We start from the raw sequence: 143013 nt of genomic DNA, 5'->3' as shown, positions 1-143013 counted from the left end.
CAAGTGGGTGCCCATGTGTGACAGCTGAGGGCTGCTGCCTCAGTCAGACCTTTGATAGTGAAGTTAACTGGTCCTTAACAAAGCAGTTATTTCCTAGAGCAACCTGTGTGCAGGAGGGCCTTAAAAAGGCATATTGCCAAAGAGGGGTTTATCCAAAAGGCTTTTCTGGTGGACACAAATCCTTTCCAATGGGTCAGCTGCTTTCAAACATGCTGCAACAAATTTATGAGAACATAACCATGCTGTAAAAAGACAAACTTAAGGGACAAAGAAAAGTAATCCATATTTAGGCTGGCTGTGGGTTTTGTGCTTGCTAACATTCTTGCTGCATTGCATTTGAGAGGAGCTGAACTATAGCAATTTCTAAACTAAATCACTTGGGCCTGCCAGTACTCTTACCAGTTTATTACAGAAATTTACTCACAAGGGTCAGTGACCCCTCAGTCAGTGACTCCCGCAGGTGACTTCCTGAGCCACATTAAGCTATGAGCATTTGCTCTTGTTCCCTCTGATGTTCTCTTTCTCTGCTCCTCCTCTCCCACTTCCCATTCCATTTGTGACCACTGAATCCCTTCTTTTTTCCGCTCTATTGTCAAATCAAGGGAGTAGGGTACAATGTGACAAGACAGCGTCAGAAGAACAACAAGGGATGTAGATGTGAAGGAGCAACAGAGAGGCAAAAGGGCTGGGAAGGGATGCTGGGAAGGGATGCCAAGAAGCCTGAATGTGATGGAGGGGAAAGGGAGCTGTGAGGAGCTGCAGGAATGGCAGTAAGGCAGCTGCACTTTTGGGAAAGATCAGGATTTTCATACCCACTTCCCTGTGCAGATAATATGAAGACAAGGATGGGGCAGAGAGCAAAGGTGCAGCCTCCAAGATGCAAAAGGTCTACAGGACCATTTTAGCTGCTAAGGTGCAGAGAAAACAATGGCAGCTGCAGGGCACAGGGGGAGGAAGAGGCATCAGGATTTGGTACAGAGGAGAACTAAAGGGCAGAGCACTGATATGGGCAAGAGGAAATAATTAGAAAGTGATAGCACTGAAGGAGATAGAAGAGAGGCTCCCTCCAATAGTAAGCAGCCAAGAGTGTCAGGTGAATTCTGCTCCCCTTTCCTAAAATGGAATGTAGACAATTCCCTGAGTCCAGAACATTTGCACTCGGACAAGATGAATCCTGCTGAAACCTTGTATCGCCTTAGCCAAACTTATGCAGTTTCAGAGAACTTTTCTGTAACTGGGCAAGGTCTCCAGGCCTGGCATAAATCTAACCCTCAGCATTTCCTCAGCAGAAATGTAAGCTAAAGAAATTCGTCAAGAAATACTTAACACACATCCCTGGAATATAAATTGCTGAAAGTATAAAGGCAACCTGTCTACAACAGGTTTTCTGCTATTGTCCCAGCCCAGCCAACCTTCTCCTGCTTCTACAGTTCTCCACAGATTATTAATCACCAGTGAAAACATACAGAGGGAGCAGGCTTCCTTTTTTCCTTCCCAAGCCCAAAAGAGTTTCCTTGCAGTGTCTCCTTCTCACTCATTTGTTTTTTCTTTCTTCTCTCCTCATCCACGCCTAAGAAATTGATAAATGTCTCTTTAAGGACGTGTCTGCCGCCTTGCTGCGCACCCTTATAAATCAGATAAATATCTCGAGGATCCTTATCCTGGGAAAATTGAGATAATTGCACTAAATTGAAGAGCCTCTTTTTTTTTTTTTCCTCACCCCCTCCCATCCTTCTTCTCTTTTCAGCTGGAGTCTCTTGTAGTAACAGGTGTGCTGACTGCTAATTCCTGCACAGGAATTACCCCCTCCATCTGAAGGGATGGCCCTCAATAGCTCCAGGCTACCTCCTGATGTGAATTTTAACCAAGATACCGCATCAGTCAGGAACATTTTCATAGCTCCATCTGGGTCTCTCCTGGAACAGCTCACCCTTGCTGGTGCACTTCTGACACCTACCTGCCCAGGAAGCATCTCTGCAGTATGATTGGAGGGTTGTGTCTGTGAGGGGTAAAGCAAGTTCAGCTCCAACACTCCTCTTCTGCCAGGGACTGGTGCTGTAGCTGGAAAAATGGGAAAACAGAAAAAAAATAAATGGAAGGCTGGAGATGAATAGGATTCAGACGAAAGAAGATGAGGCATTAAGAAACAGAAAAACTAACATGGTAGTCGAGTCAAATCAAGTCAAGTCAAATCAAGTCAAGTCAAATCAAGTCAAGAAGGCCCTCAGTGATCCTGGGCTACAATCAAGTCCTGAGATCTCTTTCAGCCCTTACCTCTTGGTCCCATGGCAGGACAGAGGAACACTATTGCTATGTGGGGGGAGGCAAAGACCCCAAAATCATTCCCCATTTTTCATTGTAATTACCATGTGCTTCTTCCCCACCTAGAGAAATGAGAACAATTCCCATCAGCAGCACCAGTTACAATGAGGTATTATCCCTGCCCTCCACCAAGGAAGGCGCCGAAGCCACCAGAAGAGCAGGGGACAGGATAGCAGGTGAAGAGATCAAGGAACAAACTTTTGCTCTGCTGGTTTTCTCCCAGGTGAAGAAAACTCTACAAACCAGAAGCCTACAGATGTGTTTGACTTTTGGTGCTCTACAGTAAAACACACAAGAAAATTGGGACTGTCAGAGGGACAGAAGATGACTGCAATTCAAAGGGGATGATTACTTCTGTAAGAGATTTCTAAGGAGCAGCTGGGGTCACCAGGGGGCCAGCAAAAAGGATTTTTAGGTGACTTTGCATAAGACAGGGACTTAAACTCAGTGAGCAGAGATGACTCTACATGCGGAAAACTCAGGAGGCGGCAGGCAGTGAATGGTGACATGATGGTGCCAAAGATGGCCCTCAAAACCACAGGCCTCCTCCAAGCACAAATTAGACCTTCCAGCCCAGCCAGCTCCTTTAAAGCCTGAATTGGCTGTGGGAAAGCAGAGCAGACTGGCTCTAAGCCCCAGGAGATAATTACTGAGCTTGGGCAAGGGGCCTTAAGCCTGCAGGTGGGTTGAGAGAGAGGAGGACAGCAGCTGTTTCTACTTCACCCAGGTCCTCCATGCCAGGACAACCTTCCTTCATTCCCAGCAGAGCACCACTCTCTGCAAATTCATCAAGGCCCATTCTGTGGAAAATGCTCTCATGAACACCAAAAATAGCCCAAGAGCCCCTGCAGGGCTGAAACAAGATGAGTGTGGTGGCAGAACAAAGTGGTTCAGAGTTGTGAGTCTACCCAGAGCTCTGCCAGCACATCTCTTGAGGAAACAGCTCTAAACTGAAGGACAGTCCATTCAGATTTGATATAAGGATTAAGTTTTGTACAATAGGGGTGGTACTAGCAAAAGCTGCCCAGAGGGGTGGTAGATGCCCCACCCCTGGAAACATTCGAGATCAGATTGGACAGGCTCTGAATAATCTGATCTAGTTGAAGATGTCCCTACTCACTGCAGGGGGTTGGACTAGATGGCCTTTAAAGGTCCTGTCCAACCCAAACTATTCTACATTTCCATGATCTCATTCCATGTTTGGAGTGGAAAGAAACAAATTTTGGGAAGGGGGGAAATAGCATCTCTGAAGTCCTCTGATGAGGAGATGGAAAGAAGACTCATGAATCAGCTCCCTTTTTTCAGTTGCAGCCCAAATTTTCTCACTTTCCTTGCCAAAATACCAGGAACAGCCACCACAGGGTACCATGCCCTGTACCTAGAACAGGTGCAGTAGAAGGTGACTCCTCTGCTTGCTCCATGTCATCCACATAGACCCATGGTGAGTTTAAAAGTAGCATCACCAATCCAGAAAAGGGGGGTTGCTCTCCAAAGCTCCCCTCAACTCTTGCCCTGGCTCTGCAAAGAGACTGAGTGCAGCTTTCAGTGCCTATGGGACAGGGTGCCTCCTACCCAGCCTTCAGAGTCTCTCCTGGCATCAGCAGGCTCCACACAACATCTCCACTCCTCTCAGCAAGAATAGGCTTGACGGTGTTTTGACTCCTTTCTCAGAGACTCCCACATGGCACTTTACAATACAACTTTGCTCTTAAATACACATCCCGGGCTGCATCCCAGAGATGTGTGTCAGGCAAGAAGTGCTGTCACTCAGCCCCAGTCACAACACATCAGGGCTTGGGAGAAGTCTGACTGATTGGGATGAGGGGGGAAGGAACACAGGAACAAGAAGAAAAGGCTGAACAGCAAAAGAAAATGAGCAGAGAAAGACAAATCAAGTGGGAGAATGGCAGGAACTATTCCATGCAGCAAAGGATGTTTTTCATCTGCAATACAACAGCACTGCCAGGCACCGAAAAGGACAAAGATGTTCAGACACAGGGTCACAGGGAGGAGGGTGGAAGCAGCTCCTGGGAGGGCTCCTGGAGTCCTCAAGTCCAGTGTCTCCTGTCCATGTGGCTTCAGGCAGCAGGGGCTGAAACACACTGCCACGCCAGCAGCATGGCATTCAATGTAAAGTGGGCTGCAGGGACAAAGCTACCAGATAAAATGTGTGCCTGGCTAAATGCCACTCCAGAGCTAGCTCTGATATCAGCACCCTCAGCCAAGAAGACCAAATGGCCATGGCACTGTGGCTGCCTCTCTTGTGCCACGGAGGAGTTCATGGAGCACAGGGAATGTTCACTGCAGGAATGGCCATATTCATCACTGAGGCTCAGACCCCCTTGCAGAAGCACTGTCTGCACTTCTGGCTTCATGGGCTGAGTTTAGCCAGCTCACAAAGCACTGTGTTGGATTTTTCTTTCATGAAAAGACAAAGGGAATGAAATGGGTGGTGTACACTCTGACTTCATGAGGCATTTGCTAATCTCTGAGGAGGAATCTCATTAGAGAAATTGAAGAGGTCATTAGGGGTAGGGAGGGGAAGCTCTAGAAATTGCACATCACCTAGAAAAATGACCAGAAGAAATGGGAGTCTCTGTGCAAGCTGGCTCATGGGGAAAAATGAGTCTGTCACTCTTGCTTCCTTACACTCACCATATTCAAAATCACTGATGTGGTGAACTGACCCTGACTGGATGTCAGGAGCCCACCAAAGCTGCTCTACCACTCCCCTTCTCAGCTGGAGAGGGGAGAGAAAATATAATGAAGACTCAAGGGTCAAGATAAGGACAGGGAGATATCACTCATGACTCCTGTCATGGGCAAAATAGACTCATCTTGGGGAAATTAATTTAATTTAATCATTTAAACCTTGGGGTCCTGTGCTCAATCACTTACTCTCACCTTGAAAGAGAGCTTGTGAGTCAGACCAATAGGCCCTATGGCTAAGGAGCCAGCACTTTTGCAAGTCACTTTTTTGATCCAACAAAGAAAGAAATGGCTATAGAACAGAGGATATGGAGAGCCTTGTGCTGGGGAAGATGAAACAGGAAAGTCTTATAAATACGATTGCCTGGCAAAAGATCTTGAGAATATGGAAACTATAACTGAGATTGAAATGAAAGCAAGCTTTGAGATACCTTAGTTACTGAACAATTGGAAAACAATGGTGTGGCTGGCTGAAGGTAATCCCCTTTTGATGAAACAATACCCTCTGCTTGCAGAGAGGTCCAAGGGTCAGAGCAGACCCTACTAGCTTAGCAGAAGGGGTCCAAAGAGAAGTTTTTAGGGTTTAAAATGTAACACAGTATGGTAATGTAATGATTCTTATAGGCTGTATATAAATGCTATAGGATTTGAATCTTGGACTAGATTGGTTAGTGAAAATCAGAATATTCAACACAGAAGATTTATGTATTTTAATGGGAACCTCGCTCTCTCACCCTCTTCACCACGTTCATGCCTTCTCTCACTTTTCCACTCTCTTTACTTCTCTCGGGCCTGCTCTGAGCTGTGGCTGGCAGCTCCCAGCAGGGCCCTGCACCCAGGCCCTTTGCAATAAACCCCAAGTTCCACAACCTGGCTTCAGAACTCTCTCGTCTCCATCTGTCCTGACCATCCTACCGCCAATACTCTTACAGCCTTGCCTTCCACTGGCTCGTCTGAATCATGATTAGAAAGTCCTGCAAAACATCTCAGCAAACCCAAGAGGAAGCCAGCCTGCCCTCAGCCTGTAGGGAGATCAGTCCAACAGCCCAGGCCTGCAAGCCCCAGCCCGGCCGTGGCTGGGTTAATGTGACAATCCATTTCTGACAGCGTGTCAATACAAAGCAATTTAGGAGTGCATGACAAATGGACCCGAGGTAAGAGGCAATTTCTGCGCTCTGCTGGGCACGCGGAACAGGGACCAGCGAGGACACAGTCCCAGAGCACACCCAGCTCAGCCTGCTGTGCTGGCACCTCAGCAGCCCTCACCAGAGAGAAGGATGGCACAGGGCAGCAGCAGGACACTGCTGAGGGACACTGCCTTCAGACGGCGACAAGAGCTGAGGGTAGCATCCCATAAAGGTTTTGTTAACTGGGGAGTATTTGAGTATGGGAAGTAACAAACCGGCTGAAACAGAGTAGATAGATTTAAACATACAGATAATGATAAGGCAGAACCTCAGCCTTAGTCCATGCCACCCTGTGGGCAGGGAACCAGTGGCTGAACCTTGCCAAGCTGGAGAGGGGCAAGCAGGTGGTGCAGACAACCCAAAAACCTGATTCCAAAAAGTAATTTCTTCTCTTAAGCCAGACTCGGTGCATGCCTGGATGGGAACCCAAGCACTAACACCATGCTGCTGCCCTTCTACCATGTACTCAAGGAGCACATTTCACACTGGTGCATCTCCCCATGCAGGGACTAAGAGAGGCCATGGGAATTATCAGGGAGGTGCAGAGGGTGCTGTGGGACAGGAATTTGAAGGCATTGGCATCTCTAAAGGCTGACCTGCCCTCCTTCCCTCTCTGTCACAGCACAGCTTGCAGGGAGGACACTCATTTGCCTCTTGCCCACGTGGTAGCCACCAGCAGCCATCTCAGAGTGCTGCCTCCATGCCATGAAAGCACATTGGCACAAACACCAGGGCTGGCTTGGAAAAGCAGAGGGTGAGCCCAATCCAAGCAAATCTGTTTGCAAATGCAGAGTGCAGCAGCAACGTGCTGGCAGTGCTTATCCAGCATGATGGGCTGAGGGACACTCCCACCACACTAAAAGCATCTCAGTCTGTCATTATTAAAGCAGAAAACACAACAGATGCAGCCTGTGCCTCCAAGTCCAAGCTTTTGCTCCCTTAAAACCCAGGATGTTGCACTCTGAAGAGTTGATTCAGGTCACTCACTCACCTAGAGAGGCCAGAAGTGCTGCCTCCTCTGAAAGAGTCAGGAGAAATCACACTTGCTGCCTATTTTTTGGATGGAAAAACTTTAAACCAGGCTGAGCTTCCCACCCATGCCACACACAAACTCTGGAGGGTGCCAAGAATGGTAATGCAGAAGTCAAAAAAAGGAAGAATGGATAGAGAGAGGAAATATAACATTGTTGTAACTCTGCCAGAACAACATGCTGGTTTAAACCTATCCTTGGACATATTTTTATCTGGGGCATCATGGGATACAACCAGGGAGGCAGGGTTTGAGGTTGGATCCTTTTTGTGTGGTTGCATTAAGACTAAGATTCCCACTTTATTCTGATTTAATAAGCTAGTTAAAGCGTGTTAACAAAATTAAAAGCCATTATTAAAGGCAGATGTACTGGTGTACAAACAGCTAAGCATCAGCTCTGACTTTAGATGATCCACAGCTTCAGTGTATGCTTCTAATAACCAGCTGTCACTTACCAGAGATGTGGTAACTCTTATTAAATCCTAAATGGGCATATGGATGTTACATTTAAAGTAGTATTTTCCCCTCCTCACTTCTATCTTTTCCCACAGGCAACTGAGCCAACTCACAAATTTCCTGCATCATTTTTTCCCTTCGTTAATGGGATGCATGTTGAGATCAGAAGGGCCAAATGATGACCTGTCTTTTTGTTTTTTACATCCATTTGGAAAATCCATATGACACTCTGTGTGTCAAAAGAGTCCTAACACATCCCAGATGCCTCAGCACTAATTGCACTTTTTCTGCTTGAAGCCACCAAGGTCTCCTGAGAAGCCATTGAACCACAAGCCCAGTTTGTCCAGCACTGCCATTTTCCTGAACAGCTTTACAGTAACAGGCTGGTGTGCCCAGCTCTTGGAGGAGCCACCACCACCAGCCCAGCACAATCACCTCCTTCAACACAAATTGCATGTTCAGGGGATCTGGAAATTGGGGCACTGTTGGGCTTGTGAGAAGCAAAATCTGTTTCTAGGGTGGGAGTAGGAGAGAAGGGTTAAGAGAGAAAAGCAATCTCACTTGCAAGGTTCCAATGGGACTACAGCAGAACTGCCAACAAATTGACAGGGCTTGAAATCAGGACAACACTTCTACCATCCACTGCTTTTTACATCTTTTGGTTTTTAACTGAGGTAAATGCAATCAAGAGTGCAGGAGTCAGTGCCTTCCAGCACTGTGGTCTCTACAGGATGCCATCCTCTGCCCAGGTGTCAGACACATGCCCCAGGCAGGAGGTGATGCCAGAGGGCTCCACCACACTGGAAAGCTTTGCCTTGGTCCTTTTGGCATGAGAAGGATCTGGCACTCTCCTTTGACTCTGTTTTTTCTGACACCAGCAGTGGAAGACAAGGCTTTGGACACACCACCAAAGACCATCTATGAATATGTTTCTGTAACAGAAACAGACTTTCCTTGCCCCCACAGACTGCCTGCCCCAGCAATGGTCACTGCTGCCCTGGAAAGCAGAGGAGAGCATCAGGGCACTCTCTCTCCTCTAGGTGCTGCTATCAGCCATAAACACAGGATATTTGTGGTCTAAACCTTTCCATCCTTATATCTGAAGGTCTTGTACATTGTGCTATCAATCATTCAGAGAAATATTAAACTGCTGGAGAGCTGACGATATCATTTGCTATGTTCATTCCCCTGAGGATCAAGTGTCTCAGCCAGAGCAGGAGCAGAGTCCAAATGTGGAGCCTCCTCTATCCCTGATCTCATTACGACCCTGCTGCTTCCACAAACCCCTTTTCCCTTCAGGTCTCTCTTCCCACAGCATTGACCACAGCTCATAAATTAATAAGTGGATGCATTTTTTAAAATCAGGTTTGTGGCGAGCAGATGTTGAAGATGAAGTGGAGGGGAGAAGGGGGAAGAAAACAAAAACCAACAGATACAAACAGTTCAAACACTGTGAAATGTTTAACAACATGTAAGTCTTTCAAAGCCACAAGCCCCTTGGTCCCTATCCCTGGCTCTATTCACTAACAGATTTGCTGTAGTGCCAGTGTGGAAGGCAGGGGTGCACAAGGACCCAGAACCCTGTTTTGCCTCCAATTATGTGCCAAGCTAAAACTCAGGGGAAAAAATAAAAACAACCAACCTAATCCACAGTCATTCTTTAATCCTGTGCAGCTTATTAAAAGCAAGAAGACAAGATAATCCACCCAGACTGGTAAATTGGAGGCTGCTCATTCCCTCTCCAGTAGAGATCAGCTCATTTTTTTTTTTTCCTGAGCATTCCAAGAGGCTCAAGTCTAGAAGATACTGACAATATGCTACAGAAAGGAAAAAAATGTAAAGAGAGAGGTAATTATGGAAAAGGTTCAGAGGAAAACATTTCTGTAGTGCTGCTGAGGCTGAGCAGGAGCTGTCCATGCAGCAGGAGCTGCTGGCTCCCTATTCCTGGTCATCAGAGCATCTCACAGGAAAGACAGAGCTGTGACCAGAGCTGTTCAAGGGATGGGCAGCTCCAGGGATTGGACACCAACAGCCTGAGCTACAAGAAAGGCTGAAGGAAACAAAAGAGACTGTCTCCCCTGCTATGCAGCCAAAGAGGTTGAGGCTGGCCAGGTCATACAGATGGAAGGACTAAGGGGAGACCTTGATGTAGGGCCCTCACTCTACACTTACATTGTCATCCCTCTCTCTGCCAGGTTCCCTTAGACAAAGGATGGGGGCAGCTCAAAGGGACAAACACACTCAGTGGGACACAGCAACTCTGCAGGGAATGACCCCAGTGCTGGAGAGGTGGCAAAAGCCAGGAGGAGCAACAAACCCAGGGGAGCAAAAGTACCAATGTACTTTTCCCTCAGGAAAGGGGGGAAAGAGGAGGTGTAAAGTCAGCAATGCCTTCACAAATGTGATGGATGGAGACATATGACAGGACGGAAGAAGATCATTTTGGGCCAAAACCACTTAGATAAAAAAATAGAAGTACCTCCCTTAGAAGAGTGCTGAAAGTTTGAATGGACACTGAGATTTCTGTTAACATTATTATTAAAAAGAGAGAAACTATGAAAAATGCTCCTTCTAGGAGACTAACTACCAAAATCAACCTAAAAATGCAACAGTAAAAGCTTGCACATCCTAGCTGCAACAGTTAAAGACTTGAACACCAACCATAGATGCATCACCAAGACATGAATGTGATTTAGACTCAATATTGGTGAATGATAAAAACAGAGTGGAAGAGATGGAACTGGAAAATAGCCTTGGACAGACTGATTTATTTAAAACTCATGCCTCATTTTGACTTATTCTAAACAGAACAGACAGAAAAGAGCTGAGTGCTGCCTAAAGGTTCCTGGTTTCAAAAGGGCAAACCTAGCCCTGCCTATAAAAGGTAGGCTCAAATGTCTTTGAAGCAAAGACAAAATTCCCTGGGGACTTCACCCCAAACCCAGAAAAATAGTGAAGGAGTAAATCCTGGGTGGCTCCTAACTTGCTGGAAGGAGTAGAGCAATGCCGATAAAAGGAATAAGAAGAAAGCAAAAAAAGGGAAATGATTCATCAGCAAAGAGCAAAATTTTAGGGGCTGAAAATAGAAGAGATGGAGTGGGAAATGTCAGAGGAGTTAGACCTGAGGAAGGATATTAAATAGTGAAAGGTTCTCTGGTCATACAAACACAAAGGTAATAAAGACAGAACAAGCAGTGCTGTGATTCAGTCTGTGGGAAGAGAGTTCACAGGAAATCCAGGTGAGGTCCCAAGACTAAGTGAATTCTGCTCAGTATGTCTGGACAGTGACAATAATTACAAGCATATGAACTTAGCTGGATGACTGATACAGAAAATGTACTTACCACAGCTGAGAGAGAAGTGAATATCTAAGATCTTCCTGTGAGCAAGCCACAAGGCCAAGTCTCACAATCCAAATTCCTGGAGGAACTATTCCATGAAACAGACAGATTGGGAGCAAGGGCTTCAATAAATTCACCACTAAGGAGGTGAGGAACACAAAATGAAATACCTGTAAGTAAAAAGGATGAAAAAGCAATCTGAACATTGTCACCCATGGCCATGTGCAAGGGAGGGAGCAAAAACTGGGCAGGGCAAAAATGTGGGGGATGCCGGGCTATCCCATTTGGGTTTTTATTTTTATCTCACTTTTTTGTGTTGCTAACTGACCTTCTAGATAAAGGAAAACACACATTTTAGAGAATCATTTAATGCAGGGCCATGATGGGAAGGGATTTGCTGTGATAAAGAGGAAGAGGCTTATCCCAGGCAGGATTTGATGGAGGCATTGCTGTGGACAAGGAGGGAAGAGTACAGCTTGCATGGAGTTTGACAGTGCAGTTCCCTGCAGAGTGGTCTCAGGACTTGCCCTGGTCAATAATTTCCCTAATGAGTCCTTCTTAATTAAACTAGCCTATGAGAAGCAGGAGAAACCAGGGAAGACAATATGGCTATCACACTGGAAGCACAGCTTGAGCATAGCTCAATCCCTGAAGCAAACCATGTAGGTTTCAGGAATTTCTGCTGAAAATGGGGAATTCATAAGTTGAAAATGACTGAAGAGAAAAAGACTTTGATTGAAAGAGTCAATTACAGGCTGATTAGTGAGATAAAGCCACCAAGCAAGTAAATTTGATCTTAACATGTGTGCAGGGAAGGATTTCCAGCAGAGGAGGGCATCTCCCAATTCACAAATTAAACTGGTCAGCCACACTCAAGAGCAGCAATAGTCTCAAAGAAAGGCTGTCAGGATAACCAGTGGATGGAAAAATGGCCCAAGAAGACTGGGAACATGAATTTTTTATTTATCAGGCTGAAGGAGATGTGATTTCTGTCTCCATTCCAACTGTAGTCAGTAAACACGGGAAAAAGCAGTGGTGGTAGAAGGATGACATGAGTACTAAAAATATGTCAGCTAGAAACATGGCTAAGCTCAAAATTATGCCTCACCAGAGTAGGGAGGCAGCTGGGGCAAACAATGAAAAAACAAGGAGGAAGTATTTTTAAGATGGCTCCTGCTAGGAGTATGAAAGGGATTTTATGAGGTGGTTCCCAGCTGGGAATTTAGCCAAGGTACTGGGGTTAACACACCCACTACTCTGAAAAGTACCAAGGGATTTCAGCAATCCAAAATTGCCAAGACCTTGGTTTTAAATCTCCACTGCTGAAAAGCAACTATTTATTCAGCACAGTTCCACTTGAGCAACTATGTGAAATGCTGCTCTAAGACTCTCAAAAGTCTCCCGGGGAGCAGGCAAAAAAAAAATAGATATATTCTGTCTGGAGCTGATTCTGTTTCCACACTTCTGTCCCTCTCATCCTGCTTCACCACTAACAGGATTTGCATCAGAGCAGCCCAGCTCTCAGAGCCAGGCAGCTCCCAGCCCCTCTCCCTGAGCCTGTCACACTGTGGAGACATCACCTTTGGACACCTGAGCACAAGAAGCAGGGTCCAGGGCAGCCAGGGGGGACATTGGCCACACAACAAACACCTCTGTGCCCCTCCTGGCAAGCACAGAATGAGTCCAGGCATCACAGGGTATTGTACAGTTTAGATATGTCCAAGCAATTCCAGCCAGGAGCAGATGCTTTCAGAGCCACTCAAGACTTTCTTAATAACACAGGCTTACCTGGGCTGAAAGAAAACTGAGCCATCTCCAGCCTAAGCCAAATGAGAAGATACCAGCAGCCTCCATGGTTCCCAGGCAGCAAAGAGCTCATTTAAACAGACACCGTGTCTTCATGCAGAGAGGAACAGCCCCTGTTTGGGACATCCAGGTGTTCCAATGCCTGCATACAATTTTTTATTAGCTCAGTGCACTGCGTTTTCTTGCAACAACCACCAGACTCTGCAAAAAATGACTGTTCAGTCACGGCTCCCTGTTTTGGGGGGAGTAATTTTGGGCTTTAAAACCTTGTCCCTTCTTTTACTCCCTATTATTTGTGCTGAATGATACAGGTGACAGACTCCACATCAAAGCCCAGACATGACCCAGGGAGCACCACAAGTCCTGCCCTGCCAGCAGTGACCAGCACGCACAGCCCAGTGTGGAAATGCCAAAGCACCACAAAAGAGCAAACCTGAGCAGACTAAATCCTCCTCCAGCTGCTTGTTCTTCATCCCTTGCTGCTCAGTTTGGCAGCAGGGCTGAGCCAAGAGGGAAGCCCAGATGCTGGGAATGGGGCAGCAGGCAGAAGGGTGCTCAACACTGGGCTCTTCTTCCCACAGGTGCCCCTGAGCAGAGAGGTGGATGGAAGCAGATGGAGTGGTTGACACACACAGGTTTAGCAGTGAAACCTCCCCCACCTCTGAGCCTGTAGCTTGGCACAAGAGTGGCAGGGCAGTCCCCAGCACTGTGACTTCTAAGGTTGCCGACAAGATGAGGTACAGTTGACACTTACCTGTCCTGATCCTTGTCCCAAGGAAGGGATAGGTAAGTATCAACTTTCACCTTCCTCAGCCTTGAGAGGCTGTCTGAAGCCTAAATCACAGAGAAGGGCCAAGCAAACTGTGTGGGATGCTGGGAGAGACGTGTCCAGTGCTGATCTGTCCCTCCCCACAGCCAGCCCTGCCTTTGCACTTTCACTCTGGTGAAACCAGGCTGCCACTGCCACACCACACACCCCACACACTGCCTGGCACCTGTGACCCCCTTGGAGAAGGGCCAGAAGGGGCCCAGGCTGCCCAGTCCCCAGAGGTCCCTCTCTTTCTGCCCCCTGCTCAGGCACACTCCCCTCTTCTCCCCTTCCCCTGCCCTTCCCCGCTTGTTGCACGAAGGGCGTGTTTGACCTCAATCTGTCTGCTCAGATTAGAGTCCAGAGCTGTTCCCCTCTGCTGAGCACAGAGCCCCAGCAGGGCTGGGAGGCCACATCTGCCACGCTGGGTTATTCCAGAGGGGCTCAGCCAGGGCTGCCACCATCACTGGGCGTGGGGACCCAGGGGCGAGAAGGGGCAGTGCTGGCTGCACCCTGCCACAGCCATGGCTCCCGGCTGCTCTGGGGACAGGCACCACCCCAGCAAGCTCAGCTCGCCCTGAGAGGTGGAGGAGAAGCAGAAAGGGTTAAGTGGTGAAGGAGAAGTGGGGAATTATTGTTATCAGGGAGTGGAGATAGTTGCATAAGCCAAGCTCCAGCTGCAGGGATATGGATCCTTTGGGTTTGCAGCTCAGAGTACTCCAGAGATGCTCACAAATAAAAGTAAATAAAGGTGAGTATAGAAAATGCAGCAGGTCACAGTCTTTATCCCAAGGCAAGTGACTCAGCAGGGCTCAAAACAGCTGCGCTCTACAACCTGTTCCCAAAAGCAGAGTGACCTCACTCAAACTCCTCTCTGGGAGGGATTGCTGCCCATGACATCCCAAAAGGTACCTGGTCAGGAGACAGGCTCCCACAGGAAGCCCATTTAACTTCACTGCATCCTGTCCCATGCCACAAGCACCTTCTGCTCCGGCTATGTCCAGCACCACACCGAAGACGTACCCAAAGGAAGGACCAGAGGGAGGAAGGAAGGTGCCTTCCACAACCAAGTGGACAAAAAGGACACAGACATTTGCACAAGAAGCTGACTGGTTAGTCTGGGAAGAAGCAGGAGGGTGACAGCTACTGTAACAGTCCTCATGTGCACACAGCCCAGTAAACTGGTCAGGAGGGAAGGGCAGCAAGCCCTGGAGGCTTCCACTGTGTTGGTTGAGGATGACAGGCTGAGTCTGACAGCTCTATGTGCTGTCACCAACTATTGTGCTGCGTTAACTGAAGGATAGCAGGGCCAGGACAGTGCCCAGAGCCCTAGCAAGGGCTCTTCCAGACAGCCTGGCACAGCCAAGAACTGTCCCCAACTGCACACACCTCTCCACATCAAGCCCCTCCCCTCTCTTTCTCTTAGGAACACCAGCAGAAATATTTCCCCCTGTTCAGAGGACAGGTCTGTGGCAGCTCCCAACCCATCACAGCCATTTCTGACTGCATCAAAACCAGTCCTTCAGGAGGGACCATCACGTCCAGTGCCAGGGTGGTCAATGCCCTGGGGACACGAAATTTCACTGCAGAGTGGAGGCTGCAGCCCATTGTACTGCACCAGTGTCCTGCACCACAGCAGCTGGTTAACACAGGGCTGGGACTGAGCAGCAGTCTCACACCCCTGACCAAGCCCAGAACTGCTGGCAGTGGGGTTCATTCCACTTACTCTGCAGAGCAGGCTCAGCTGAAAAATGTAGATTTAGCTTGTGAAATGTCTCAAAACCTCAGGTACTTCCAGCCCAGTTCTCCCCAAAGAGCAGAAGAGGTATCAGTGCTGAAGGAGAAGCTCTGCTAAGTCTTAGTTGTTTTGTCCACGCCCAGAACTTCCAAGACATTGTCCCGTACAGTGACAAGGACATATCACAAACACACAAGCTGTGGCTAAGATGCACATATCTCACAGAGGGTGCCTTTCAGCATTCCTCCTTCATTTTATCTTGCTCTGTCATCGCCCAGTTTGGAGTCACTGTCCATCAGACACGCTGATAGCACCTAGGTGAAAATCCAAAGGAAACACTAGCTGAAGAAATGATGGGTCCAAAAGGATCAGGACAATCCACACTCCACCCGTTCTCTGCTCACCTCCAAGGGGAGAAGGCACCAAACACTCTGGAGTTACAGCTCTACCGGAAGAAAGTGCCACCCTGGGAGTGCACAGCTCTGCTGCTGCCTGGCCTGTCTGCTCTGTCCCTGCAGCCACTGAAGCTCAGCCAGCAGCTGGGGTGCGTGGTGACACGATGGTGACATGACAGAGGCCTGGCTGCAGCTTCCTGCTGGAGGCCAGCCTGGCTGCTGTGTCCTGGGGCATCAGCAGCGAGGAGACTGACATGTCCCTGCAGCTGCCCTGACGGCTGGCCTGGCTATGCTTTCCTTCCTCTGCTCCCTTGACCCTGCCTAGCCCACAACCCACGAGCCAAAAGGTTCCCCTTATTTCAGCCCAGTGACACAGAAAAACAGCCGTCAGGATGGGGGGAAGGAGTCAGATGCCAGCGTGGAGAAATCCTCCAAGTCAGACACACAAACAAACACAAATCACCGCTTCTCATGGATGTCACAATAAGTAGCACAAACTGTAGCTGCAGGAAAAAAATCCAATAGACACCAATTAAATGCATGACTTGACTGCCTCTGCTATGGCAGCCAGTGGTGGCTTGCTGGTGGCAGCAGAGTATCACTGGTCACTGCTGACACTGCTGAGCTGCTGCCTCTCCCAAGGGATGCCAAGGACGGTCAGTCTCACTGGTGTGACACATCCCTGTGTACCAGCTGGTTTATTGCCAACTAAACCATAAAGTCACTTATGTCTTGCCCTAAAAACAGGGGACTGTCACTCTGCCATGACCCCAAATCTCCCTGGAGTATTAGCAGTGGATGAACCCAATGGTAAAAAAAAAAAAAAAAAAAATCTCTTTTAGATTGTCCAGAATCTGGGGTAGAACATATGAGGGCATGCCTGCTGTTACTCAGCAGGATGCTACAGACAGGGCCAGCCCAACAAAGGTCCTGCCACACTCCTTGACTTGACAGAGAAGGGGATCACCCCATGACAGAGCTATCTGGAGCAGCTGCTGGGTAGCAATGTGGGACAGCCAAGAGAAAACCCACAGCCCATCCATGAGCCACAGCTTTTCCCTGCCTACCCACAGTGATGCTGCCATCTGCTTTAGACATCCCAGAGACAACTCTGATGTGATAGCCACAACAGCACAATGCTCTGCCAGGCAGCCTGGCCACAGCATTCCCAGCCACAGGCACTTCCAAAAACCAGCCCTCCTCGTGCTGGCAATCAGGCATTGGGTATCACCCTGCAGCTACCCTGGGCATCTGCATCACTCTGCAACTGGTGCTCTTCTTAGGGGGCCCTGGGCCCCATGGCACTGGTGTCTGCTCCCCTGCAACCTCTGCTTGCCCTCTACACTGCACCCCTGGACAGGAGCATTCAGTAAATCAGAGCCACGTCTGCAAGAAACACACATCCCTCCTTTATTTAATCTGCAGCCACTAGAGGGTAATCCAGTCCTCCAAGTTAGATCAGCTCTTGCTTTGATACATTGAGCAGCAGGTAAGAGCCTGAACCCCAGCAACTAATTACCAGGTGCCTTTCAACAGCTCCTGCCTCAATTAGCATCCGTGCCTCCATGGCTAGTCAGAGAGGCCTTCTGGCTACCCCTGAGCCCCACAGTCTGGAGAAGGCACCCTGAGCCAGTGCCACACCCTCAGGTGCAGTTGAGGCTGTTTCTTCCAGCTGGCTGCTGCCCCTCCTCCAAGCTGATTAAGAAGAGTACAAGATAATAACACAAATAAAGAAATAACATTTTAAAAATCCACCATAACCCTGAAATCTTCATTAATTATGAATTTTGCATGGCAACTGTTACTAAGAGAGTCTCCTCTGAAACTGATGTTCAAAGAACTTCATATCAAATCTTCAAACAGTTGAGAAGGTTCAAGCTACAAAGTTGAAACATCTGTTGCTTTCCATGCATTTTTCAATGAGGAGATCAGAGAGGAGGAAAAAAGTGTACAAAATAATCCTGGTTCTGCTCTATTATTTAAATACAATGACGGTCTATGATATACACTCTGTGCAGAGAGAGAAAAAAAATGAAGTCAGAATGTTATATAGTTCTACCTACTGGAGCCAAAAATATAATATACTTCAATTTGCTTTAAATTTAGCCCTTCTGGGAAATGCTGTATTAACAGCCCTTGGGGATGAAGACTAAAATAAGAAAAGAAGGGCAACTTCTCCAGCAGAAACAATGAACTGACAGTCCCATCCCTCCTCCCAGTGCCATGCAAAGCCTGGCTGTAATGAGAAAGTTTGGAGTTAAGGTTATGGGATGCGCCTCCCAATGACATAAATGCCACCTCTCTTCATCCCTGCAGCCAGCAGGGAACAAGCAGAAAGGATTGTCCTCCCTGCCTGTGGGAAGCACCAAGCAGGCAGGACCATCTCCTGAATCAACCTGCAAAAACATACTCCCTGCACTCAGCTTTTTGCCCTAAGGGCAGGCAGAAATCAAGAAACTGCGGTCTCTTCACACCTGATCAGTTCCATCTAGTGAGGTCTTCACTAGACCCAGCTGTGGCATTTTTCAAACTTTTCATTTGAGAAAATATAGCATCCTTTTAGCCCAAACCAAACCTTTCAAGCAACATAAAAATAACCAACTTTCCCAATTTTTTCCCAAGACTTTGCAAAATATTTGGTGTCACACAGGATCGATGTTGCTTTCAGTATAACATTGACATTTTTTTGTTGAACAGTGAGAGGAAATTTCTAACAACATTTGGATTGAAGACCTCAATCCAACACTCAGCACAGCAGCCTCTCACCACAGTACCCTTGGGAGCCTGACCCAGAGGTCCCTGCACTTGTGGTGTTTCCACAGCTTTCCCTGGAGCCCCGGGCATTGCTGAATCATAGGACTGATCCCTGAGGAGAGAGCTTTTCTTTAAATGGGAAAACAGATGTCAGCTTTCAGACCATGTGCTTTTGGGGAATGCTGCTCCTCTGAGAATTAATGCTGGAAGAAACCTGGTCTGCCATCGGTAGGTTCATCCAATTCAAGGAACCAAGACTAATTAACAAACTTCAAGTGAAGAGCTGGACATCAAGGACATCTGTAACATGAGGCTGGGAATAGCTTCCTGGCTCCCTGCACCAGGTCACCGTTGTCACAAACACAATGATCTATTATCCTCTAATAAACATAAAGCTCAAAGCTTTGGTTCAAATCCCCCAAAAATGAAGGTGGAATGGGGCATGAGAGAGAAACTGAGTGGCTCCCAGAAGCCTTGTGAGCCAGAAATTTGTGTCCAAACCCTCCTCCTGCTTCAGACCCACCAAAACTTTCCTCAAGACACAGTCTTCTCCTACTACAGTGGCAAAGGTGAGAGCTTCCCACACTCATCCCTTCCAGTAGAAAGAAACCCTTCCAGTAGAAAGGTGTCAAACCCCTCCAAAGAGGCTTTTTCTGCCCCCAGAACCTTCTTTCAGCCTCTGATCATTTGGAGGCAGCTGAGAAATTTATCTGCTGCTCCATGAGGGCAGGGATGAATTATAAAATGCTGCTCCTGAAGGCATGTAAAATGTCCTGGTGGCAGCCTCACTGAGCTCCTGGCCATCCTTTTCTTTCTGTGTAATTTGTCATTTCAATTTGGGCCCCAACAGTTCAACAGCCCTTGAGGCTTGGATGGGTCAGAAAGATCAGAACAAGAGGAGGAACATGGAATTAACATTTTCAAAGAGCTCTGTTCCAGCAGCTCTCCCAGCTCCATCTCATCCAGACCCACCTGGGCCCCCAGGCAGCTCCTGCCCTGTGAATCCCATCAGGTTTTGCTGGGTCCTGCCTGTGCAGCCAGCCAGGAGCAGTCAGAAGTGAAGGCTGAAGCCAGTGCAGAAATTCCCTCCTCCCCAGGCAGTGCATTTCAATTATCACAGCATGGGCTTCCAAGGATTTATCAAACTAGGCCTATAAAGAAAATTGAATAATCTCGTGCTTCAGACCTATAAAATTTAAGTATTATACTTGAAAGTACAGTGACAAAGTAATAGAGATGGAGAGTGAAGGGAAGGAGTGAGGAGATCAACCAGCTCCTTGTCCATGTGTTGTAAGCAAACCCCTGGCTCTAAGGTGCCCCTCCATCATGGGAGGCCTCAGGGCACATCCAGCTGCGAGACTGCACAATCAGGATGGAAAGCTGATAAACTCTAAGGTATAAAGGTGCTTGATCACCCATTTTGTCCAAGACTATTTTCCTCACTGCTGAAACTTCAGGCATCTCCAAAAACTAAAGAGTGCAGGGGGAAGTTGGATGTAACTGAGACCTGGAGTTAGATGTCCTTCCAGAAACAGCATCTGTGAGCAATCTTGTCTCCACCTCTCTGCTGAGCAGGACCAGTAGAAAAGGGATTATACTGCAACAGGGAAGGAAAACCTACTGAGTGGAGGCTGCACATTGCTGCTGATGAGTGCAAACATACAGCTGTTCCTGAAAAAGGATTTAGGGGAATATCACACCACAGTTTAGGATGAGGAGAACGCTGATGCATTGGGCAGGTCCAACATGAGGTCTTGTCTGATACTAAATCACATGAAAATTGGGATGCCAGGCAACATGAAACACAGCCACACCAACAGCCCTGGCTCTTTGGGAGTTCTTCTGCTCTACCCAGTTCTCCACACCAAAGATCCTTCTTTTTAACTCCATCCCTGACTGTAACACTAATTCTCAACCAGGGTTGTCTTCCCATACATATTGATATTAAAAATGACCACAGGTTCCTCCCCACAATGCTGTCCTGTCCTTCTCCCTTTCATTCAAATGGACCTCACAAATCTTGGCCACTGTAACAACATAGTACTGGGATTAACTACAAACACCTCCTCCCTCTAGCAAAAAAACCATCCTTAGCCTGACAGTGCTATTTTCATTGTTTGGTAGGAACAATGGTAGGAACAGTGCTCCAAGTTTTGCTTTCTCAGTTCAGTCCTTGCCCTTCATCCATCCCTTGCAAACTACACTACCTCTGGAAACAGACAACCTGGAGTGGTCACCCAGACAGGATCTGTAACCCCAAATGAGCAGCAAACTACAGAAAGGGCTGAACTTCTTGGCTCTGTCTCCATCCTACCTCTCCAACACCTAGGTGATCCAGGAGCTTTAATCCAAGAAATGTATCCATAAATCCTTCTCTCTGTCTCCTCTCTAGCTCAAACACCTCTCACATCATGTATTTCTAGCTGGTAATTCTGGAGTAGCATGCTCAGATACCAAAACTGATAACACATGTTGAGCCAGCCCATGGCACATGCAGTCCTTCCACTCCAGCAAGCCCCATTCTGGCCTGAAGCCCTGTCCCTTGACAGGACACCAGCTGAGGGCCACCTTTCCACCCAGGTGGGACACGTGCCCAACCTTCCACTTCACAGCATGGGGAGTTTCCCCTGCTACCAGATCTGGGAGATGGTGCAGGGTGGTAAAATCATACAACCAGTCCTTCAGAAAATTAAAAATAATTATCCAGCCTATTAATTTACCCCTGTGATTTCCCATCACAGTTAAACCCCTCTGGCCATCATCTGGAGCTCGAGAAGACACCAGACCCCTCTTCCTTGCTTATTATTTACTCTCCACTCTCTGCTTTTCTTCTGCCCCAGTGACTCCACTGTTCACACATCCCTGCTCTGCCTTTAACCCCGTTTTCATTTAGGGTCTGATTAACTCTTGATGCTGAAGGTTTTCACCACCAAAAGGCTTTGTTTCCATGGTAACTCCTGGGGGGGATTATTCAAACCAATGGGTCCACCTAGCACAGGGTCAGCACGATGGAGGAACCCCCAGGGATGCTCAAGTCCTGCTCCCCAGTGGTGACAGTGCCTCCTCCCACCACCAATTACTGCAGATGAGAGCCGAAATCCTGCTGCCCCCTTTAACTCTCTCTGTGTTAGCACTGGCTCACGGACATTTTTGTTCTTCCTTTTTTTTTTGCACCATGTGTCACTAATTTTACTCATTTTCTGAGTTTGTCTAGAATAGTAAAAGATTTGATTAGAGTGTTCCCGGTTTTAATTGTAATTAGGACAGTCATTGTACGAGCTATAAAAGGAAATTGGGCTACTGCTGAGTGGAAGAGCCCCTGAGAGAATAGGAGCTGCGAAGGGAGAATTTCGTTCATAAAAAAGGAAAAAAAAAAACAGTTTGAGGAAGAAATAAAACTCCAGCTCAGGATAGTGTGACAGCCAAAGTAATCCAGGCATCTGGGACCACAATCAAAGCACATGTCCTGGGGATTACAGTGTTGATTGTGAGTGGCTCCTTCCCCACTGCAACCTTCTGTACGACCTCGGGCCAAGCAGCTCTGCCCTCATGCCTCAGTTTCCCCACAGGGACTCATCTGGGTGGTCTGAGCTATTGGCTTATTTTACAGTGTGCATTGTGATCCCCTGTGAAATGGAAGGGGCAACCATTGAAATAACCCATCCAGCTCCAAACCCTTACCAGCAGACACCTAGCTGGATGCACCACAGCTGCTGAGGGACAGCACCTGGAACAAGAGGACAGGAGATGCCCCTGGCTGCCATCCAGGTCCCCAGGATGGACACTGGACATATCTGCTTTTTTCCAGCAGAGGGAGGGAAAGGCCCATTGAAGCCCATGGCAAACGAGGTTGCTGCTGGGAAGAGCCCCCAGAAATAGCACAGGCAGTGTCACATCAGTCACCACTGAAAAGCACCCAGAGAAGGGCAACTCCCCCACAAACAGATAGCATCACCCCAGGGTTTGCCAGCCCAGGGTGACCTTGCAGGCCACCTGTGCCAGAAACGGGGTGGTGAACCACCAAACCACTGAGGAGCACAGAAACAGGCAAGATGCCTGCAGCGATGTTTCTCAGCTGACTTCACTCTATGGAAAAATTGTTCCTGACAGTCACGGCCAAGATTCCCAGTGGTCATGGTCTCCAGATTGGTCACTGCACCCCACTGCCACCCCCTCTAAAGGGGAACCCTCTGGAAAGGGGCAGCTGGCAGTGCCCAGAGCCATGTCACCTGCCCTCTGCCCCACGGCTCTGCAGGGGGGCAGATTGCTGAGCCTGAGCTGTCAATCTGGTGCAATAAAACTTGAGACAAATCAATTTTCCCCCTTCCCCCTGCTCTAATTCCACCAGGGGAGACAGTCTTTTTCCTGAAGCAATAATTTGCCTCAGTTAAAAAAAACCCCACACAGTGGTGCTCTGCTCATGGCACATTAATGTGTATCAGCCATCGCCTGCCACCTCCTAATGATCCCACCTCCGATCCGTACCCAAAACTATGGGCTTTTTACCACTACATTTAAAGCAAAGAACAAACATAAACCAGTTGCCTCCCAGCATGGCTGTGATTTTCATTAGTCCAGGCAGGGAGAGAAAGGGGTTGCTGCTCTGCTCAGCCCTTACTGCCTTCAAAATTTATGGATTTTCTTTTTTTTTTTCCCTCTTCCTAGCAGCTCAGAAGAAACTTAATCATCACCTCTGAGGGGGAAGAAACCCCCCGTGGTATCCTTCAACTTGCAGGGTCACATGATGCTGCTCTGGCCTTTCCTATGCAATGTCTGAAGACAGCACATGGCCTGGCACTTGCAGCCCATGTTAATGCTCCAGCTGGGTTTTAATTTATACTCTATTTGGTTCTATTAATATACATAGTTCTCAATTTTATATATACATTTAGATTATAGACTACAGATTATATATATATAGATATCTCATGTGTGAGAAATAAAGCTCCCACTCCCATGGAAAGTGGCTGCTTGAGGACCTGGCAGATCCCTTTCCTGCAGGATTACAGAGCTCAGGGGGAAATAAGGGACAGCCCAATTAGCCCAGCTAATTGCTCCCTTTATTTTTGGGTTTCTGGGCCATGGGGCAGCAGCATAAGGACCAGGACTGCCCAGGGTGATGGTGCAGGAGAGGAAGGGGAAGTGCAGGTGGCCACTGCTGGAGTTTGGAGACCGTGGGCAAGGGAGCTGCTCCTGCTGACCTTTAGGCTAAACCTGAAGAGGAGGATGAATCTATAGCCACTTTTAATGACTCTGGGTTTCTGAGCACACCAGTGGTGACACCAGAAGCAAACACACACTGAGGGACATCAGGGACAGGCCAAAGACGGGTTGAACCTGCAAGCTAAGCACTCATTTCTTTCTGGAGCAAAGCTCATGAAAGGCAGGAGGAGCTTTACTGGCTGACACTGGCACCAGCATGTGGCTGTTCACAGCTGTGCCTAGGGAGATGAGTGTGTCCCTGTGCTGCAGGCTGTGGGTCCCCATATCCCACACCCACCGCAGCTGAGGTGGCACGTGGCACTGAGCACACAGTTCTGCAGGAGGAGAGCCACCATCTGCATGTCCTGGCCCTCACTGCATGTGTAAGGATTATACAGAGACCCAAAGGCAGCACAGCATCACCTCCCAGAGCAGGAGGACAAGGAGGTGCCCAGGGAAAGTACAAAACCACAGTGCTGGTGAGGGATAGAGGCTCTACAAAGAGCCCAGGATGAGATCTTCAGACCCCACACAGGTGCCCTGGGATGTGCCACTCACCTGGAGGCCAAGTTTGGATGACATGATGGCAAGGGGGTTTCCAAGAGCCCCAGGTCAGCCAGGGAGGCACAGGGAGGGCTGCCTCCACCTCCAAAGCCCAGCCAGCTTCAGACGCAGGAGGCTGCTGCAGATTTGCTGGATTAGCAGAGTCCCAGGTGGCAGCGGTGTATGTTATTGCTGGAAGGTTCACATCTTATCATTTAATCAAATAAAGTGCATTTGTGGATTACACCATCATTTGCAGGCCATGATAATCTTTTTCTGGTTAGCTCTGCTCTAGGACTGAGGAGGCAAACAAAGACATTTGTAGCTGTTGTTGGAGGCCCTGGCTTCCTGCCAGAAGCTCTTACTCCTCGGGAAAACTGATGCAATTTGTATTGAAGAACACCCTGGTGATGGTGAAATACTAGATATTTATTTATTTATTTACTTACTTATTTATTAGGTCATCCAGGAGGTTTTAAAGTTTTTGTTCCCTGGTAAAATAATAGAACAATTTTTGAAATAAAAATCTTGCTTGCAATGGACTCAGAGTAAAGCACCAAGGTGCAGCAAGGTCTCTTCAGGGAGACACCCTCATCTCCATGCCTTGAAAAAAGCAATGAAAGCTACTTTATATGTGGGACTGACAAATTATTTAAATATAATTTCTGTACCCACCGCAGTGCTCACCTGTTTGATGCTCAGCTGCCACCTGCTCCCACGTGGCCATGAGGATGGTGTTTGGTGCAGCACAAAATTGGGGAAGATGAGGGTCTTCTTCCCACTGCCTTCAATTAAATCGTCCCAGAAACCTGATCAAAATTTGATTAAAATGTGGCTTTCTTAAGCATTTGACAGGCTGGTAAAATAAAACTTTATTTTTTTAAGATAGGAAAACAATATCAAAACAATCTTTGTTTTATTGATGCTATGGCAAAAATAGCAGATGTTTAATACCTGCCGATGATGTTCTTGCTGGAGAGAAGGAAAACTGCAAGAGAAAACATGAAAAACATCCAGTTTATACACACACTAAATGCAGAGAAAATATGTGTTCAGCATCCAGAGTACAATCAGCTCTGCCAGCCCAATCCCTCAGAAGACTGGCCGCAGGGTAGGAAGAGGCTAAGGAAAGAATAAAAAAACAAAAAAGCAGCCTAATCTGTGTGACTTTGGTCTGTGTGCTGGGCTCCTGCTGAGGAGTCTTGGCCCTGACCCCACACCCCAGGGATTCACCCCCCGCTCTCTAGGAATGTCTCCCCACACCTTCCACAGCCACCGACCTCGCTGAGGAAGGTTCCCTTGTGAGGAGGTGACCAGCTGCTGCCCCGGGTTTCCTCTCCTGGTGCTTCACTTTGGGACCCTGCAGAGACTACAATGCAGTTTGGAGGTACTCAGAGTTACAGGGCAACACAGCTTTAAAGACAAGGATCAGGAGCTAGAAAAGATCAGGAGCTAGAAAAGAAGATGCCCCTGCAGCGTGCAGAGCCTGCAGAGACACAACTGCAGCATCACCTGAGCACCGTGTACTGCCTCCCAAGCCCTTGTGCTGTCACCCCGTTATGTCCCATGGGAGGAAGGGCCAGGATGTCCAAGGGGTAGAAGTGAAGCTGCCTCAGCCCTGGTTGGTTCCCATGGACCTCAGAGAATGGCGGAAGAGTCAGGCAGGTATCTACCTCTCTGTGCTTGCAGCGTGGCAGGCTCAGCTCCTCTGCGTCTGATCAGCAGCTCTGAGCAGTTTGAAAGGTGATGAGTAAAATCAAACTGTTTAAAGCAATTTAAGATGAGCTACCCAGGAAAGGGGCTGATGGGGAAGCCACCCTGTGAGGGTCTGGAGCTCCTTTGGTGGGTGTTAATAACCACACCTCAGGACCCCGACACCCATACATGCACTGCATTGCTGGCACACCACGATGCTATTTTGAATCACATCTGTCCAGCACAGCCATGGATTTGCCCACTGCTCCCAAAGCTGCCTGCTCCATGCACCCACATCATCCCCAAAAACACAGGCAAAACACCAGCTTTAGCAAAAATGTTTAATCTCTCCTTGATGCATGTGTTTATTTACAAGTACTAAATCTGAAGAACATTAAAATAGGAAATAGCAGGATATTTACACGATCAAAGGGTGCTTGACCAGCCACGCTGGCCTGTTGCTTCAAGTCTGAAACAATCACAGAAAGGGAATTAGGACTCCGGAGTGTGATTCTTTTTTTTTCCCATTTAATTTTCTAAAACTATCAGAATTCTCTGCCTCTCGCCGGGTCCGCCTTGGGTTTCCCCCTGCTTCCTTAAAGGACAGCTTGTTGTGCGCTTTGGTCGGGAGCGGGTGAGCCTGTGGGGTCCCCCCACTGTCCCCCTGCTCCCCGTCCCCAGGCTGGGGCCAGGGACAGCTCTGGGTGTGACATGGGGCTCCTGCTAGGGGGGACACTGCCAGGCTGGACTGCACGGTTTTTAACCCCAAAGTGAAGTGAAAGGCAATGAGAGCAGGGAGGGCCCCCCTTGCTCGCAGTGGTGGGGGTTCAACCTGCATGGTCCAGCTGCCTCTGGCAGGGGGCCAGAGCAGGAGTGCCCAGAAATGCAGGCTCACAACAAGGGGTGCTTCTCCATCTCACCCCATTCTGGGGCATGGGCTACACCAGCAGGAAGAGGAGTCTTGTGGATGCTTCCCAGCTTCTCCACACCTTTTCCCCTTCCCAGGCAGGGTCTGACAGGGCCAGTTCTGACCCCACCAGGCTGGTCAAGGAGGGGTGGGCAGCTGCCTGGCACAATTAAGGACGCTGGGCATCACGCGAAAGGCAAAGGTAGCACCAAGAAGCGCCAGAGGCTGCGGGCAGCACTGCAGTGCTCACCTCACTGACCAGCATCCTCCCTGTTAGGGGCAGCAAGGGAACCCCCGAGCAGTGGAGAGCTGCTGGGGCATCCTTCAGTGGAGCAAACCACAGACACCCCAAAGCTCTCCAGGAGGAAGCCAACGGGAACTCATCCCAAGGATCACACTACGGGCAGTCAGCATCACCAGGGGCTAGAAGAGCCAGGTCACAGCACAAGGGGAGCCCAGAAAGCAGAGCCACACCATGGCACTGCCAGCCTGCCCAGCATGACCTCCACAGGAGCCTCTCTGCTGCCCAAATCTATCTCAGATACACCACGGCCAAAAAACTCATCTGTCCCTCCAGGCTGCCTGAGGGAGCACCCACAGCATTGGTGCTGGGAAAGTTACAAGCTAATAGACCTCAGCAATTAACAGTGCTTCCAGCCCTCTGTGTCAAAAGGGAAATTTTCAGGGAGGTGTTCCTAGAAACCTCCATCCCCTCTCAACCACCAAAAAACCCATTGGCTGCCCCAACAGCAACCAAAGCTCCCCAGGACACTCTTACCAGTGCAACAGGGAGAACCCACTCTGGTCCTGGACAGAGACCCCAAAGCCATCGCTCCCCTTCCATCACACCGCAGCGATCACCGATGCATTGCCGCCATCCTCCGGGCCACTTCCAGGACCTCCACCAGCACCATGCAGCCAGCAATGCCACGAGGAAGAAGTTTTGCACCAAAGGGAGCTGCAGGCACCCCTCCACCCCATCACAGCAGCAGTGAATCCTACAAAGGGACCCCCGGAGGGTTCTGTCCCACCAGAGCACCCAGAGAGATGCTGGCAGCCAGCAGTGGCCCCAGCACAGGGCACACAGCTGTCCTTTAAGGCTCTCCAAGAACCACATTTGAGATGTGAACCTCTAAAGTCTTTCTTTTTGCTGTTTCTTTTTTTTCTTTTTTCTTTTGGACAAGAAAGTGGCAAAATAATTTCAAATTAAAAAAAATAGGTAACAGGTCTAAACAAACCTCTAATATTCAATACTCGCAGTTTCTTTGTTTTATGGGTTTTTTTCTTCTGTTTCTTAAAAAGATCAACTCAGACTAAAATCTAGCACAGTCATGCAACAGCCCACAGCTCTCAGAAATCCAGCGACAGCTCAGGGTTCGTAGGTTTGGGAAACAATTATAAATTCTTTTTCAAACAGTTTTGCTGTTGTGGTTGGATTCTTTTGTCGTCTTTTTTTTTTTTCTTTTCTGTTTTTTTAATCAGCATCTTCTCTCCTTTCCCTCCTTATTAAAACAAAACCAAACCAAACAAAATTACAACATAATGAGAGATGTGCAGGCTTCAAACGGTTGTTCTGCATGGTGAGAAAGGCTTGGAAGTTCCTTCCACACCATTTGGTATCCTTTTTAATTTTTTTTTTTTTTTGCAGTGGTTGTTTGTTTTGTTTTAACTGCCTGTGTAAATTCATCTCATTTTTATATTGGTTCAATTCTCCTTCAGTTAACTATACAGCACCCCACTGGGGCACGAGAATTAGATTGTAACCACATATATATATATACACACTTTTATTATTTTTTTTTAATTAAAAACTTCATTATTTCTCCCTCTCCCCCCCTTAAATTGCAATTTAAGGGAATGGACAGAAATCAGCTGGGCTTCTCTCCACTTGGATTTCGACAGCCATCCGCTCCTGGCAGAGTGTGGCCCCATGTGCTGTGGCCTGGGCAGTGACAGGAGCTCTCAGTACAGAAAAGGAAAGGGTTTTGCTCTTTTTTTTTTTTTGGAAGTTTTTGGTCACCTGCTGCCATTCAGGGCAGCATTCAGCACCTTTTCATCTCTGGAAAGCACAAACCCACAAGGAACTGACATTTCCAAGGGGGAAGCTGAGGGAGAGACCTCAGGTCTCCAGCGAAGCCCCGTCAGGGCAGAGGCAGCGGAGGGGAGACAGGGTGACAGCAAGGAGAGAAAGGGGGAGAAAGAAGGAAAAGACAGAGAAAGAATGGTCAGTCTTGGGTGGAAGGTCCTGCACATGTTTGGGCTCCCCAGGTGGAAGAGCAGGTGACAGCCTCATGGCAGCCAGAATCCCAGTCCCTGCATGGGCTGGGAACCCAGTGGGGTTTGCCAGGGGGATCCCAATCAGGAGTGCAGAGGAGCTGCCTCTCCTTTCACTGGGGATCTGGTCTCTTCCCCTGCATCAGCACAAAAAAATGATGGGCAAAAATAAACGTAAAGGGGCTTTGTTAAGGTGGCTCCAGTGCCAAAGAATCTGACACAAAAAGCCAGGCTGGCTCTTCAGCTGCCCTCCTGACAGCCCCAAAGGCCCCACAGCCATCCTCCACCCCGCATCATCCCAAGACGGGCAGGAGCAGGCAGCACTGCCCAGACCACCCCACGGCCACCGAACCGGGAAAACAAGGACAAGCTCAACAAAACACCAACCATCCCTCAGCAATCACCCAGGAAAAGAAAAACCAGCCTTGGGATCTCCCTTCCTCTCTGATTTTGACCTCCAGAACCACTCAGCAGCATTAAAATAACAGCATCTATCCAGCTAACAAAACTCCCAACTTTTTTTTCTTCAATTCTTTTTTTTTGCACTAAACAACATTCAAATAAAACATGGCACAGGACATATTTTAGAAATATCAAAGCTCCCTTTCCTGCCCACCCCTAAAGCCCCAACCCCAAATCTCCCCAGCATCAGTCCTTTAGCTTATCTCTTAAAATCGTTTTTGTTAGTTTGTTGCAAAAAATTCAGAATATTTTTTCCCCTACCATTTTTTGTTATAATTTTTTTTCCCTTTAAATTAAAAATTTTGTTTGTCTCGTGTAAATTGTGCAAATATAGCAGTTAACACTAGTGGCAGAAGGCCAGAGAGAGAGAGAGAAGGGGCAGAGACAGAAAAAGAGAGAGGAGGAGGAGGAGAGGGGGTGGACAGCTGGGGGGAAGGAAGGGAGAGCATGTCAAGTACAGTAAAAATAGGAGCCCACCCACCCTCCCTTCACCAAAGTAACAACAACATCCAAACGCCTTCCTAGGAAGCCCCACGGTCCCGACCCTCCTTCGTGCGGGCTCAGGGGCTCTGCCCAGGCAAGGGGCGCCCAGCAGGTCCATGGGCCGGCCAGCCCCTTCTCCTCCGCCCGCATGGCCTCTCTGCAAGGTCCCTGCTGCCTCCCGCTGGGCTGGGGGTCTGTCTGTGGGTCAGGGAGTTCCATGGACGCTGCTGCTGCCGTCGGGGTTCGTGGTTTGTTCCGCCAAGCGCGAGGTTTCTCTGTGTGTCCGTGGGGAGCGTGCGGAGGCGCGGCGGCTCCCGCGGGCCCGGCCGGTCCCAGCCCCAAAGTCTTGTGCCCGCGGCTGCCGCTGGCCGGTCCTTCCTCCCTCCCTCCCACTGTCCATCCGTCCATCTGTCCGTCTGTCCGTCCTGCCGCCCGCTGCCGGACGCTGGCGCCGCCGCCGCCTTCTCAGCTGCTTAAGGCCATTGTGTCGATCGCCTGCTCCAGCTTACTCCGCAGTCGCTGCCGCCGGGCCTGCTCATCCTTCTCCAACGCAGCTAAAATCTGGGGAGAGAGGGGAGAAGAGAAGTGAGGAGGTGCCCTCCTAGCCAAAGCGGCTCCTTGTGGCCCAGTGGCTCTTTGAAGGCATCAGGACATGGGGATGTGGCCCCATGGAAGTGTTCTTGTGCCCCAACAGGCCCAGAGGAAATGCAAGGTGAAAGACACCATGGTGAGTGGTGCCATCCACACAGCGAGCCCACTAGACCCCCTAAAGGTCTGCAGTGACACCAGGCACCTGCCTGACACTAACGAGGAGCCAACTTGCACATGGGAAATGAAGAAAACACAGTCAAACAGAGGGTGAACCCCAAAGCCAAGTCAACAACACCTTCCCACCACGTCGGTGACTCCAACAGTCCTGTAACGCCTTAGGGAAGCGGGGCTGTGTTTCAGAGACCACAATCAAACTATGAACTGGTTCCACAGGCCCAAAAACACCAAATCCACAAGGCTGCAGCTGCCACCAGTTTTAAAACCTGTCTCATTTCATCCCAACTGGGGGGCAATGGGGTGTTGGAAGGGGACATCAGACAGATGCATCAGCAAAGCCTGGGAGCCCCCAGTTCTGCTCAAGGGGTGCACCCACAGACACCTGAGAATGACTTTCCTCCCTTGAAATCCTTTCTCTAAACAAGCTGCTGATAAGAATGACAGACTGCAGGCTGGAGGGACAGTCCCTTGCCCTGGGCTAGATGTGACCGTGCCCCCAGGGCGGGGGAAGGACTAGCAGCAGCAGGAACATAGAGGATGAGACTCAGAGAAGGGAAAAGGGAGTAACAAAGTGTAAAACAAAGGGGCAATTGCCCTCCCAGCAGTCAGGAGTCTCGTCTCAGTAACATCATGCCAGCAGAGCAGAAAAGCTGATTTAAAAAAACAAACCTGACAGAAATCTCATCTCCTCGGGTGAGCTAGTTGAGAGAGCAAATTTTTTGCAATTATATATCAAGGCATCCGTCAAAGGGGACTTGATTAACCATTTCATTGGCTGCATAATTGGAAACCAACTGTTGTATAATTAATAGACTTACTAGGAGGCAGGCAAAGTCCATCAGGAGCCCTACAGGTAACTTCTTAATGGGGAATCAGCTCCCTTTGATTAAGAGCTGCTGCAGTGCTGGCAAGTTGTTGAGAGGCAGGCAGAGGATGCTGAGGAGCATCCACCACACTGCCACAACCAGCCTCTGGCCACCAGGAGACTGGGTCTCCCCCAGGCTGTTTTGGGGCAGGACCAGGTTGGCCCCTGTCTCCTGGGGCAGCAAGAGATGCCTGATGGGGAGTCTCCTCCCAAAAGAGAAGGGAAAGCTACATCTGGGCACTGGTGTGAGCTCCTGAGGAGGGGGAATATCACCAGCATCAGCTGGACACATCTGATTTACCTCCCCTGGCAGCAACATCCCAGGGCAGCAGCTGGACTGGGAAGAACTCATAGATTCTGCCACAAACCTTCTACTGGGAACCATCCCCCCCATCCATCTCCACAGGTGCTCTCAGCCCTCATTATACACACAGAATAAAATACCTGTAGTGGCATACAGAAATCAAAACCCCACATGCCTGAAAGGTGCCTGAGCTGGAACCAAATGAGAGTGGTCAGAGAAGTGAAGCCTGTTCCCCCTAGCTGCCTCTCCCAAGCAGACAGAGGTACATCCTGGAATGCTGAGGTGCCAAATGATTCCCAAACTGCCCATGCATTTATTTACTCCTCTCTTATCTCAGCCTTATGGAAACAATGCAGTCAAAGGAAACCTGTGCTAAGTGTAGAGACACCCAGGTTTGTCACCTGCTGTAAGGAGCCAGGACCACTGATTACCAAGATGCAAGTACCCAAATGAAAATTAATTATGATTTTCATTCACAGCCAATGACAGCATATTATTGCACTGAACAACAGGAAAAATTATTCTCTCCCATTTTGCATCAAAGAGGGTGCAATCGGGCTGCATATAATTGTGCTTAATGATGAAAACAAACAAAGGGAACAGCTGTGATTTATTAATCCCATTACAAATAATAAAAGTTCCTGAGAGCTGTGAACACACTTGTGATGCTCAGAGAGCAGGCAACAGCAAGACACTCAACAGATGTCAGGCTGCTGTTGGCAGGCAAGAAGAGGACCTGTACCCCTAAAGAGCAGCTCATTAGTGCCATGGGTTCATCTCACATGGTCCCCTCCATGCTCTTGCCCAGGACTTGGAGGATTTATTTAAGGATTGTGGGATTTTTAGCCTGGAGGAAGTGAGCACTGGTTAATGGCTCAGGGATGATAGCTGGACCACAGCAAATCTAGATCTTCCAGACTGCTCCGCTTTCACTCTCATGGTAGTTACAGAGCTGTGTGCAAACTGTAAAACCCCAGAACCCCTTCATGGCCAGCCCATTACCCAGAGCAACAGGGACCTCTGGTATGTGCCATCCAAAACCATCTAAGGACTGGCATAGAGGTCCCACCAACATGGTCATCAGTACATGGCCACCAGCTGCATGGTGACCACCACACAGCATCTTCCCAAGAACCAGGAAAGCCAGGATCTCCTCTTCCCTCCTGTAAAGCACTGAGTTCCATAGGATATTGGCCACCATGATCCCAGTGCTGACCTTAAACCCAGGAGCCAGGTCTGCTACAACTTGCCCATGGACCTCAAAGAGGCACTGGGAGAAGCTTCTTTGGGTTGCTGCATGGTACATCAGGCACCCCATTTCCTCTCCTGGCTCTGGGTGGGAAGATGTTCTGGCACTCTGTCACTTAAATTAGCCACCATTCAAATATAGTCATCAACCCCTTTATTGGGACAATAAAACCTGTACTATCATGCTATCTGTATAGACCTATATTTTACTGTAGTTACATATTTTATTGCTTTAATAAGATGTAGGCTGTGGATTTGAGCAGAGTTTTGAGAAATTAATTTGTATAAATTACAACAGAGGAGTTCTTAACCATCTTTACTGACATTCACAAAACAAGGACTGGAGAGACCACCACATCCCCTAAGATCCCTGGGGAGAGGAGCCAAACACCACCTGTACAGTTCCACAGCACTGGTACCACCATGGTGCAGGATTGGTGGCAGTGGATAAAGGAAGCACCCTGAGATAATGCTGGGAACTCTGCAGCCTCATGGAGCTCATGTGCCAAATGTGTAGAAAAATAGGTGTTTCCCACATTACTCACTGCAGAAAATACGAGGAATGAGCACTGCCCACTCCAGCTCCTGGCTTCATGCCTCCCAAACCTTTCCTTCTCCAGCAGCCCAAGCACAGATGTGGAATATGTTACTATTCCACATTTCACAGTGTGTTTTTCCATAGGAAAAAGCAGGGGACTTCAGAAACAAGGACAAAAAGACTCAAGTGGCAGCTCAGGCCTGACTCTGCCTCACCACATCTTACCTCATCCTTGTACTTGGTGATGTAGGAGTAGATCTCGTGCAGGGCACTCATGCTGTTGAACTGGCTGAGGTGTAACCGTGACTGCTCCGCCAGGTACGCGCTCATGTCCTGGTCACTGATCGCTGGCATTTTAGCTATATCTGCATAATATCTGCCAGGGAGGAACAGAGGAGGGGGTCAGAAACAGGGACAGGAAGGAAGGGGTGGGTCCCCACCACACTGGTCACAGAGAACAGCCACTGGAAAGGCACGTGAAGAACATCTTTCCTCCAAGCAGTGACATACAATCACCCATTTTAACACTGCTCATTAAGAGGTCTCTGAGCACCCCACGGAGCAGTCAGCACTGTTAAGAATGTAGTCCTGATGGAGCAGCACCCAGCTGCTCCAATTCTGCTCACCATGCTTGGAAGACAAGCTACCTTGCTCTAAGGGATTTTCCACCCTCTCCTAAACTACACATTTTTTGTCCTTCCCATTCCATTAGCATGTTTTTCCACCAAACTACATGCACCAGGACCCTCCACAGCTGCAGTAGCACGCAAGGTTTTGCTACTACTCTCCTAAGGTCATCGTGTCCCTAAAGCCAACAATGTCCCTTTGCATGCAATTAAATACTTGGGTTGTGAACACATGACAAGGTGACATCCTGCCCCTGCAGCAATACACGTGCTGTGGTAGTGGAAAAACAGAATATCCAACAGGATCAGGTTGATCACAACCTTGAGAGGACAAAGCTGCAGCATCCCATTACAGCAGGAGAGTTGTACCAAGCAGACACACCAGTGGACTGGCTGCTGAGGACTTTTAGGAAGCCAGGGTTGTGTCCACAGGCCTCGTTTTAAAAGAAACCCTACCAACAGCAAACAAGCTCTGGCTGCTCCCAGGGAGCATTTCCACCTGGAAATTACCAGCATTTTCACTTGGAAATACAGAGTGTCAGCCTCTCTCAGGTTTGCTCTGCTCCTCATGACTCCCCACTTGGTAAAGTTTCTGGTACAGTGATTAGCATCACTTAGCTGAATGCTGAGAGGGAACACTGCTGAAGCACTTGGATGGGAGCAGATGGCAGTAAGACCACTTGAGAAGATGAATATGAGGATCCACTCCATCCCACTGCACTGAACTCAACTAGTGATAAACTACTTGGGCAGTTTTTACAAAGAGGCTCATTCATACCCAGAAAAAGATGCAAGAGAATTTCTGGATGCTGCCAGGAGAGCAGTGGTCTGAGGTGAGGACCTCTGACTAAGCCAGGCATCTCCTGCACCCCTAGAGAGATCTCACACCCCAGAGTGACATCTCCTAAAGCAGCAGTTTCTCGCTCCAGGTGTAATCATGACATATAGGATGGGAAGAAACCATCATTTTTCAATACAAGTGCGCATGGCTCACATGGACCAAGATTTCAGTCACACCATCCATTTCCAGAGGACACCTGTGACCCTAGCAGTAGTCCCCTTGGGTTTCTCCAGGTTTCCCTCTTCCTAAGCTCTTCCCTGTGCTATTCCTGCCTCAGATTGGCAGGATGCCCTTTTTTCAGCTGGTGCCTGAGCCACAGCAGCAGACAGACCTGCTGTTAGGACTGGCATTCCCACTCAGCCACCCCCACACCACTCCCATCCCTCCTCTGCAAAGCTTTGTGACTATAACTGTGCCAAAAGCCAGAAATACTGATTATGCCATAAATCCCTGCAGCAGAGGAACAGTAGCAGACGTAGTCACCCCCTGCACAGGACATCTCTGCCCCCTGCTCATCTGCCTCCGGGACCATACTGGAGATAAGCAATGGCAGGAACATCTGTCATCACTGAGATCTCCCACCTCCTCCCCAGGGACACAGAATGTCTAGACCAATGTTTAACTCTGAAATGGTTTTATACCTTTTTTCTTCCAGGCACATACACAGAGCTGAGTATTTTTGTCATAGAGATGGCAAGGTCAGAGAAATTCACCTTATGAAGCTTGTAATGTTCCTGTGGGACCCCACCCCAAAGCCCCATCCAGCCCCATGCAAAGAACTTCCTCCTATTACAATGCAGCTCATCTCTCAGCTCAGGCATCACATTTCAGGGGCACCTTTCCTTCTGATCCAAGCCCTACCTTCCTCAAGGGAAGACACTTGTCTTTGTACTCACCTGCAAAACAGCAAGCATGCCAATGGTGCAACAAAAATATCTGTGTACAAACAAGTACCCAAGGATGATTTAGGCTACAAAGTTCTACCCTTACAAACAAGAGAATATGACATTTACTGTTGTCTGGACTACTTCATGTAGTTCATTCTGTATTTGGTCAAGATGCTGAAAAAGGGCCCTCAGTTAAGAAAAAAGCATCATCTTTAGCCCAGCACATCATCATCAAGGAAAAGTTGCAACAGCAACCTGAAATCTGCCATTTTTTAAGTTTCATGAAGTTTCACTTCACAAGATGGCAACATTTTAACCGTTGCTCTATTGCGAGGGCTTCGGAGGACATCTCCTAGGTTTCTCTCCCAAAAGGATAAAGCTAAACACAGCATTATGCCTGAGTGCATCAATTTGCAATCAGTCTCATTCAAACCCTGAACCTTTAACACTACATTAATTCAGCAGGACAGAGGGACATCTCTCCTCAGCTAACAGGGAAGGCGGAGGGTGTTGGAAGGTGTCAGAGGACCTGCTCCTCTCCCTGCTCCTCAGCACAGAGACTGCAGCCTGAGCACAGGGAAATGATAATTTTCAAGCATTTCAGCAAAACCTGCATGTATTGTTGTGATACAAAAAAAACCACTTTTCTAGTCCAAGGCTGAGTTCTCACTGCTCTTCAAAAGCAATCAAGCGAGGTGTTAGTAATTCCCTAGTACAGACCAAGTTTTTACAACAGAAAACATCAGACAACCTAATAGTGGAGGTTGCTTTTAGCACCCCCTAAGCAAGTCATAAACAGCTATTTAAAACAGTCATTGCAAACTCATTCTAGGAGACAATCATGAGAAAGCATCATCCCCCAAACAAGAGGACCACCTTCTTCGAGCATTAGTACAGTCCTGCTTCAGTCAGCTACCAAGAGGAGCCCTGCCAACAACCCACATCCCCACATCCATGAGCATCCACTGCAAGTCCCCCAGGAGAAGCAAGGAGCTATTGCCAAGTCTACTCACCTTTCTACCCAGCTCTTGTAGTTGGGGATGTCCTTGGCATACAGTAGTTTGTTGGAGGGAGAGTCCTTTCCTAGCTTGTGCTCAGAAGTTGAGCAGGAGTCCATGAATGTCTGAGCCACCACAGATAGGCAGGCATCAGTAATACTGTTCTTGTGAATGTCGAACACAAACTGGGGGTTCTTAATCACATTCACCCAAAAACGTAGAGGTAGACTGAGGGATGAAGGAAATAGGAGTCAGCACCTGAACCATACCCTGCAGGGCAGCTGGCATATACACGCACCTCCAGTTGTGGAGAAGGAGCTTCCCATGACCCAGAATTGGGCAGGTTGCTTTTTCCAGCATTCCAGGGATGCAAACACCCTGGGTAAATGGCCACTCCCCCCTGTCCACCCCAAAAAGGCTGCAGTTCTCCATGAAGAGATTCCTCAGCGCTGCCAACATCCCCAAAGGCAAACCAGGGCAGTGCAGATCTGTGGTTTCTCCAAGGATCCACTCTCACTGAAAAGACCTTGCTGAGCCCGTGGGTCAAACCAGACACAGTCCCTTTCTCTGACATCAATAATGCCTTCGAAGGCGCTGTATGGCATTTCACACATCTCCCGTGGCAGAGGAGGGAATTAGCTGGACTCCTCAAGGGACTCATTAGTGCATTTAACACCAGAGGAAAATTTAGGTGGCCTCAGATGCTGGAAATAAAGCTCTCAGCTGTAGAGACAGCAGGCCTCCTGGCGAGCCATCGACTGGTTGTTTGCTGCATACTGACACACACATGCCACCCTCCATGGCTCCACTTCCCAATCCTGCTGCCCTTCTCCTCTCCTAGGAGCACCTCAGAGCCTCCCCCATCAGAAATCCTCCTCACTCTGTCATCCCCCTGCACCTACATTCAGTGAATGCTTTTATCTTAAAGAAAACACACTTTGTTCCCCAGGACTTTCCTAATGAGGGTACTGGGTGCATGTACATATTTCATTTGTGAAGGGAATGGCCTGGAGAAATTAGCTCCACATGTCGAATTAGCGCCCAGAGATAAGCACAGGCATTAGTATGCAAGAGCCTGCGTGCCCAGCCCCTGAAGTGTGGGGCTTTTTTCCTCCCTTGCCTTTCACTCCTTCTTTTAATATAGGAAGCTGAGTTATAAATCAGTTCCAAGCACTTCCACGCTCTCACATCTCCATTTAAAAATGTTTCTTTTCCTGCCCTGCTAATTGCAAACAGTTACTGAACTACACAAAAGCGATTTGGCTGCCATTTAACAAATGCCAGACACGGGGAACATACGTACCCGTTTCCAGTCACAGTAAAATCAGAGAGATGAAATCAGTGAGGCAGCAGAAATGAAAAATGCCAAAGGGAGCTGAGGAGCCAGCACCTGCCGGAGCCCCAGCACAGCACCCAGGAGTGTCACAGGCTGCCCCGCCCCAGCGTTCAGCCAGCGATTAGCAGAGCAGGGGCTGGCTCTGCCAGCAAGGGCCGGGAGGATGTGCACACAGAGCTGTGCTGACTTTCTTTGGGCACGGCTAAGTGACAGCAAGGAGTGTGGAAACACCTTCAGGACAGCAGAGATGAAAATTGGGGCTGGCATCCCTGGAGGAGCCCGGAGGATGGAGAGGCCAAGGTGAGATGGGAACAGAGCGCTCAGCGACTGCAGCCATCAGGGGGAGCGTGGTGCCTGGGATCTGGGGAAGGGCTGAGGGAGCACTGCATTCCTGGGATTTTTTCTGCGAAGGAAGGCATGCAAGGGATTTACCCACACCCGAAATACAGAGATATGGGCCTCACTTGTCCTGGATCATTTCCAGGTTCATATTTCTGCTCCCTGCAGGAGGGCTTGGAAGCTGCAATGTTGTTAGCCCACCCCCCCAGCCCACTGTCCTTCTCCATTACCAGTTACTCTTCCAGGTGTGCCTGACATCATAATCATTGATCTGATGCTTATCAGCTTGTTCATCCAGGAAATCAAACATGTATTTGATGGCGAGGGGCAGTGCACTCCCACGGTGAGCTGTGCTAAAGATGGTCTCAAACAGGTCATCCACAAATTTCTGCAGGGTGCCCTGGGGAGGAGAAAGAGAAAAGGGCTGCTCAGCAACACCCTGGGCCAGCAGAGAGGTGGATCTTTAACTCATGGTCAGCCTCCAACTAATTTCCCTTCTATTCCTACACCTGAAAGAGCAGCATGGTACAGTCTGTGTAACCCTGCTGGTTCTCAGTGGTTTACACTGGGAAACAGACACTGCAGTGATGAGGTATCTCCTTCACTGTGTGATCTGGCATGCTAAAAGCATACTAAGAAAAACACCATACAAAACAAAAAAGTGTTGGTATGTGCTGAGGGAAGTGGAACATGCTGCAGTGCCAAATGCCTGGGGTAACCACCCTTCCCACATCACCTGTTCTGCAGTGTTATCCCAAACACCAAAGAGGCACCTATCCCAGGGCATCTCTGCTTTGCAGACCAGCAGCTGCTCAAGGATACAGGGAATAGTAAAAACACCAAAAGGTGCAAAGAGCAAACAGGAAAATCCACTCAGGGGATATTCACCGTAGTTTCAACACACAAACCCTTCACCTCCAGCTCAGAAAAGAGACCAGGTGAGGACCTCTTCCTGGGCTAGAGCAGGAGGCTAACAAAAGAGCAGTGCTAACCACTTTTGGACAACCCAAATCACTACCCATCCCCACTCAGATTTCCAAAGCCAGGCACCAGCTCTGGGTCTCTGGGCCATACCTTGGTGGCCAACAGACGGGTCAGGTAGATCTCGGAGACCATCTTGCTGCCGCGGTCGCCCTCCCGCTGGTCCATGTGGTCGTGGTTTTTCACCAGGTGCCAGAGCTTTGTGCCGCTCTCCAGGTCGGGGGTGATCATGGGGGTCCGTGAGCGCAGGCTGTCGGGGCTGCTGGCTGTCCTCAGCATGCTCTCTGCAAGCACAGGGGATGCTCCTGCCCTGCCACCTCTGCCTCACCAGCTGCCCCATCATCCCCCTTCCCTCCACAGGAGCTTTGGGATTCAACCTCTGCAGCCACTGTGAACTGGGAGCTCTGCTGTGACCATCCTCACAGCCTGCTGGGCCACATGCGAGCCTGGCTGATGTACAGGGCCCAGGACAGCCATGGAAGGAATTCTGAAAAGCCTGTCCTACTCCCAGCACACAAGTGCCAGGATCACAGATGCTTCCTGTGCCACATTGAGCTGATCACACTATTCCCTTCCAAACCAAGGCTGCAGTACACCTGACAGTACATTCGTGGGAGTCTTCAACTCTGCTCTTTTAAGTGCTAAGTGCCTCTGTGCTTATTTTAATTAGATTTCAGGGGAATAAAAGGGAAAGGATCCCTTAACCGCAGCCATCTAACATTTGCCTTTTTCCCCTGAGTCCAACAAGCTGCAAAGAAAGATGGCTCTGGCACCTGCTCCCTCTCCAACACTAGAATAACTAGCATTGTGCAGGAGAGCTGGGAGTTTGGAGGACTTTGTCCACATGAGTTACAGTTCAAGTCACTTGCCCTGTGCCTTGGTCCACATGCCCAGCCCAGTGCCACCTCCACAGAGGAGGATGCCCATGTGCACTCACCGTATCTGCTGAGGGACTTGGTGAAGGTGGAGGAGTTGGAGATGTTGTATGCTGAGTTCTGCTTGGGCACCAGGGCTACCGAGGAGCCATCGGTCACCTGTGGGCAGAAATGGGCTGAGCAGGCTGCCACACCAGAGAGGCACAGGGGGAACAGCCCGAGGACGGGGAGAAACGAGCCCCAGAGGGATGCAGTGACACTGCCACCACCCCAGGGACATCGTCTCCAGCAAAGGAACCTGACATATCTCTGTGACAGCTGGGGGAAGGGGAAGAACAGGAACACACCAGAAAGCTCAGCATGAAAATGGCAGAGTAAGGTCAGAGTGGGAAACAGCCTCAATGAACCCTAGAAATACCCCATTTAAAAGGACCACAAAGATGAGGTGCAGGCAGGAAAGTGACTGCAGATCTCCTGGCCATGGCCCTGGAGAACTGAGCCCAGGCCCTGACCAAGCTGAGGAGGGAGAAAAGATGCTCAAGCTCAAAGCAGCTGGTGACTGCTCCATGTTCTCCAACATGGACAGCCTTACCTGGTAGTGGGCCAGGGTGTTCAGCCTCTTCCAGTCATTGTCAATCTTTGTGGTGACATCTTCATCCTGCAGTATGATGCGGGCCATCCTGCCCTGCCGCCACTCTGTCCCCAAGAGGGACAAGGACCAGTGGTTAGTGGATAATAGGAGCACAAAGATAAGGCAAGGGGTAGAGCAGTCCCAAGGCATTAACTTAAGAGGCCTCCCACCCCTCTCTGAGCCCCAGGGCTGATGGCTATCAATGTGTGGGACAAATCCAAGTACTCAGGGAGAGACAGCATCAGTTTGACCCTGGTGACTGCTACCTTTGCTACTCTCCATTCCCCTGTCCACCCTTTAAGAACAGGACTATTAACACTGCTCTAAACTATTGCTGGCCTCCTTGGAGGTGTCTCAAGATGCCTCAAACCTGCAATTCAGACCCCAGAAGACCAAAGGGGGCTCTCCTCCCCACCCCTCCACTGGCAGGATCCGCACTCTCGTGTCAGGGCTCCCCACACACAGCCAGTGCTACCAGCATGGCAAAAGTGGACTGAGCAAGCACAAATGTGCTTCTGTAGGATCTGTTGATTTTCCTGCCCTGCTCAGATTTATTGGCACTTCTGCTCTTCGCCACATCCCTGTTCCCCACAGGGAAGTGCTTGGCCTCTCTCTTACCCAGGTCCATGTCTCCAGCTTTGGGTCGCTGGGAATAGGGCACGCCCTTGTAGACAGCATCCAGCAGCTTCTCCTTCACCTGAGTGATGGTGTCGCAATTCAGCACCTTGACAGGGATCTCTGGGGCATTCTCATTCTCAGGGTTCACACAGTTGAGGGTCTGCACAGGGTCAGAAAGGGTCGAATGAGAGGCTGTGACACACTGGCTGCAAAGGCAGGTCCAAGGACACAAGGCTACAGCTGTCTACAGGCCGTGTCTTCTCACCTCCTGAGCTGCTGTGGAGTCATAGCCACATGGCACATTCCTGCTCCCTTTTCCCCACCTCTCCTTGCCACTCTCAAACCTCCAAATTCCCAGGAGGGAAGGACAGTGTTAGTGAAGGAATCCTGGGCCAGCAAACCATGCCCAGTGCACCAAAGCCTGTTGAGAACAAGCAATGCCCAGGCACGCTCCACTCCCCTCCTAAACAATCTCTGTGGAGAGTGAGCAGCAGGTGAAGAGCCAGCTGCAGGCTCAGCCAGGGGAAGGGTCTGGCTTATCATTTAGCTGGACAGAGGACATGGCTCAGAAGAAAGAGGAGAAGTATCTTTCCACCTCCTGCAGTAACCCCAAAACTCTAACTTTGATCCCCACCAAACATGAGCTCTATATATCACAAGCTCAACAGCATCTCTCACCCAAACCTGTCCTTGCCAGGGGTTTGCTTGGAAAGATATGGAGCAGGATTCAATTCATGTCTGGCTTCCTTGGGCCCATGGCAAGAGCAAACCTGACCAAGGAAAGGCCCTGTTTCTGACCTTGCCTGAGATGGGCTCCACTCAGACAGGGTGAGAGGCACCCCAGGAATGCTGGAGAGAACAACAGACAAAATTCTCTCTAAAAGTATTTTGTGTGCCTCCAAGATCTTGCAAATAGCTGGACCTGGCAGTCCTGGCAAGCACCAGTACCACTGAGGCTTCTGCTTGCACTAACCAGCATTTTGTAGTCAATCTGCTGCCGGATGAGCTTGTCCTCACTGAGGGAGTAGCGAGCCTCTCCTGTGATGGCATCAATGGGTCCCTTCTCCATCTGCTGCTTGATGGCACAGTAGAGCATGAAGAGTGGTTCCCCAGCACATTCCTGTGGGACAAGGGCATGGAGGAGAGGAAAGAGAGGAGTTAGAAGGTGCCAGGCACCAGCATTGCCTTTCAAGAACCATCAGCATGTTGGAAGTCTCCTGTGGCCCTGCAGCATCAATCCCCACACATGGTATTATAAAAAGTCTTCATCCCTTGCTCAAGACTGCAAGGGAGAGGAGGGGGGTGTCCATGGTAAAATTCATCTTGTGAAGGAACTCACTCTCTCCTTCCAAACCCACTGGAAGTTGTTTGTCTACCAACCTCAGATACCCAGGGCTTCCAGACACTTCTAGGTGAATTCTGCTCATTCTCCAAGCCAAAGATGAGCTAAAAATGGTAAATTCAGGTCTACTGAAGAGCAGATTGAATATGGGGACCTTGAGTATGGAATTCAGCCTGTCTTTTGAGCTGCTGCAGACAAGAGAAGCACCTGAGGACTGGAAAAGGCACACTGCAGTGGGACAGTCTGGGGGCTCTTGCCCAAATATCACTATGCAGTTCTGACACCTGCCAGGACCCCAGTCTCACATGAGAGAAGGTCAAAGGAGGTTTCTACAAATGACAGCTGGGTACAGCCAGCCAGACCCACTGGAATGGAAAAGCAAGGGAGCAACCCACAGACAACTCTACCCTGAGTCTCCAGGTGATGGAGGGACCAGGCAATGAGGTTTCCTGCAGTTAAACCATTTGCAGCCTATGCATCTCCACTGCCAAGGCCTTGTAGTCAGAGCCAGCTTTAGCTACCAGACAGAGCCACATCAGCATCTATCTCATACATGTGAGGAGGGAAAGGGAAACTGGAGCAGACACTTCCCCCTAAAACATGCTGGATGCTGGATTCAGAAACAGTGAAGGGCCTGCCAAGGTTGGAAGCACCAACCAGCCTGGAGCCAGGATTTGGCATAGCGAGACTGGGAGTGGACACCTGCTGATAACCCAGGGCCCAAACATGTCCCCTGAGCTGCATCCCAATGAGCCCTTGCAGATACAGGCATTAGCCCTAAGGGAGAAAAAAGGGAACAGAGAGGATGGAGAGAAGTCCCAGCAGATTTTACCCCACTAGCCCTCATCCCTCCCTCCCGGCCGCCTCACAAATAAATTGTACTTTGGTGCAAAGTGCGGCTGCTCTCCCTGTCACCATATGCTGTTAGCATCTCGTTAGCATCTGCGGTAATTAAAGAGACAGCTGCTAACGAGCAGGAACAGGCATACATCATCCCCAGACCTTCCGACAACATGCCTGTCTTTGAAATTATGTTTCATTTGCAAACTTGGCTTCATTAAGTCAGCTTGGAAAAGTGAGAGACCCAAGTGGGTGCTAGGCTGCACATCACTGGCTGCCTGCAAGGAGAGGTTGGCTGCAGACTGGTGAGAGCCCAGGGGTCCCAGGGCATCCCAAGCCTACTCCTCTGGTTCTGGTGGAAGGACTTAAATTCCCCTTTTTGGTTCCGTGCAAAAACTCCTTGTGAAAATTCCAAGTCTGTGGAAGCAGTATGGATGGAGGATGACTTGGAGCAGGACTCCTGCTTCCATCTGCCATGGCTGCTACAGTCTCAGCCCACAGCTTTCACCTCTCCAGTAAGGCATGGCTGCTGCCCCCACATCTGCAGCTCTGCACCCACCTTAGAGATTCACACCAAGAGAAGTGGGCTCAGTCTTTCCTACACTGGCTTCTCAGTCTGCTCCTAGTGTGGATCCTGCCCTTAAAATGGAGCACCTCACTCCCAGCCTCACTGTCCCCACTGGCTCTTGAAGACCAGGGCCAAGGTGCTGCTGTGGGTCACAGCTCACTGGGATAATGCAGATGAGGATGGTTTAGGGATCATCTTTGACAAACACCAACAAAATGAACAGGGTGCTGGGCAGTTCACCTGAGATGAACTCCATCAGGTGAAATACAGAAGGAGACCACTGAGATGCGGCCAGTTGATTGCTCAGGTTGATGAAGGGCAGCCTGTTCCCCAAATGTGACTGTGCCCACCCTGCCAACCCTCATGCAGTTTGCTCACTGCTGGGGACCTGACTGAGGGGACCTCCGGGGGCTCTCCATGTGAGCCGAGCTGGAGGAGGGCAGCTGCAGACACCCTGTGCCTGCCCATGTTGATATGTTGGGAGCAGGCTGAAACAAGCCAGCTAATTCCCAAAATGTATTACTGACTAGATCTAGCTCATCAGGCACCTAATATTGTGCATTTTTCAGCACTTGTCTCGATTTATCCATCTCCCTTTCCCTGAGGTGTCTCATTAAGAGTCTGATAAATGCTACTACAGGGTCCTCCCGAAAGTGCCAGCCCTCGCTGGCTCCCCACGCTGCTGGCCCTGGGCATGAGGGGCTGTCCTGTGCCTGTCCCCATCCCTCACCCCAGTGTATCTTACTCTGCTCAGGGCAGGTTTGCTGAGAGCTGATCCAGTAGCTGGGCACGTGGCTGTCTGCCTCATTTACATGCACAATTACTGCAGTTTGGGGCACTTTCCCTGCTGGCAAGCTGTCTGTTGTGATACTCTCCAGCTACTCCACAGCCTTCTCCTACTGCTGCTGCCACCTGCGATCCTCACTGTCCAGAGACAGGTGAGAACAGCCTCGTGGGTCTCCTCTGGTGGGACCAACCTAGAAGAGGGCATGAGCACATCCTCAAGTCTCTTCCAGTTTAACTCAAGTGACTCAAGAAGTGGAGTTTCAACCACTTCCCAAGGAGATGAATCCCAGCGGAACAAATTTCACAGCCAGCAAGTTCATCCAGGCCCTCTGTGTATGTTTCTCTTGTAATGGTGCCCCTAGATCAGACCTTTCTCCTGCTGCTACCACTCAGACACTGGAGGTGTTTTCCCATCTCTAAGTCATGGTGTAGCCAAGGACTTTTTTATAAAGAGGCATTGCCCTGGTTCCACCATCCCCACACCTCTCACCTGCTACTCCTTATCCTGCGACTTCCTTATCCTCCACAACTGGTAATGTGCTCAGAAGCTTCTCTGAAGGGGGTCAAGGACAGATGCAGGACATTGGTGGTGCATGAGCTAATTCAAAGTAGCTTCTGAACGTGGCCCAGTCCAGCCAGGGACAGGTCAAGGATGTCAAGTCACACACACAAATTCAATGTCCCCAAACCCTGCTGTGGGTGTTCATAGGCTGTGCACTGCGCTTAGCTCAGCCAAAGCATAACCCTGTTCACTTCATGGAGCCTTGGAGGAATTTATCCACAAGGAGAGCTACTCCTGCCTGTCCCACCAAGTTCACAGAGCTCAAAGAGTCTTCTGCCAGTGCTCCACTCGATCCCACTGAGCACTGCTGATGCAAAAGGGCCCTGCAGGACAAAGCCCTGGCACAAAGGGGCGGTGGGAGGTTTGACATCTCCCTATGACCAGCACAGCTCTTCTCCTCTCCCACCCCTGGCAAGCAATCCCCAGCATGCTAGATAGATTTTTATAGATACAGGCTATTCCTCGACAGAGGCAAAAAGCCAAGTGCATGTAAGTGATATTATCAATCACCTCTCGTTGACGATCACTTGAGTTCTGCTGAGACTCCTGCTCGCTCTCATCTCTTGGCTGGAAATAGTTCAAACCCTCTTTATCTTAATGAGGGATGAAATCCCACAAAAACAGCAGTGTGCCACCCAGTCTCACTGCACCAACACCAGGCAGGATCCCAAGAAACAGCCCTGCTGCCTGACAAACCAGCAGCAGGATTGCAGGCATCGTTCACCCATCAGAGTCATCCCAAAGCTGCAGCAGGACTGAGCCAGGGGTCCATGCACTGGAGCTGCTGCTGTGTAATCTGCATGGAAACTGGTGCAGCTGTAGCAGGTGGAAGCACTGGTGCTGATGGAATAAATGTTCTCAATATGGGTAGATGCATCACGGGTAAAAACAGAGCTTACACTGTGGTGTCCTCTTCTCCTACCCCAATGAAATTGGAAACAGGTGAATAAAAGCTAAAAGGCTCTGCAGCCTCATGCAGGTGCAGTTCAGAGCTCTGTCCCTGGCTGTCGACAAGCCCTTCAAGGCATCCATCCCCACCAGGGCACCTTTGTCAGGGGAAGCAGCAGGAGAAATGGAGATGCCTGCAGGAAATAATTCCCCTACCACAGAACCTCAGTGTTGGAGAGATGAAGGAAAAGCAGCAGCATTACAGGAAGAGTGCAACTCATCAAACTACAACTCAAAGAGGCAGAAACAGTCCCGACTGCAGCCATGCTTACAGAAGAATCAGCTCTCAGGGCTTTTTCCTCCTGAGTTACACAAGCAAAGGCAAGAAGACAGGAATGGGGACCACCCCAAAACTCAGCTGAGTTGCTTCAGATTTATCTTTCCTTAGGGCACCATTGTTAAAATCTCAAACCCACTATGCATTAAGCAATCCCGATCTGGATTTCATTTCCCAATCTCAGCTATTTCCCAAAAAGGAGACCAGAATCACATCGCAGAAAACCAGGATGGAAAGAGAGATCTGGGAAGCAATCTCTGCACTGGGAGGGAGCCGCAATGCTCAGGACCATGTCAGCCTGGGCTCTGGGTAGCATGCTGCCTGGCCCAGTGAGGCAGGAACCACCTCCCTGTCCACACGGGGCTGCCATCTCTTCCCAAACTCACCTTCAGAAACTTGTACAGCAGAAAGGTGAACCAATTTGTCAGCATCTTCTCTGCCACTGACTCTGTTCTGTAGGGAAGGTAGAGAGCAAAGCCATCAGCAGAGAATATTAAAGGTCTCTGATCTCACCCATTGCCACCTCACCCTTAGACTGTAGCTAAATTATTTTTGGCTTTAAAAGGCTTCATCTGGAAAGGAGCCTCAAAGCAAGGTGCACAAGCAGGCAGCACAAGCTCTGCTGGAAAGCCTGCCCATCAGTTCCCCCCCAGGAGAGAAAAGCAAATTGGTCTCCAGCGTATTTGGAGAACTGCAACAAGCTCAACCTTGTCCCACTGGGAGCCTCACCAGGGGATGAGAAGCTTTCTGCTTCTCCCTGGTACCTTCTACTTCAATGAACTTTGTTTCTTCTATGATGTCCCACTGGAAGCAGGCAGCTCTCTCCACAGGAGGACTGTACGAGGCACCTAAGCCAAGTACAATATCCCCAAACGTACCTCAAGCTCCCCAGATAAAGCACAACCTGAAAGAAGGGCTGAGGTTGCAGGCAAAGACAGACTTAGCTGGGAGCCCCTTTCCCCACCCGGGAGCTGCTGTTGCCTTCTGGTCCTGCAGTGCACTCAGTACTGCCATGGCCCTGGTGCAGGCCACCAGTTCTGGTGACATGGGACTCCCCTGCAACCCTGAAGCAGCCCTTGATGTCTAAAGCATCAAAGTCCAGGAGCCACAGTAGAGCAAGAGGACAATGTCCAGTCCAGTGGCTCATGGCCTTGGTTAAAGCCACAAGCAGATTTAGGTCTGGAAACTTTGACCCAAATATGTTTTTGATCATATTTATCCTCACTACTAATTCAGCTGAAAACAAGGGGATTAAGGAAGGAAGGAGTAAGAGCAGTGGTTGGAAACTTAACCTGTTTTCCTTGTACTTTTGGAACACAGACACTGTGCCAGGCTTGGAATTTAACCCTTCCATGCCTGCATGGTGACATTTAAGGTTGCTGTGTGTCTCCTTGGAGTGGGGTGGTAATGTAGGAGTTTGCAAGTGTACACTGCTGCACCCACTTGCTCCAAAAGAAATTTAAAAATGGAGCTGTGCCTCTCAGCTTTTGGATATACAGTTAAAGGAGGCAGGCAAAGCTGCCTTGAGAAAACCTGTATATTACCCCTAGTTTCCTAAAGCACATTTCAAATTCAGATGCCAAAGCAGCACAACAGGGAAGGTCCAGCCTGTGTCTGCTGGGGACCATGCACAAAAGGGAGAGCAGGATTCCTCAGGATGGGTGTGAAATGTGTGAATAGACTGAGGGACCTCGTGGTGCTGGTACTGCAGCCAGGATGTGCCACACCAGCAGAGAGAGGGACATGGAGGCTTGGAGGGAGCTGAGGGTGACAGCAGACCCTGGTGAACCCTGCAGCCCTACTGGTGCAGCTAACATGCCTGTCTCTGTACCACACCTTATCTCTCTGCCATAAAATGAAAACTCCCCTTAACATGTCCATTATTTTTAACGTGGCCTTCACTCCTAAAATCTTCAGCTTATCCACCCATTAATTATCAGATCAGCCTCTTGCAAATGCAGACAGCCCTGAAAGCACAGGCAATACTAATAACCTCAGGGACATGGCTGCATTCCTCTTGCCCCAGGGAAACAAATACAAATGGTTGACTCAAGAAACAAAATCCAGAACGACCCAAAATGTTAGAGCCACCAGAAGGAGTCCCACTGCCCAATTCCATGCACTGCCCAACTGCAATGCCATGCCCAGCAGATGGGCCAGGAGCAGTTCCCAAAGACCAGATGGCTGGAGCAGAAAATCCACTTTCCCAGAGTTTATTCAAGCTGACTCAGTGTCATATGGTCCCTTCCAAGGTTTTCTCTTGTGCTAATGGGGCTTAGCCCTTTTTGTCCTCCCTGGAGTAGCACAACCCTCCTTAAACCATTTGAGGACAGCATTACTTGAGCCTTCAGGGAAGGGAAGGCTTCATGCCCCCACCAGGAAAGAATAATCTACCACAGGGAACAAAAAAAGGGAGAAGGGACATGGAGAGAAAGCCAAGGGAGAAGTGGACTGCAGCTATTCAGCAGACATCCTCCCTGGCCCTAGAAAGGACCTGACAAGCCCATAATTGCTTATCTGAAGTGCCACCACTCAGGCTCTGGAGGATGTTTGTCTTTATCCATGATAGAGCCAGATGCCACAGCAATGGGGGGATTATCCAACAACCAAATAAATAAGTAACAGCTCTCCCCAGTTAGATCAATGCTAATCCAGTTGCCCTGGGCAGTAAGCACACTCTCACACCCAAGGCTAATCAAACAGATAGAGAAGCACAGCTCTCTGCACCATGGCTTCAAGAACAGTGTCTCTTTGTTAAATATCACTCAGGGAAACACAAGCAAGGTGCTGGCCAGGGGACTTATTCCTGTCCTAACTGCAAAAGCCCTCAAGTACCGTGGCTGGGGACTGGCAGTCTTTGGGCATTGGTGCAGGCTGGGCTCTGCCCCTGTGCCGCTGCCATGGCTCAGTCACTGCTGCTGCCGGCCTCCTCATGATGCCTTTTATTTATATTTTATTGATTTACTTCAGGAGCTGGAAATGCATTCTAAATATTTCAGTGAAACCTGGTGTTATGGAGGAATGACTGGAAGAGAAGAGCCTAAGAATGCAGTCAGGGGACAGGGATGGACAGCCATCATCTTCACAACACACCCCCTTTGACACATGCTAATGAGATGCTTTGAGACATTAAGGGCACCTTTGTAATGTGATAAATGAAGCAGAGAAAGAAAGAAAGCAACATGCCTAACGAGATGGGCAACCTGGATGTAACTGGGACCAGTCACACCTGGGTATTCTCCAGGTGTTTCCCCAGGGCCAAGCATACAAAACCTGACAGACTTTGTCCAGTCTGGCCATGCCATGGACATCAATTTATCTTTGAAAGATGCCCTGGGTTTCTAGAGCCTTTCTGGTGATGTGCCAGCCCTGTGCCTCTCAGCCATCCCTGCATCTCTTCCAAAGACGGGTGGCACCAGGCTGCTGGATGTTGGGATGGGGAGGCACCGCATGGCGTGCAAAGGAAGAAGATGGCACGGAGGGCCTCGAGCTGAACCAGTGGAGCTTATTAATAGTTTTTGTTCAGGACTTGGTGTATCTTTCAATATTCATCAGCCCGTGATGAAGGAGAGCTCAGAGCTATCGTTAAATATTGATGGGGCAGGCAGACTCACGGCAGGGCTTGGCAGGCTGCCTCCTGCTTGCACTTCCCCCGGCCCGGCGAGACTCCCAGCTTGCAGCAATCTGAGTGACTTTCCCAGGAAAACCCCCATGTGACTGGTAAGGCAGGTAAGCCCTGAGGAGACTGCGGGGAAGGGAGGACTCCTGCCTGCTGCCAGCTCACAGAGGCACCCACACAGCCACCAGGCTGTGGTAAAGTAAGAGCTGCCCCACGTGCCAAGTGATGTGGGGGACCACCTGGTCACCTTCCCTTCTCCAGGTGACCTACAGGAACACACCACAGTGCCTGACACCAGCATGTACCCTACCTGCACCAACCTGAACAGCTGGCAAGCACCTTGCTGTCTCCTTCCCAGGCAGCATGAGCCCACACAGGCCAAACTGGAGTGAGAACATCCCACGAGTGCTCCAGAGTTGGCTGGGGCCAGGCAGTCCCACATCCCTCTCATACTTGCACACAGACAAGCAAGGAAATGCTTGACCAGAGACTCAGTGCTCTCACTGCCACAGCCAACACCAAAGCCATCACTGGTGGCATCCCCAAAGGACACAGCTCATGTCACTGTGCTCAGAAGTGTCCCACAGCTCCAGCCTCTCAGGGGGACACTCACCTCCGCAAAAGCAGCTTGGGGTGGTTCTTGCTCTCCAAGTTCTTCTCAATAAGGTCAGACAGGAGCTGTTTCAGCACCCCTGTGGCATACTCCATCTCGCCCTGCAGCGCCGTCATGATGAGCGAGGCCACGTTGCCGCGGTCCCGCATGGAGAAGCTCCGCTGGGCCTCCAGAGTACGGATGAAGGTCAGCAAGAAGTGCTTCTTGTTCAGGAGCTGACCAAAGAGGGTCAAGGACTTCTCCACATTAGCCTGGACCTGCAAGGATAGAGCAAAGCTGAGAGACAGGAATGACAGGGATGATAGGGATAAGAAGGTTGCTGGACTGAACCACACCCTGAACTCACTTTCAATCCCACAAAACAAAATAATGAAAAAGGATCAAAAAGCAGCTGGACTAGGTTTATCCCTACTACCAAACTTCCCCTTTGGTGATCAGTCTCAGTTCCTCCACAAGAGTTACCTAGTTTGTAAAATCCCAGCATCAGGTTAACACAGTCTCAGGGCATCAATGTATATATATGTCTGTACAGACACACCCTTCCACACAAAGGCTCTCTCCCACTTGTGTGCAGACACATAAACACACTTCCCTCCCATAAACAAACACACCTTCTCTCCCAAGCACACACACAAATTATCATTTTCAATTTCAGCTAACAAGCAGCTCAATTCCCACCCAAGCCACTGCAACATGTGCTTTGGGTATTACATAGAAAGCAAATAAAGGCACAACCCCGAGCTCCACCAGCAGCAAGCCCGCCTGGTTTGTGGGGATGGATTTCACATAGGGAAATAATAGCAGAAATCTGTCTCTGTCCCACTGCAGACACACCCCAAAAAAGTCCCTGTACTCCTGAGACATTTGAAGTTGTATTTCTGGCTGTATTTGGCCACGTAGGACCCAACAGGGATTGGGCTTGGATGCTTTCACACCTGCATTGCCATCAGCAGCCCAGCTCTGGCCAGCACTGACCACATTTGTTATCAGAAATGAATATTTTTACAACACTCCGATTTCCCATTAGAAAAGATGGTTTCCTGAATAAAAGCCTTCCTGTGATAAAACACCAGGTTTTTCTTTAATTCCCCCCCTTGTCTTCCTGATTGGGAGAATAAGCATTAAATTTCGCTTCATGTCGGTATTTGGAGACAAAACAACACTTTTCGTTTCAAAACACCAACTCAAAATGAAGAACAGAGTTTTGACACATCAAATCATTTCACTTCAATCAAAACTTCGTATTGGTGCTCTTCAGTTCAGTGAAATTCCTCACAGTTGTAACTTCCCTCTCCAAAATACTCTTTCCCACTGGACAAAAGACCTGCTTCCCACCAAGTCCTTGTCAATTCCAAGTCCCCGTGTTCAACTTGCTGATCATTAGCAGAAATAAATGAACAATACTGAGTTAAATATTTAATCAGGCTTAAATTCTCATAAAGCAGCCAGCCTGCCCCTAAACCCTGCAGAGGAAGGGAGCTGGTACCGGTGCTCACTGTGGATTAGCATGTGCGTGAGCAAGCTTCCTTCCGTCACTTGCAATAGCTAATGTTACACTCTGAGTAAAGAGACAAATAAAAGCAAACCTGATTAAATTATATGAAGCTTACACAACTCTAGTTGCTTTATTTAATCTCTTTTGGGGATTTTTTTTCCCCTTCGCAAATTTAACCCCTTGCTTCCCAGGCCAGGCTGAGCTGGTGTGCTCTCTCAGGCAGGATGTTGTGAATTAGGAGCTGGAAATGGACAAAGTCCACCCAGCCTGCCACAGCAAATGCAAAATTCCTCCTCTGATACCCTTTTTGATACCCTTTCCACTTTCCCTCTTTAGGGAAATTCCTTAAGAGCAAGAGCAGAGGTGAGAGGAGAGCCAGGCATCTGCAGAGACCGGAAGGGCTGTGCCCCAGGGAGACCTACACGCCTGCTTTGGCTCTGAGCATCCGGAAACCTGAGCTGCAAGGGGAAATCCATGGAAACAGGGTCCCTACCACACTCCAGAGCTGGGATTAGGGGCTGGGGACACAGAGCAGGCAGAGGGCCAGGGCCCACGCCGTAGCCATGCTGGCGTACCACACCAGCACGTGCACTTGCAGTTGGTAAGAGCTTGTTGTGTTGTAATTAGTGACCATGCATCTTGCACCAGGGCCAATTACTTCTCCTAAATACATTGTGAAGCCCACGTCAACATTAATTACTGTGCTGGGTCAGCAGTGAGGGGAAGCGAAGGTCACCCCCCTCCTTCCTCTTGTAATCAAGAGTGGCCTCAGCAGCCCAGCACACGAGAGGCAATTGCTATGCAATTGCATGCACTAAATTTTACAGAGGTGGGGAGGACAGGAAAAGAGAAGGAGTTGGTTTGGGGAGCAGAGGAAGGATGCCAAGGATGGGTTCTGCATGGGGAAATGGAGCCAAGCAAGCAGGCGATGTCAGACAACCCTGCTAAAAACAAGCGACCAGTCAGGCATCAAACAAACCCAATTGAATAAAGCAAGTGCTGTAGAAAATGACAGCAGCAATGATATTAATATAAATATTGATATTAATGTCAGAGAACGCAGTAACCATTTGGCAGCCAGTCCACATCCACGCCGGCTGCCACGTGGAGAGATGCACCACGCCGGGCCAGCATCCAACAAAAGCATCTCTCCAGCCCGGGGGCACAGGGGCTCGTGCAGGGGACTGTGCAGGGGCACATTCCCAGTGTGAAACACTACAGAGACAGACAGACAGACCCACACCTCCATCTCCTTCAGCACAGGGTGGTCCTCTATCCCCGGGAAGAGAACCCGCATGGCGTAGGTGCGGTAATCCAGAAAGGGGATGCCAGCCCCATCCAGGTCGTTGGTCAGCTCGTTGATGTCTGTCTGCAGCTCAGCAAAGGCTAGGGAGGGAAAAGCAGAATTAAACAACACATCCTGGAGTCTCAGCACACAGCGCTGGCACTCAGCCCCTCATCACACCCCCAGCACCACACGGGTGGACCCTCCCCAAGGCATGAATATTCTCAGCATTCCTCTTCCTGGCAGGCTGTGATTGCTGTCCCCATCTCACAGATGGAGAAATTGAGCTGCAGAGTGTGGGGATGACATCCCCGGAATAAATGAAGTGGCAGATTTGGGAACAGAACTGCCAGGTCCCAGGGGGGTCAAATCCCCCCTGCCCAGCACTTGCAGCCTCCCAGGGATGCTGGGTGCAGGGAGGAACAGCAAGGTTTGAACAAAAACAGAGCTTCTTGGGGAAAATGGTAGCCTGAATCACAAGATTGCCCTCATTTCTTTTTGACCTAAATACTACTTGAGAGAAGAGCTTGAACACACCCACCCCGGAACCTCCTGATCCCAGCAGAGGCAGCTGTGACTCTCAGGGGAACATGATCCAGGGGGGTCCTGAACCTTTAATTGCACCTACTGGGAAAAGCTGATGGGAGAAGAGTCCTGGAAATGCACCAGGGAAGGGGGTTGGGGTGGGGGGAGAAAACCCTCAGAAAAATCAAATTAACAGCACTTTAAAGGGAGCTGAAAGCCAGGCAGAGGACTGCAGGCTCGTCAGCCTGATGAGAAAAAACAAACCGTCAGCTTGAAAGGCGTGCTATCTTATCTGTAACTAGTGGGACTAGAAAAGAGAAAAGGCAGGGAAGAGATTGTGCCTTTTAATTAAAAGCAGATCCTTTTATCTGCCAGCTGTGGAAGACAAGACACCATCCCCTCCACCAGCTCCCTCCCCTCTCCCTGTCACCAGTGCCATCCACAGGCATGTGGAGGGATGGGGACTTGAGGGAGCAAAGGTTTGTCTTTCTTTCCCCTTTTTTATTATCTTGTTTTCAGTGCCTGCTTCATTCGCAGTGTCCAGGCTGCTTGTGGCTGTGGCTGGCAGGGTCGGGGCCTCTGGAGCCAGCTCAGGGGGATAATGGGCAATTAGGTTTTATCAGCAGTATCATACAAGGAATTCTGTCCAATTTCACAGCTTCTGTCTGTCACATAATGAGAGATCCACTGCCCACTCACAGGAAGCCTTCGCTACCCTGCTTGCTCTCTTTTCTCCCACTTGGAGAAGCGGAGAAGAACTTCTTAACTGGAAAAATCCCCAAATCCCATCCAAAATTCACTGCCACTGACAAAGCAGTTCTGCCCATTCCCATTCCCTCTCTGAAAGGCAGTAAGGAAAGGGTAGGAGCACGCTGAGTCTTGGAGCAGTAAGAAACACCCAAAGACCCCCATGCTGATGGCAAAGGGATCCCTCACCCTCTTTGCACTCCAGGGCCACCCGGGACTCCAGGTTGTCCATCTGCAGCTGGAGACGTTTCAGGGTGCGGTCAGCATCCCGGGACTTGCGCTTGTAGGCGATGAGGACGATGATGATGATGAGGAGGAGCAGGCCACCGCCGCCACCGATGCCGATGATGGCGGGCAGGGTGAGCAGGCTGTCCGAGTAGATCTGCAGCGTCCCTGGTGAGAACTCAAACCCTCCAGCCTTGATCTGCACCACAGCAGGGCAAAAAATGGACCTGCTGTCAGGGAATGCGTGCCACAGGGAGCCTTCCCTGCTGTGCCCACCGTGCTGGGAACTGGGGCGTGACTCCCAGCCCAGGGCAAATGCAGGCATGGCAGGAGCAGTGCAAGGCGCTTCAATGGCATGCAGCACACACGCTGCCAGTGCACGTGGAGCAGGCAGAGAGTTTGATGTCTCATTCAGACATTACAGTAACAGATGGGATGTAAAGCGAGTTTCCCCACGGATGGGGAGCCTGGGGAGGACTGTGCTGGGTCCCTTTTAACATGGCAGAGTCCTGGAGCGTGAGCACTGCTGCACTACAACCCCTCAAACAAAGAACCCTGCCTTGCAGCATGTGCCAGCACTGAGGGGGAGAGGTGGCAATCCCCCCTGCCTTGCATCCAGTGCCAGCCAGGGCACAGTAACACCAAGCTGAGTGTGGGGGAGGGTGACAAAGTATTTGGTCTTACCAAACATGCAATTAGGAAGAGGGATGCCTAGGGAGCAGGAAGATGACTCCTGTGAAACGCTCTTGCACATACACCTATTATCTGGTCCTCATTCAAGGACAAGCACACAACAGGGCTGGTGCTGGGATAAAGACTGACATTCTGATACACATGAGGCACAAGGAGTAAAGGCACCATTGTCAGCACTTACTGTGACTTTGTGTTGGCCAGTGAGGTTGGGGGACTCGCAGAGGAGCTGTGTCTCAGAGACCGTGAGGGTGCAGGGAGTGTCTCCGATCAGCACCGTGTAGTTGAGGCGGGAGTTACCAGCAGCTGGTGGGAGCAGGTTCCTGCCCTTTGAGGGAACAAGGAATGAGACTGTCAGCTCTCATGCAATGGGGAATGTTTAAAAAAACCCAACACACAGAAAAACCGTTGCTCCAGGAGAGACAAAATGCCACCTCCACCGAGGGACATGTCCCTGCCTCTGCCCCCAGGTGCAAACTCTTTACCTTGAGGATGAGGGGAGAGCTGGGCTTCAGCTCCAGCATCCCTGTGGGGCTGAGTGGCTCAAAGACAGGGTCTGGGTAGTAGACGAAATTGGTGGTGTTGATGATCAGCAGGGCCTGGACGTTATCCATGACAAAGCCGATCTCATCTGGGCGGTCGCCAAGCTCCGGAGGGCTCCGCACAGGGTTGTCAATGGAGGGAGCGTAGCACACCATGGTGGTGTCATTGTAGACAGTGCAGTTCTGCAGGAGGCATGGAACGAGGTCAGACCCACTGCCGACAATGTGGGCAGGATCAGACCCCACAAGGACCTCCTGAAAGCAGCGGCTCTGGACACAGGGTTCAGCTTTGGAATCTCCTGTTGTGTTCAATCAACAGGCATCACATCCCACCCCAGGGCAGAGACAGACTCCTGTCTGCAATGGATGTGCAAGGGTGGCAAGCTGAAGATGGGCTCTTTCTGTCAATATCTTATAGATGTCCCACAAACCTCCCACCAGTTTTAAATGCTGAGATCTCAACCCTCTCCTGAAAGCATCTCGCTGGAGGCTCTGCAGAGAGATTGGTGCCTCTCTTTGGGGCAGCAGCCCCTGGACCTCAGCCTCTCCAGACCTTCACACCTGAAGGGCAAAGGGTGCTCTTTCTGCCCTGCGTTGCACACAGACAGCATCCCTCCTCTTTGTGCTCTACCCCCAGCCCCAGGCAGCACCACTTACATTCTCCCTTTCAGAGCTGCAGTACTTGGCCCGGATCCTGGGCTCTTTGATGGTGGCCAGGTTGGTGCCAGTCACAGTCAGCAACGTCCCACCACTAGAGACATGGAGACAGTGGGTTAGGAAAGGCATCTTGGCACTGGATCCCCAGTTCTAGGAAGGAAGCAGCCATCATGTCCAGCCAGATCCCATCTGCCCCAGCCTGGGTGAGCCACCATGCACCAGGTACCTCTTATCCCACCCATATGTTGCATGGCTGGCAGAACCTGGCATGCACCAATGTCAAATCATTTCAGCTGACTCAAGGGCCAGCTAGAGATACAAAACCTGGTGATTAACACGGACATCCCACCCTGTCTACAGGTTTAGGGTCTGAAGATGGCTCCTAAGCATTCACAACAGGAAAGCACCCCAAGAAGTACAAGCTCCTCTATGCCACCCTTTCTCCACCACAGAGGCAATGGGTGACAGGAGAGGCTGAACTCTGCCAGGTTTTCTCCATGACTTGGTGTTAAAAGCCCCGTGCTCCCAGAGACATTGGCCATGCCTCTGGGGAGCTTGTTCCTCATCAACAGCCTGGGGAAGGTTTCCCTTGGCACTAGCTCTTAATGGATTCCTTCGCCTCCTCTCCAGCCAATTCAAGCCTTTTAGAAAAATATGTAAACATTTCAAAAAATCCCCCGATGGGAAATATTTTAATTTTATTTGCCGGCACCAAATGTCAAGCTGAAATTAAGCAGATCCAAAGCACTCTCTGCTCTTGCCCCCTGCCAGGCTGAGCACTGTAGGCCAGGAGTTAGCAGGGCCCTGGTGCCAAGCCATTGCTCACACTCCTCTTGCCACATCTCTGGAGTGCAGCCTGGCAGTTATCGCAGCACTGAGATGTGCCCATCAGGAGCAGGAAATCCATATGGAAAACAGTCCTCCATGCATCCCACAAGCTCCTTGCAATTCACCTGTTGATGCTCCATTCAGGATCAATCTTCTGGATGGTGGGGTCCTCTGTGTAGTTGTACTTCACCTCTGGGTTGCTCAGCTCTGCCCGGTTGATGTTGATGAGGATGGGGGAGCCGCCGGGGGTGTGCCCTGGGGGGGTCCTGCACCGAATCTCACGGGCGCTTCTCCTGCAGCAGAAACAACCTGTCAGTGCCCGGGCAGGAGGGAGGCCAGGGCAGCCAGGGAGCCCCCTGCCCCAGCCCCTCTCCCCTTCTGAAACAGCTAGGGGGTGAAGAGAGAAAGGAGGAAAAAAAGAAAAAACAAAAACCCAAGAAATGAAACAAAAGGCAGCCGGGAAAGACTGAGCAGCTCCTGAGCGTTCCCATCGTGCGGCGGCTGCAAACAGCAGCGATTAGGGCTGATAACCAGTAATTACCGCAGGAAAATATTTAAAGAGCCGCTCCATTATCATCCCTAATCTAAAAATTATCCACTTCATGCCTCAGGGCTTTGTGCTTTTAGAGAAAAATCTCCGTTCTTAGGGCTCTTCCTGCAGTCTCTGACACACAGAGGTTTCAAGAGGAGACACCTTTGGCCACCCAGGGGGTTTGGCTCCCACGGTCTCTCCTGGCTTCCTAGCCCAAGCCTCTGGCTGCTGCTCTGTCTGGGGGTCCCACTGCCTTCAAAGGTGCCTGTTGCCCACCCTCCACCACCCTCTGTGCCCCTCACCCTGAAAAGGCACAGGGCCGTCCCCCGATGGTCACAGAGACGTTGCTGCCGGCGTTGAGGTGGGTGCCTTCGATGGCAATCCAGGTGCCACCAGAGAGAGGGCCCCGGGCTGGGACAACACGAGAGAAAGTGGGCATCTGTCAAAGGAAAAGAGCATCCCCGGAGTCAGGCTGGGAACTGAAACCCACATGCCCAAGCAGCTTCAACCAGGTGACAGGGCCACAGAGGAGAGTGACCTTGAGACAGCAGCAGTACTAAAGCCTGGCCGTGCCTGCAGGACAGTGAGGAGGCAGAGCAGTGGCAGCCTTGGAGAAATTCAATCATCATGACTCAATGCCTGACCAGAGAACCCCCACCTCCCTCTCAGGAAAATGATGGCAAATTTTCCAACTCAGCCAGAAAACCACCCAAAACCACCCAGCATCACCTCCCTTTCAAGGTGACAGACCTGTCCCAGCACAGGGCTTACCACAAAGGTGAAGGTCTTGGGGGATATGGCCCGGTAGCTGGGCGTGCAGTCACGGATGCACACTTCTACCCGTGCCTCATGCACCTTGCTCTGGCTGGCATCTCCGATTTCACACACAATCCTAAGAGATGAGAGTAAGAAACTCTCAGTGTCCTGGCACCAAGACACTCCCTGTGCAAAGCAAAGGTGCCAGCAAATCCATGAAAAAACCAAGGTGGTGGCAGCTGACAGTGCCAGCCCTCAGAGTAGCTTCCCCAAAGCCTTTGAGCTCTTCCCAGAGCAACCACAACCAGCAGGTACTTCCCTCCCGGTTCAGCCCAGTCAGCTCTATGTCTTCTGCAGCCACGGGCAGCGTTTGAACACCATCACTGCTGTCCTAACCCTCCTGGGGTGACTTGGAGCACGCCCAGCCCTCGGCAGGCACTTACTGCTCGGCGCTGATGTACTCGCTCTCGATGGGGATGCACGGCACTTTGCCCACTCGGACACCCCAGCGAACATCCTCAAACTTCAGGCCCAGGTTCTCGCCAGTGATGGTCAGACGGGTCCCTCCTTGTCTGGGGCCAGTCTCAGGGAACAGCTAGGAGAGAGCATGGTCTGTCACCAGGATGCAGAGCCACAGGGACACCTCACCTGGGCAGGCTGCAGCCCAGGCAGCTGCAGGATGTGTGTTACAAGCAGCAACGAGCAGACAGGTGATGAGAAAAGCCAGTACATCTATAAGCTGCTCACAGAGCAGGAAAGACCTCCCCAGTGACAGCTGTATCCACAGCCCAGGAACAAGCCAGGAGACATGAGAGGTGTCCGAGCAGAGGGCTGGCATAGGGACACCCTCCTGCAGGCACAGGCAGCTCCTAGGTGACAAGGACGCAAGAGTTGAAGGAGACAGGGCAGCTTCAGCCATGGCTCCAGCTGAACCAGCAAGGAAGCCCCTGGATGTGCCTGGCTTTTGGCCAGGTCCCAGGTGCCCAGGGATGAGATTCCCATGTCCAAGGTGTCCTCAAAGGAGAAAGTATCTCCCACAGATCCCTGCAGAGGTAAAATGGCAGGCAGGGGGAAATGCATTCCTCTTCCCCAGCAAACCCTTTGCTCAGGCCAGTTGGGAAGGGAGGGGACCTCAGCACAGCACTATGCCTCATTTACCAGGATGATACCCAATAAAGCAGACAGGTGTGGCCTGACAGACAGTGGCAGAATGAGGGATGAACAGAGGTGTGGGCCCTGTTCCAAGGTATGTGGGGACACTGCCTCTAACCAGGCAATTACAGGCAGTTTTACATCAGTGATTGCTGGCCCCGAGGTCAAGCGCCCACCTGCAGCACTAACTGGGATGAATGGCAGAGCTGCATGCCCTGAGTGGGCCCAGGGACACAGCTGGGTCCCCAGTCACACTAAGACACAGCAGAGGAGAAGGCAGCTGCAGGCAGAAAGACGGACAGGGGAATACAGGCTGGGTCAGTCCAGGAAGAAATCCCACCCTGACCCAGGGGAAGGGATGGTTCTGTTGCAGGTGATAGCCTCCTCTGCTCTCCTGGCTGAGAGCAGCCTCTCCTCCCCTCTAGCACTGGCAGGCACCTCTGCCTGCACTAAACCCAGCTCCTGGACAGGTTCAAGCCAAGACCAAGCACGTGTAAGCTCTTTCCATTCTTGGCAAAGCTGGGCAGTTGTAGCCCTGGGGCCTGAGCCAGATGGATCCTCCTCCTCCTCCTCCTCCTTGCGAAGGGCTCATTCCTGAACATCACCTCCACAGCAAGGAAAAGCAGATGAGCTGAGGGTGGGAAATATGCAGCAGTGGACACTGCCCACATCATCAACCCTGAAGGACTGCATGGAGCCAGGAGTTGTTTTTGCACAGTCCCACTAGAGCCATTGCCTCTGGGGTTAACTTCTGCCCTCTGGATTCACACTGGGCTGGTGACCTTCAGCACACACAAACTCACACAGGAGCACCCAGTCCCCTTCCACACAGGCATCCTGCAGGACGTGTCACGGGCCAGCATCAGAGCTAGGACTGGTGCCTGAACCCTGGGTCATGCGGAGGCAGTCACAGCTCACTATTTACACAGCAACAAAACCCTCTGGGTCTGTGGGGAGCCACTGTTTGCCTAAACCTAGTTCAGTCTGGGATTGGAGCTCGTTCTAGCAGCTGCAGCCAGCAGCAGGTTGGGTCTTCCCCTTCAGAAAGCTGTGGCGGGGCGGCTGGCAGAAGTGGCTGTTTGTTTGGTGTTTCTAAATGAGTGTTAAAAGCTGCTCCCTCGTGTTCCAGCCTCCTCCTCCTCCGCAGCAAAGCTGACAAGGGCCACGTGCTTGGGGAGGAAGGAACCCAGGAATGAAATGACATCGTTGGCCACCCAGCACAGGGAGGTCACAGCTAAACAAGGTGTGTGGGAGGGGGGAGCTGCCAAGGAGAGCAATAGCTGCTCAACCCCCCTTTTCCCCTCTCCACCTCCGGACCCCTGGCCCCAACAAACAATGCTGCTTTTCTCCTAATTGGTTTCACAGGGTCCTTTTACATCAACAAGCAACCAGCTCCAGCGGGTACAAGCAGTTGGCTTGCTCTCAGCTCCAGTGGCCATAGCACAGCCAGGAGGTGCAGAGGCCAAGGGGAACCCCCTTCCCAAGGGAAAGGATGTCACTCTGACAGTCACAGCGAGCACTAGGCAAGACACCACAGAGGTTTGGAAGGGGCTCGTCCTCACCACTGAACAATGGGCAAATGATTCAAGGGTGAAGAGTCGTGGTCATCTCCCAGCCCAGTCCCACCATCATGAAGACACCTGCACTCTGGTGATGGAAGGAGCCTCCACCACCACTGTAGGAGACTCTTCTCCCACATAGGCCTATGCTGCCCTCTCTGCACCAGGCTTTTCTCTGGACCACTTGCAAGCATGCCCACAGCCCAGGTGTGGGACTGGGGTAGTGGGAGGCAACAGGCAGGCTACAGGAGCAGCATCACACCAACAACCACCGCACATCCACACCAACTGCCACCTCCCAGGGCACTGACACAGAGCACTGCCAAGGTCAAGCCCACCTGCTAACAGATCTGTTCCTGCTACACCTGCAATTACTGTAAAATCTCATAATGATTCAGGGTGGGAGAGCTGTTACCATCAGCTCTGGACCAACTGCTGTGACCAATGCTGGGCACCATCAGCTGCTGGGAAGCTGCTGTGAGTGGTGTGTGTGTAAATGCCTGCAGCCCTTGTCACCTGAACACAAGAGGACCAGGGCACAGGCTACAGTGAGGCCATGACCTGCCCCACAACATTCTCCACTCCCATCATCCCTAGGGGTCTGGATTTGGGGAGTTCAGCCTGAGCACAGTGGGAAGCTGACAGGGAGCCCTGCAGCTCTGCACACAAGGGCAAATTTCCATGTAGGGATGCAGACTCTGAGGCTCAATCCCACTTTTTCAGGAGTGGATCCCTTCTGCCAGCACTCCACCAGCCCCAGGCAACTCTGCAGGCAGTACTTCTTGCAGGCAGGGATGTGCCCAGCAGGGCTGTTCCCTTCTCTCTCCACATGGCTGCCACCCAGCACACTGCAGGGCCCATTCGTGTGGAGGCAGGCAGCACACACCGGGAAAAGCCAAGACTCTCATTTCCAGCCTCCATCAGATAAGGCACTGAAACTCAAACAGATCAGATCCTGTGCTAAGACTCCAGTAATTAACACCTTCGAGGCCCGGCCAGCCGTGGGTTAGCAGAAGGTATCCAGCTGAAATACCCACCAGTCCCTCCTGGTGAACCTGGATCCCAGCCCAACAGGCATGTGACTATTAATATACACAATCTTAAAAGCAAAGGTCATAAAAGCTGTCAGAGAAATGGGATGATGATGATGAACTACTGGCCCCAGTGCACATGGCAACACAAGAAGGAACCTAGAGCTTCCCTAGATCCCTCAGTCACGTGCAGGAAGGGTTGGAATTTTGGAAAGAGCCAGCAAGCCCAGTGCATGGGGGTGGTGGAGAGAGGATTTTAGCCTTGGAAATGAAACCGGTGACAAAAACCACTCAGTTACTAAACACTGAGTAGATCTGGCTGCTGTGAGCTGCCCGGAGAGCTCCATCCCCATCCCCATATCCCATCAGGGTCCCTCGGCACAGGTGCCCCACATACCTTGGTGATCTTGGGGTCGGTGCAGCGGCTGCTGCCGCTGCTGGCGTGCATCCAGCTGCTCTCGTAGGCCAGGCAGTGCTGGCGCAGCGAGCAGCGCCGCTCCGACACGCACCAGCCGCACTCGAAGCGCGGGTCGGCCTTGAGGCACAGCCCGCAGCTCTCCCGCAGCGCCGAGCACTTGTACAGGTGGGCTGCAAGGGCAGGAGGAGGGCAGGGTCAGCACGGCCCCCCAGCCCATGGGAAAAGGTTTTGGGGGAAAAAAGGCACCTGCTCTCGGCCCTTCCCACCAGCTCCCAGTGGGACAAACCCCCACGGGAAGGAGACAGCAGCACACTGGACTCAGCACCAAAGTAGAATGCCTCCCAAAGCTCCTTGGGAAAAGCCTCTTGTTTAAAAGCCCACCAAAGCATGGTGCAAACAATGTCAGAGGCAGGGCGGACTGGAGGCTGAGGGGGCACTGGGCCAGGTCCCATCCCATCCCTCACTCACCCTGGATGTTCTGGGGGTTGTCAATGACAAAGTTCCCATTCCAAACCACAGACAAGTTGACGGGCAGGTCACTGATGTCATTCCCTTCGTAGAAATACTGCAGGAGGAAACAGAAGGAGGCAGAGCCTGTTAATTATTGAGACAAATGTCCTAGTGGTGAGGGACATAGAGAGACATACAATCCCATTACATGGATGTCTCCCATCAGCCCAGAGGAGAGGGATGGGGTCCTGGCTGGGACTTGCTGGCTAGGGACAAACAGGTCTGACAGCCACTCATCAAAGCATCAGTCACAGCACATGAAACCAGTGGGCTGGACTGACAAAAAAAGACAAAGCAGCAGAACAGAGGGTTTGTAAATAGACCCAAAGCTCATCAGCTCAAAGGTCTGAAGCCGCTGCTGCTGGAAGAGGAAGAAGCAGATGGTGCCTCTGCAGCACAGATGTACTTCTCCCCACAAGGCTCTTGAGCCCTTCCCCATGTCCTCCCCACTCCAGAGATGCTCAGTTGAATATTTGGGATTACGGTCATCACTAGTGAAGCTTGGGGAGGACAGGCTGGGCACATCACAGGAGTAGATTCAGTAGAGTCACCCCCAACAGCTAGTGGGAGGATGTCCCTCACAGTCCTCTCCAGCCCCATCACCCATAACAAAATGACAAAGCTGTGGCCACATGGCTCTGGGTGGGACAGAGCTATGGACCACCCCACTGCCACACCAGCTCTCAGAAACATCTCAGGAGAGAGCACTCCTCCCCTCCATGCCCCCAGATGCCCACTCCCAGCTCCACACTGTGCTTGGACATTGGCTGCTCTCCATTTCAGGACTGGAACTACCACCCTGAGTTTCCATGTAGGAAGGTGACACCAGGGAAGCTACCCCCCCCAGCTTTAGGGGACCCAAAACTCAGGCCCTTGGACCTGCTGCTGTCCCGACAAATCCACCTCCATTTCTCCTTCTGGCCTGGCCACCACCTTCTCCCCACCCAGAGCCCTCTCCCCTGCCTCAACATCTGAGTCCCAGCCCCAGCAGCACTATCAGTATTCCCTGCAAAGCCCCTGCATGCAGACAGAGAGGTTTAATCGATACAGAGGCAGGAAGGCATTTGGAACCATCCCTGACAGCTAATGACCTCCTTCGGCAAGAGATTCCCCGCTCCTCGCCTGAGAAAATGACAGGCGTGTCAGGAGAGATTAAATGAATGATTCATGGCTTGCTGGAGTTTGTTAGAGAGCAGTGGATGTACCGGCACTGGCTCACCCACAGCCCTGCCACCACCTCCAGCCAGTCCCAGTGTCACCTTTCACAGCCCCAGGCTGCACCAAGAGGAGGTGGCCTCAGCATCACCTCCAGCCCTGCCTCAGCTGCTGCCCCACACAGGACCCTCTGCAGAGGGTCTGTTCTACTCGACCCCTCCACAAGGGGTGGCCCATGAAGGAGGCCAGTTTGAAAACAGCACTTCAGTCTTCTCACCTGACCATCAAAGCTGGTCCCTCCTGTGCTGAGTCTCTCCCAGACAGGCAGCATCACCAGCGCAGCATCAGACATGGCACCAAAATGGGGCACATGCCCAGTGTGAGACCTGGCTACGGCAACACACCCCTCCCTCAGCACTACAGGGTGCCAGTGAGAGCCAAGCCTGGTCCTCCATTACAGCTTTTTCTTGGTGATCCCTTGTCCATGAGCCATCCCACCCAAATGCAGGGTGGAGGACCCCAAAATGTAGCCCTCCCCAGAGAGGAAGGCTGCTGCTGGTCAGCTGCACACAGCAGCTGTCAGACATAACACAGCCAGCCGCAAATCCTAGAGCTGCACCGCCATCTCCTCTCTACAGGCAGAGCCCCATCACCCCCAACACAACTCCCTGGATATGGCACTTCTTGCTGTGTTTGCTCAGACAGCTTTCACCACATCCCCACCATGCACCATCCACCACCAGAGCCTCTCAGCAACATTCCTGTTACCAGGCCTGGGAAGACGAAGCCAGAGCTTCACTAGCAGTCCAGATCTGATCACCTTGCCCTACGCTACTCCCACCCAAGGATATCCTCAACAGAACCACATCAAGGAGCTGGCCAAACCCATAGCAGTGAGCAGAGCCCATTCCCTGGCAGCAGGAGGGAGCACATGCTGGGGAGGGTGGTGGCAGCGCCGGAGCAGAATTTAGCTGTGACGAGCCACGTGGCAGCATAAGTGAAATTGGCATTTTCAATTTGTACTCTGACATGTCTCATTTGGGGCCCTGGCATCTCGGGAAGGCATCCAGCCTGCAGCTGTCCAAAACATTTATTTGCATCTCTCTGCCCCGGCTGCTTTTGGAAATTAGTTCTTCTGGGAGGTGGGTTGGAGGAAGAAGAATAGGGGGAGAGGGAGGGAGAACATTAACTCTTCATGCACCAGGGCTGAGACAGCAAGGGCCAACTGCATGAGAGACTGTCTCCCTCTGGGAAAGGACAGTACTGAGGATGCTGACTTTGCTGTGGCAGGGAGCTGGAGCGGACAGCGGGGAGCAGCAGGAGCACAGAACTGTGTGAAGGGAAGTGGCAGACCAGGAGCTGTTGCCTCAGCTGGTGTTCAAAGTGTGGGATCACTAAGGGAACATGGATATCAATAAAAAATGTGTCCTCTGCATCTGCATGACTGTCAACAGTCTCTAACCTGTCCCGCAGAGACAGCAGTGGGTCTGTGGCTTGGATACGGTTCCTGGTCTCTGTGGAACACTGGAGCTGGAGTCAGGACTTGGCTGTGCACAGGCAGGAGCTGCAGCTGCAGGGGCCCCAGGCTTGGCCTCCTGGGACTTGGAGATCCATCAGATCTAATTTCCAAAACGTCTTGTATTTTGAAAGGTGTTTCCAAGAGGCCTCCTCACAACAGCCCCTGCCATACTGTAAGCACAAAAGTGGCCTCTCCACCCACTGGCACAGCCATAGCCAAGGAGGCAACAGCATCCAAGTAAAGCAGCAGCCACCTTCCAGCCCTGAAGGCCTCACAACTGGTGGGGATCAGGCAGGGGGTGCTTACCAATCTGCCCATCCTATGGGAACCAAAAAAGAGCTCACAGACAGCCAACAGGTTCCATCACACTGGTTCCTCCCTGTTCGGAGCTAACATGGTGTTAAACACCCATTAAACATTTAATTGTTATTAACCTCCCAGTTAATCAATCCCAGTGGCTGGCAGCAGACTGGGATGAGCAGCAGGGGAGTAAGCCAGGATGGGTGTGAGTGGGGGGATGCACCTACCCAGGCAGTCCTGCTGTCAGACCCTCTTTCACTCTACAGAGGTGCCCAGGACCCCCCCAGCTGTGCCAAAGGATGATTTGCCTTGGAAACTGCTATGAGGACAAGCTCTGGGAAAGGGATGTTTGCTGTGAGAGCAAAATGCAACAGGCACAGCCTGAAAGCAAACCAACAGTGCCCAAAACTGATGTGTTCTGATGCAGCACAGCCACCAGAAGGGGATGGGAGAAAAGATGTCATCAAGTGAGTCAGCAGTTGAGATGAGAACTGCCTGGCTCCTTACCTAACCCAGCCAGTCTCCCTGTCCCTCCCTGAAGAGCTTACAAGGTGAATGTGGAAGAGAGGACAGAGGATGTTTCAGCCCGGCCCACCTGGATACTGGTCTTCCCAGCAAGGTCTGCTTCTGCAGAGATGAAGCTCAGGCAAGAGAACTCCTCACTAAGCCTTTCTCAAGGCTCTTTAACCAAAACTTATCTCAGGCATCTTCCCAAATAACAACCACAAACCTCACGTTCTTTTCACATCTCTGATTCTCACATCTACCCTGCCCCCATGCAGGGAATGCCACCAGCCCTGCACACTACAAGGGCTGTGGCTGTTACCTGCTGTGGAAGTCCCACTTTTGATTCTAGGAAGCCCACTGCTCACATACCCACCAGCTAGCAGCAACAGGCACTGAGAGCTACCCAGCTTCCCTGGGATGAGAGATTCAGCACTGAGATGGTGCCTCCAGGGAGCCACACAGGAGACACAGCTGCAGCTAGCAGGAAACACCCCAAATCTGTGGGCAGATTGCAGTGAGATGCGCTTCAGGATGCTCCTGCCAACTGGACGAGGCACTAGCCCTTCCCATGCCAGAGGAGGCAGGGCAGCCCCACAGCCATCACACCCTTTCCACAGGGCAGCCATCCCACTTCAGCCACAACCTGCCCAACCCACCCCTGGGGAAGGCAGCAGAGGGGCTGCTCCTCTGCAAGCAAACCCACACATCCAAATTTCCTGTGCAGCCCCCCTCACTCCCACATGCACCATCCCCCTGGGCTGCATTTCTGGAGGAGAGCTTGGGCTGCAGCTGTGTCCTATTTTTCTGTAGTTGATGACCTCAACTCCTTCCCCGCACTACAGGGACGGCAATAATGTACATCGCGTCTCGCCAGGGCTCAACTGCAATTCATCATTATTTTATCTGCTGGAATTTAATTGGATCCTATCAAACTCTCCTGATACTCCCTTTTCACTTTAAACACTGCTGCAGGAAAGATAAATGTAGGCACCGCTAGGATGGAGAGCGCGGCTTTGTTGGCGAACGGGGCTGGGGCTGTGGGCTCCAATCCTGCTTCCCTCTCCACGGCTGGTTAATTAGAGATACATATAGTGGAGGTGTGCAGTGCTCAGAACAGGGCATGTGTGTATGATTTATGTTCCTCTATAAATATACCCTGGGCCGAGTAAAACACCGTCATCCGCACAACAGCACAACTTGACAGCAACGCTCAGCCTCTGGTTCTGCACCTCCTTTTTCTCTTTTCACATGGATCTCCTCCTTTCCTCCCCTATCACACACAAGCTTCTTCACCTGGATTCCTCTTCCTCAAATCCAGCATGGTATGACAACCTGAGACCCTGGGAATATGTCAGAGCAACACCCAGGTTCTACAGCAACCAAAAAATACCCAGAAAACATAAATCTGAGAGGTCTTACTTCACTCCCCAGCATCCACACTGGGGTACCACACATGCCCACCCTGCCAGCCCAGCTTGCTCTGCACCCACACCACTTTGTCCCAGCAATAATGCTCACTCCAGGGTGAACATCCCATCCCAAGTCTTGCCAGAGGGCAGGAACCTCCACAGCCACAGCAGAAACAGTGGGCAAGGTGGGCTCTCCATGCCAGGGGCACTGGTGAGAAAGGAACCAAAAGGGAGCCTGGGAGGTGGCACAGCTGCTCCTCACCACGTGCGGCTTTGGTTAAAAAGAAAGGGAAATAACTGAGGCATGATGCTTAATTTAAAGTGCTGAGACAACAAGCTCATGAAAAGGAGATCAGGGGTTCTTCCTATTTATACATTTAAAGGGAAACAGCAGCTCTGGGGCTATTTCAGCCTTAAGAGGAACACTTTAGAGAGAAAAAGCCAAAGCCTTGACAGTGAGAAACACCTGTAGCCATTTTGCAAAGGCCAAGACTAAATCAGATCAAGTCCAATGTTACAGGCATTAGTGCAGATTTGGGACTGTGGCACTTTTCAACTGCAAAACTGTTCCATTTCCGCAGCAATCAGGAGGATGAACTCTGTGGAGGGATGTCAGATGGGAAAGAATAGGCAAAGGCAAGGATATTTGGAGAATGAATCTCAGTGACATCAACCTTATGCATTAAGACAGGTGACTGTTTCTCCATCCTCTGCTGCAAAAAGAGCCTGGAAAAGACTGCCTCCAGAAGATTAAAAGCAATCAATTCTCAAAAATTAGTTTATTGGCAAAGATCTTCATTTTCTTAGTTAGGCTTGTCTTTCCTCTTTGCATCTTCACAATATATGTGGAAAACCATTAGGGTTGCTTTCCTCTTGAGCAAAAAGAGACCAAAGTGAGGAGGCAGAAAATGTGTTTTCAGCTTGGTTTATGGCCTGGGATGCTGGGGAATACCAGAGCTGGTCTCCCTTGAGTTTGCCAAAGATCTATTGGGTGTTTCAAACAATGTTTATAGTCTACACTCAGACCTTAATGAATGGACTGCTGAATATTTAACCAAGATGTCCTTTCTTCAAAGTGCTAACAAGTCATTGGAGTTTGACAAGCACTAAAACAAAAGACAAAGAGTTTGAAGGGGTTTGACTTATTATGCCTTTCATTCACCAGTGATTCAGGAAAGTATCCCTTATTCCACAGAGTATTTAACCTCTTGTTTAGATCCCACTGAACTCCTGGAAGCACTGTGGACTTAAATGCCTTTTGGCATCCATCCTTTACTTGTTGGCTGGGAAGATGTCATCCTTTTCCTATTTCTCCACTTGCCAGTGCTCTCCACACCAAAATCCTAACCCAAAGGATGAAGTGCAATGGAAGAAGCTGTAGGGCCATGGCTGGGAGAGCCTGAAGCACTATCAAGCAGCCAGATGGACTGCAAAAAGGCATGAAGGAGACAAACACCACACAAGTGTGAATCTGAATCCCCCACACCATAATGCAGCCTGGCTCACTGCCCTCAAACATTAAAGCAGGCGAGCAGACCCTGAAAGCAAAGCAGCTTCTTTCAAGTCAAAACTCTGTTTTGCTCTTTGTGGAGCCACCCTGCACCCAAAAGCCACATCTCCTGCCCCAGAGTGCAGCCCATGGAGCTGCTGCTGCCTGTTCCCCATGCACCTCACAACACCACACGCATGCCCTTCTGACAATGTGTGCTGTTTTTACAGCATCCCTGACAATTTCCAGGTCAAACATCCACCACTGTCAGCCCAGGAGAAGGTGCTGGTTACAGCTGTCCTGTCCCTCTGGAGAAGAGCTGCAGAGGCCATGCAATCCTGGCAGCCACGGCTTCCCCTGGGAAACACAGGGAATGCACTGTGCTTCAGACTCTCCCCCCTGCTTGACAAGTTGAAACATAGTGGGGAGAAACGAGTCCACATCCTTCAGAGCCTCTCTGCAAGCTCCACCTCCATTATGTAAAGGCTCCCCTCTGGCTCAGGCACCTCTCCCCAGCACCCCCAGGAGCCATCAGGCTGCTGCTGTCAGCACTGTGCAGCCACAGCACTTCCCTCCTGGGAGCATCCTGCAGCACACGTGTCCCAGACTGCTTTGGAATAAACTCAGCCAAACCCCACACTAGAGAACTGGGCAGGAGGCAGCTGCCAGCTCCAGGCAGAGGAGAGCTGGCAGGAGGCTGGACTGGCTGCACAGCATCCCCCAGCACTGCTGCCCAGGGCAGGAGGCAACGGCTCAGGATGCTCCTCCTGTCCAAAGGCTCTGCAGCCCTGGGATCACTGGAGGAGGGAGGGAGCCAGTGCTCATCTTCAGTGGTTTCTAAATGTCACTTGTGCCACCAAAGAGAGCAGGGATCAGCACTGGTGTTAGGCTGCAAATGAGCTTTCACAGTAGGAGAGATGAAAAACAAATTTTAAAAGGATTAAACGGGAGAGCAAAGGGAGGGGCTGGCTGCATCTGGATGAGGGCAGGTCTGTGTAGAGCACAGCAGGCAGCTGAGGAGCTGAGCAAGGGCAGCTCCCAGTGGGGCTATTAGCACCCAGAGTGGCTTTGTGCATGGGCCTAGTGCTCAGCAAGAGGCACACACACAGCTCACCCAGGGCTGCTAAACCCCCTCCCACTTAGGGGATAAGGTGCCTGGAGAGGGCAGAGAAGGCAGAGATGCCTGCAGGAGAGAGGTGAAGTGACAGGGGCAAGGACACAGAGGCAGGGAGCGATGCAGGGAGATAGGATGGAGGGCAGGCAGGGGAAGGAGGCAGCTGCTGGTCAGATCAGGGATGGAATCAGGGATGGACAGAGGCTGCAGGGGAGGAAGGGAAGTGCTTGCAGGGCTGGCAGGCACAGCTGCATGTGGAGGGCTCCATGTGTGCAATGGGACACAGAGGTGTTACCTCCTTCCCGCCTGTAAAATGGGACAGCTTGGTGTCGGGGGGGGCTCCAGCACAGCCAGGCCCAGCTGGCTCCAGCCCAGGCAACTTTCTTCAGCTTTGCAAACCCAATTTCCTTGGAAGTGGTCCCTAAATCCTGGTGGCTTCAGCATTGATCCTATCTGGAACAACCCCAAGCAGCCTCCCAAATGCACCTGGGGGTAGTGGCAGGGAGCCCCCTCACACCCCACAAGCAACACAAACCCTGTTACCTGCCACGAGAGAGCAAAACTGCCCATGCAACGAGCTGGGGTGGTCCTGGGGCAGGCAGGAAGGGGCAGCACACAGACAGGGCCCAGAGCACGGAGAGCTCCTGGCCCACTCACCGAGGTGTTCTGGCACTGGATGCTGGTGCTGTTGAAGCGCAGGGCGGTGACGCGCGTGGTGCTGCCGGGGATGTGGAAGATGCACTCGTAGTTTCGCTGCCCCGACTGCGGCTGGGGCAGGTTCTTGGCCGTCAGGGTGATGGGCTTCACCACACCCACGGGGATGTAGATCTGGGTGGAAGGCAGGATCTGAGGGCAGTCCTGCAAGGGGAATAAGAAGCAGATGATGAGACAGGAACACACCCCCAGCACCCCTGTGACCCTCTCCTAGCTGGCAGGCTTGGCAATGGACTGCAAAAACACAACCCTGAGCACATGCTTGAGAAAATCCTTATGTGCAGCAACCCCAAACCAGCATCCTATGCCTGCTCTGCCCAAAGCCCTGGAGACAGGAAAGAAGAGCGCAAAGGAACCTGGTGGCAGGGCAGTAGAGTGTTTTCTACAGCTCAGATTGATTTAGGTGGGAGGTGGGGAGAGGATCCATCTCTGGAATCGGTAACCTGCCGCTGCAACAGCAACACGTGTTTGGGCCACCTGGTAACAATATGGACTTCAATGCCACCATTGCAGCCAGTTGGTTTCAGAGTCAGTGGCCACTGGATTGTGCATTGCCAAGCTACCTGCTCAGCCCTCCTGCTTCCCTTACAGCCTCCATCCCCCTTTCCTTCATGAGCAGACAGAAAAGCCTTTTCCCTCTTTGATACAGCAATGTGCTCCTGCAGTGTGGCAGAGAAGCTGCTCTGCAGCAAATTTTGCTGCTGCTGCTTCTGTTTGCACCAGCTCAAAGCAGTGTCACCCCACCCAGCCCTGCTGCAGGCTGCCCAGCACACAGTGACTCCAGCCAGGGGATGCTGCTGAGTCTGAGCTGGAGAGGAAAGCACCTCCCTGCCAGCCACAGGGGAAGGAGACACTGGGAGGGCAAAGCACTCCACTTTTAATAGCCACAGGCTCCCAGCCGCTCCAGGGGAGCTGGTGACTCTTGTGTGCAAAGCACAGGGGAGCAGGAGGGAGCAAAAATAAATGAGCCCAGGCAGCAAAACAGCTCTGCAGCCCTGGCGGGTAACACTTCTGCAACAACAGCCTGATGCAATCCCACACTGACTCTGCTGAGCCAGGCAGAGGTCTCACACCTACAGCAGCTACTCCTGGGAGTGTTGGCTTGAAATAACATCAAGAGGGAATAACGTGTGAGCTGCTTTAGAAACAGAAATGCAGTGGACACAGCCACTCCACTGCTCTCCCAAAGCTTCTGATGGCCACAGTGCGGCGGCAGGGGAAGCTCTGGCCCCAAGGCCACCAACAGCCATGTGTGACCAAGGCTGCCCAGCTGCCTCCTGCCATCCTGCAGCAAGCCAGGCTGAGCCTTGCAAAGTGCCAGGCTTTATCTCAGCCAGTATGATTAATTAACTTTCAAACAATGCAGAGAAAAGAAAAAGAAATTGTTTCATTTAGCGAATCTTGACAGAAAAACCCAACCACTTTTACTCTTTGGGTTTTCTGTTCTTCACAAGACTGCATTCCCCAAAAGCACAGTTTTCAAGGGGAGAACCTATTTATCTGCAAAACACACCAAACAAAATAAAAGCTGAGAGGAAGGGTAGTGTTAGCCCCAAAGCAGAGATGGCAGCAGGGCTGGGGCAGTCTGGGGACACTGGGCACTGCTCTGTCACCTCCCTGCTCTGTATCACAGCTGCCACTCTGCAAAGTGGGGCTTCAGTTTCCCCTCACTTCCAGAACCAGCTCAGCTCATAGTGGGGATGCACCTCATGCCTGTTGCCATTTCCATGGAGTGTCCCCATGACTCCATGGTGGTTTTCCCCCACCAGTTCCCAGCTTGGAAGTTCTGTCAGAGGAAGCAGCCCCTGCCTGCTTGATCTCCACATTTCAGAGGGACCCCATGGGTGGCATGAGCCTTGCCCATGGGGCACACTCAGAGATGGCAGGTATTAACTCCTGTCTCACTCTCCAACACTCCTATCTCCTCTTTTTTCAGTAATTATTGCTGCAGCCCAGCTGGGGTGGTGGGTAAGTCCATGCCCCCAGGCTGAGCTCACCATGGCTGTGTGCAGGCATGCCCAGGGAGCACAGCAGGCACAGGTATCCCTCTCCCCACACAGGCAGGGGGGGCTCATTCTGCTCATTCCCAGTCTGAGCCCAATCCCCCCATGATGTCACACGCTCCACATCTGCCAGCAAAAGTGTCTCATCCAGCAAAAATGTCAGCCTGTGCCCAAACAGGAAGCACCTGGTGCTGGTGGGCGCCCAGGGTGCCCGGAGGGGTGGGGGTACAAGGACAACTCATTTCCCCTGTGAGCAAGTCCAACCACTGACACAACTCGGTCTGGCACTGCCCAGGGCTTCCATCCCTTGGGAACACTCTGCACAGCCCACAGAGCTCTGTGTCCTGCCAAAACTAGCCCCTCCCAGCAGAGCCCCAGGCCCCAGGAGGAGGCAGCTATGAAGGCATGGAATAAGCAGAAAGGCAAAGCCCCAGCTCACACAAACTCCCAAACATCACACATCAGATTTTCTCCATTAAAACCATTTTTCTAGCTGGATGAGAACATGGCATGGATGTCCAGGTTTGTCTGGAGAGGTGAGAGCTTTAGAATCACACTGCAAATGCTGCCATTTGGGTTTTTCTGTCAGCTCCCAGCTCCAGCTGCAAGGCTGTGCATCAGCAGAGAGAGGATGAAGGCAGTCTGGGAGTGGGCCTAACCCCAGCTTTGAGGGTCCTTCACAAAGTCCTCAGCCATTCCCAGTGATGGGAAATGAAGAACAAACACAAGCTGAACCTACCTAATCTGAACCAACACACTTGTTCCCCACAGCCCAGGAGCCTTTCACCCTCCACAGCAGCTCTGCATCAGCAGGGGCTGTCTCAGAGGAGCAGCCTTATGGGATGGGATGCTCCAATGTCCATCACTGACCACCCTTTGGCCACCACTGCACACCACGAGTGGAAGAAAATGAACAGCAGCCTGTGCTGCTTCATCACCTCTTCCCCAGCCCTGCAGCCACCCCAGCAAAGCCACAGAGGAGGGCAATCTCCAGAGCCCAGGCTTTAAAGCTACCACAGCCAGAGGACAGGGACATCCTGACTGCTGTCACCATTTCCAGGCACTTTTATGGGAGTGGTGGCTCCTACCCATGCCCATTCCAGCCCTGCCACCCCCAGAAATCCAGACAAGCATTCCTGGCATGCCCAGGACAGAGTGCCATGGGTCACTCTGTTTTCCTACAAAACAACCACTTTCCCACCCAGGAAATTGTGGTGAACTACCCGTGGGAAGGAGCAGAGAAGTTGCCCTCTGTCCCTGCATTTCCTGACCAGAGCCCACCACACTCCAGCCAACACAGACAGACCAAATCCTGCTAAAAAAAACCTTCCTGCAGAGAGGATGGGGCTGGATGTCTACCATTAACTTGTCTGGTGGTGCCATGGGACTGGCACCAAGCCCCCCCACCCACCCCACCATCCTGCTGGGGAGCAGGATGGCCAGGGATGGGGACAGGATGTCTCATCCCAGCCTGGTCACAGAGCCCACAGCTGCAGCTGCTCTGAGGGTGCCTCACCATCCCTGCTGGGAACTGCTGAGGCCACACCAATGTGCAAACAGGCTGAGCCAGGCCGTCCAAACCTCAAAGCAGGCACTGGTCCATTTCCCAGTGTGGCCAAAAGGTCTGCTGGGGGACACCCTGGTCACACTGGGCAGTGACACAAGTTCCTGAGCAGCCAGGCCGTGGGAGAGCTGCACACATCCCAAGGGCACCACCACCGTGGGGTACAGCCACATGCTTTGGGTTTCACCTGGCAGGGAGGGGGGCAGATCCCATGGCCTCACTGAGGGGAATGGGCAGATGAGAACTGCTGTGTTCCAGAGGTCTGGACCCCACGTGTTGCATTTGCAGAAGCAATGCCAGGGCTGGCTGGCTGAAGTGTGACCTCAGGAGCAGGCTTCTGGGATGCCTGAGAAAGGCAGATTGCTCACTGGATTTCTTCACAGCACAAGCTAGGAGAAAACAGCTTTTTCCAGCTTTCTCAAGTTAGTAAATTCCCCTGGAGGCAGCAGGCCCCTTCCCACTGAGGCCATGTACAATCAGTGGGAAACTCAGATCAGTTAATTGGAGCCCCCTCCCAGAACAGGGACAGAGTTTCCATCCCTTAACTCTCCCTTCAGGATCCAAATCAGCATTTACTGTAGAGCCAGCACTGGCTTGCCAGACCTCCATAGCCAAGCCAAGCAGCCACCACAGGCTGGGGACAGCAGGATGTCCTGCAAACAGCCTGCCAATGGCAGCTTTCCCTAGTGGGTGGCACGGATGCTGCACAGGACGAGCCCCCACAAAAGAACACGTTCCTTAGCAAAGCACTTGAGATGAAGAAGGCGTGAGGTGCAGCAAAACAGTTTGTTTTACAGATTTCAACCTTCCCCTCTCCAAAAACATGTTGTTCTGCAATGACAGTTCGAGCTTGCTCCCTTCACAAACATCAAAGGAAAATGCTTTAGCATCTCTGCCTTTGTTTTTCCTTTCATTCAGCCTAAAGTGCTCTGGGCTTCAGCCGACTTCCCAAGCTGCCTCTCCTCAGCCACACAGCCTCTCCCCACCAGCAAGCACATACTTCCATCAGCATTTCCCTTTCCTCCCTCACTGCTCCTCAGGTAGTCCCACCACCCCAGGAGAGGCAGTGGGAATGGTTTCTGAAGGAGTTTGCTTTCTTCTCACCCCTTCCCCAGAGGGCAGGGGGCCCTGGCAGGACCAGAACAGGCGAGGGGAGCAGTTTCACACTCTTACCTCAGAGAGCTTGACACGCCCCTCCAGGAAAGAGCAGTCAGCAGCGTTGTGGGTGCAGATGTGGCGGTACTTGCACCAGTGGCAGGGGAAGGAGCCGTTCACGCAGGACAGGCAGCTGCAGAGGGACAGAAGTGGGCACTGTTAGGGCAGCATCAAGGCAGAGTGCACAGGGACATTTCTTGGGATGCTTCAGCAGGACAGCACCCCTAGGTGATCCTGAACCTCGGGGTGGAAAGGATCCCTTATCCATGGGGCACGGGCCATGCACTGGGAGGGAGATGTCTGCATGACATGAGCCCTCAGGCTTTGCTCATGGCAGGGGGGGGATATGGACTTTCAGGCACTGCAGGATTTGTGTCCCAGCTGAAGAGGCCACGTTCCCTCTTCCTCTTGGCAGGCTGACCCTGACCACCCCACTGCAGCAGGAGCTGAGCTCCAGACTTTGGGAGCTTTATTTGGGTTCACTGAAAGGCGATTTTAGCAAGAGGCAGCAGAACAAGGGCTCTGCACCACGGGGGAACAGGGGAGAAAGGGCCAGATTAATGCATGCTCATTGAGAGGAAAATTATAACTGGCGAAAGGTTGGGTCAGATTAACATTTCAGGACTGTAGGGCCTTTCAGGCACTCACAATAGGTTGTGTGTGACCCCCTCCCTCAGCCCCCTCAGCCCCAGCCCTCCCCAGCCACGCCTGCGTTGTGCCTGTGGCTTCCACCCCTCCTCAGCCCCAGACACTTCCATCTCCCCCCCTAGCCTCCTCTCAGGGCTCTTTGTGCACAGAGATCACTCCTGCTCCCCTCTCCCCATCTTTTCTGGGGGTGTGTTCAGGACCCAAGGATGCCAGGAGCCCCCATGCTCTGCTTTCCATTCCTCTTAGCAATGAAACCAGCCCCAGGGTGCTGATGGCTCTCCCCAAGGCAGGAGGGGACACACAGAGTCCCACAGCCATTACAGGAGTGGCACCTTGACAACCTGGTCAGCTTCCCTAGCTAACCCCCTCCCTGGCACCCCTGTTTGCATCCCACAGCTGGAGGGAGGCTTTTGGGGGTTTCCCCCTGTGAGGAGGGAGGGGGCTGAGCCCTCCCTGCCATGCTGTTTTTGGGGGCAGAGCAGACAGGTCCCACATTTAGTACATGAGCCTCCACAGGGCGGGTCTGCACCAGGCATGTCTGTGCAGCCCGAGCTGTTCTCCCGAGGAGGAGATGGGAGAGCTGCTGAGGCATAGGCTAAAAGGCAGTAAAAATAATCAGCCTGGCTTAAAAAAAAGAAAAGAAAAGAAAAGAAAAAAAGAAGAAAATAAAAAAGCAGCAGCACTAGTTTTTACCCTAGAAGGTTCATACCTGCTCCTCACTGATCCGAGCATCAAAAGGATCAGGCCCAAAGCAATTATATTTAAACAAAGACAGGCTCTTTCCCTGAACACAGCTCTGGCAGGAGGCAGGCAGCCCTGCCCAGCCCAATCCTCCTCCTAATCACAGCTACCTCTCTGCCTCAACCCCTGGGAAACGTCAGGAAAACACAGCATCACCCTGTGAGGCAGCAGAAAGACAATCTTCCTGGAGAAGATACCCTTGGTGGTAGAGCCTGGCGTGCCAAATCCCTCACCCTCCAGCAGAATTGTCACTTTGGAGGTGTGGGGACCTGAGGGGGCCACAGGGTGAGGGCAGCCCAGGGTGCAAAGACACACCCAAGGCTTTGCAGGAGCGGGTCCCCCTGCCTGCCCTGGGGTTTCACACACCATTACATATACAGCAAGAGCTTCCCAAATCCATGCACACACACTAAGGAAATATTTAATTAAGCTGCTTGCAAAGGGGGCTGGAAGTCATTTCCATGTTTCGCTCACATTTTCACTTCCAAATGAACAGCCCTTTTAGCTTTACCCACAAATATGCTAATTGAGATGCTCCTTATGCAAATATATGCAATTTTATTTCAGCTGCAGAGATTCAACTTAAAAGCAGAGCCCCAGCCTCCTATCTCTGGTTGCTTTGATGGAGGGAGGTGCAGAGGGTGGGGGAAATAGGGAACACAAACAAAGGCAAAGGACAGTCCTGCCCTCCTGCTGGGGGCTCAGGCAGGACCAGTGGACAGATAAATCCAGGATATGGAGGGGCAGGACAGGGAACATACAGATTAATCCTCAAGGGAGTAGCTCAGCCCCAGAGAGGTCACATAAGAGAGAAGCACAAGCAGCCACAAGCCAACTATCAAGCTGCAGCACAACCTCCCATGAATCGCCCCCATCATCCTCCAAAGAAGAGATTTTCCAGTCACCAGGTCCTTCAGGGTCTGCAAAAAGACTCCCCAGTCCTTTCCACCATCTCACAAGGCATCTCAAAGCAGCTGGGTGAAGTTCTTGATGCAGCCCTGCCCCAGACACCTCAGCCCCAACAGCTGCAGCTCCACTTGCAGTTCTTCAGGGTCAAAGCCAAATCTTGGCTATTTCAAGACCCTCCTAATCTGAGGATCTCCTTTGCTATTTAAGTATTGCAGGTCCCAGCTGGTCTCCAGGTCTCCCTTTGTCAAAGAATCTCAGGTTATCCTCCACGTACACACTGAGGTGCATGGCTCCCCCTTCCTAACTTGGCCCTCCCAGTTGCTTCTAACCTTACTGAGCCATTCCTAAAGCCCCATCCTCAGCGATGGTTTCCACACTCTCCCTTCAGAAGCTTCTCCTTCTGCCATAAGGACATCAAATGGCACTGTGAGAGCACTCCCCACACACACCTTGCTCTGCAGCATTTCTGCTGTATTTAGAGCCAGTCCAGGGCAGAGTGGTGAGTAAGTCAGCACCTGGGTGCCAGTAACAAGGTGAAACACTGCTCACAGCCTGCCTCGGTCCTGCTGGCCTCAGCATGGCTGTTTGACCACCACAGCACCCTGCAAGGCTGCCCAAAGGCCAGGACAGGAGCTGAGGCAGGGGTCCCTGGCTGCTGCTCAGGCTGGGCAGCACGGCTGGGGCTGTGTCCCAGGGTGTCCCTGTGCCACTGCTGTGCTCCTGGCACGGGAGCAGGCTGCTCGGCAGCGCGGTGCCATCTGTGCCGTCTCTCTCCTTCCCACGGTCAGGCACTCTTCCCTCATCACTTCTTGCCTAAGAGGCTTTCATCACTCCTGGTAATTAGAGGGAGGCTCTCCTTCATGTGTTGAAGTGTTCCGCCTCCCCAAAGCGTGCCAGCAGAGCAAGAAGCCCAGTGAGGCACCGAGGGTGGGGGTGCAGCACTGATACGGACCCACAGCTTGCTCCCCATCTGCCTCCTCCCCAGCCCTGCCAGGGGCCAGGGAGATGAAGCCCAGGCAGGCAGGAAAAGGGGGCCAGACCCACGGGCAGAGCCCTCCTTGCCTTCTGACAACCTCGTGAGAGAGGCGTGGCACCAGCCTCAGAGCAGCATTTCAGGGTCACTCTGTGCCAAGTGCCCCATCTCAAAACAAGTCCAGGCTCACTGCTGGCCCAAAACCTCCCCCAGCCAGGGCAGGCATCCTTGCAGGAAACAAAGCAGCTCTGCTCAATTTTGAGTGCCCCAGGGCCAAAGCCAGAGCCTCCCCACAGCCCCTATGCTTGCCCACATCTCACCACACAGCTGGGCCAAAAACTCCCCTCCACTTCCATAAATGATCCCAAACTTGGTAATGCCATGCTAGGGAAAGGGCTGCAGAGAACAGAGGTGCAGACAGGGCAGAAGGACAGCAAAGACCAGGCTGGGTACAGAGCCAAACGCATCAGTGCAGGATGAGCTCAGACCCAGGGGCAGCTTCAGGGACTGACTCCTCCCTGAGCGTGCAGACACCTTCAGTGACCACGGAGAGGTTCCAGCTGTTTTCCACACATGACCCAAAGCAAAGCTGTAGCTGATGGGAAGTGTGGAGAGCCAGCAGTGCTGGATCCAGACTCCTTACTCACTCCCCTTCCTGCATTGCCAGCCCCAGGCATGCCACGATGCCACGTGCCCAAAGGAGCCCAGAGCTCTTCATCACACTGAACAGCGGGGGCAGAAAACAAAACCAGCATCCACAGGAGTGAGATAAGCCTGAGCAGCAAACAGGACGGGACAGGAGATGTGAGCTCTGCAGGCACACACACACACACACCAAGGCTATTTCCATGGCACAGCATGTCCCTGAAGGAAGGAAGGACATGGAGTGAAGGGCAGGGAGGAGGAACAGGGGGAAGTTGAATGGTACCAAGAGCAGAGCAGGGGAGGTCCATTAAGAAGGGAAATTATAAACACAGTGTTGATGAAAACAGCATCTGTACAGGCACAGCACAGCCGCCTGCGAGCCCCCTGACTGTTCCTCAGATCTCCTCTTGGCAGGAGGATGCATCCTTAGTGAATACTCAGCTCCAGCACAGCCTGCATCTGGAGCAGCAGCTGTCAGGGCTGAGGGGCTGAACTGCAGTGCTTTGGCCTTTATATCCATCTCTCTACCCTAGGGAGAAGGGGAAATCCTGAAGAGCAGTGGAAGCAGGCACTCAGTGTCCCCCCAGCCCTACACAGACCCACAGGCAGCTTCCTCACTGGTGCCCAGGAAAGGCATGGGGAGGAGTCAGCTCTGGCCTCCCTCCATCCCTGCCCATCCCAATCCATTTCTACCCTTCCTTTCACACCAACCCAATTCTTTTTCCATCCCTGCCAGGTTTTGCCAAGGTCCTTACTATCAGGGTGGTCCAGAGCATCCCCCATCACACTCGAGGATGCAGAATCATGCCCTGAGTTTTAAGAGAATTCTGTTGTAAGACACTCAGCTGCCTCCCCTTACAGAAGCATAAGACCAGGCTGTACCAGCCCTCCTCATTCACAACATACATGATATAAACCAGGTTATCCTGAGCTGTCTCTGGGGCCATCCTACAGGATTTTCCACCTGCCCTAGCTCAGGAACACACAGGGATCTGTTACCACCACACCACTCAGCCACAAAAACTCAGATACACTCACTCAACTGCTTGCAGCCATCTGTCCATGCCTTTGAAAAGAAAGCATCTGTAAGCATCTGGGAACAAGCAGCAACGGGCCAACAGAGAAGCAGCCACTCCATGTGTGTGCAGAAAGAAAAGCTGCAGAGAGGAGTTCAGTGGCACAAGGATGCCTTGGCCAGTAGAACAGCCCAGCCCTGCCTTACCAGCACAACTCTGCTGCTCCCAGCCCTTGGGACATGCATTAAAATCCCATTTACTTAATGGAGGCTTACAGGGAAAGCCTGACCTGTAGGATAGAGACACAGCAGAGTCACATCTCTCCAGCCTGGAGGAGTTAGAGACATTTGGCATGTCTGCCCTTGCCCTAGCATCAGAGAAATTCAGCACCCTGCAGCTGATGGGACATGGGTGTCACAGCTGTCACTACATTGAGGCACAACCACAAGGCTGGCAGCATCATGGCCACCTCCTGGACCGGAGACAGGTTTCCAGGATGCTCGGATTCCCTCTTGGAATCAGACTTGCTGATATGATTTTCCCCCTTTCCCTGTGCCACACCTGGATTTTTGCTTCCACACTGCAGTGGCAGGACATGCTGGTGATGAGCTGAGCACGTTGGTGCTTGAAAAACCAGCAACTCTGCAAAACCTGCCCACAGAATTGAAGGAAGCACCAAAGGCTCTCATCTTATTTCCCATCCCACTCCACTTGCCAGCTCCCTTCCCACAGCCACACACTCCAAAAAGCCAAACCACAACAGGATTTATGAAACAGAGTTTCCAGAGGAGAAATCCAGCAAGGAAACATGGAAACAGTGGGAAGAAATAAATACATCTTGCTATTCCCTGGAATTGCTCACTAGCTCTCTGTGAGGATTCCCTACTCCCCCACCTCGCCAGCAAGCTCTGCCAGAGGCAGGCAGGGAGCCTGGTGTTACATCTTTATCTTAAAAGGGGACTCATTTCCCCACAAATGCTTTGAAGAAGGCGTTTAACTCTGACAAAGACGACCTCAACATCTGCCTGTGCACGCGCTGGACTCGGTCATTCATTGCAGGATCAAAGGTGCCGAGCGCCTTCAAACGCTGCACTTGATCAGTGTCCCATGGGAAGCCCCGCAGGAACCCACCCCGTCCCTCACACGGGGGTTTCCATCTCATCCTCCACTGCAGGAGCCAGAGCCTGTCCCCAGGAGCTGCAGACAAGCCTGTGGGCAGCCCTGCTCCTCTACTCCCTCAGCCACCCACATCCCCCTTTGCAAGGGCCCCGTTTCCCTGCGTGAAACCCTTGGTTTCCACTCCCCTGTTAAATCCCACAGCTCAGGCAGAAGCATCCCCTGCCTAGTGCCCAAGCCTTTAGGAGCAGGATGCCCAAAAGACACCACTGCTGAAAACACATGCCAGAGCCCCTCAGGAGCCCTGAATACATAAAGCTGGGACCTCTAGAAGCTTCCCAGGTAACTCCTGAAAAGGAATGAAGCCCCAGAGAGGATGCAAATTCCAGGCCAGGGCTCCCAGAGACCCTGCAAAAAGTATCCCAGGAGCCACTGATGCTGGTCTGTGATGGGAACAGTTCCATCACACAGGCATAAAGCCCTGCATTAACAGATGGGACAGCTTTGGAGCTCTACCTGGAAGGCACCCCCTCTGCTCAGAACATCACAGCCAAACATACAGGCAGCACAGCCCCCTCTGTACCCTCCTCTCCTGTAGAAGTGATCAGATGCATCTTCCCTTCTGCAACCCCTCCCTTGACCAGGCAGGCTCCAGCAGCCCTTGAAAATGCATGGGAAGAAGACCTGCCAGGGTGGTGGGAAATAGGAGAGCCAGGATGCTCACGCAGCAGCAGGACCAGCCCCACAGCCCACGTTTTGCTGATGCCTTTCCAGATGTCTGCTGAAAATAAGAAGGGTCAGACTCTCCCTGGTGTACATGGTGGAGCTGCATTGGCTTCCCCTGGAGCTACCCCAGCTGACATCAGCAAAGAGCTGCCTCACTAGCCTCCCATCTCTCCACAACCATCTGAAAAATCTCACTCAAACACTTTCTCCTCATCTGAGAAATGATTTGACATGCAGAACTCTGCCTTCCAACCTAAGCAAAGCCATCAAAATATAAAAATAAAACAACACACAGTGATCAGAGATCTCCACAGGAAAAACATTAGCCTCGTGGAAAAGCACATTGTTCCTAATACAGAATTTATCAGGCTGACATATAGATTTTCCTGCACAAAATATGAAACCTGGATCTGAAAGGCTATTAACTCCAGAGAGATCCATTAAAGACGCCTGTCTGCAAATGGTATTTAAAAGTATTGCATCATCCCAGGAGGAATTGTCATGCTCTTTGGCTACGATTCGACTGCAGGTCACATAGTTAAAACTACCTCCAAACCCTAAAACTCTCGATGTCAAAAAAATAATAATGTTCACTAGCTTAGAACATGGACTTTTCTATCAGCTTCAACTGGAGCCATAAATATTAATGCATCCATAATTAGCCTTTTTAAATAATGCATCCAAAATTAAACATCAACGTAGTAATAAATCAGTCAGGCTCTTTGTTGTAGGTTTGTTTCAGGGGGGTAGGGGTTTTTTCCCCTCCTGTATCAGGCACATAAAATAAAATGCCAATTCCCTCATCACCACTTCCCACCGGACCACTGATTGGACCAAATCTGATGCCATTTGTACTTAAAAGTCATCTTTCTTTCATTTACAAAAATAAAAGCCATATCTGCTTTTTGATTTGCAAAATACTGTCATGCAGCCAGCCCGAGCCAAAGCTGAGCTAATGTTATTGAAACCACAGGATGTGAAGGGAGACAAAGCTCATCTCAGAGTCAAGGTGAGGGAGAAAGTCAAGTTTGCAAAGCCTCTCCTCCCTCACCAGCACAGCGCTCCCAGGAGGAGCCCAGTTCCCTGTGCAGAGAGCAGGAGGGAAGGAATCCCTGTGATGCAGAAACTTTGCTCTCCTCTGACACATCCCTCCTGGAGCTCACTGTGGGTGGGTTCCCAGCCAGGGCACCTGCATCTCACCTGCTCTTCCCTGATCAAAGTGGAAACTCTGAACAGGCTTTGGAGGAGTGAACTTCAGCAGAGCCCCCAAGCCAGGCTCAACACTCGCAAAAAGACATCCAAAAGAGATCACTTGGCATTTGCTTGTCTCTAATTACTGATCAGCCAGAGCTCCACCATCCATGGCAAGCTTCTGGCAGAGAAATGAAATCTCTTGCATTCTTGAGCTCCAAATTCTTTGCCCAAACACACCCCAGCATGAGCTCTGACGGTCCTACAGCACAGCACAGCCATCCCCCACTGCTCAAGAACACTGTCTGCAGCTCCTCAGCAGGAGCTGTGGTTTGAGACTTTAGACACCTTGCTTAGACAGCACATCAATAATCCACACCTCCTCTATTTTATCAAACGCATATCTCAAGCTGTCTAAAAACCCTTACAGGAGTAGATTTCAGAGCAGCCTGACAAGAAAGCAAATTCACAACTACTTCCAGTTAGGAAATTCTTGGGTAAACGCCCCAGGACATGTGGCATGTTCCATCCCATGTTGCTGTAACTTTCCAGCTCCCTCTCCAGCAAGCCTGGGAAGCAGGTACCATGGCAGGAAAGTACAGGCTTCTCCTCTTGCATTGCCAAGTCACTCCTATTAACTGTTTCCAGGAATAACAAGACACTTGGCGTTTTCAGTCACATGGATTGGTTTCTACAGTCTGCAGTGCAGTAAACTCGTTTTTTCTTTCAAAGTTTTGCCAAACCCAAAGCCCTGTTTTTACGTGAGGTTCTGTCCTGACACTACGTGTTCCCACACACCCAAACCAACTGTGGGTGCTCTGGTCTCTGTCCCAGTCTACACAGGCAAAAGGTGGAGGTTTCTCACCGTAAACAGCACTGTACTCAGCTGCTCTTTCCTCTTGCAACATCAGCACCCACAAAGCTGAGAACTCTCTCTCCCAGTCTCACACCATCCCACCAGTCTGCTCCTGGAGCCCTCCACAAAGTCCAGGCCACTTACGACTGATGGACGCTGCAGTTGTAGAAAACAAAATCCACGGAGGCAAATTTCTTCCCCGTCTCCTTGGATTTCAGGTACAGCTTCACCACTCGCTTGTCCCCTGCAAGAGACACAGGCAAAAAAAGACATCAGAAAGGACACAGTGCATGGCCCAGCTTTCAGTGCAAGGCTTGTGATGGGCTGGAGGGAGCTGGGCATCACCACTCAGTCCAGTTAATTAACAAAATCCTCCAAGCGTGGCAATAAAAAGAGAGTGCTCATCCAACCCATTCAGACACCTAAGGGGCCAGCAGAGCCCAAGTACAGCTCTGAGCCCCTACAGCTAAACACAACCAGCTGGCATGGAGACTGGGGCCTTAGGTTATACTGGGTGTGCTGAAGGAGTGTTTAATAGTTTCGGGGTCAGGAGAATGTCTTAGACCCCATGGCCACATCTACCCAGGAATGGTTCACAGATGGAAATAGGGTCAGGGTGACCAGGAGGGGTCAGCAAGTAAAATCACAAAGTGGATTGGGTTGGAAGGAACCTTAAGGATTATCTAGTTCCAAGCCGACTGCCATAGGCTGCATCCAAGGAGCTGTGGCCATGGATCAGAGGAGACTAAGGAACCAGCCTCCCTTGAGCAGCAATTCCTTCTCCTCCTATATCCCAAGAACCCAAGTGGGGTTCAGAGTCCAAGACTTGGATCACTGTCACAGGAGGAGTGTCCTCCTCCACTTCTGCCCGTGGGGTAACACATGGGACATTTGTCTCAGGCTTTCTTCCACTCTGGGGCACAAGCTCACCGCGGCCCCTGGTGATGGGGATGACATCCTTGGCAGAGGGAGAGCTGCAGTAGATCTTCCCATCCTCAATGCGGCTCTCTGACTCAGTGAAGTCTTCAAAGGAGCAGTTGACTCCTGCTGACAGGTCTGGGACATTCCAGGCCTGCAGGACCAGCTAGGGAGGAGAGGCAAGGGCATCAACACAGAGAACTAGGAAAATAGGCTCCTCTGTGTCTGCTATGTGTAAGTCTAGCCAGCAGAAAAGACCAGGGGTTGCAATCCCTCCTCTGCCACCCACACATGGCGAGGAGACCTGGGCTTTTGCAAGGGAGACCCATCCATGCACCTCCCTGCTCAAGCAGGGAGCACAGGTTTAAATGGGTTAAGAGCTGGAATGACTCACAGCCTCTGTCCTCTGCCCTTGGCACACCACAAGCCACTATGCCTCAGCTCTCTAGAGAGAACAAGAACAGCATCAGGGCTGAAGTATGTTGCACAGAAAGGCAGAAAGGCACCCACTCCAGAGAGGCGAGGAGGGGAAGAATCCACCTCTTCCTTCACAAAGTCATCCCCAGGGTCAGCAGTTCTCACTCTTTACAAAACGCTTGCCTTATTTCTAATTTGAATTTTTCACAGCTTCCAGCCATTAGTTCTTGTTATGCTTTTCCTTGATAGATTAAAAAGCCCTTTAGTCCCTGATATTTGCTCCTTGTAAAGGCACTTATACTCTGTAATCAAGTCACCTCTTAATCTTCTTTTTGATAAGCTAAGCAGATTGAGCTCTGGAAGTCTCTCACTGCAAGGCATTTTCTCCAGCCTTCAACTCATTTACATGATGTTTACGGGAGTTTTTCAGTCCCTCCCTTTGAAAGCTGCACTCCAGCCCAAGCAGAGCATCTCCATGTCATCCACCCCAGACCTCTGTGCAGCATCCTGCCACCAGTAAGGAGATAATTACCCCAGGAGTGAAACACTGCCCAGCTCCTGGCTCCATCCCAGGAGCATGAAGAGTCTGCAGCAAGGGCCCAGCCCCAGCACCACTTTCCAGGACACCAGGTGAACCTCCATCCATGGTTAACTTTAGACTGGGACATACCAAACCCCAATTTCTCTGCTAAACAGCCCCACTCAAACCCAACTGCTCTGAAGGAACTTTACCCACACCACCACCCAGTCCCAGCACCCCAGCAGGTCCCATCTGCAGCCATACCACATTTATCTCCACATTACCAAAGAACATCTACCCCAGCAGAAGTGCTTTCCAAACTGTTTCCATCCAGTGACAATTCCCCTCTGATGAGAAATTTTTGAGATCTGTCACGGAGCCAGTTCTTAATCCACTTAACATGTGCTTTATCAATATTGTACAATGCTAATTTTTAATCAGAACGTTGTGTTGTACCAAGTCAAAAGCCTTGTAGGAGCCTAAAGACATCACATCCCCACAGTCCCTCTTCTAATTCAAGTCATAAATTCACCAAAGAGCAAAATGGGGTTTGTCAGACACAAATCCACGTTGACTGGCATAAATTATATTCCCATCCTTAAATCATTATCAGGTGTATTCTGAACCTGTTCTTTTTCTTTTTTTCTTCTAATTCTGAAGTAAAACAAAACTGTCTCTGGCTATTTGGTCCTTTATGCATCTGAGAGAAAAAATGAGCACCTTTTCTGTTTCTGGGGCTTTTCTCAACATTCCGTTATTTATTACAAAGTCATATTATTACACACATCCCCAGGGCACAGAACTCCTTGGTCAACTTCTTTAGGATTCCTGAGCACCAGATATCTAGACCTGGCAGTTTATTACTAGTATATGCTGTTTCTTTTTCTCTTCATGGGTCTAATGGCCTGAAAAATACTTCAGGGAAGTGCCTCATCCTTTCTGCCTGCACAGAGAGAGAGCAGCAAGTTGAGCATCAAAGTCTTATCCCAAAATATCTACTGCAGGCTGGAGTCAGAGACAGACTATTGAACTGGACTAGATCGCTGGCCTACGAATGGCATTTCTGATGGTCATGCTTTATTATGGAGAAATATTTATTGCTCAGTTATGTCATTTCTGAATAATCATCACCTGCTTTACTATCTCCATCAATATGGAGCCAACAACCCGCCCTCATCAACGCCTTGCACTTTGCTCTGCTATGTCTCAGACCTCTCTTCCCCTTTTTCCCTACTCATGGTACAGTCATCAGTTATTTTAATCGTCTCCTAATGGCCTTTGCCTCCAGAGGGCCAGGAGGTGGCTGGGAGGAGCGTGAGGGAGCAGAGGTGCCTTACCGGGACCTCGGACATGGTGACCGAGATGTTCCTGGGCTGCACGGTGAGCTGCACGCACTGCTGCAGCTCCGAGGCGAAGCGCTGCGGCTCGTCCGCCCGCTCGCACCGGTCCTTGCGGGAGCAGCTGCGGGGGGAGGAAAGCACCACGGTGAGGAGGAGAATCCCCTGGGCTCCTGCAGGGCCTCAGGCTGGCACCACGGCAAACAGACCCTTTTGATAAAAACGAGAGCAAGCTCCCGGACTAAAGTGATTCCAGCATTTATTATAAGGAAAATAAAGGCCTAAAGCACGGGGGCCCGCAGGCAGAGCAGGAGCGTTCCTGTCGAGGATGCTGCAGCGCCGGCGCTGGGGCTTCTTTTCAGTCCCCATGTCCCAGATGGAGCAGCATGGCTTCAGTGAGTCAGAAGCCCCTTTTTATCCTGTTTTTTGCCCCTTTGGATTGTTTTATTTTTGTATCCTTCATTTGCATGAAGGTTGAAGGCTCTTGATTGGCCCATTACAGTTCTGTCCAGGCTGGCTTGCTTCGCTTGGGGGGTGCTGCACTTTACTTAGGTGTAACATGGTACATTGAGTACCCTATTTCTCATAACTACCCTTTTAACCCCTTTTACAATAGAATAACCAAACTAACAGTACATGCTTAACGATCTGTCAACTATTTTACAACAGTTTCTAACCTATTTTTAACACTTTGGCATGGAAATGATGCCCAGGTAGGGACCTCAGATGACCGAGGCCCGTACCAGAGCTCTGCCCTCCCCTTAGACTTCAGGAGTATTTTTTATTCAGCTTTTATTGGCACCAGAATGCTAAACCCAAGGGCCCATGGATGAGCAAGCTCTGGCAGCAGCTTCACCATGCATGGAGGCTCCTAAGCACAGCCTGGGCACCACAGGAGGGGATGACTGACCCCTTGGACCACTCCATCTCTCAGCATTTTGGGGCCTAAGTCCAGGAGGGATGCCCCAAAGGAGACCAGCAGCGGGGATGGACACATTTTGTCAGCTGCAGGTCACTGGCAGAGCTGCAGGGACAATCCTGCTGTACTCACATGTTGTGGAGGACACACCAGCCGCAGTGGGGGTCCCGGGAGCCCAGGCACAGCTCACAGCTCTCGTACTGCTCACAGCTCTCCACCGGCACACGCGTCACCTGTGGGGAGCAGGCACGGAGTGAAGGGGCTCAGGCTGCTCTGCCCACACCTTGGCATGGCAGAGACACAGCCAGCACAGGCTCACCCTGGCCTGTTAGTGGGAAGGCATCACCCACCATCCTCACCATCACCCACTCCTCTCCCAGGCCCAGGCAGCACATTTGCAGGCAACAGTCCCACCCCAGAGAGACTTTTACTCCAAAGAAGTTCCTTTCATTGTTGCACCTTAGCAGTATTTGAGAGGGGGCTGGGCCAACCCAGCTCCACGTGGTCTCCCAGCACCAGCCAGGCACCCCGTGGCTGCTGCAGCCCTGCTCTGAAAGGGTTACCAGTCCTTTATTAATTGCTCCTCCAGATTTGATTAAAATCCCCTCATTCTCCAAGCCCTTCGAGCTCTGTTACAACTGTTCATTTAATTACTTTCCACCAGCACTCTGATAACACCGAGCGTATGAGGGAAGAGTGGGCTTTATTAAGGAGAGGGGAGGAGAAGAGGGAGGACAGGGACGGGGTGCAGGAAGGGGGTTCCTACTTGCCTGCCACAAGGAATCTGCAGCACCAAGCAGCTGCCCATGCCTGTGCCTCAGTTTCCCCACTGCTCCCATGAGGCAGCACTCACTCATTAATTAAAACTTGCAAACTAAAGGCTAAACCTGGGGTGTTCTCCCTCCAAACAGCACAGCAGAGCACAGGCTCAGCATGATGTCTACAGGGCTGGGATTGGCTGGCCAACCACTCCCCCCAGGGTGGTGAGGACACCTGTACTGTCCCCATTTGTTTGTCCCTGACATTGCTTTAGGCAGGTGGTGGCAGAGGGTACCTCCCTGGCAGACCCTGCACAGACAAGTGCCGGGTGCCAGAAACTGTGGTGGTCCCTGGAGGAGGTCCCCAGTCCAGGTCAATGCAATTGCCCCCTTGGCATCCAGCTCTCCAGGATCTACCCCACAGAGGGGAAGCTCAGCTGAGCAAGCTCTTGGACAGAAACAGCCAGGGATGGAAACACAGTCCAGGACAGCTGCATGGAGGAGCCCAATGCAGGTTCTGCCCCACCTGGAAAGCTGCATGTTTCCTGCAGCAGAGCAGAAACCAGAAACAGCCACTGGGAGGAGGGGGAAAAGAACTCTGCTGTCCCCTCAGGACTGTCTAGACAAACCTACATTCCTGCTCCATCGTCCTTTCCCCTCCCAAGCCCTCGGGCTGGTGGCCAGGAGACTGTGAGGCTCCCAGCTCTGCTTGCAGTCCCACTCACACACACACACCCCTGGCTGGGCAGAGGAGCAGAGGTGCTGGGAGACACAGGCACAGCACACCCCAGCACGGCCATCCTGTGTCACCCACCAGGCCTGGTGTGCTGACACCAGATCCAGAGAGTGTCACCACCATGACAGGAACCCGCTCCAGTCCCTCCAATTCAGCCCATGGATGGATGAACTCACACCAGCAGCCCTCCCACAGGTCATGGGGACACTAAGCCAACCCAGACTTCCTATCATGTACCCATCTGGTGCCAGGACAACAGCGCCAGATCCAGACTGGGTCTGTACCTCCCGTTAGCTCAGCACAAGCAGAACCAGGGACCAAGGGGTGCACACCAGCAGTCTCGGGGTGCACCAGCCCTATGTCCCCTCTGCTCTGTCATGTAAAAGCAGCTGCTCCAGAGGACAAAAAGTTGTTTGGAGCAATGAGCTCCCGCTGACCTGCAAAACCCTTGCTCAGGAGGGGGCGGCCAAAACAGGGAGGAGGTTTATGGCCAGCCACTCACAGCAAGGAAGGGTCAGGAAGCCCTTGGTCCCCAGGGACCATGGGAATTTCAAGCAGCTGCTGCTAACAATTAAAGCCTCAGGGCAGTGTTTCTGCAGGGAGGAGCTGCCCCAGGGTCCCTAGGCAGCTCCAATCCCAGGAAGCAAAGGGCAGCCCCCCTAGAGATCTGCCCAAAAGTCTTCCCAGCACACAGGACTGCAGACTAGGGCTGCAGTGTGGGCTGCCAAGTCAGGAGAGCAGAGGACTGCTGACCCCTCCCCTTACCTGTTTCTCAGTCATGGCATAGATGTGCTGGCGGTCAGGGCTCAGCACCAGGTCTCGCAGGATGGAGCTGCCTTCGTGGGCCACAACATTCTCATACTGCAGAGCTTGGTGCTTCCTCTCGGCTGGCAAGTCCACCAGGATCTGTGGGGAGAGCAAGGGAGGATGAGCATGATCCCTCACACACCTCAGCATCCCCCAGGATGGGGGATACAAAATGTGCCCCATTAGGGACACCAATGTGGTGACTCCACAGCCCCTGCAGCACAGCAAAGTATCAGCTGCACTGCAAGCATCCCAACCCTTTCCAGAAGACAAACTGCAACACCTCCCTTGCTTTACTACATTTGTGTGGTGCATTTGCACCACATTCATTTTGATGGCATTCATCTCCCTCCAGGGAGGGAGGACACATCCCTGGCTCTCACACTGCACACCATTATGTGCTGCTGCTCAGCCCTAAAGCCCCTCCAAGCTGTAGCATGGAGCAGATGAGTCCCCAGCTTGCAGCAAAGCATCAAACCCTGCCTTGCCCCAGTGGTGCTGAGAGCAGCTGAGCTCACACAGCACACGGCCCGAGCCCTGCCAGGCTGGACACTGCACGCGCAGGCTCTGCTCCCGTCCCCCCATCCATCACAGGAAACACTTGGACTCGTGACCGGGGAAGTCAAGAGGGTCTCAAGGAAGTTGGAGGTCAACAGAGGTTCAGAGAGTGCCTTTGTTCCCTGAGCAGAACCATGGTGAAGGCTTTAATCTCCTTGCAGCTCACAATTACGTTAAAGCTCTTCCTAGGCACGCCGGTTCCTGCTGTCCCAGAGATCAGCTTATCAGGAGGCACTGTGAGGCTGCAGGCACACAGCACACTGGGCTAAACACAGCTCTGCCACTGGCATACCCTGAGTGGCACCTCCACCAGCCAGAAGGACTTTGTGCTCATGCCATCACTTGTGATACCCCCAGATTTGGGCATGGGACAGCCTCAAGGGGGACAGTGCCAGAGAAATGCTCAGGGGATGGGATGGGATGGGATGGGATGGGATGGGATGGGATGGGATGGGATGGGATGGGATGGGATGGGATGGGATGGGATGGGATGGGATGGGATGGGATGGGATGGGATGGGATGGGATGGGATGGGATGGGAACCACATCAGCCGTATATTCTGCAAAAATCCCAGTGGTAAACAGTGAAGCACCATGCCCAGCAAGATGGAGCAAACTCTACCTGTGATTATCTCCACTCTGCTGCGGGCACACACAGAGACCTGCTCCAGCTCCCCATCTGCAGGACTCAGGACCCCCCCACAGGAGAGGGGCAAACTGGCTGATTGGAAGCACCCCCCCCCAAATGGATCCCAAAACCCCACCCTGGTTATCACACCCACTCCCACAGCCCAGCACATCCATGACCACCCCTTGTGCCCCCATGGCAGCCACCTCAGCAGCCTGGCCACCTTGTCTGCTCCTGCAGTAAATTGCTGCCAGCATTTGCACAGCTCCCAATCAGGAGGACAGGGGCTGGGAAAGCAGGATCCCGGTGTGCAGCTGATTAGCATGGAAATGTATGCGGCTCACAAACAAACCGGGCCCGTTTAATTAGAGCGGCGCCTTTGATTCACTGCCAGCCTCCTGCATGCACCAGCCCCGGATTATTTTTAGGCAGTTTTACAAAACAAATGTATTTAATTAAGAAAGAGACCCCTGAGCAACCAGAGAGAGATGAGTCCTGCATAGCAGTGAGCAAAGGGGCTGCCCTCTCCCCAGGGATGTGACAACTCAGCTTGCAGGGCCGGGCTAACTCTTGGGAGCTCATGGCACAGCCAAAAACCCCCTGTACCTCCTTCCACAGGACTGAAGAGCCTTCACCATAACCTAAAAAATTGTCCTGGTATTCCCACCACCTTCTCAGCATCCTTTGCTAGACCCCTGCACAGACTCTGCTGCCCATCAGCCTCGCACTTGGTACCACTGTATGCTGGGGAATCCAGGGGTGCTGAAGCCTATGCCTGCCTTTCTGGCATGGGTATCTTTCTGCCCAGGTCCAGGACCAGGTTTGTTCCTACTCCAAACAGATCAGAGGAGGCCAAGCCCCAGACATCCATAGCACAGGGCCATATGGCACCCCTGACCAGCAGTGTCCCTTGCTCTGTGGCACCCAGCATCACCTCCAGAGCACAACCCTGCCTCCCCACATCTCCTCACAAGGTGCTCCCCTCCCAGCGCTCAGTTTCTCCCCTACGAAGTCCTTCCCAAGCCAGCTCTCTGGAGGAAAGTAACAGGGAGCAGCACCCCTTCCCCTCCCCAGCAAGGCACCATGTCCCCACCCCACTATGGCAAAGTGACAAACACACCTTTCCAATCCTTTTATGGGCTGCAGTTGTGGCACAGAATAATCGATACAGTTTCACCCTGGTTCTAAAATAGATCTATGGCTGCATGTCGCGCTGGCAGTAATTTTTAACTAGCGGGGTAATTTCCCCATTACATTATTGCACTGTGCAGTGCTGGGAAAGAGAAAGAGATGTATTAAAAAAACAACAGACGTGAAGCACTTACAGTTAATTTGAGGCTCCAGGAAGAACCTAAAAATACTCTCAGTAGTCAAACGGGGTTGGAACCCAGCCTGACACACGTCAGGATGTTCTGGTGGGACCATGCACACACAAGAACCCTTCTCTCTAGCACCTCTCCCTCTGTTAAGGATAACCTGTAGGTGTGTTTGGGAATCAGGAAAACGAAATTTGGAAGAGTTGGTAATCAAGATGTTTGCTGGCTGGCCAAAGTGCAGGGCAGAGAGGGAGACTGTGAGTTAGCTCATGGTAGGAAAATGCATCCTAACACTCCTTTCCAGCATGAGGAGATCATAGAATCACAGAAAGGTTTGGGTGGAAGGAAGCTTATAGTTCATTTAGTTCTAACACCTCTGTTCCAATTCCCTGGTTCCATCACACCGTGCTGCTCAAAGCCCCATCCAACCTGGCTTGAACACTCCTGGGGATGGGGCGCCCACAACTTCCACGAGCAACCTGTGTGAGCAGACAGACCCCAGACTCCCCCACGCCAGGCAGGACCCAACTGCCCAAAGAACCCCCTGCTGTGCAGACAGAGGTGGAAATCCAGCATCAGGGCCTTTCCAGCAGGGTTAGCCCAACATGAACCTACCCATCCTGGCCAGCAGGATAAGGATGGGCTCTTTGGACTATAGCACGGTAGAGCAGCACAAAGAACGCACAAAGAATGCACAAGGAATACACAAGGAATCTCCCATCTCTTACAGACACGGGAAGGGGCTGCTTTCCTCCCCCTCCCTGCACCCAGGGTAGATGGGAGCAGGGAAAGGGGGAGAGGATGCAGTTTAATCAGAGCAGACCCCCTCAGAAACACTCTCCTTCCTGCCCACCCTGGCTGCCTTCCCACTCAGGGGAAAAGACATTTCCCATAAATAAATAAATAAATAAACATATTAACCTTTCTCCTCATCCTGACGCTGATATAATTACCCAATACTAATAATTACTCACACTAATTTCTTGCTCAGGATTCCTGCCCTCACTCCTGCCTGCCTCAGGCTGGCTTCAGGCAGCAACTCAGTGGTGGTGCCTCCTCCCAGGAGCTGCAGGAGCCCCAAGGGGCAGCCAGCTCCCAGGGCTGTACTGAGGCACAGGAGCAGGAATGAGGGTCTTGAAGGGCTGCTGCCTTTTTAAGCACATGGGGAGGGCCAGAGGCATGAAATTATAAACTCCCTGCTTGGGTGAATTATCTCAAAGAAAGCCCAGGGGCTGCTCTGCCAGAAACCCATGTGCACACCCTCCCCACTCAAACAACGAGCCCACCTCCATGAGGCCAGCACCCAGCACATCTTCATTCTAAGAGGGGTTTAAGAGCTGCACCCCCAGAAGCTGAGAACCCTGTCAAAGGAAGGATGAGGGAAAGGATGGGAGCAATGCCCCAAGCCCTGGCAACCCCGGTGTAATGAGTGACTGCACAATGCACACCCCAGCTGGGCAAACGCAAAGTTCTCTCCCAAGAGACCCAGAGATGGTTCCTGGGGATGGCTTTGTCTTGGCTAGAGAAAGGAGCTGCCATCCCATACAAGGCTTTGGGGGAGACAAGCACATTGCCAGCTCCTTCCATGGCAGCACTCTTCTCCCCCAGGCAAGGTGCCCTTCAGGCTTGTCCAGGTGAGGAGGCACTTCCCCAGAGCCATAACCACTGCTGATCAGCCAACTGCCAGGAGAAACATCTCCCAACATCCTTACAGCACCAGCAATGGGCACAAGGCAGAGAGGAGCCAGCTTTTGGAAAGACAGGCAATGAGAGGAACTCAGGGCAGCAGCCATGACCTGGCACCCATCCAGGGCTGGCAGCAGGTCCGGAGGAGGACAGGGCTTTACAGTTCAGTCTGGGCCAGGGACACCAGGTGGAGAGGGAGGAAGCACAGCTGGAGAGGGAAGGCAGCTGCAGACATGCCAAGGCTGCTTTTGGATTTAACACATACCAGCAGAGCTCTGTGCAGGGCCTGGGAGGTGTTTGGGTGGGCCACTGGCTCCTCACAGGAGCAAACCCACATTTTTGGGGCCCACAGAGATGGTCCCCAAGAGACCCGATCTCACGGGGGACACCCCTAAGCCCAGCAGCAGGAAGAGAGGCTCTGCACTGCCCCACAGCCAGCCTTCCCATGCACCCTCCCAGCCCAGCCTTACATCTCCCCACCTCCAGGCTCTCCAGGCTCCATCCTGGGTCCCCAGCGGTCCCCCCAGCCCCCTCCTCCGGGCAGGAGAAGTGCTCAGTCAGGCTTTGTACTCTTATCTGCGCGGGGCTGTGATTAATTCGCAGCGGCTGGCAGCAGCTACAAGAGGAGGGCGCTTTTGCCCGCCTGCCTCACTTCAAAGGCAGGGACTTATCTGCCTGAAACACACTCGGCAGCCTTTTCACGGGGACCCTTTCCAGTTCCACGGGGCTCGCACGGTGCTGACAGGCAAGGCAAAAGAAAGGCTTATTTATGGGAGTGCATTTCAAAGCCTCCCCTCTTCCCTCTCAACACACGCTGAGGGAAGCACAGAGTTCCCCAGCCCCAACCATCTCCACGGGGGACAGAGATTAAACAGGCAGGGACAAGACAAGGCTGTGAGGAGAGGATGCTGGAAAGAGGACCCTGCCCTACCTGTGCCCATGTCCTGGTCCCCTCCTGCGCTGTCATCTCACCAGTGAGCAGCTCTGTAGCACATCACTGAGTTGGGAGGAGGAATATGCTTTGTCATGGGTGGAGGGCAGAGTGCAGCCCCAGGAGTGAAACCTTCCCCTTCCAAGGCCATTGGTGCTCGCAGCTCAGGCACCATGGAAGCCCCAGGCTCCCACACCCAAATCAGCAGGTGCCAATGTCCCCTCCCTGAGAGCAGGGCCGTGTGAACACCCCCAGCATTCTGCTTTGATTTTGGCACCATCCACCCAAAAGACATAGGACAGGCCAAATATAACCAGAAGAGGAGGGGGTCCTGGCAGAGCTGCTCCTGCAAGCCATGGGGCCACCTCCCAGAGGCAACAGAGGGTCTACGCAGCATGGCCACACCAGGGCAGAGGTGACAGCTGCTGCACAGTGTCACACCACACCACGCTGACAAGCCTACAGCAGGAAAAGGCACATCCCATGTCCAGCCAGGGGGGCTGGTGGGGAAAGGGATGGCCTTGGGGGGTCAGTCTGCAAAAGCCCCTCTTAGCACATGGCCTGGGTTCACCCCAAGGCAGTAAGAATGTGGGGACAGGGACACCAGCTGCCCCACCACATGCCTTTCCCCAGGACAAGCAGCTGCTACACACACGCCCTTCTCCAGTTTCCAAAGGAAGGGAAAGGGTTTAAATTAAATTTCTGGATCAGCTGCTCCAAGGAGACACACTCTCTTTTTCCTTTCACCCAGAAAGGTGCAGCAAAAGGCAGGGACAGGAGCAGCTGCAGGGCCCTGGCATCATCTCTCCCATGGACACAGCTTTGGGAGCTGGGTACCGCTGGGGAAGGGGACACTGGCATGCTGGGGGCCAAGAGCAGGGAGGTCAAGGCAGTGGCTCCTGTTCCCTCCCACTGTATTTCAGGTTACCAAACTTTGGTGTCCAGGGTGGTGAGGATTTGCTCTGGCTTTGCTCAGATAACCAGGAAATGGCCATTAGGAGTGCCCCCACCTCACTTCACCAGGGCTAACCCTTACAGTGCCCTCACCCTTCACCAGGGCTAACCCTTACAGTACCCTAACCTTTCACCAGGGCTGACCCTTACAGTGCCCTCACCCTTCACCAGGGCTAACCCTTACAGTACCCTCACCCTTCACCAGGGCTAACCTTTACAGTACCCTCACCCTTCACCAGGGCTAACCCTTACAGTGCCCTCACCCTTCACCAGGGCTAACCTTTACAGTACCCTCACCCTTCACCAGGGCTAACCCTTACAGTGCCCTCACCCTTCACCAGGGCTAACCCTTACAGTGCCCTCACCCTTCACCAGGGCTAACCCTTACAGTGCCCTAACCCTTCACCAGGGTACCCTACAGGTGCTCTATGCCACAGGGCAGGAGCCAGACACCAGAGGAAGGATACAGACAGCCACCAGCAGGGCCACGGGCAGGGCTGTGGGGATGCATCTTGCAGGGGCTTGTCTCAGGGCTGATGACAGGATGGGCCCCACAGAAACATCCCAGCTATGCAGGGCAGGCTGGCAGCCGACACCCCGGCTCCCCCTGCTCCCCCAACCGGCTGCCAACCCCTTCCCTGCCATCCCAGCAGCTGCCTGCACAGGAATGCACCAGGATCAGACACACACCTCCTGCCAGACAGGCAGGCAGCTGCTTGGATCTGGCAGAGCTGGGATCTGTCCTCCCCACCTCCCCTGCAGGAGAAGGTTTCACTGATGGCTCACACAGGGCTGGGATGCTCCTGCCTCATCGCTAACCTGCCTGATTCCATTCAGTGAAACCCATTCACTTGATAAAGATGAGTACAAGCCAGGCTTTTGTCCTGGGCCCAACATCACCCTGAGTTGGAGAATACTGGGACTTTAATCATATTGGTACAATAAAGCAAAAAACAAGAAGATATTTAATCTAAATCCATGCTCAAATGCTCAGCAACAAATCCAGCACCTCACCAGCGCTGGCAGATGTGACACAGGTTCACCAGATGGTTTCAAAGCTCGTGTTACTGCCAATGTGTCATCCCCAGGCAGGATCCTGAGTTCAGCCATGTGGGCTGAGGACAGACACACTCACTGCACCTCTCTGGAACGTAGGGTGGGAACTGGTGAAGCACTGGGGTTTGCCACAGGAAAGAGACAAGAGAAGGAGGCAGGGCAGCAACCCTGCCCAGCAGGCCCCCAAAACACAGCAACACCTTCCCCAGAACTTCTCAACCACCTTTTCCTTTCATTTAAACTCATTTCCATCTCTCCCTCTTGTTCAGCCACCCACACAAGTGGTGCTCCACCATGCTAAGTGGGCTCAGCAGAGCCAGTTACACCAGCACCAACCCACACAGCACAACACAGGAATGACCAGCCCCATGCTCACCATCTGCAAACCCTCCCAAAATCTCTCCTGACTAGGTCTGCCAGACTGCTCCATCAGCAGGATGGGAAGTGCAGCCCAACACACTGTTCCAGCAATTTTGACAGAATTAAGACCATGTCAGAAAAATCCTTCCCATCTCTCTGTACCAAAACTGAACTGCTGGAAAGAGGGAGCAAGTGCCAGGATAATGCACAGGAGAAGCACCATTGGCAGAGTCAAACCCAGGTGGGGGGAGGGACTGATGGATGATGAAGTCACAATGAAGTGGCAGGAGGAATCACACAATGTGTGATGGGTTAAGCAGTTGCCCCACTTTCATCCCAAATAAAGCCCTAGGTGCCATCCCCATCCCTGCCTGCCCCCAGCCCCACAGCAGCTCCAGCAGTCTTGAGCCATTGATTTCTCAGCTTTGCCCTTCAAAACCCTCTTGGCTCAGAGCCCAGTGCATATTGTCTAGTCACTCAGGAGCAAAATATCTCTATTATTATTGCAATTATTTCCCAATCAGCATGGCTCAGGGCTGAGGCACTCAGAGGGAGCCCCCAACAAGCAAATCAATGGGCAGGCACTGCCCTGGGGCTTCCAGGGACCAGGCAAGAGGCACTGGCAGCTGTTGAGTGGCACAAGGGAAGGGGGATGGGGGACCCCAGGGACCCCTCCATGTGATGCTATGACCTGGCAAGGTGGCAGTCATTGCTGACCCTCAGCCAAGCAACAGTGATGCAACTTCACCTCTGCACAGAGCATGCTGCCACCAGCCCTTTTCAGCCACCAGCCCTGCACAATCTGCACGCTGGGCTCTGCCCCTGAGGCTAAAGAGAACTGACAGCCATTCCAGGGTGTCCCTGGGGCAGCATGGCAGCTGCCAGGGCATCAGCTCCCCGGGGAGGGAGTGACAGAGAGTCTCAAAACTGTGCCTCCAGGAACACAGTGCTGTGCCCATTCCAGCAAAAATATCCTGTGAAACCCCAGCACCACATCTCACCAAAGAAACGTCCCTTGCAAGGGAGAGGAGCACAGGCAGGGAAGACAATCCTGCTTTTTCTCAAGCCTTGGGAAGAAAGGAGGGAGCTCTGGAGGTAGGAAAGCCCAGTAACAGATGGAGAAGGAATTTTAGCCTTGCAAAATGGAAGGTAAGGGCAGGAGGAGCACAAAGCGAAATGCAACAGGGATCTCCTCTCTGCATCCCACTGTTTTTCTCCATGCAAAAATAAAGCCCTGGGTGACAGCAGTGAAGGGCAGAGCACATCACAGAAATACTGGATTATTTTTTCTCCTGTTCATTAATTACTGTAGGCATCCCAAGAGTCCCAGCAGGCCCCAGGCATGAAAGGCATGAATGAAGCCAAGGCAATGTGTCACCCTCCCAGCTCCCACAGGACTCACACTGCACGTGACCAGCCTGGGGCAAGTTAATACCTAAACCTCCCAGAGAAGGCCCTGGGGAGAAAGCTCTCACCTGAAGGACTCAATACTGAGTTTTCAAGACAAAAGCCACCTCTTCCACTGCCAAGGCACTGGCTCCTCCAGAGATCACATGGGGACCAGCTGGGCTACTGGTTCCCCTTGACACACAGCCCATCACAGCATGCAGAGCAGACCCAGAGCCACCAGCCCCAGCCTCTCCCTAGCTTAGAATTTCCTATTTATTCTGCAAATCCAAATTACTTACCTCTTAATGATGCTGCTCAGCTCAACAGGGCAGCACAAACCTTCTTTCCTGAGCTTCCCTCAGCTTCTGCCCACATATGCAACCAGACCAAGACAACCCCAACATGAATGCCAAAGGCTTGTCCCACCACCCTCACCATCCTGCCCACTTGGGACATGGAGCAAATGATTAGCAAAGTCTTTGCCTGTGGCCAGGGGCTCAAAGCCTTGCTCCCTGAGAACAGGAATGGGAACCACCCCATTTCCAGGGAAAAAAGGCAGGGAGGGGTAACAGGCCTCCACCAGGGACATGTCAGGGAGGAAGTATCAGCTCCCAGGGCTGCAGCACAGCTGGAGATCAGCTGGATCCCTCCCCCCCTCTCGGCTCCAGGAAAATAGCTGTTTCCTTCCTGGTCCCTAAACAACACAGCAGATAGAGAGGAGCTGCCTGAGGACTAGGCAGGGCCTTTGGCCTTGCAAACAGAGGAGCCAGTGGCAGGAAAAGCCCACAGAGTGGGGGCTGCAGAGGGGCATACTCCAAGGAGGGATCTGTTTCAGGGTACTCCCCCTGGTCAGCTCCCCTCCCACCCCAGCAGCCCGACACACAGATCCAGCACCAGTCAAGCCCTGTTTCAGTGGGGCTGCCTGCACAGGCACAATGGCTCATGTCTGGATTTACCCATCCATCAGACTCCAGTACCTTCTGCACCCCCATCTCAGCCTCCCACTCATTCAACTCCAACCACATAAGTGCACCAGCCACTATTTCCATGGCGTGAGAGCCAAAAGCCATTTCCTGCAGCAAGGGAACAATAATAGGAACAAAATCCACTGCACATTCACCTCCACACAGGAGAAGGACAACATCGATGGCACGGCGGGTTCAGCTTCACCCATTTAACATCAGCTGTGATCCCTTCCTACCCATCAGTCCTCTTTTTACTGCAGCTCTGGGCTGTCCTGGTGTTTTATCTCCATGGACAAATCACACCAGACTGCCCGGGAGGAGCTGATAAGCAATAAACAATCAGGGTCTAAATATCACAGGGCACAGTGACATTAAATATTAAGAGCCAGCACAGGCAGTACAACTGGGCATGCAGAGTCTCTTACAGATTCAATAACAAAATCCTGCATTACCTGATGGACTCCATGAGAATGAAACCCATGTCATCAGGGGAAGACAGAAAGTTACAGACACACTTTTTTTTAACCTTTTCTGATCAACAGCTCCACTATCAACACGCCATGATCAAAACTCCAGGTCCTGCCTTTCCTCATAAAACAGTCCCTGCTCCAAACACAAACACTTTAAAGATTAGAGAAGAAATCCTCCAACATTCCATAGCCAGTGATCCTGGTGATAACAGCCAGCTAAGCCTGGCTTCACACTGAGCACACCAGAGTGCCTGCAAATATTTTGCTTGAAATAGATTTAGACCCTCTCACTCACTCCAGCTTGAGCTCTTGATGCTAAATTCCCTGATCTTCCTTTTTGTTCATGTTTTAAAACTTCATTCCCCTATCTAAACTTCTGGCCCTCCTACACCATTTCCAATGCAGAGAGCCACATCCCTGGCTACACTAGACCCTTCTATATATTTCCAAAAAGCCAAGGGAAAGCTATGGGGCCATGGCTCCCCACCGTGCAGAACCCAGAGCAAAGAAAAACACTTGTCTGCAGTGGGGTCCCTGTTCAAAACCAGGATGGAAATTAGACCCTTCAGTCTGTGCATCAGAGCAATTTCGAAGGAGAGAGTGAGAAGATTTAAATATAGAGATTGCTTTCCCTAAGGATGCTGCTCAAGATATTTAAGAGCTCAGGTTTTACAGAGCGTGGATTTCCTTTGGAACCAATGCAGAACTCCCTGCCCTGCTTCTGCAGGCAGCAATCCCTTCTGCAGGCTCCCAGGGAGCACAGGGTCCTGTTGGCCAGCACAGAGCCCATCACTGACCACAGGGTGGTGTGGCCACATTTTACCCAGGGGGGTAAAATGGGGTGCAGAGGGGCTGGAGCCCACCCTGAGCTTTCCAGGTGTGATAGTACTCAGCCACAAATCATTGTGACCTCAGCTCTTGCAGATCCATGCAATGGGAAATGAAGAGCCTACTGTCTCCTTAACAAATCCTGGGAATGCAGGGCTGCTCTCTGAAAGCCCAGACCAAACCACATGCCACATTCAAAACTAACTTCTCAGAAGATCTTGAAGGAACACCTACCACCCTCTCCACCATTCCCAGCGCTTACAGGGGACATCAAGTGGAGCTGCTACCCACCAGGACTTGCCAGCACCTTGGCCGTGAAGCATTCCCATACAGGAATGCTGCTGACACTTTGCAGCCTTGAGAGAGCTGGGCCAGGTTCAAGAGTAGCTGGACCTTACTGGCCTGGTGCTGGAGGGAACAGAGATGGGGACAGGCAGAAGCATAAACAGCTTTATCCCAAGATGCAACCCTGGCAGACACCCACCACATGCCTGAATATCTGTAAAGGGAGGCCAAGGGGTGGGAAATGATGTTAATTAAAGTTTTAATTACTGTAACCAAACGAGTAGTATAATTACTTTATTCTCACAGAGACTTCAAACTGATTAAGGACCACGTGCACAATCTTCGGGTTGATGCGGTTTTTAATTAAACGTGCCATGGAAGATGGTGAGGGGTGGGCAGGACCTCAGCCCTTCCTGCACCTCCAGGGACCTCATGGGAGGAGGGAGCCCAGGCTGGCAGAAGCACATGGGTCAGCAGCAGCCAGTGCCAAAGGCAGCTGCTCTGGGAAGGCTGAAGCTGTGGGGTGCACGCTGCTGTCTTGCAGGAATAGCTCCTCTCTTATACATCAGCCTTCAGCTTCACATTCCCCCAAAACATCTACCTTTACAAACACTTCCAAAACAGCCCCACATGGGCACTGAAAATATTAATAAACTGGTGCTGCCAACTGGAGGGAATGATTAAAAAACAATTTTGTGAAGGTATCCTTTTCAAATAATAATAATACTAAAAGACAAAGCAGTAGAAATTAAATTCCCAGTCCCCTACCTCAAATAAATAGTATCAGAATTTGAAATGAGACATAATTACCCCGGCAAGGTTAAAGCCGCTAATGCACACGGAATACAGAATCACCATCCATCATAATCATATCTCATATCGCAGCCATTATTTATAATTAGGAGGCACAGTTTAAAAAACACATAAAGACGCCCATGCAATGCAGTAATTCTTCTGTTATTGCTCCTGGAGGGCCAATCCTGCTCCGATTTGTGGAGTCCAGAATCAAGTAAAAGTAATTCCCTAAAAGTCATTCCCAAAAATCTCCTCCCATGGAAGGGGAACCCACCTCAGCCCTTCCACAAGCCATGCTGGCAGCAGTAGGGCACATCCAGGCTGCACTCCCAGCCATTTCAAACCCAAGTGAGCTCACAAAGCATCCAGACATGAATTTACAATTTTTTTCCCCAAATGTCAGTGCAGGAAGAGTGGAGCTGAGCAGACAGTAGAGCCACAGCCTGGCTCAGCAAGGCAGGGACAGGCATGCATGGTGGGCTTCGCCTGGGCTTTCTCCTCAGCTGGGTGGTTGGGGGTTTTTTTACCTACTTTCAAAACCACAGAACGAGTTATAGCAAGAACTGGGAAAACCAAAAGCCAACCCCAGAGCTGCTGAAAGCTGCCCTCCTTTGAAGCGTGGGCTTTGCAGTCTGCCCCCGTGCCCCAGTGAAATATTAACAAGCTTCCGGTGAAGCAGGAGGAAATTACGCTTAATATATTCTGGGGAAGTCCGCAGACAGCAGTGCCTGAGCAGCAGAGCCTGGCTCTAGAGGGACCTGCCTCCAAATCCCCTCTCCTGCCAGCAAGGGGGAGCAGGCAGCCTGCAGCCCTGCAGGGACATGCAGCAGCTCCTTCGAACACACGGGCACTGAGCAAAGCCTGACACAGAAAAGCACAAAGCCCTGGCTCAGAAAAGCACAGACCCACAGCCATGGTGAGGTATGCAGCTGGTTCTGAGCCCCAGAAGTCTGAGAGAAGTGGATTTACACCCTTTGATGACAAAATAGAAAGCAGTAGTGCTTGGAGATGGTGTCCTGGGGACATAGAGCTGTGATGGCAGAGGTGACAGCAAAAGCCCAGGTATAAGGCCACAGGAATGAAAGATGCATGAGCATATGTGTGTAAATCTAAGGTACAGTGTGTTTGGGGAAGGAAAAGTAAGCTGGCATAAGGACAGGGAAGAGCTGAGGCACAAATCTCAGGCTCGAGCAGCCCCAAGAAGGAGCTCAACTCTCAGCAAGCCAAAGCCAGCTTGCCCCACCAGTCTCATGACTCTTACTCACAGCAGAGCTGCACTTTCTCAGAAGTTTCATTAAGCTGTAAAATAAGAAAGAAAAAAAAAAAAAGAAAGGAAAAAAAAAAAAGCCAGCTTGCAGATGCACATACAAACACATAGTCCCCCAGAACCCAGGAAACACTTTTCAAATTAAAGTTGCCATAAAGAGAGCAAAACTTCAGCAAAGTTTTCAGCCCAGGTCCCATTACTGGGGGTGCCATGCTCCTGCAGCACAAGAGGATAACAGGCACAGGGAGTGGTTGGAAGGAGGGCACCACCAGAAAGAGGGGCCCTGTGCAGAGCAGCACTGCCCCACTGCCACCATGAAATGGGGGGAATAAGCCTTTTTGGGGTTCAGACACTGTGCCCACCTGGCCATCAGCTCTCTGGGGCAGGTTGTCTTCTTGCATGGTGAGTACCAGCCTATGCTCCTCATCCCGAATGAGGATTGACCTCCAGGGCTGCACACAGGGGACCTAGGGCACCTCTTGGGCCTCCCCTGAGCATTTTCCAGCTCCTCCAGCTCTATTTCAGACAGTCAGTGTACCACCCAGCATGCCCAGGACCTGCAAGCTTGCAGGAATCAGCATGTTTGGGGAAGACCACTTTGAGAATGCCAGAGAGGGGATACTCCCCACAAGACTATGGAGGAGGAATACTGCAAAGTCAAAGGGGAGTGGGTCATCCCCCAGCAGCCAGTGCTTCCCTGAGCCCTGAAATGGTCACCAGCAGACCACCAGGCTCTGTCTGACATCCTTCAGCCATTTCAGCCCCGACAGCACACACCAGAAGGACTTTTAACATCAGCAGAGGCTGAGTTTACCTCAAGCAAAAGAAACAGAGAGAGGAGGAGGAGGTGCTTTGCAAGCTTGGGCAGAGGATCACCATTTGCCCATCCAAGTGCTGAAAACTAATCCCCCTTTCCCCCTTTTTATCCCATTGAAAACTTGACAGAACCTCCTAGCGCTTTGCAGTTGAAATTGGCAGGTCTTAAATTAATTGACTGCAATTTTACACAACAACATGTTTAGCTGTGAGCTGGCCCGCAGCCCGCTTGGCTCGCCATCGCTCCCCAGACACTTTTCAAGCAACCTCCAAAACTTCATAACACATCGAAGGCAAGGCGAGCAGGCTGCCAACGTGACCCTCTCCCTGCCAAAAGCCTGCCCTGCCTCCCCTCACCCCCACCCCGACCCTGCTCAGCTCCTCCGGTGTTTTCCCCCACTCTCGTTAATGGCTCGTTAAATTATTCTTGTCATCTCCGAGGATTTTTGCTCCTTCAAATGCTGAGGAGCACGGGGCGGGCTGGGTTACAGGCCCGCTGCTTTACCATGGAAACGGCAGCCATGGGACCAATGCACGCAACAGGAGTGAGAAAAGTCAGGGTGGTTTTTTTATTTCAATCCACCCTGACGCATTCCTGTTCTCCTTCTGCTTAATACCCCAAAGGACAAAACCCAAAGCAAAAGATGGTGATGCAGTGGCAGGTTTGTGATGTCCCCATCCAGGACTGACTACTTGGGATAATGCAAAAATACACAACCCCAGTGCATAGGAACAAGACGAGCGTGCAACCCACCTCCCACCCACCCAAAAAAGCACCATGCTCCTCTCAGGAGAGGGTCGGGGGGGCACCATGCTTCATGTGCAGCCTGCCTGCAACCAAGCCCACAGAATTCAGGGCTCGTCCTGGCTCTCCAAGCTTTTCTGCCTGCTCCCACGAGACACTGCTGCCTTGGCCAAGCACCCCAGTGATGAGTCAGCCCCAGCTCCCAGCCCGATCCCATCCCCAGTGCCGGGCGCCTTTCCAGGGCATGGCCACAGCAGGAAAGCCTGCTCTGACCACACTGCTGGGTCCAGAGCTGCAGGAGGAGAGGGGAGGATTGCTCCGGCTCTGCCGAGCACTTGGGTCGAGCAGCTGATGCTCTGCGAAAGCCAAACTGGGGGTGGGTTGTTTGTGTGATTTCATTGCTTGAAGAAACAGAAACATCCTGTATGTGATTAAGAGCCTTTATGAAAAACACACCAGCACTGAAGCCCACAGCTGGGACCAAAGGTATGGCTGTGGCTGGAAGGCAGCACGCAGCAGGGTTCGGCTTCTCCGGGGCGAGCAGAGCTCCCTGGCAGGTTCACACAGCCACAGCACCCCAGGGATGTTTCAGAGCATGCACAGAAACAGACATCCCCACTAGGAAATCACCTCCCCCATAAAATGTCAGCTCTGCCAGGCCAACTCCCCAAGCTCTAGGGAGCAAGAGGCACAGCAGGGTTACTGACAGCCCACAAGCCGCAGGCGATGGCTGCTCCGGGAGAGGCAGCCAAGGCTCTAACATCACTCTGAAGCTTTCATTCTTTCCTTTATCACCTTCTGCCCCAGGATATCAAAGCACTCCACACATCTCAGGATTGCTCCTCCTTTTGGCTGCAGGCATCACCACCCACGGCTGGCACAGAGAAGAACTGGGAAATGTAGGAAGGAGAAGGGAACTGACCACAATCCACCACCACCTCCCTTCCCCCCGCCCCGCCCCAAAAAAGGGAGAACTTCAACTCCTGCCAAAAACCAGGACTTGCCTGGACTTGTGCAGCCATCACCTCCACAGCCCCTGCCCTCCACTCCAACAGAGCTGCCTCGAGGGAGCCACGCCAGGAAAACACATGCTTTTGTTTAAGGAGCACAGGCTGAGCAAGAAAAAAAGCACTTAAACGTTACACACTCACACACACACAAAAAAAAAAAAAAAAAAAAAAAAGAAAAGAAAATTGAAGTTTTGTAGTTGTTTCTCTCTGGCAAGGTTCAAAATAGGGTAAGGCTTTTGTTTTGCTGGGAGGCTTTAAAAAAAAGTATATTTTACCCAAACCATCCTTGAAACATTCTTGACATTTATTACCAGAAACTTTTCCTCCAATTAATTGCCTCTATACAACTATCATTTTCCTGATGAAAAACAACACCAGAAACTCGCAAGCTATTTAAAAAAACGTTCATTCTCTCTCTGTTTCTGCCTGGTCTCAAGCACAAACAGAATTTGGGAGGTTAGAGGGGTCAAAAACAACAGTTTTGACTCAGCAGTCTTGACCAGTGTGAGCTGCCACCCATGGCAGGGACACTGAGGGCAAGACTTGGAGCTCAGTATATTCTGCAAAAATACCTCTGGTCCTCAGCTATGAGGTGTCACCTCTGGCTCAACTCAGGAGAGCACAGTGGGCCAAGTGTCAGCTGAAAAATCATGTACTTGGAGATCTGGGCTGGGTTTCTAGCCAAGGCTTTCACAGCACAGTGGTGAGGGTGCTCACACAAGTGTGACAGCATGTGGAAGGGGGAACCAAAGCCAGGCAGAGGCGAGTGGGATTCTTCCATCCCAGGAGGGAGGCATCAACAGCCACCCAGGCAGATAAGGTGTTGGGGAGTACCAGAGCTATTTGGATGCTCTTTATCACCTTCATTTCCAAAATAAAGCCCAGTCTCCTTTCAGTATCCCAGGTGAGCAGGCAATGGGGAAGGACAAGCTCAACTGCATGAGGTCTGGAAGGATGAGGCTGCAGAAGGGAAGACAAGTTGTGATGCTGGACTCCATGAAGGGTGGGACACAGATGGGCTCCATCTCTGGGATAAGTGGCCAAAGAGCAGGGGACCTGCTCAAGGCACTCCAAGCAGCACATCCAGCAGGGACCACAGGTGGTGGGAGCCAACCCAGGCTGTGCCAGCCCTGCCACAGCCTCCAGCCAGAAATGCTGATGCTGCCACACAACCAAGTTACCACAATTTAAGGAGCACACCTGCAGATGGGCAGCAGCATCACCTTGCCACACGGCGTGCCCGTAGCCACCAAGGTGAACCATACTCTGAAGCTTGAGCAAGCACATTTACCCCTCCCCATTCCCTGCTCCTCCATCTCCACGCCAAAGGCAGCAATTTTTTGTCCTCTTTTAAAATAAGAAGCCACTGGAAGAAGAAGCCACAGCTCACACATCCTGCATCGAAGCTGACTCATCCCCCTGGGAGAGCCCAGGAATCTCATTCCCAGGTTATGTGCTCCGGCCACAGGCTCACACTTTCCCACCAGCAGATTCGAGGAGGGAAGGAGAGGCAGGAAGGAAACCCCCAGCTGAGACAGGGAGTGTTTATCTCACCTACTGGAAACACATCTTCAATTTTGAGCGTTGAGCGTAAAAACAAGATCTCTTGAGACTCATAAACATACCAAAAAGAGAAGGAGAGCAACACAGTAATCCTGGAGAAATAAAGGGAGAATTGAGTTTGGGAAGTGTCCATCCCTCACAGAGGGGGGGATCAGCTGGCAGGATCCATGCATGCAAGGTGCAGTTTTCAGGGGTTTGGGTCTTTTTAAAGGACTTAGTTTTTAAATAAACCACCACAAGCATCACCCTCCCCCAGGAAACCAGGGCTGGTGGCAGTAAGCCCAAGCCAACCCAGTGTTTCCATCCAGGGGGCAGAGGCTGCTCCCCTCCCTCTGCCAAGGAAGCTGCCAGTACTAGATGCCTCCAAGGTCCCACATCCCAGCATCCTCGCCAGGGATGCTGAGCATTTCTGTGTGGCTGTCACCAAGACACCCACTTTCCTTAACTAATTACAGATGCAGTCACCCTGGCCAAGACACAAACCTATTTCTGGAAACTTTCAAAGAAAAATAAATACATATGTAGAAAGAGAGAGACACACATGCGTGCCTACATCAAACTGCATCATATTTTCCTCCATTAATTTTTTCAGTTGCATTTTGCTCAATAACTACCAATTAATTTTTGACCACTGTTAACAGAAAGCAAAAAGTCAGGGGAACCAGAGAACAGCCAGGCACTGACCCAGCCTCCAAGATCAGCCGGACTGCAAACTGCCCTACAGACCTTAACCTGCCCACAAGAACCTCTGCTGAGCCCCAAATCCATCCTCAGAAGGATTTGGCCATCCTTCAGTAAAAATTTACTTTTAAGTCCTGCTTGGGAGGAGCATCAGCAGTGACATGAGTTCATGAGTTTGGAGGAGCTCAGGTTTCAATTGGGGTTGCTGCTGGGAGGGCTGGGAAGATGCCAGAGGGACAGGGAGGACTGCAGGTGAGAAAAGCCCTGCTGGATACATTTGGATACTGTGTCCTTCAGGGTGAGAAACATGACATGGGGTTCTCCAAGGAAGTGACATCTGTGTGTCTCCAGCTCCCTCCTCCCTGAGCTTCGCTGAAGAACACCACACCAAAATCTCATGTACGTTTAACATCATTCCTTCACCTGTCACTAGTCCAGCTCCCACTCCCACAGCTCCAGAGATCCATCATGTCTAGCAAGGACTACAAGTTGTCCCTAAAAAGGCAAGGAAACCCCTTACCTTGGGAACTGCCTGCCCATGGAGCAGCATTACCAGCATTAAGCCTCCAGCTACAGCAGCACCAGGTTTGCTCTGTGGATGCAGGCACATAATTAAGATCTACAGGGCTCTGTCAATCAAGGGGAGAAAGAAACAGCAGGGAACCCTCTCCTGGGACACAGCAGAAGCCAACACATTGTTGGTGCCAGGATGCCCAAGGGATGCTGGTGGGATGGCACAAATCCAATCCACCCCTGGAGCAAGCAGCCAGTCTCTCCACCCTCCAAACTGCCTCTTCTCACCTGCTTTCATGAACTGCAAACCCCCTAAAGCCAAGCCTGTGCTCTCCCAGTGCAGCATAAATCCTAATTCTTGTTCTAAAGGGAACAGCCTCTTAACAGCCCATGGGATACTGCAGCGCAGGGTGGCCCTGGAGGGAAGAGCCAGCACTGCATGCCTGGGAGATGGAGTGCTACAGGGTTTGAGGCTTCACTCTGGCCCACTAAGGAGACGGGGAGAGGCTGGGGGGCAAAAAACCTTTCCAGGGCTCCAGACACAGGGAGGAAAAGTCTAAGGAAAGCAGAGGGTGTAGAGGACAAGTCCCCTCCTGCTCCAAAACATTCTCATCTAACCCTTCCCTTCAGGCCAAACCACGGAGCTTGAACCCACCGGCTCCACTTCACACTGCAGCAGCATCAGGCTGCAGCATGGGAAAGCTGCACCACAAGAGCACACACAGCCTGGAGAGCAGTGGGACAACCCCCCTCTTTTACCCTGGAGCACCAACCCTTCCCAGTCTATTCCCAAAGAGGGAGTGCCCAGCAGGGTGGAGCAGCATCCCTACTACTCCAGAGCCATGCAAGCCATGCTAGCGCACAAATTGCTTCATTAAATGTCATCGCATTAAGCCAGTTTCATGAATTTAACATTGTCCCCGGACTATTGTTTGCCTGAAAATTAAATTATGGCAACATTTGTTGTTTCAACGAGTCTGTCTGTCAGGGACAGGGCTGGAGGAGGAGATGCAGGCACAGGCAGGGGATTCAACTTCAGCAGTCAGGCTCCTGTGGACATGTGTCTTCAGTGAAGATGGACAACACAGCCACAGCTTCCTTCATGGGGGTGGGAGAAGGGAAGAATCAAGCCCACATGTTGTTTCAACAAAAGCCAACCATGCCAGATGTGAAGACATGAGCCAAGCTGCCTGGAAAGGGAAACTGTCTCTGTTTTGGTGCAAATAAAAGCTCTGATCAGCCCCAGGAGCCACTGGCCAGCACAGAAAAGCATCACCCCATATCTCTCAAGGCACCATGGACCCTGGCTACCTCCACACAAGGAGCTCAGGTTGGCAGTCCAGGGCTTTTTGATCTTTCCAGATTACAAAGCTTTGCCGCATACAGGAACACTCTGAGAAATTTCTCATTTATTCTTCCTTTTCCCTAGAGCAGCTCCTCTCTGCAGTATCAGAAACAAAGGTGACAACCTTTCGCTTTGTAAAGAAAACCACCAAATGAAGCGGACTATAAATAGCACCCAAAACTGACCTGCATCCCCAGCCAAGGGGAATGAAATGAAGACAAGTGAACGAACAGCTTCAAGGTCAGAGAGACTTTTTTATTTCCCCTTCATTCAAGGACTGGTAATTTTTATCCATGCAGGAGAGCAATCCAAAATACATCATTAGGGTTGTAGCTAATAAAAACCACGCCGGCTTTTTTCAGCCCAGCGTTGTTTCCTTTGCCCATACAGGGATTATGGTGGGAGGGAGCTGCTTCCCCCAGCACCTGCCCTACCAGCAGAACCCCTCCTTGCATCCCAGGGCTGAGCACCCTGGTCATGCCAGATCTGTCCCAGCACAAAGCTATCAAACGATGCTGCCCTCAAGAGCACAAAGCGTGGACAAATTAAAGCACTATCACATTATCCTGCCTCTCTCTGCCAGACTGTAGGGATGCTCCCCACTACTTCAGCCCATTCTCTGTCTGCAGAGACCTGGCTTGTCACACAGCACTGCCTCTCTTCCCTCTCTCCAGCTGCTAAATGGCATTAAAAGAACTAAGCATCCATTAAATAAAACTTTCCCACTTGCTTCCCATGTAGACAATTGCTCTCACTGCCACGGGGAGGTTTCGTGCTGGCAGCTGGTCTACGGGTACACAAAGAGCAGGGAGGTGCCAGGATCAGCTCTGGTAGCACAGGCCATCCAGGGAAAGAACCAGAGAGAAAGAGAGGTGTCGTCCCAGGGGTCTGTACCCTCGCCACCACACAGCACCCACCCCAGCTCCTCTATTCCTATTTCATCCCACAATGCTAACCCCATGGGGCACAATTCTGCTGCCTTCCCCATCAGCACCAGCCTGCCATTAGCATTCTTTCTCCTGATCCACTTCAGGAAAGCCTGTAATTAATTAACCAGGGCAGGGGACATGAGACCAAACAGCAGATCTTCCAAGCAGCCTGGGACTGACACCATCCCTCCTGGACTTGGAGACAAATGACCACCCATGTATCAAAGTCTCAGAGATGGATTACAGGATCCAGCAGCCACTAAGGGGCAGCTGGAGTCCACATCCTGCATCCCCAAGTGCCATACCACACCTCCACCTTGCTCTTGCTCTTGATCTATGATGGATTTTCCTCCCAGCCCAGAAGGGAGGGAGGTCAGCTCATGGGGATGTCTGACCTTCCCCACGATCATGTCTCTACCTGAGGCAGGGCTGGAACATGCAGAGACCCAGACAACACTGGAGCTGCCTGAGTTGCTGCTAAGCACACTCCTCCCTCCTCCAGCAGGCCAGGGGCTGAGGGCAAATTCCTCAGGCACCATTAAATCTGGGTTAATGGGCCTGCACAAAGGGGAAGCAGGACACCAGCACTGCCCCTTCTCACCAGGCATACCGTCAGTCCCTGCCTCCCAAACCGCTGCCTTCCTGATGAGCAAAGCCAGCCTCCCTTGCTGCCTTTGGTGGGAGGTAGGGGCCATTCTCCTACCTGAAAAGCCAAAATTAGTCAGTGTTTGTGAAAGTTAGCCAGTGAATAGGCACAATGGCTCCAACAGGAGGGATCCAACAGAGCTGGGCCCTCCCAGCTCATTTCCATTTTAATGGGGTGGCTTTTCCCCCTGCCCCTCCCTTTGGGGCCACCACAGAGGTCCCCAGCAGGAGGCACAGTCCAAAGCAAGAGTCGTGCTCCCGCTCTTCCCAGCAGAATAGAGGTCACAGACAGGGGCCACAGCCCTGCGTTCAGCAGCAGAGAGGTGCAGAAGAAAATGCTGAGCGCTTCACGCTTCAGCAACCAAACCAACCAGCTAGGAGAGAAAACCCACTGCTCACTGCTGGCACAGCATGCCCCCAGCCAGCCAACACACCCCTTTTTCTAATAACAGCACCCAATGAGCATAACCCAAACATTTATGGAGGCTCAGCATCCCCATCAACGCCCCCAAAGATTGCTCATGTGCTCTCTTCTCCCAGCACTGCAAAGCCATGGCCACCAATGCCTTACACAGCCCTGCTACAACAGGAGCAGGAGCAGTGAGGCACACAGCCATAAACTCCCACAGGCTCTTGCTTTTTCTTTTCCCAGTCTTATTTCCACAATACTTCCAGGGTGGCAGCCCCTGCCAGGCACAGGATGGTCTGCAGGGACCAGCTGTGAAGGTGATGGTGCTGTGTTTGGCTGGCACCTGCCAGCTCCTGTGCATACCCAGCAGGGCAGCACTGACTTGCCCCGAGAGGCTGCCAAGCGGTGTTTTGCCCCCAAACCCCTTCGCAGAGCAATTACAGAAGCCAGGTTTACACCTGGTAGCCCTCTGGAAGACACAGGTTGTTGGCATCCACCTTCATCCCTGAGCCTCCTCCAGCTTTCACAAAGCTCTGCTGCCCAAAAGTCACCTTGCCTGACAGGGGTGAAGTGCAGCAGCCACTGTGCTGCCCTTGGGGCTGATGGATGGGGGCGAGGCACAGGACTGGGCTGACGGATGGGGGTGAGGCACACGGCTGCCTGCGGGCGCCCAGCGCCAGGCACAGGCGAGACGTGCACCGTCAGCGCTTTCGGCAGCAAAGGTTGGAGTAGGGCTGGCTGCTGCTGCTGCCTCCCGCCTGGCCAGGAGCCAGAATCCTAGGCCTCGCTCACCTGCCGGCTTTGCACTGAGAGCAGAGCAGATGGGGAGAAAGAAGAGAGAGTTGTGGCTGGTGAGTCAAAAAGCCTGGGGGCACAGAGGGTGGGGGAAGCAGACTTCGAGGGCAGTGAGTCCCCTGACATCTCCTCTCTTTTCCCAAGGCTGTATAAGGACGCTGGAGCATCCCTTGGAGCGCCAGGAGCCTGAAAATGTTCATCCCCATCCATCCTGCACGAGGCAGGAGCAGGAACCCCAGCGGCATTCCCCTCCAGGAGTCACCCCAGGACGAAGCTGGCAGCTGCCTGGAGCCACGGCCTCGCCGCCCCGGCAGATCCCAGAGGCCAGCGGTTCACGATGAATTTCTAATTGTTTCCTCCAACAATGAGACATCCTGTTCAGAGCCGGGCGGCGCAACAAAGCCCAGCGCCGGCGTGCGGGGGCCCCTTCCTGCAGAGCAGCAATGGGGCGATGCCGAGCGCTCCCTGCCACGAGCAAGGGGACGGGAAGGCTCCACCGCCCCCTCCCCACCGCCCCATCCACTTAACACGCCTGCTCTCCAGCCTCCACCTTGATTAAAACAGCTTAACGACTCCAGCGAGAGCTCTCGAGGGGGCGGGGAGCCGCCAAGAGGTATTTGATGGATTCACTTTGGCAACCGTCGGCTACCTTGTCATGCCAATAAAATTATTGCCATTGATTGGGGAGAGGCGTGGGCGCATGCTCCGAGGAGCGCATCTCCCTCACGGGGCCCAGCACCGGTGCCCACGGGGGCTGTAAGCATGTGGGGAGGGGGCTGTGGGTCTCCAGAGCATGGGGTGGGGATGGAGCAGGAGAGGGCACAGGGAAGAGGCAGGAGGAACAAAAGGCCCTTGTGTCGGGCAGCCAGCTGGGAAGAGGCAGCAGCACGGGCAGGAGAGCATTTCCAGGGGCTGCGCAGGGGTCGATGCCTGGGGGAGTCCTCAAGGGTCACCGGCTGACACTGCCAGGGCCAGGGCAGGGTTCATGCCCCAAATGTGTCCTGTGTCCCCCCATACACACCCCAAAAGCAAAGCCAGCCAAGGCACAGGCAGTAAGTAGGGGAGCCAGCAGCAGGGTCACGAGGCGGGCCAAGCCTTCCCGCGCACTCCGGGAGCCGGATTTCACGCGCGAGACACAAAGGGCCCCTTTTCAGCCAGAGCTGCTTTCCCTGAGCACTAAGCAGAGGGTGATGCCAAAGGATCTGTGGGGACAGGGATAGGGACGGGCAGGGTGGGCAGGGAGCCTGGTGGCTTCTTCTCCCAGCTCACATGGACCATGATCGGGTCGTACATCATACACAGGATGCCAACACATGGGGGCTTTTGTAATAGAAGGGAGCCAGCAAGCAACAGGGAAATCCCAAAAAGGCTCTGGTCAGCAGCTTCCTCTCCCCACAGCACCTATTTTCTGTCCAGACACACCAAGGGTTGTGAACACACTGAGGCATCCTTAATTCAAAGCTTTTAGAGAATTCAAGGGGAGGTGCCCGCATAGGCTGCCAAATCTGCTCGCCCAAAGCACCATCATCTCCCTGCCCACAGGACAGGGAGCTGCAGGGGAGCCCCTCAACCTCTCCAGGCTAGGAGAGGAGCACCATGTTCTGCTGGTGGGATGGGGATAACCCACTTAGTGTGGAGAGTTTCTTATTAGTAGTAGTATTATTATTATAAAAGAAGTGAAATCAAAGCAGCCAGACATAGGCCCAGTTCAGCTGTGCTTTCTGTGGGAGAGAATAAACAAGCCGTGGCAAGCGCAAGCCCCAGGAGGGAGCAGATTCCCAAGGGTGACACGATGCTTTCATGCCCAAGGCCAGCCAGTTCCAGGACAGAACAGGAGCTACAGGGATTGCAGTGGTGATGGGGGAGAGAGATAATCCTCAAAAAATGAGAGCTCAGCTGGCTGCAAGGGATGTGTAGTCCGAGGCTACCCTGGCTGGAATGCACAGGCTGCACTGTCCTGTAACCACACCTGCCTTAGGGATCTCCAGTGCCTGGATCCCCCCTGGTGCTGAGTACCTCCTGTAGGGCTGTGGCAGGAGGGACAGCTCACAGCCTCCCTGTCCCACTGCAGCCAGGGACAGCTGTGGGCAGGGAGCCACCGGCTGCTTTGAGAGAGGAACTCAGCTCATCCCCCCAAAAATAACCAGACTGCACCCAAAACTGGGTCAACCCACAAGGGCTACACTGAGCTCAGCAGAGCCCCAAGGCAGTGCCGTGTTTGCATAACGAGGAGCAGATGGCAGTGAAGGAGGTCAGCCGGGTCTGTACTGCACCTCCCAGAATGTCCCACTGCTCCAGCTCCCAGCCGCCAGCCCAGCACGGGGCAGTTACTGCCAGGGACTTGCACCATCTTCAGCACACCCCCTTCAGTATCACCCTTCTTCCCTCCCGCCATACAACACTTCAAGCACACCCAAAATCAAGTCTTTCGCATACGCAGCTCAAGAGCTGACACGGGTGCAGTGTCAAACGTGCCTTTCCAGCACATGACTGAGCACTCCCACTGCAACCATACACACAGCTTCCTATGCACCCAAAAAATATAATTATCCCAGCTTGTCTTTTGTAACTGCCCAATAAAAACATTGCCAATTGAAGACAGGTGGTTTCCAGGAAAAACCCAGGCATTAGGACACAAGCTTCATTTCTCTTTCAAAAACATCCCCTGATATTCCTGCTGCAGCATGCTCATAGCTCACGTCCCCATGTCACTTCCCCATCCACAGCACTCTCAGACTATAGGGTGCAAGGCCAGGTCCCTGCCAGGTCAGGAGTACAGAGGAAGTGGTTCAGTGCCAGCTCCAGCAGTGTTGGAACCCATCCCTGCATTGTTCACCTGGGCATGGCTGGAATTCCCCGAGTGCCCCAGTCCCATGACTGCTGGCACAGAGGACAGCGAGCACGCGGGACCAAGGGCTTTCCAAGCCTGGCCTCTCCACATAACTTGGGATCAGCCAAAGATAACTGCCTGCCCAGTAATGCTGCAGGACAAGCTGAGACTGGGCTGCCATGGGTTCTGCTGCTGCAACTCGCTCAGCATCCCAGGGGTTGTGACCCCCATCCCTCTGGTGCCTCCACATCCCAGCCCACAGCCCCTGACCCACAGACAGTTTTGCAAATCTGACATTGCCTGCAAGATCCTTCCACCCCCCCCAAAGCTGGGGTCTCCCTGCAGCTGTGGTGGCAGCAGGTGCTGCCCAGCACCCTGCCCTCCCGACAGCAACTGTTGGTGGCAGGGCTGGGGAGAGGCTGCAGGGCAGCCACTGGCTCGCGTGGCTTTTTGGGGGGACAAAGGGAGGCTCTGTCTGCATGCAACACTCTGGACAAATGCTGGGCATGGGAGCTGCCATCCAAGGAAAAGCCAGACACAGCAGTGACTCTGGCCTGACCTTACCCCGGCCCAGATGGCGAGATCGGTGCCCCTCAGCAGAGCAGCATCCATTACAGGGCTCCTGGGGGTGGGGAGGGAAGCCCCCAGCTGTCAGCGCAGCCCTTCCTCTCCCAGAGGAGATGCCAGGGCTCCTGCAAAAGGCAGGGGGGACAGCAGGCTGCACCAAGCCTAGTGTGGGTGTTTGCCAAGGGGACAGTGGGAAGCACCAACAGTTTAAAAGCAGAGGGATTGCAACCACTGCCAAAGGTTGCACCCTCCCACACACATCCTCTCTGCCTGGAGGAGCCACCTTGGCTCCACTCTGCTGAACCCCTGCCAGGTATCGCATCCGCTGGCCGGGGACACGCTGGTTCCACTCAAAGACAGGTCAGCAGCCCCTCCTCGCCCTCCCCTGCCTCCGGCCCTGGCAGCCAGGCAGCAGGATCAGGTAGCTGCTGAGGCAGCGCTTTGCCAGGCAGCCCCTGCCGCAGGAGGGCTGGGCTGCCCACCTCAAGGTCACTGCAGGGACAAGGAGAGCACCTCGTGGTGCAGGACTTGGAGCCTGTAAAGTGCCCCCATGCTGCCATTAGAGAGCTCTGCAACACCAGGGGATCTGGGGGCTCCAGGCAGGGTAAGCCTATAAAACCTACCTAGCATTCTAGCACTGAGACAGAACTGAGACCCATCTCTTGATTCTCAACAGCTCCATGTCCTCATGCCCTGCAGGGCCAGAAAGCCACACCAGCTCTTTGGGGCACCAAGTTCAAAACTAGGAAAAACAAAGCTTGAGAAAGCCCTGCAGGGAGGGAGGACACTCAAACCACACCTGGGCATCAAGTTCAAACTGCAGTCATGGCTGCGGCATGCAGCCCACACACCAACAAGGCACACACACTAGTTGATCCCTTCCAAATGGCTCTGAATGTGCAAAGACCAGGGGAAAATTAAAAAAAGATAAGAAAGAAGAAAAATCCAATTTGCCATTCAAAAACCCACCACCAGCCCCTCTAGGTAACTGAGATACTAGAAGTGTAACACTGTCCCTGTGGCTTTTTGAACCCTCTTCCCACATGCTCCTCCCTTCCCATCACCATCTAAAAGCTCCCATCTGGAGCCCAGCGGCAGGAGAAGCCTGCAGCAACATGACACCAGTCCCTCTGGATCCCTCATTGATCCGGAAGGGAGGACGAGCTGCCTCCATCCCGACAGCCCTGCCACCACCCTGCACCCTCCAAGGACTGCAGAAAGACAAGTAGAAGGTGTGGGGCTAGAGAGGACCCCTCCATCATGCCCCCCACCCCAACGTGTGCTGCCCATGCCCCAAAAACGCTGCTAACAGGCAGGGGCACAAGCAGGTTTGTCAGGGGTCATGGGGGAACAGGGGCAAGTAGGACATACAGGGACTACACAACAGCATCCTGCTCCAGATTCCTGCCAGGGAAACCACCCTGCCTCCTGCAGGGCACCCTGGCTACACAGGCCAGGAGATGTAGCAAAAATGCAGAATGCTGTGCCCAAAACAGAGTGCTGAAGCACCTTACAAGTCACAGAGAGATGGGCCAAACCCCCAGCCAAGCTCTGGTCCATAGCAGGAACCCTACCAGGACCTTCACATGGCCTCTCCCTGGCTGAGGATGTGTTAATGGAAGCTATGTTTACACAGGGCATGTACAGCTGTAATTACAGGCATGATGTTATGATAACAGGAAATCCGTGCCCTGTGGAGATGCAGGCAGAGAAAGGCACGCATGGAGCTATTTGCTAATTGCCACAAGCAGCCTTTTGTGCCCAGGCAGGGTGCAGGAAGTGAAGGCTCCCCCCCTCGCCGGGCTGGAGCCATCAACACCCACCCCTGCCCACCCTGCCCAGGTCAATGAAAAGGCCAGATGGACAGCGGCTCCAGATGGACAGAGCCTGACTCGTGGCAGCTCCAGGGCAAGCCCACCTGCCCCCACAACATGACAGGATGGGTTCTGAACAACCATCAGCAAGGACTCACCTTCCTTATCATAACCCTTCCAAAAGAGCAGAGGCTTTATAAATTCAGTTGGCAGAGAGAAGCAAGAGGAAATTTCCCCTCATGAGCCCTTTGCACATTACCCCAAATATATCAAGTCACTCTGTATGGAAGCCCAGACCAACCAGTGCCCCACAAAAGGCCAGTCAGGCAAGGGTCATCCCTCCCCATCAGCACCACTGAGGGCTTTCCTACCTTTTTGATCTTCCCGCTCCGCGTGCCTGCAAAGACAACAGTTTGTCCTCTGTAGTCATAGGCAGCCACCGAGGTCATGCCATCCTCCTTATCCACAAACAGAGGGGTCCCCTCGATGGTGACAGTCCCTCCCAGGGGCTGGTTAAAATCCTGGCCACAGAAGTTGTCGTCAATCTGCAGCGGCTGTTGGAAGAAAGCAGAGGAGAGATGAGCTTTTTGCCAATGCCTCAACACGTTGGACCTCACAGATGACAATCAGCCATCTCTTACTTTCACCCCCCAGCTACAGCACCTTTGGCAGCCTCTTACTGCAGCCATCCCACCTCACCAGCCAAGGGAAGGCATGGGTTGCCATTTCCCTAACATTCCCTACACACTGATGTAAGACACTTGGGACAGATGCACTGCATCAGGCCCTCTCTACATTTGAACAGGCTCTGCAGACCAAGACCAAGGCTCTCTGTCGTCTGCATCCTACAGAGCAGCACTTACAAACACAGCAGGAGCCAGTGGAGCATCCCAGCTCCCCCCTCCATCCCTGCCAGTGCCATCTCAGACACGTGGGATGCCAGCACAAGCTCCCCACCACACACACATTCCTCTCCTCCTCATCCCAGTACTAGTTTCAAAAAAAAAAATCAGCTTGGCAGCGAGGCAGGAGGGGCTGAATCCTGCACCCCAGCCTTCCCCCAAAGAAAAAACACTTCCCAGATGAGGCCATGCCAAGGCAAACAAGTCAGGACTCCTGGAAGAGCTTCACTTCACATAGCAAAGCCTCCAGCAAACACATTACCCACCTGCCAGCCCTGTTCCTCCTCCCTCAGGAACGTCTTCGGGAAATCCCCACATTTTTTCCATGCTGCCTTGCCCCAGACAAGGCGCCTGGCTCAGCCAGCTGCCTCCTCAGTACAGCTCAAACCCACAGATCTGGAGAAGCTTCTGCAAGCTTTCCCTCTGCCTGGGGAAAGGCAGAAGCAGGGCTGCACTGGCCTCTGTCCACTCTCAGGGTTGTGAGAGCATGGACTTCCTTCAAGGACGGTGCCATGATGGGCAAGGCAAAGACAAGGGAATGCCCCCTGTGAAAGCTGAGATGCAGGCAAGGGAGTGGGAGCAGGACCAGATCCACAGCATTCACCCCTACCTCGAGCATCCTCACCTGACCTGCAGAGCAGAACAACAGACCCCGGCCACAGCTGTCTGGCCTGGGGGGCACATGGGCCTCCCAGTGTTCCCATATGAGGCAACAGCCTCACATGGTCACACAGCACCAGCAAAATCCCCGCTCTGTCCCAGGCAGTGAAGGGCTTTGCCAAAACCCCAAGGGTGGCAGCAAGCCTGGATGCAGGAGGGTAAAGAGGCAAGGCAGGCATGGCTGACAGGGAGACAGCCTGCTCCGGTCACGGGATTCTTCCGCTTCACAAGGCTCCTTATATAATTCTGAATTTAAAGGGGAGAGAGGTTTTTTGGCAAGCAGCAGGCTCCAAATGCATGCCAGTCCCCAAGGGGTTTTAAATCCATACCGCATGTGCACAGAGCATATGGGAAAATGCCGAGCTCCCAAGCTCCACGTACGCAAGGGCAGTACAGAGCTCTGTAATTCCCACTCATCTCTGCCTGGGAAGCGAGGATCAGCCCAGACCAGCTCCCACCAACAGGCACCCATGTGGAGGGGAGAAAACACAGCACTTTTCTGTGCCCCAGAACAATACACTTGCAGCTTCGATGGCATTGACCTCCCACAGCCATGGCAAGGCTGCTCGCCCTCCTCAACATGCCACTATTCCAGCTCCAGGGCCAGTGGTCCCAATCCCTGCAGTTCCTGCAGCAGGAACTCAATGCTGTGTCAGCCTTCCAAAAGGGAAGGACCAGTCACACTCAGCCCACCAGGCACTCCGGGGATGCTGGGCTGCCCCCTCAGTTACTCCAACTTCTGGTTTTGGGTGTTAAGCTAATGTACAAAGATCAGCTCCCTTCCCTGCCTGACTGTTGCTCATCCTTCCCTGAACTAGGGGAACTCTGACAGTCATGACAGACAGGGGAATCCCCAAAACAGGAACATGGGGCACTGCACATCTCTGCAAACACAAGATAAAGAGGGAAGGGAAATCACAAGCTCTGCACTCATCCTCTGAATGCCAGCCTTGCCCTCTCCTATCCATTGGCTAACATACACACTAAGCGTCCTCCTCTGCATTATGAGAATAGGAATTTTAAAACAGCAGATCCTAGAAAATTATCTTCCTAATCACAGAGTTAGATGTGAGCAATGCTCCAGCCAATACACAGCTCCCATCCAAATACCTGGGATTTCTCAGCTGTTTTGCTGGGGAAAAGATTCTGTCCCCCACAGCCCAAATAAACCCCAGCACCTCCCACCCAGCCATCTGCAGTAGCAGAAGGGTTCAGGGCAATGCCACAAAGGTATTGCCCTGGCACCCCTGGGTGCAGGTTCTGCTCTCTCTGAGCTCAATCTGCAGCTTCCCCAACCCCACGGCTGCTGAATATGCAAGAGGAGAGATGTTTATGGTGTTTACTGCTCTCTGCTTTGTCTCAACATACTCTCTGGGAAATGACAAATACAGCTGCGCTCTGGGACCGAGGAACTCCCGCCGCCGCCATGCCGACACCACCTCGATAAATAATTACGCCGACAATTAGCTCATTAACAGCAAACTGCCTCGTTAGGGAAGCGCAGGCGGCACAGAGGTCGGGCCAAGGGCGGCAGTGCCAGGGTTATGGAACCCACCGACATCCCTGGCAGATGCGGGCTGCGGGGAGAGGCAAGGCAGAGGGACGGAGGGCAGGATGGACAGAGGGGGACAGCTGTGCCCCAGCCGGTGCTGGCAGGGACAGACACACCACGGCACGCGGGGGCCAGTGACCTTGCAGCGTTTGAGCCTGCGGATGCTGGGATCTGCAAGAGACACGGGGATCGGCAGGAGGCGTCGGGATCTGCCCACTCTCGCATTTGCATGGGGTTTTTGCAGGGACCACAGCCTTCAGCCTATTGCAATTGGGGGGTTGGGGTTTTTTATTACTTTTATCTTTTGTTTTTATTTCCATGCTTTTCTTTGGCACTCCTCTCAGTTGCCCCTGGCTCAGACACCCTAGGGCAGCTATCTGCATAGCACAGCAGTCTTCTCTCTCCCAGCACTATTTTTTCCTCCCCAAAACAGGGTCAGGAAATTCGGATTTCCTGGGGAAAGGGACCTGAAGGAGAGGGAAAGCAGGCCCACAGCACCAAGCGAGCAGGAGCGGGTGTCTCCTGATATGCCTTGTCTCATTGCCTCTCTTCAAGCCCACTTACGAAAGCAATGAGGGAGCAGACAGCACGACAAGGCTCGCATCACTCAGCATTATTAATTAGCCAGTAATTCGCCAGTTAACACCATTATAGGCTCACCCCATTCCCCCTGTGCACCTCCAGGGGCTGTGATGGAGGATGTGGAGGGATACAAAGAGCCAGGGAGGAGGTTGCAGGAGGCTGGTACAAAGTGCCAGGCTGGGATGCCAGGCCTGTTGTGCATTAATCGCTGCTCAGGAATAATCCGAGTGTGGTACCGTTTGTTACCACCTGCATTTCTCTGGCTGCCCCGGAAAGGATTTGGCTTATCCTGGCCCACTTTCAGCCAGTTTGTCACCAGCCATTGTCCTGAGCCAGCAAGCTGGGCAGCAAGCCTTACTGAGGAGTCAAAACTCATTTTCTCCCTGGGGTAGCCCAGAGAAAGTTGATGCCACATCCCGCTGGCTCCAGGCACTGGCTCTGCCCACACTGCCAGCCCAGGAGTCAAGGGCTGCAGGAACTCTAAATAACGCCCTGCTGCAACATCTGCACTCCAGCTCCAGCCCTGTGCCCTTTCCCAGCCCCGCTACACCAGCCCTTGCTCCCCCCAGTCTGGGGACAGGAGCACTGGGCAGATGTGCTGAGCACGTCTGGCCCCAGGCACAAAGACCTCCCAGTCCTGTGCTGAACAGGGGAAGAAAAGAGCCTGGCTGCACAACACCAAACCCCTCTGAGTGAAACCTGGGAGCAGCAAAGCCTCTGGAGAGGGTCAGGGGCAATTTAGGCAGTGGGGCTGGCACAGGGAAATGGCCTGGGTGCTCCCACAAGGTGCCTCTGCTGCATTTGTAAGTCCATGCTCAGGTCTGAGTGCACCAGTGTGAGGAGTCTTCCTACACAGCCAGCTCACTTCCCCTTCCCACTTCCAGATCACTGGATCCCAGAAGGAGGGAGAGAGAAACGGGAAGCAGGAATTCACTCCACTCACCAGCACTGGAGAGGAATCACTAACATCTCCTGAGCTATCTGCCAAGCCTGGTAGCCTCTCCTCCCAGCTCCAGCACCAGTTCTGGAGGCTCAGAGCTACCCTGCAGCACTGGGGATGAGTATCCACTGGCCCTGCACTATTTGAGATCTGGGAGTGCAGTGCTGACAAAACCTCCTCCAGCATGGGCCAGCCTCAGCCCCTTACTGCCATGAAGGAGCACAGCAAGAGAGCTCCTTGCACATTTCCATATGGATGGGGTGTAAATCTCAAACAACCAATGACTTGAGCAATTATATTTTGCCTCCTTATAAATTAAAAAACCAGTATGTCCTTTATTTTCTGGCCACTCCTCAACACCAAGAGATGGTGACCCACCCTGACCGCCCTGACCCACTCCAGAGGTGGCTTTATTTTATTAGGGTCACAGAAATTCCTGCCAGAAAGAGGCTACCTACTTCCAGTGGTCTGGTTTGGCCTGTGCTCAACACAGCAAGGAGCTGAGGGCTTGACTTATGATCCAGTCATGTCCTGCCCCGCTCTGCCTGGCAGCTGGAAAAGGACTGGGACAGAAAACACCACCTGGTTCCCCTGGAGAAGGGTGTCTCTCCCCAGCCCAACTCTTACAAAAGCAGGAGCCTCCCCATCATGGCACACATCCTTCCACCCCACAAGAGCCATATCTGCAGGACCCAGAGAGTACCTTGAGATCCACTTACTCCCAGGGGCTGGCCACCAGGCAGCAATCCTAGGACCAGGGTTTAAAACCATCCCTGCAGCAGGGCAGATCAGCTTCCTCAAACCCGGGGATGTGGGGCACTGGGAGCAGCAAGCCAGGAGTGCAGGAGGCAGCACTGAGCAGTGAGCAGCTCCACACCAGAGCCAGCAGCTGCACGGCCCAACAGGCAGCCGTGTAACGATTTCATCATTTTCCAGCAAAATTGAATTAGTTCAAAGCCAAAATCTGATTTGTGAGCCCAGCGCTCTTGACAGCAAACCCTTTACTTTGTCAGGCAGCTGTTAGCTGTCTCCTTCAGAGCAGCGGTGAGGACGGTGGGAGAGAGGGCAGGGCTGCTCCACAGGGACACCCCTGCCTACCTGCCTGCACCCAAAGCTCTGCTTGAGCACGCCTGGGGGCTTGCTGATGGGTGCTGAACACCAACAAGCTGGACTTGGGGGAGGTGGGTGATAGCAGGTGGGTCAGGACCTCCACCAGACCCTCCCAAACACACACACCAGCAGCCCAAGCCTGCCTCAGCCCCACATCTGACCCTACTCGGGGACTATCCAGCCTATGACCTCTCCGTCGCCTGGAGCTGTAGCCTCCAGCAACTACAAGTGGTTTGTAACATTGCCCAGAAAAGAATGCAGTAACAGTAACAGCTCAATGAGAAAACAAACCCCGAGAGCCAAGCTGGGAGGTCCCCTGCCCACCAGGACTCAGAGGTCCCACGCTGAGCAGCTGAGACACCAGAAGGGAGCAGAGGCACCCAGGTGAGAACCAGGCAGGACAATACCTCTCTGGGGACAGAGGGGAGGGCTCCCTCAGTTGGGAATCACTGCTCCAGGACAGCAGCACTCACTTCCTGCACCCTTGGATGACAGTTTGCACTGGTCACTCCCAAAAGCCACTTCCCTGACAGTGCCTTGTACCCTCCCAGCACCCCATGGAGAGGATGTGGTGCCTCCACGCTGAACATCTGACCAACTTCTGCTGGGACCACCAGCCTCTCCACCTCCCTCCATCAGGTCAGTGCTCCCTGTCCTGCACATCCTGCTGCTTCCAACACCTTCTGCTTGGCCACTGCCAAGCCCCAGGTGACACAACACCCACAAACCCATCTGCAAGGGACTCCACAGAAGAGCTGCAGCAGATGCCCTGAGGCCTGAGCATCCCACCCTCCCAGCCCCAACTCACTGACACTGCTTATATCCACAGGGAAAACACAGCTCAGGTCAAATCACTGGGAAAGGTCCAGCTAGAGAACACCACCAGAAACCAGAAACAGTCTGGCTTGAGTAAAGACAGGTGGGAACTCACCGAGTTGATGCAGCCCAGCTCCTTATTCAAGAGCCAGGGCAGTGAGAGTTTCCCTTCCCCTCTGTAGCATGACTGGATACGCTCCTTGATCTTATCCTTGATCTTCTTCAACGTGAAGAGGCAGAGCACAGACTCCTTGGGAGGCTTAACCCTATTTTTCTGGCCCTGGGAGAAGATGGTGAAGAGGATATCCTCCTGCTCTGAGATGCCCAGGTACTTGGCCAAAGCCTTGCCAGGCTTGGTCAGGTAGGCGTCCTGGATCAGCCGGTACTCAATGCCGTCCTGCACGCAGCCAATGGGGAATTCCACATAGGAGTAGAACTTGGGGTCATCCACACAGAGGCGGACGATCTTGGAGGTGAAAAACTGCTCCCCAGTGGAGTCAGGAGAGGTCAGCTGGGTGTCCAGCTGCAGGGTCAGGTAGTAAACAAACTGCTCGCTGCTGAAGCTGTAGATGTAATAGATGTCAAAGGTGGGGAACTTGGAGAGTGTATCCGAGGGGATTTTGAGCTGCGAGGAGACAAACTCATCCTGGTAGACAAAGCCAAACATCTCCGCGTTCTCCTCGTTGGCCATCAGCTTGCGGCTGGAGAGAGTGGGGAAATACTCCGACTTCCCATCAATGGGCGTCCCGATGAAGAGCTTGTTCTGCCCGTTCAGCACCTCGATGATGACACCGGACATGGTGCCCGACTCGTTGACACTGGAGAGGTAGTGCTCCTTGCGGTGGTGGGGCTCACCCAACTTGAAGAGGTCATCCAGCCGCAGGAACTGGCAAATCCCCTGGGAGGCACTGCCACAGGCAATCAGCCGATTCCCCGAGTAGTCCACCAGCAGCAGTTTGTTCACGTTGTTGGTCGTGACCAGCCCGTGTGGGCAGGATTGGACGCTGGGCGGAGGGTAACACTTCTCATTGTCCTCCACGGGCCCCGTCACGTGGGTCCGCAGGAGTGTGAGGTTATTGGAGAGCTTGTAGATCCGATTGACAGCCCCCACGTAGACCTCCCCAGTTTTGTTATGGACCACCAAGTGTGTCAAGCTCCAGTCTGTAACCGGGAAAGTCCTAAAGGGAGATTTGGGGCTGCCTTCCGCCAGCGGTAGCCAGGTGCTCCCCAAGAGCAGCAAGGTCCAAATGTGGATGGACAAGTGGTGCTTGAGCCAAAGGAGCCACATTGCAGCAGCCTCACATCCAGTCAAGGCCATGCCCAAACCCAGCCACAAAATAAATAGAAACAAACCCAAACTAAAGGGATGGGGGAGGGAGGAGGAGCTAATGGGAAACACTCTCCTCTGCTTCCTCTGCGCTCAGCATTCAGGGAATCGTGGGCGTGGCCAGTCCAGTCAACCCTAGAGGGAGAAAGACAAGAAAAGTGGGGTTAGAAGGTTTTCCTGCAGTCTCAAGCATGTTCCACCCCACCCAGAAGACTCTGCTGCTTCACATTTTTCTAGCAGGCAGAGGAGACCCTGACCTGCTGCCCCAGTCCCACTCCATAGTGGTGCTGGAAATGGATGCAAAATCCCAGTTAGCAGCAAGCACAGCCCAAGTCCCTACACAGAGGAGGACCCCAAAAGCACCTTTTAAAGGAGTTGAGAGAGCCAAGAGCCCTGGCATGTTGCCGCTATCTTGCCACCTGCCTGCCAGGGGGGGTCACGGGCAGGAGGGGTTGGAGGGAGCACGGGAGCATGGCAAGGACAAGCCTGTCCTTCTGGCATTTCTATGCATTAGAAAACACAGGTCCAGACATGAGACAGTTGGTTTGAGAGGCTCCAGGGGGACAAGGGGGCACACGCAGTGGGGATGGGATGCTCCGCCTGCTGCTGTGCCACAGCTGGGGCTCACCAACAGGGAGCAGCAAAGCAGCGGGGAGCCTGCCAAATACCCCACACCAGGGTGACCTTTGCATCCTGGCAGCAGGGAGGAGATGGCCACAGGAAACCAATGCACAGCTCTGTTCTATGTGTCAGTTCAGCAGACAGTTCATTATAACCCATCCCTGTCTCCTCCATCCATCCTCCCCACACAGGCACAAGCACCCCTAGACTAACCTGGGGTTGTGTAAACCCCCCTGCCAGCATGCAGCCCATCCCACCATCACAATCTATCACAATCCATCCACCCCAGGTGGGACCAAGGTCCATGGCTGGGGCGCCAGCTCAGTTTCCCAGCCAATGCAGATAAGCCGCTCCAGAAGGGAGTGGAGGAGAAGGAGAGCCTCTCCCTCTCTCCTTATCATCCATCTCTGACTCAGCCCAGGATAACCTCCAAGAGGATCCCTAGCAGGGAGTGGCACAGGTAGGAAATATGGCCCGCGGTGACTGGCAGCTCTGCCAGATCCCAGCCCTGGTGAGGCAGGGTGTCAGAGGGCAGCCAGTTGCCATATCAGCAGGGCTGAACACTGTCCCAGCCTCAGCATCCTGCCCTTGGCAGGGCTGTGGGACCCACCCAATAGGCAACATGCAAACCTTGGGGGGCTGCATCATCACTGAGCCATATGGCTAACCCAAGCTCCCCTCCCAAGCCACAGAGCCCAACTGGGAGAGATCTAAGGAAAGGCAGAAACTTCTTTCCCTCTTCTCCAACTCCCAGCACACACAAGACTCCCCTCTCCTTTTTCAGGGCAAGCCCAGCCCTGGCCACCCCTGCAGCCCTGCCAGCTCCCCTGAGCCTCACATACATTGGGCAAAGCTTCTGCACCACTTCCAAACCCTCTCTGCAGGTCTGCCTCAGCCCACAATGCTCCTCACCCTGCTGTCTTCGACTTCCCAACACATCCACCTCCAAGGCAACAGTCTCAAGGGATATTTGGACAACAGCGCATGAGCAGCACTGAGACCAAATCCAGATGCCACAAAGCTCCATGGGTGTGGAGACAACCAAAACAACACCCTGGAAATCATCCTCATGGTCCTAAGCACCCATTCCTACCACCATTTCCAACACTGGGAGCCTTCCAACAAAGAATAGATAGTGACAACACTGTCAGGGCAAGGGCACTCTCAGAAGACACTCACACTGCTCAGAATCTTCATTTGTCTGAGCTTGTTGGTAAGAGAATAAAGACAAGCACCCCAGATCAGAGCTTATTAGCCCCAAACCACATTATGTGGGACCAAGTGGCACTGTGAGAACAAACCCACTGGTTAGCCCAGAAAGCCACAGCCCAGCAGCTGCAGGCATTGGGGTTTCCTGAAGGAAACCAGAAAGTGGTTTCCCACCCCAAGAAACTGGCACAGCTGTCACTAAGACACTGCTCCCATGAGGCTGAGCCCCCCAGGAACAGCACAGTGGCTGCCTGGCAAGGAGACCAACACCAAATTCATGTGTCAGTGACGTGCCAAGGAGAGAAGGAATGGGGAAGATGGGGAAGGTGACAGTGGGAGATTGGTGCAGCGTGGAGATGCCAACCAGAGCAACTCCTGCCAGGATGAGAGAGCACGACAGGGAACTTGCTTTCTTGGTGCATTTCTATGATTCATTGCTTCTATTTCAGGAAGTGGGTGAGAGAACTAGAGGTCGAGCTGCTGCCACAAACCAGGGCTAGAAAGCCCAACAGGAGATTCCCAAATTAACGTAGGGAGCTGCAAATCAGAAGTTGGAACGAGAGCAAAGTGAGGCAGAGCTGGGGCAAGCTGAGAGATGACACTCTGCAGAGCTCCTCAGAGATTTCTGCTCCTAAATATACTGCAGCAGCAACATCTCGTCCTAGTGACCTGACACCAGTGGTGGTTTTGTCCAGTCCTGCTTAAAACCATCAGCAACGATTAATAAAAATAAAACAGCACAAATGGTTAGTTAGTCTGCCTTCTTTGGGATTCAGTGATATGGGTTCCTGAAATGTGGATTGAACTAAAGCAGGGCTCAAGCCCACCACCATGCAGGCAGCCCTGCACTGGAGCCTGGGTGCCAGCTCAGCCCCTGCTCCCTGCCTGTGGGAGCAGCAGCCAAAGGGCATTTCCCTGCTGTCACACAGCCTCAAAGTGCCATGGAGAGGTCACAGTGCAGCTAAGGCAGGGCAGCTCCTCCACTAGCACACTCTTTCAACCACAGGGCACCCAAACCCCTGGGGCTGCATTCAAGCAGCACCTCGCCCTGGGGTCACCCAGTCCAGGGCCACCATATGGCTGCCACCACCAGGAAGCAAGACCTGCACCACAAACACATCCAGTGCAGTCCAAAGGCATGGAAAACCCTGGGCAGATACCCTGGAGCTGAGACCTGCCCTGAAACAGGCAGCAATAAAATAATTCACCCCAGCCTGGCTGCATGCATGCCAGCTGGGAGAGTAGGACCACAAATGCAGCTGGCAGCAAGTGATGCAGCACAGAGCATCTGCAGCACTGAGCATCCCCAGGGCTCACCCCACAGAGGGGCCACACTGCTGGCCAGACAGCACCACAGGCTTGTGTTTTGATTACCATGTGCACACACACACATAATATCTGTATATACACACAACATATATTTATAGAAGGAAACCAGCCATCACAAACAAAGCCAGCACAAGAGCCAAATCCTCCCCAGTCCCCTTCATCCTCCCTGGAAAGGACATTTGCCCACAATTTCACCTCCAAGTGGCCACACTGAGATGGTTGCAGCCACTGCAAGACTTGGATGGGGGTCACCCACCTCAGCAGGGCCAACACTCACAGATCCCAGCTTCTTCCAATGAGCCTTGCAGCAGCAAGCAATGGACATGCCCCAGAGATGCCAGTGCCCCCCTTCCTGGCTGCTGGAGAGGTGGCAAGGGGCAGCAGCACTCATCCCCCGAGGCTGAGAGCTCCCTGGTCCTGCAATATACCCAAAAACCTGCTCTTGGGATGGGAGATCACACTTTGGGAAAACAATCATCACTTTTGATAGCACAAAGCAAGAGTACTGGGATGGAAAAACTAACCTTAAAAGGCAAAGACTGGACAGAGAGTTAAGGACCACCTCTCCACTCATTCGGGCAGCAAGTCCAGGAGTCAGCACTAGCCTACAAAGCAGCAACCCTCTGGGGAGCACCCACAGACAGGGTTTAAACATGCATCCAAGCACAGAGGTGCAGATCTGGCACTCACAGACCTGCCTGCCATCCCTGCTTTTCCATCAACATGACCCCAGCAGATTCTCTCCCAGCAAAACACCCCAAGAGCTTTATAGCCCTGCACTTTAGCAAGGGAGGTTGGAGGAGAGATAGCATGGGATTGAAAACCCCCAAATAACCCACCCACAAAAGGGGAAATGGCATCTAAAGGGCCTCTACCTGTAATCCCTCCAAGTCACTTGCTGCTCTCAGCAATAAGAAACAGTCAAGAAGGGACCAGCTCCAAGCTGCCAGTAACTAGCAAAGGGGAGAGGGGGGAGATTATCCAGGGGAGAAAAAAAGCCTTTAGGCCACAGGAGAGGCAGCCTCACCCTAGAGCTGCTGTATTTTTAGGTTCATCTGCCTGGGAAAAGCCTTGCAACGAGGAAAGCCTGGTGGTGGTACAAATTCGAGCTGCACTACATATGCAATTGCTGCAACAGGGCTAAACTTTAACTCCTTCTTTCACTGCATACAGCCATTGAAAACTACTTGGCTAGGGTCCCTCCCTAGCCAGTGAGTTAAATCATTAAAACCTTATCCCTGGCTCAAACCACACCCTGATGAAATCAATGGCAGGCTCTGAAGCTGCCCCAGTCTCCATTACTATCACCCAATCAAGAATATCTTCAGTTTCTTCCCAGGCTCCTGCCATCCCTCACAGGCAGGGGCTGAGGATTCCATCCTGCCATCCACCCCAGCTTCCACTCCTGCCCTGCAAGGATCTTCTGGGCAAAGAATTCAGCCTCTTTGGTTCTGAGAAACATATCAAGGAGAAGCAGCCGTCTACTGCCCAAGGGCTCATGAAGCTTGACCCTCAGCAAAAAGGAGCATAAAAGAACAAGCAGTGAGGAAATTAAATAGCATTTCTCAAGTGCACAATTCCCCTTCTCTGGTCCTCTGCAAGAAGTCATGTCACGCCAAGAACAGCTTGAACTCCAGAACAGCTCTGGAGCCACTACGTGCACTCACCACCGAGAGACTGCAGGCTGCTCTGCAGAGATCCCTTCCAAAAAGGGCTCACAAGCATTTCCGAGATGGAAACCCAGGCTCCCACAACCACAGCGTCCCAAGGCAGGGAGGCAGATGAGGACAGCCTCAGCAGCCCTTCCAGGAAACCAGGCATGGACCGAGACCTTACACATTTCCCAAATCCATACACCAGAAGTGAGAGTTGGTGGCTGTCCTTTGCCTTATTCCCACAACTCACCCAGGTATCACAGTCCATACAGGGACCCTGCAAGGGCTGCTGAGGGGCTTTCTGTTTGCAGCCCACATGCTGGATCTGGGCTTCCCAGGAGGAAAGTGCCCCCCACCTTCCCTTGTCCTCCCTGCAGCCGAGAGAGGAGTACACATACCTGGACTGATGCCTGGAATGGAGATCAGTGCACAGCCCGTGGGTAATCATCCACACAGGACACAGCCTGCTGCTTCCCATCCTCCTTCTGAGAGTTTGTCCATCAGATCCTCCAACCCCTCTGTCCCTTTCATCATCCGCAGACCCTCATCCAAGGCATCAGGACAGCAGCCATGGGATGACTGTGGCTTCCTACTATCAACACCCAGGTCAACTCAAGGCTTCAAACAGCAGCCTGATGTAAATTCTGTCACCTCAGTCAGGAGCAATTAATAACATCTTGCCCCCATCTTAAGAACAAAGTAGTACAGACCAAATTCCCTGAAGGCCATCCCCTCCCCTCCTTTGGCTTTGGCCCACACACTCCCAGACTGATTCTCACAACCCATCAGTCCACTGCCCCACATAAATGTCCCAAAAACCAGCCCTGCTGGCAGAGGTCACCTTGGTCCAGCTGGACCTGCAGAGGCCCAGAAGGTCACCCACAAGCAAGGTCTCTAAACAGCAGGGAAGCCCAATGAGAGATCCTCTGGCCATCAGCATCCTTCCCTTGTCTGATCTCATTCCCTGGGGAATAACACATCACTCCTCACTCCCCAGGCTGCTGCTCCACATCCCTCACTGGACCAGGGCAGCCACAAACACAAGCCATCATTTTACCCTCCCCAGATCAATGCCCCTCTTCCAGCCCAGCTCTCCAAACTGCATTTTCACCTCTCTGTCACAAGCGCTTTCCCCAAATCCCAGAGGGAATCTGGAGAGATCCTTCTTTGCAATGGAGCACTGCCACAGGAAGATTCCCGGTTGCTGGATCCCCTCTACTCCAGCAAAGTGAGGTCATCCTGGGGTTGATTTAATGCCAGCTAAGCTGAAATTCCCATGCTTCTGCCTGGCCCCTTGCTGACACCAGCACTTGTGCTGTCCTGTGGCGAGCCAAGCACGACTGCCATCACATTAGTTCTGATTAAAACAACCACAAAACTTCTCCAAATGAGTTTTCCCAAGCCATGTGTTCTTCTCCTTCCCCTATCATCCTTCCATCCTTCCCCCTCTGCTGTTTCAGTTATGCTGTCCCAAGAACCACAGCTGGAAACGGTTCAGGTCCTGGCTCTGCTTCCCCTGCAGAGTTTCCAGCTCAGCATAGCCCCATGTTTTATTTTCCCAAGGTGAAGCTGACCCAGGAGAAGTGAGACATCCAGAGAGAGAGCAGAGTCTCATCTGGCAATGGGACAGGCAGAGACAGGAAGGGGAAAAGCCCAAAAGTCTCCCCACAGCAACACCACCACAGGAGAAACTGTTATGAGAGTCCAAAAGAAGCTTCATTCACAGCACCACGGGCAAAGAGCATCTGATATTAACAGGGAGGTGCCACAGCAGTGGCTGTGCCCGCACTCTGCTTTCCTATGGGCAGTGCCAACACAGCACACCTCACCCCAATTTCCCACAGCAAGGGGGTCTCATCCACCAGACCGGGGCAGAGTGCACTTCAATGTGTGGGTGCAGCCATGAGCTGCTGGCTGGGAGGGAGAGCAGAGCAAGGCTTCTCCTCTTCCTGCAGATCCCAGCTGCTGCCCCAAGCCATGTTAGACACAGGCATCACCTTGCTACTATGGCCTGAAGCCATGAATGAGGAGCTGAGATTCCAACAGGCATCAGCATCATGGACCGGCTCCTTCAGCGCAAAACCGAGAGGAGGCGGCTGCTCGCCTGTGCCGGGAGGGCTGCCCAAGCACCTCTGCCAAAATCTCACTTTCTGCTAATGAAAGCGGCTGGATGGCAGCTCCAGCAAGTGCCACCACCCCCACGGAAGGCCAGGGAGCCATACAAGGCACAGCCGGTGGGCCAAGAGATCCTGCTGTGCTGGGAGCTCACACGCTCCCCGGCACCGCGGCATCCCTCCCTCCCAGCCCTCTCCCGTGCAGAGCGGGACCTCTCCCGCATGTGCCAGTGCCCCACGGGCACCTCGGCCGTGCTGATCAGGAATAACAGCGGGAGCCGTGGAAGCCGGGGCCGCTGTCAGCGTCATGGGGCTCGGCAGCGGCTCTCCTTCGGAAACTGCGCTGCTTTCCTGCCTTCCTCCTCCCCCATTTCTTCCCGATGACATCAGCCTGAAAAACAGGTTCTTGACTTCAGCAGGGCTCATCGGGCCGATTCTGGTCCCGGCAGAGAGGGGAGAGGCCCCCCTTGACTCCAGAAAGGAAGCAGCCATCCAGGAGCCGGACATGGAGATAAGCAGCAGCGGGCAGGCAGGGACCCTGCCAGCATGCTAACACTTGTAGGAATAAAAACCATGGAGAAGCAGATGGGGGTGGAGGGAATGCAACGCTGGGGAACAGATATAAATGTTTTACAGAGGCCGTGGCAGCTGGAAGCTGGGGCTCACGCCCCGGCTCTGACACTACTCGGCTACAGGGCAGCCAGATCTACCCAGTGCAAAAGTCAAATCCCAGGGCAGACTCCCATCGAACTCCAGCTCCCAGAGCCCAACAGCAAGCCTCAGGCTGGCCAAAATGACAACGCAGGACTTAACACTATCCAGCAAAGCCTTCCGAGGGCCACAAAGCTGGACACGGACCAGCAGGGAACACGATCCTGCGAAACATCCTGCCCACCAGCCAAGCTCCAAGATTATTTTTAAACTCCTCCTAAAATATTTTTGGGTTTTCCTCTTCCCCTGTTGAAACTAACAGTCTGCACAGGAAGAGCGAAGCAACCGCCCGTACACAAAGCCCGGCCGCATGCACAAAGCAAACAACTTAGTGCCATTATAATCACCTGCGATGTTATCGGCAGCTCTGACGGGGTCGGCATTCGCAGGAGGAAATGTGGTTTTTACATCGTGCCACTTGAAACGAGTGTGACCATCCGTCCTCCCGCCTGCCCCCCAGCAGCACCCGCTCACGCCAACACCCTGGTAAAGTGGGGGAACAGCCCGCGGATGTGGGACTACTCACACAGGAAATTTCTCCCCCTAATACAGGAATTTGCGTCTTCTCTTGCCAGGAATTGACTCCTGTGAGAGAGCCTGAATATTTTGACAAACAGTTGTTTAAGTAAACACATAAAGCAAAGGGACTCATAGGGCACCAAGACTTGCCTGGATGGGGAGGTGAATCTGCAAAGGATCAGGCCCCCGACATTGACACTACCCCAGAGGTGCTCAGAGCATCCAAGCTTCCCAATAATTTTGGGAAATCATCCCCGCTCCCAACCCCTCACATGCCAGACTGCATCTCTGCTCCTCCAAACTCCCAAGAAAACATGAAGAGTCACTCAACATTTATCAGTTCAAAACACATGTGCAATTAGCAGGATTTTTTTTTCCTCCCTCCAGTATAATTATACATGTTTTAATGCAATTACCACCCCTGTATTTTGTACATTAAACAGTAGGCAACCCAAGAAAGAGAGACGCTTTTATTTTTCTTGGCTTTGCCTTCCTGAAAATAATACTATGTTGCAAAATAACTCCGGAAGAAGGGCTTATCTTCACCAGAAAAAGAGGGAGAGAAGAAAAAAAACGGGAAGAGGGAAGAAGAAATCTCACAAAGAGAAAGCAGGGATTGCAGTGTCCCTCCACGCTGCCCTCACCCTCCAGTCCCTACACAAACCTATACCTGAAAACCGTCCCTGATACCACGGACAGGACTCAGAAGCAGCCTCAGCCCTTCGCCATCGCCGACAGAAAGGAAAACTGAACCAAGAGAACAGTCCTGGTTACTCAAGCTGGGGTCATTAGCCGGATTAAAGCTTCGAGCTCCGGCCAGCAGCACGGAGAGCAAAGTGCAGCTAAACTGCCCAAATTGGATTAGCAGTGCTCCCGGGCCTCTGTGCCAATTTGGCTGGCAGATTGAGGGATGCTCAGGATGAGGAGGTGGGCAGCGAGCCCCAGGGCTGATCTGCAGGCTGCCGGTGGGGAGGAGAGATGAGGAAGAGATGGTCCCTGCACGGCATGTCCCCCAGAGCCACACAGCCTGTCTCTGGCACCCCTGGCATGTTCTCACCTCGAACACTTTCTCCAGCAAAATCCCTCACAATCTTAGCTCAAGGAGCAAAGAGGATATTGCACCCTGGCTCGCCCCAGGCCCTGAGCTGACCCCAGCAACAAAAAATCTCCTCTGTGCTTCAGGCAACTCACGAGGGTCTCCGGCCCCAGGCACAGACCAGCACAGCTGGGCACAGGCCAGGGGTGAATTTGGCTCTCATTACACTGAGACACCATGGGGACTGAGGAATCACCCAAAATAGTCCATCTTGCACCATGCAAGGCAACTTCATAGGAGAAAAGAGCAAAAAGTGTCTATGGAATGTGAGCCTGATGACCTGGATGTGGAGTTTTCATCCAGACTCAAACCTCTCAGCACACCAGCAACAAAGAGATGTGCCAAGCCTTGGCTAAAGGGAAAATAAACTTTGAGATGTTTTTCATTGAGGTTTTTTAATGGTGGCTTCCACTGAAACAAGGGCTAGAGGCAGCCACAGAGTGCTCAGGGAAGAAAGGCAAACAAGGACACCTTCCTGTGTCTGGCCACGCTCTGACAAACCCATGGGAAGGTGTGGGCTTGGATACAGCGCATGGCAAGTGCAGGGCAGAAGAGCCAGTACTGCCCATGCCTGGCACTGAAACCACCAAAACTTATTTATTGTCTGCAGCTTTTCTTCTCCATGAGACACAAGATGTTTGCTCCAATGTGACTTCCAAGCGTAGCAGGCAGACCATGTTGGGGTATCTACATCCCAGGCTGCACTGTGGAGAAGGCTAAGAGGGACATGGATGAGGCTGTGGGACAGGAACAGTGTCAGAGCACACATGTTCTCACCAAGTACCACGTATCTGTAGCAGGATGCTCCCCAGAGCCCTGCATGGAACACTTCCCAGGTACAGCCACAGAAGAAGCAGGTTGCCTCCAGTCTAAAGCCAAACCAGCCACCTCACCAGTGGATGGTGGCAAACACTTTCTCCTCCTCATTTTGCATGAAGCCACGGCACTCAGCACCTTGCTGGGAAAAGGGGCCCCAGTCCAAACTCAGGAAAGTTAAGGAGTCAAGATACATGCTGAACCAAGTTCTAGATCACTCATAATTCCTGGCCTTTGGGCCTTCCTCTACACACATGGTACATCACCAAGCCATTCACTGGTCAAACCCTGGCTAGGAAACCTCTAATCACTAGTTTTTTTCCACATAGCACACAAACTTGAAGGAGACATTAAAAAAAAAATGGATCAGAGACATGAACAATCTAAGTTCTCAATACATGCATTCCACCAGTTCAGATCAATGAAAAATTCAAGCTTGCAGGCAGCGAGGATGGCATTGTGGGCATTGGGGTGACCCATGCCCACCCTCCTGTCACTGAACAGACATGCCAGCACCTCTGCTGTCCTGGCTCTTTCGAGGCTCCCCTTCCACTGAGCCAGGTGCCAAAAACCATGACTGACTCCTCACTGAGGACACAAATGACCAAGGCACGAGAACACCCTACACAGAAAGGCAATTACAACAAAGGCCAGCGGGACTCAGCAGGAGCCCGGCACGGGTAATGCTCCCCGGTTTGAGAGCCGGTGTCGCCAGCGCGGCAGCACCGGTCTCTGCTGCTCGGGAACCGCCGGCTCAGGGCTGGCTCCGGCTCTCGCGGCGGTGAGGGCTGCAGCCAGCAGCAAGGCAGCCAGCAACAAAGGCCCTGACCCACACTCAGCCTAGAGAATAAACACATCCGAGCTCCCTTCATTTAGTCCGATCCCAGGGCCAGATCCTTCGCTTTGTTCGGCAGAAGTCAAACGCAGCGAACCCACGGAAATAACCGGCCCGGCGTGACACTGGCACGCAGGGAGCAGGGCAGGGGCAGCCCCGGCTGCCGCCGCCATGGAGGAGGGGAGGCAGCCCTGCCAGCACGCAGCAGCGCCGCTTTATTACCCTTTCCATTTCGGCTGCGCAAAGCCCCGCTGGAGCACACTCCCCGGGAGCCGCCGGCATGGCCCTCGGCCCCGTCTCCAGCGGAGTTCAGAGGAGTTTGTTTATCTCTCGCAGGGCATTGCCTCGCTCGGGGAAAGGGCTTTGTGTGACGGAGCACAAGGGCTCTGCTCCGCAGCTCCGTGCACAGCCCGAGCATGCACGAAGGCAGATGCCTGCGCTCTGCTCCAAATCTGATGCTTCTATTAAAAAAAAAAAAAAAAAAAAAAAAAAAAAAAAAAAAAAAAGCCAAGAGGGGAAAACTCTCCCCGACGCCGCTAACAACATGCTAACAAAAGCAACATCGCCAAAACTTTAATCTTCAGGGTAGCAGCTGCAGGAAGCCCAGCCACCCAGGGGAGCAGGAGCCAGGCAGCCCCCGGCGCTGCCTCCCCGCAGCCCCTCGAGAGCAGCGAGCGCATCCAGGCTTGTCTCTCTCGGAGGAGCGACAGCGGCAGCCAAAGCCACAGGCGGATGGGGAGCACCAGATCACACGCATGATCGGGTATTTTGAATCCAAACTTCCTTACCAGCCTTCCTTACAGCCCCGTGTCGCCACACCGCTGCCGGCACCGGCAGCCACTGGCACCAGCAGATCACTCGGCAGCGAGCGGGAAGAAGAAAAAAACCTTCCCTCCTTGCAGCCACTTAAGAAATTATCCATGCATCCTCCCAGAGGCATCTGCACCACTGCTTTTCCTTGGCTTCTCCACCTTTCCGCCCTGTTCGGTCACCAGTGTCTTAAGAGAGAGACATCGAGTCACTCATTTTACCCACTGAGTATATACAAAAGACCCTGGGATTGTTCAGGAAGCAATTAGCCGCTGTTCAGAGGAAAATGGTGTTTTCAAATGGATAACCTTTGATGTAGTCAATAGCCTCAGCTCCTCTCTTTTTTTTTTCCCTTTCTTTTTAATTCTTGCAGCCGCACACGAAAGAAAATAAAAATTAAAAAAATTCAAAAAAGAAATCCAGCAAAAGGCTGATAATTCCCCCCGACACAGCTCTCGCTCAGCAAAAAAGAATTTTCTCACAAGCTGCAGGAAAAACAGCTTCGGGAGGGGGCTCATCTGCCCAACTTTTCTCCCCTCCGCGTCCCGGAGCACACGAGAACGATCATGAATATTCATCCCCCCCGTTAGCAGGTTCTGCTTTTGTTTTGTCCTCCCCAAGCAGAAGCCAGGGGGGAGCTAACAAGTGAGGTTAATGCCTGTCTTTTCTCTCCCATCCGTCTCCTCTTTAACCAGTGACCTTCATGTTAAGCCCTGTTTACACACCAGCCCCTCTCCCCTGGCTCCCCCTACCCCGGCGCTCGGCCAGAGGCAGAAGAAAGAATTTTCCCCCAAGGAAGACAAGGGAGGAGAAGGCGATTGCGGGATTCCGGGATTTATTTCAGCATGCCACAGAGATTTTGCAAATCCCTCCCCGATCGCACGCCGGAGCTGCCGCGTGCGTTCGCTAGGCAGGAATGGAAAGGGGCTAAGGGACCCCGAGCGCGCAGCCGGCTTTATTCGCCACCTTCCACGTTCACACCGGCGGCGGGAGGCGCGCACCGGCGCAGCCCCGCACACAGGTACCGCAGCCTCCCACGCCTCGCTCGGAGGTGCCCGGCGCTGCGCTGCCAAACTACAGCGCGATCACAATAGTAACGATCACAACGAGGGCGACGGCAGCCATCTCACCCTATCCCATCCCATCCCATCCCATCCCGCAGGGCGCCCACGGCACCTCCCCGCCGGCGGCTGGGGAACGGGGAGCGCGGAGGGAACGGCGGCGCTGTGGGCTCCAGGACGAGCCCAGCCCGGCTGCCGCTCACCGCGCCCCGGCGGGATGCGGGGATATAAAGCGCCGAGAATACGTGAATGGATATGGGATAGCACAATGCGGGGATGGCAGCGGGGACACGGGGCGGTGCGGACACAGCGATGACAGCGAGGATGTGGGGCAGCACGATGCGGGAATGGCAGCGGGGACGCAGGGCAGGGCAGATACGTGATCCAAGGCGGCCAGCACGGAAGGGCTGAGCCCGGTTCACGTCCCCAGCAGTGCCGGACCCGGCTGGGCAGCCCGGCGGCGTGGCTGGGGCAGCGAACGCAGCCGAGAGCCGGGCGGGAGGGTGCAGCGGGGAGGGAGGGGAGGAGGAAGGCGGCCAAGCCCCGCCGCTACACCGGGTAGGGAGGCACCGCTGGCACCGGCTCCCTGCGGGAGCGCCCCGGCCCGAGCAGCTCCGCGATGGGAGGCGGCCCTCAGCCCGTCCAGCCCGTACCTGCCCGGTCCCCGGCACACACCGCTACGAGACCCACGCGGGGCGTGTGGCGGATAAAGAAAGAGGCTCGGTCCCGGCGCGGTTTTGTCCCCCCGCGGGAGGCGGCTCCCGGAGCCGCGGGGCGCAATGCGGGCTGGTCCCGGCGGCAGCAGCGCGGCGCCGGCCCTGCCCGGCCCAGCCCTGCCCGGCCGCCGCGGCCCCTCCGCGCCCCCCGACGGGGCCGCTGTGCCCTGCCCGGGCCAGCCCCGCGCCGTCGCCGCGGTGGCAATAAAGCCAAATATTTTAGGGGAGCGATAAAGCCAAATCCGCATTATTTTTAGCGAAACGACCGATCGGGCTCACCGCGCCGCGCCCGAAAGTTGCAGCCGGGTTACTCACGGCTCCGGTCCCCGCTCGCCTCCGCCGTGCCAGCCATAATTGCATTCCACACCAAGCCGCCCGCCGGGCCGCCGCCGCCTTCTCCGCCGCCACTGCCTCCTTCTCCTCCGTCCCCTCCTCCTCCGCGCCCGCCTCCCCCCGCCGTCGCCGCCGCCCGGGGCTCCGCGCCCGCCTCGCTCTCGCCGCCGCCGCTGCCCCGCATGAATGGGACGGGGCGCGGGGCCCCGACGGAACGCCGCCCGCCGCGCGCGCCCCCGCCGCGCGCACGCGCGCACGCCCCGCACCGGCGGCGCGAGGGAAGAGCCCGGGGAGGCGGGGGCGCGCCCGCGGGTCCGCCTGCAGGGGGCGCCCTAGGCAGGGAACGGGGGCGGGGAGATGTGGGCGGGGAGATGAGGGCGTGGCCGCCCCGCCCCTCCCGCCCTTAAAGGGGCGATTCCACGGGAGGGGTCTCGCTAAAAGCGGTCCAGGAGCGGAGGCGAGCGCCGGGGCTGCGGGGCAGGGATCGGACCGCAAGCACCTGAGCCTCGCCCG

The 143013-nt window shown here is 52.4% G+C and overlaps 1 protein-coding gene across 3 annotated transcripts; it reads right to left on the bottom strand.

Annotated features, from left to right (window-relative positions):
- Nucleotides 1–26313: 26313 nt before the first annotated feature.
- PLXNA1 (plexin A1) lies at nt 26314–142640 on the bottom strand. Of its 3 annotated transcripts, none has more exons than XM_059856540.1 (32): nt 142483–142640; nt 127464–128810; nt 121158–121340; nt 92595–92735; nt 90468–90568; nt 89417–89540; nt 87155–87308; nt 86369–86468; nt 77422–77536; nt 72625–72825; nt 64433–64529; nt 63944–64134; nt 60248–60399; nt 59820–59940; nt 59351–59487; nt 58642–58809; nt 57689–57782; nt 56975–57214; nt 56674–56817; nt 55764–55998; nt 54261–54403; nt 51523–51779; nt 47677–47743; nt 42941–43087; nt 41968–42127; nt 41311–41414; nt 40781–40877; nt 39937–40127; nt 39093–39262; nt 37203–37415; nt 34061–34211; nt 26314–30673 (listed from the first exon to the last, which is right to left on the bottom strand). In XM_059856540.1, exons 2-32 carry the CDS (start codon nt 128664–128666, stop codon nt 30578–30580), a joined length of 5697 nt encoding a protein of 1898 aa, XP_059712523.1. In that variant the 5' UTR covers nt 128667–128810; nt 142483–142640; the 3' UTR covers nt 26314–30577. The 3 variants fall into 3 exon arrangements, with proteins under 3 accessions (XP_059712523.1, XP_059712525.1, XP_059712524.1); XM_059856542.1 differs by having other exon boundaries at nt 51523–51773; XM_059856541.1 differs by lacking the exon at nt 142483–142640 and adding an exon at nt 142447–142465.
- Nucleotides 142641–143013: the final 373 nt, after the last annotated feature.

Source organism: Haemorhous mexicanus, chromosome 11 (genome assembly GCF_027477595.1).
Source record: "Haemorhous mexicanus isolate bHaeMex1 chromosome 11, bHaeMex1.pri, whole genome shotgun sequence".
Taxonomy (NCBI): domain Eukaryota; kingdom Metazoa; phylum Chordata; class Aves; order Passeriformes; family Fringillidae; genus Haemorhous; species Haemorhous mexicanus.
This window is presented reverse-complemented; position numbering and strand designations above follow the sequence as displayed.

Coding starts and splice junctions, on each gene's coding strand:
- PLXNA1 (XM_059856540.1), bottom strand. CDS start 128,666: ATGGCCTTGACTGGATGTGAGGCTGCTGCAATGTGGCTCCTTTGGCTC. Junction 64,135..64,432: donor CAACCCCCAGAACATCCAGG/GTGAGTGAGGGA, acceptor CTGCCCTTGCAG/CCCACCTGTACAAGTGCTCG. Junction 54,404..55,763: donor GGCCCTGGAGTGCAAAGAGG/GTGAGGGATCCC, acceptor TTCCCTCCCTAG/CCTTTGCTGAGCTGCAGACA.